Source organism: Heteronotia binoei, chromosome 14, assembly GCF_032191835.1.
Source record: "Heteronotia binoei isolate CCM8104 ecotype False Entrance Well chromosome 14, APGP_CSIRO_Hbin_v1, whole genome shotgun sequence".
NCBI classification, from domain to species: domain Eukaryota; kingdom Metazoa; phylum Chordata; class Lepidosauria; order Squamata; family Gekkonidae; genus Heteronotia; species Heteronotia binoei.
In genome coordinates this window covers 55,371,203-55,493,098 of record NC_083236.1, presented here as the reverse complement: position 1 = coordinate 55,493,098, position 121,896 = coordinate 55,371,203, and the positions used below count along the sequence as shown (strand labels likewise).

General features: G+C 45.8%; 3 protein-coding genes across 4 annotated transcripts in view; all 3 read right to left on the bottom strand.

Annotated features, from left to right (window-relative positions):
• Positions 1–10,678: 10,678 nt before the first annotated feature.
• On the bottom strand, positions 10,679–73,742 carry TENT4B (terminal nucleotidyltransferase 4B). Its single transcript, XM_060253916.1, has 13 exons — positions 73,386–73,742; positions 73,004–73,220; positions 34,216–34,339; positions 28,950–28,996; positions 27,954–28,074; positions 26,061–26,168; positions 21,598–21,726; positions 19,989–20,202; positions 18,931–19,057; positions 18,716–18,819; positions 17,371–17,558; positions 14,851–15,015; positions 10,679–12,773 (listed from the first exon to the last, which is right to left on the bottom strand). Exons 1-13 carry the CDS (start codon positions 73,708–73,710, stop codon positions 12,597–12,599), a joined length of 2,046 nt encoding a protein of 681 aa, XP_060109899.1. The 5' UTR covers positions 73,711–73,742; the 3' UTR covers positions 10,679–12,596.
• Positions 73,743–84,250: 10,508 nt separating this feature from the next.
• On the bottom strand, positions 84,251–113,481 carry HEATR3 (HEAT repeat containing 3). The gene is made up of 15 exons (XM_060254267.1): positions 113,255–113,481; positions 108,342–108,514; positions 105,419–105,506; positions 103,823–103,935; positions 102,481–102,590; positions 102,099–102,239; positions 100,729–101,000; positions 97,107–97,197; positions 94,990–95,144; positions 92,931–93,013; positions 91,758–91,894; positions 89,097–89,185; positions 87,121–87,264; positions 86,847–87,023; positions 84,251–84,563 (listed from the first exon to the last, which is right to left on the bottom strand). Exons 1-15 carry the CDS (start codon positions 113,375–113,377, stop codon positions 84,450–84,452), a joined length of 2,010 nt encoding a protein of 669 aa, XP_060110250.1. The 5' UTR covers positions 113,378–113,481; the 3' UTR covers positions 84,251–84,449.
• Positions 113,482–119,587: 6,106 nt separating this feature from the next.
• Positions 119,588–121,896, bottom strand: part of CNEP1R1 (CTD nuclear envelope phosphatase 1 regulatory subunit 1) — a 7,472-nt gene continuing 5,163 nt past the window's right edge. Inside the window, exons 6-7 of one of the 2 annotated variants that reach the window (XR_009556176.1) lie at positions 120,710–121,719; positions 119,588–120,549 (exon numbers count right to left, since the gene is read on the bottom strand). Coding sequence is in view for 1 of the 2 variants with exons in the window: in XM_060253651.1 (XP_060109634.1) it covers positions 121,678–121,719 (42 nt within the window). In the remaining variant the exon portion in view is untranslated. Of the gene's footprint in view, positions 121,720–121,896 lie in introns of both variants that reach the window. The other variant, XM_060253651.1, reaches the window with a different exon arrangement.

Sequence of the window (121,896 nt, the reverse complement as noted above, 5' to 3'; positions counted from 1 at the left end):
CTGTTTTATTCATTTTAATTAACTTATGTAACTGAATTGTATTTTAAATTGTTGTTTACATTGTATTTTATCCAAATCATGGTATTCCATGTCTGTGAGCCGCCCTGAGCCCGCCTTCGGCGGGGGAGGGCGGGATATAAAAATAAATTTACCTTACCTTACCTTACCTTTTTTCCCCTGCATGTGCATAACAGGTTTTACTCAGAAGTAAACCTCAGTGAATTCAGCAGGGCTTACTTTGGTGGCTTCCTAAGGTTGGATTAAACAGCTAAAATCTTAGTCACAGAGAGCTGGAAATGGCTCACAGCTCAGTAGGGCTTACTTCTGAGCAGGGTTTTTTGTTTTGTTTTTTGGTAGCAGGCACTCCTTTGCATATTAGGCCACACGGGGCTTTTCTGAAGGAACTCATTTGCCTACTAGGCCACACCCTCTGATGTCACCATTGCTTTGCACAGGACTTTTTGTAGAAAAAGCACAGCAGAAACCTATTTGCATATTAGGCCATGCCAATGTTCCCTCTAAGCTGTAGAGTCTTGTGAGCAAAAATTCTGCTTTGTGAGCTACTGGCATTGAAGTCGTGAACTGCTGCATAAATTAGTTTGCTCTAGGGCAGGGGTGGCCAACGGCAGCTCACCAGATGTTTTTTGCCTACAACTCTCATCAGCCCCAACCAGCATGGCTGATGGCTGGGGCTGACGGGAGTTGGAGGCAAAAAACATCTGGAGAGCTACCGTTGGCCGCCCCTGCTCTAGGGCCATTTTTCCTGAGCTGAGGCAAAAAATTTGTGAGCTGGAGGCTAAAAAACTGTGAGCTAGCTCACACTAACTCAGCTTAGAGGGAACACTGGACCACACCCCCTTACACCAAGCCAGCCGGAACTCTGTTCCTGTGCATTCCTGCTCAAAAAAAGCCCTGAGGCCACACCCTCTGATGTAGTAGCCAGTCTTCCTGAAGCTTACAGCAGGCCCTGTAAGAAGAGCCCTGTAAGCTCCAAGGGGATTGGCTACATCAGGAAGGTGTGGCCTAATATGCAAAGGAGTTCCTGCTACAAAGAAAGCCCTGCTTCTGAGTAAAGGCACATAGGATTGGGGTGCACAGGGCAGTATTCAGCAGCAAATCCCAGGGGAAGCAGAAGCCAGTGTGCGTTAAATGGAAGTCCTGCAAAACCCTCCTGTGCGTGTTTACTCAGAGGTGAATTTCGCTGAGTTCAACTGGATTTACTCCCAAAATAGGTGTGACCAAGATTCATCCAGTCTGTCCAGATAAGAGTAATGCAATCCCACAAAGGCTTATGTGAAAGAACGTCCCACCCTATGCTTGAAAGGGAGGAAGTTCTCAGAATCACAGCTGTGCCTGCTTTGATGGCAGGACCAAAAGAACTCAAACTGCGCACCTTTCTACTGAGGTTTTAATTTGTTTGATCGGAAACATAAGGCCACCATTCTGCCCAAATAGGACCCCCAAAATGGCAAAGAACAAAGCATTCCAGATGTAGGGGAAAGCATTTATTTATTTCTATTTGTATCCTAGGGCCCCGTGGCGCAGAGTGGTAAAGCTGCAGTACCGCAGTCCTAAGCTCTGCTCACGACCTGAGTTCGATCCCGGCGGAAGCTGGGTTCAGGTAGCCGGCTCCCGGTTGACTCAGCCTTCCACCCTTCCGAGGTCAGTCAAATGAGTCCCCAGCTTGCTGGGGGGAAAGCATAGATGACTGGGGAAGGCAATGGCAAACCACCCCGTCAAAAGTCTGCCGTGAAAACATCATGAAAGCAACGTCACCCCAGGGTCGGAAACACCTGGTGCTTGCATAGGGGACTACCTTTGCCTTTTTATTTGTATCCTGCCCTCCCTGCAAACAGGCTCAGGGTGGCTAACGTCATAAAATACAATTATCCATTATAAAACAGTATTAGAATAAAATGTTAAGCAATTATCAAAACCATAATATATAAAATTAACTTGGAGATTTGAGGGTGCCCAGTTCCACAAGACCTGCAAGACGATATTATTTAATTAGGGTTTGTAGAATCTTTCTGGCTCAAGTGCCGTTTTCTACTGGAGAAAGTTTTCCTTCCAGACGTTTCGTTCTCAGCTGCGGAGAACATCCTCAGTGACGTTGCAGCTGGAGCAGCGCGTTCTGACCTTCTTGGCTGCATCCACTCAATGCACAGCAGCCAAGAAGGTCAGAGCGCCTGCTCCGGCTGCAACGCCACTGAGGATGTTCTCCGCAGCTGAGAACGAAACGTCTGGAAGGAAAACTTTCTCCAGTAGAACACGGCACTTGAGCCGGAAAGATTCTACAAACCCTAATCATGTTACCAGCCGTGAAAACCTGAAATCTTTGATATTATTTCAGTTAGCTTTTAAATGAATGATGACCACCCCCGAGATATTAGATCTAAATGGATGTCTAAGAACACTGAATATATAACAATTAAAATGGAATGTTGGTAATTATGCAATAAATACCACAAAAATATATATTATATATTAACCCGACACTTGGGCAATAACACATGGAACTTAAGTCCCACGCAAATAATTTCTTAGCCTAGTTCTCCATACGAAGACCCAGGTGTTTTAATTTCCGCGTTTCGATTTGGATCAAACAAATCTTCCACAGTGAATAGGCTTTATAAATGATGTTGACCTTCATATCACAGTTTTGTTCCATTATATTCTTATTTCTGATTTATTTTCTCATATTTTATTCCTTTCTATGTTACATCTGGACACCAAGGAATTTACATTTGTTCTGTATTCCTCCTGAGCTCCTATTCGGGATCATTCTATAGAGTCAGAATGAACGTAAATTCCTTGGTGTCCGGATGTAACATAGAAAGGAAAAAAATAAGAGAAAATAAACCAGAAATAAGAATATAATGGAACAAAACTGTGATGTGAAGGTAAACATAATTATATAAAGCCTATCCACTGTGGAAAATTTGTTTGATCCAAATTGAAATGGAGAAATTAAAACATCTGGGTCTTCGTATGGAGAACTGGGCTAAGAAATTATCTGCGTGGGACTTTAATTCCATGTGTTATTGCCCAAGTGTCGGGTTAATATATATATTTGTTGTATTTATTTAAGAACACTGAATGCCATCCTCAAACTGAATGGAAATTAGCACCAAATTGTTTTAATCTAACGTTTAACTGTTTTTATTGTTACTTTATTATGTGTCGTGAGCTGCCCTGGGCTTTTTGTACAAAAAAAGCTCTGGTTGTTCTAAGCATAAAATGGAGGAGAGCAGTGATGCGAGCAGGTTTGGGTCCCTCCTGGGAAGAACAATAGAGTATGAACTCCCAGAATGCTTTCAGTGAAATAACAGGGGAGGGACAGTAGCTCAGTGGTAGAGCATCTGCTTGGGAAGCAGAAGGTCCCAGGTTCAATCCCCGGCATCTCCACAAAAAGGGTCCAGGCAAATAGGTGTGAAAAACCTCAGCTTGAGACCCTGGAGAGCCGCTGCCAGTCTGAGAAGACAATACTGACTTTGCTGGACCCAGGGTCTGATTCAGTATAAGGCAGCTTCATATGCTCAACAGGGGCTCCGCAGACATAAGACTACTGTGGTAGAGCTAGGGGTACCAGGTCCTACTCAAGAAATATCTGGGGACTTTGGGGGCGGAGCCAGGAGCAAGAGTGTGATGAGCACGGCTGAACCCTGAAGGGAGTTCTGGCCATCAATTTTAAAGGGACCACACACCTTTTCAATGTCTTCCCTCCATTTGGAAATAATGAAAGATGGGGTACCTTCTTTTGGAGCTCATAGAATTGGACCCCATGATCCAATCATTTTGAAATGTGGAGGTTGTTTTGTGGAGAGGCATCAGATGCTATGCTGAAAACTTGGTGCCTCTACCTCAAAAAACAGCCTTCCCAGAACCCCAGATAACTATGGATCAATTCTCCATTATACCCTATGGGAATCAGTCTCCATAGGGTATAATGAAGTGCCCAGTAGACATCTCCCTCTCCACCCCCCTTTTTGATAACCCTGAAGCAGGGGGAGGGCCTCCAAACCAGGGGATCGCCTGCCCCCAACTGGGGATTATCAACCCTATGTAGAGCTCAGGGTGTTGCACACACTTAACAGAACGGAGGGGTGCAACGGACAGTGCCACTTCTGAGGGAAAACGGGGGACTGCATTTTAAAATGTTGCTTTACCTAACACAGAATCTACTCCTTGCAAGTGGGGTGTGCTGTGAAAGGCATTAAGATTCTAGAGAAGAAAAGTAGGATACTTCAGAGGGCAGATTAGGGGTTAGACAGAGAACTAAAACTTAATATTGTCAAAGTATTGTAGGAGTGTGAGAGACAGAAGCTGGCAGATATTTGAGTTAGGAAGAGAAAGGAGGATTTGAGAGGAGGGAGTGTGTGAAGTGAAAAAGTGACACCTCAGTCTGAAGTTATTAGTCACTGAAGAATTAAGCTATAAACATCTTGAGACCAATACACTTATTGTACAAATAATTTTTTTATTTATATTAGCCTGGAGTCCTATGGTTTTAAAATATAAGAGTCTCATCCTCAGGGCCACACGTGGTCCAACAAAGAAGCCTTAGACTGCCTAGGCACAGTTCTGTGGGGAACGTTAAGCAAAGTGTTCAGAATCAGATTCCTGGTGGCAGCATTACATACATTAAGAGGGAAGTTGTGACAGTAATTCTCACAGTAATTCAACATTGGAACGCAGAATTCTGTTTAACAGGACGCCCTTTAATCTGCACAGCCAATCAGAAGCTCTGCTGGGTATAAGACCGCATCTGGCCCTTCCCACTTTAAAAAGGGAATTTGGCGGGCTCCATGAAAGGAGTTAGCACAAAGTTAGCATTGAAGGGCTTCTTTTTCTGATTTGTAAAGTTACCTTGCTTTCTTTTCCCCCCCTTAATTTAGTAAACACCGGCAGAGGTCAAAAAAGGGGGGGAGGAGTGGAGAGGGGGGGAAACGATGTTTTGTTTATATTTGGTATTATTTTTAAAACTTTTTAAAGATTATTGTAACAATATATTGCAAATAATGAATAAATTGTTTGAAACCAGAAGGGCTTCTTTTGTAGCAGGTAGGGTTGCCAAGTCCAACCCCAGAAATATCTGGGGACTTTGGGGGTGGAGCCAGGAGACTTTGGGGGTGGAGCCAGGAAACACTGGGGTGGAGCTAGGGGGGACGGGGGAAATGGCGCCGGGGAGCGTGGCGAGCCGCCCCGCAGCTGCCGCCTCTTCTCCGCTCGCCGTGGCTGCTCCTCCGAGATGGGCTCAGCCTGAGCCCATCTCGGAGTAGCAGCCACGGCGAGCGGAGAAGAGGCGGCAGCGGCGCGGCGGCCTCGCCTGCTCCGCCTCTGGGGTGGAAGCGGAGGGGGGGTGGAGGCGGGCCAGGGGCGTGTTGAGCTGCAAGTCCGGGTCCTAGAAGGGCCCGGATTCGCGGCTCGCCATGCTCCTGGCCTGCCTCGCCCTCCCCTTCTCTGGTTTTGCTTGCTCCTCCGAGATGGGCTCAGCCTGGGCCCATCTCGGAGGAGCAGCTGCGGTGGGCGGGGAGGGGGCGGCAGCGGCGTGGCGCGGCGGCCTCGCCCGCTCCAAGATCGGGCGGCTCGCCAGGCTCCCCACCCGTTTCCCCCTCCCCCCGCTTCCGTTTTTTTGGGGAGCAGGGGAAGAGGGTGGAAATCCTGGGGTCCCCCGCCAGGGCGGGAGGGTTGGGAAGCCTAGTAGCAGGAACTCCTTTGAACATTAGGCCACACACCCTTATGCAGCCAGTCCTCCAAGAGCTTACAGTAGGCCCTGTAATAAAAGCCCTGTAAACTCTTGGAGGGGTGTGGCCTAATATGCAATGGAGTTCCTGCTACAAAAAACGCCCTGTGAAACAGGGTGGTGGCAGCGCAGTCTAGAAATGACGGCTGTTATCTTTGCACTTGGGTTTCTACCGGAGCCAGCTCCGTCGTGGTTTTCCAGTACAACGACCTTCATAAAGATAGGGCTGGCTAGCAACAATGCATTACGCGTAAAGCTTATTGAAAGCAGTGAAATGGAAGGGGATGTTTAGGTGCAAAGTATCACTCATTCGGTCAGGGAGAAAGGACAGACACACACGCCCCTATTTGTATTCTTTTGATGAACATGAGGAAGGAGAGAAATGCAGGAAAGGAGGGGAAAAGTGGGGTTTGTGCTTTGTAAAATGCACTTGAATTGGGTTGGACTGAGGTACAAGACTGAACAGCTACAGGAAACGAGGATGGGAAATAACCTACAATGCCGCTGAAATCATTAACGGGCTTATTTCAAAAGAGATGGATGCTGTTTACTGCTTACAAACATCTGAGTAATGGCGGCTACAAGCATACACAGCTTCAAGAGGGGAATGGATAAGCATATGGAGCAGAGGTCCATCAGTGGCTACTAGCCACAGCATATTGTTGGAACTCTCTGTCCAGGGCAGTGATGCTCTGTATTCCTGGTGCTTGGGGGGGGGGGGTGGGCAAAGTGGAAGGGCTTCTAGACCCACTTGTGAACCTCCTGATAGCATCTGGTTTTTTTGCCACTGTGTGACACAGAGTGTCAGACTGGATGGGCCATTGGCCTGATCCAACATGGCTTCTCTGATGTTCTTATGAGCACTGAATCAGCAGGGGGAGGTGTTCCCTCTAAGCTGAGTTAGTGTGAGCTAGCTCATAGGGGGTTTTTATCCTCCGGCTCACACATTTTTGTCTTAGCTCAGGACAAAATGGCCCCAGAGCAAACTAATTGATGCTGTAGCTTTCAACTTGAATGCCAGTAGCTCACAAAGTAGAATTTTTGCTCACAAGACTCCACAGCTTAGAGGGAGTATTGTTTGAGACCCAGAAACCTTGGAAGCAGAGAAGCTGGTCTTACTCTCTCTCGAAGGCTGCCCCCCTCACTGTTTGCCTTGGCAGCCACGAAAATATGAATGAACATTGTATCTAGGGTTGTCAAGATACCCTAGCCCAGGGGTAGCCAAACTTGCTTAATGTAAGAGCCACATACAATAAAGTCAGATGTTTGGGAGGGAAGGAAGGAAGGAAAGAAGGACGGAGATGAAGTTATTGGATTTATATGCCACCGTACACTCTGAATCTCAGAGCTGTAGGCAAATAGATGAGAGAGGTGGAAAGAAAACATAACTGCATTCTCCAAGCCACCAGCTTGACTGAAGTGATTTAAAGAGAGAAATGCCTTCTCCAAGCCAGCTGACAGGGTGGTGGAGGCTTTGAATCCCACACAATATGTATGAAAGAGCCACATGCGGTTCCCAAGCCGCAGTTTGGCCCCCCTTGCCCTAGCCCATGGTGAGGGCAGTGCCCACAGTTTGCCAGCTCCAGGTTGGAGATCTAGGGGTGGAGCTTGTGGACAGGGACCGCAGTAGGGTACAATGCCATAGACTCCGCCCTCCACAGCATCCATTTTCTCCAGGGGAGCAGATCTCTGAGCCTGCAGATGAGCTGTTATTTTGGGGGGATCCCCCAGTTTCCTCAAGGAGATTGGCACCCTAGTTGTGTCTGAAGGATGAAGTCTTTTAACATGAGAAGCCCTTTCTGATGTGGTTATTTTAATGATGTTATCTATGCAAAGGCTTCCTTCTAAAGGAAGTGGAAAACTTCTCCCGGGGGTAATTAACAACAGTGGACCTGTAGGCTACAGTAGCTTGACCTGTCCTCTTTCAAGTATCAATTCCTCAGTTATGTATATAATTGAGATTCCCATTTGGCCACTTAGCACAGGAAGCCTTCCGGTAGTTGAGGTCTTTGACCGTTGATGCTTACCAGACCGGTGGGTAGAACCTGGGTGTTTAAAAGAGAGGGGGTCCTTCCTTCCCAATCTGAAGCTGGCAAACTGTGCCCCCCACCCTCACCATGGGCTAGGGCAGGGGTGGCCAAACTGCGGCTTGGGAACCACATATGGCTCTTTCACACATATTGTGTGGGACTCAAAGCCTCCACCACCCTGTCAGCTGGCTTGGAGAAGGCACTTCTCTCTTTAAATCACTTCAGTCAGCTGGTGGCTTGGAGAAAAAGTTGCTCTCTTTCCACCTCTCTCATCTATTTGACTACAGCTCTGAGTGCACGGTGGCATATAAATCTAATATCTTCATCTACTTCTCCTTCCTTCCCAAACATCCGGCAGGGTGTTCAAAAGGGGTGGGGGGAGGCAGATCGCCTGCATTTCCCATCTCCCTGCCACCACCAGGCAGGGAGAGGGCAAAGGGAGCTCCCGGGTCGGAGCAAAGTTTGGGAAACCCTGCATTATAGTATACTTCTGCATTTTCCTAGCGCATGTTTTTGGTCTCATCTCTTATTCTCCCTGTTGTAAGTAATCATGAACATCCTACTCTAGTTTACAAAATCAAGAGCTATATTCTCTGAAATTTTCAGATAGAAAAATGTCACTGCGGGTTTTTTTTTGTAGCAGGAACTCCTTTGCATATTAGGCCACACCTCCCTCATGTAGCCAATCCTCCAAGAGCTGACAGGACTCTTAGTACAGGGCCTACTGTAAGCTCCAGGTAGATTGGCTTCATCAGGGGAATATAGCCTAATATGCAAAGGAGTTCCTGCTACAAAAAAAAGCCCTATCAACACACATTTCACTCCTTGCCCTTGAACAATTTGAGCCATGCTCAATGCCAGAAGAGGGCAAGAAGAATGGTGCTGTTCAAAGTGAAATTAAAAAAAAATTCCACTGGTAATTAATTACTAATTAATTTATCTAAGGAGTTACACTTATAATTTATACACTGCTTTCCCCCACCATAAAGACCCAAAGCAGCTTCTATCATTCGCCTCTCCTCCGTTTTATTCTCCCAACAACCCTGTGACATAAGGTAAGCAAGGAGGATGTGACTAATCCAAGGCCATTCCACAAGCCTCTGTGAGAGTGCAGTGACTTTCCAGGGTCCCAGCTTACCTCTTGTGGGCATGGGAAAGATAGAATGTTATAAAACCCCATAGCCCAAAGGGAAGTACTGCTATGCGGGACAGAATGGATCCACAATATCTCCTGTGCTTACACCTGTGTTCCTAGTTGCCTCTTCATCATAGCACTGTTATCTGCTTCTCACTTTAATGTGGTCAAGAAAGCATCACCAAGACTTATAATAGACTTACAATTACAGCCAGTTTGGTATAGTGGTTAAGTGCGTGGACTCTTATCTGGGAGAACCGGGTTTGATTCCCCACTCCTCCACTTGCACCTGCTGAGATGGCCTTGGATCAGCCATAGCTTTCATAGAAGCTGTCCTTGAAAGGGCAGCTGCTGTAAAAGCACTCTCAGCCCCACCTACCTCACAGGGTGTATGTTGTTGGGGGGGAGGGGGGGAAGGTAGAGAAGGTTGTGACCGCTCTGAGACTCTGAGATTCAGAGTATAGGGCAGGATATAAATCCAAAATCATCATCATCATCATCTGTACAAAGAGCCCTGTAAGCTCTTGAGGACTGGATACATCAGGGGTGTGTGGCCTAATATGCAAAGGAGTTCCTGCTACAAAAAAAGCCCTGGTCATGATTATATATATGATTAAGTCTGAAGGCTGGAAGTAAAGAAAAGGTGCTGGTGGTGAAATCACGTTTTAAAAGAAAGTAGATGTTGAGTGATAAAATTTTGTGTTGAAACATTTATTTGTGTGTGTGTGTGTGTGTATATATATATATATATATTTCACAAAATTTTCACAAAAGAGTATTGAAACTAAAAAAAAAAGGAATTAGACTTAAGTGAAATACAGAAATGAAATGTACAAGATAAAATGAGCAGGCAAAACTGAAAAGGTCTTGAAAGTTTTGTTCGTTTTACTTCAGATTGAAAAAAAAAGTGAACAGTTCAACTGTTCGGTTTAAATAAAAGATTCGCGAGATATACAATGTTTTGTTGTTTTTTAATTAATACAATGCTGGTCAGTTCGAGGCAGCGTAAATACCTCAATTTATTCCTTCATGCTCTTTTTTTTCCTTCTGTCTTCTTCCTCTCATTAGAACGATACCGTTTACCAAAATGAAACTTGAGTACAGTCCCGGAAAAGCTATTTTTCCATTAAAATTTATGAAAACCATAAATTGAGGCAAACCTAAGATTCCCAATGGAATCAAGATTATCTTCCCGCTACTACCACATTAAAAGAATCAACATGCTTAGTGGTACACACCAGCTAATCTCTGCATTCCGACAGAATATCTGTTTCCAACAAAGAGGGAGATTCTCTCAAAAAAAAAGTCAGCGTAGTTAAAGCGTAATATGGATTTACACATTACCCATCCGTCAACAGCAGCTAATACTGGGATTAACGTAATTTAGAATTTGTTCCCCAGAAGCAATCGAAGGTAGGTCTACACATTTACCACTGCCACCCCAAAATTAACTCCCAATATTTTAGGAGTTATCTAACATGACACTCTTGTATTAAATACTAGGAGCCCAAATCAAGTTGTTTTAAAAAGATATAATTCCTCCCACCCCACCCCAAAAAAATGTGGATCGGAAATTTAACATGTCATCAAGTCAAAATTCCCAGTTTTTTCCTTTTTAGCATAGTGTTTTTGAGCATTAATTACAAGTGGAAAAGTTTCATTTCCCCCCTCCCCCCATTTCCATTTAAAAAATAAAAATAAAAAAGGCTTTTGACCAGGTTGAGTGTTGTTTTACATACATATAATAGAAGGTTTCAGTCATGACAGTTTTGGTCGTGTTGCATTATTTTATTTAAAAAAGCTTCTGCACTGATCAGTGCTTATTAAAGGTCAGGTTGGTCTGCAGTAGATAAAAGAAACATCTAAAAGCTATTATTCCTCGATAAAAGGATCATCATCTTCTTTATCATTCTCCAGACCCAATACACCAAATTCAACCTTGCATACTCCACACACACGCGCGCACAAACTTTCCTCTTCAAAGAAAAAAGGTTACAGTAAATGTCACTTTACATTCTAATCCTTAAAGTGCTCCAGATCTTTTTTCTTTTTCTTGTAAAAAAAACAAAACAAAACAAAAACAATGCAAGTGACTACAACTCTATACATTCCCATTTGCATTCATAGTGTGTCTTTCACGGCATGGCTAAATTAAGAAACAGCCAAACGTTTATGGATTCTTGGCTGGGGGGGGGGGGAATTTGAAATGAGGAGAAAATCGACAATCCAGTGAAAACACAGAAGATATGAGAAAAATGTCAGCTCTTCAAGACGGCAATACAAATTTATTTTCATTATTGAAGATGCGTTTAAATCCTTAAAGGGTAGATTTAAAAATGCCTCAAAACGGAACGTCTGGGTTAAAAAAAAAAAAAAACACTACATTTTTTTTTCTTTTTAAACATTTTTTCTTCCTAAAGGACATTTAAAAAAAAATGAATTGAACAAAGAAGGAAAGGAAAGAAGAGGCAGGGATGAAGGTTAAAAAGGCACAAAAATCAAACGAAAGGCAAAGGATTCAGTAGAGTTCCTGAATTTGCAGACATTACTAACCGATCCTCGTTCGTTTTAATGCAACAAAACAGGGCAAAGATGTGGTGGCACCTTTCCCCTCCCCCCACCAGTAGCTTTGTTTCCTTTGAGAAGAGGGAGAAAGGGATGCTTCGGGTACTATTGAGAATATCCCACTGCCTGTGAGGATGCCGCTTCAGACACAAAGTGAAAGTTCGTTCTTCTTCCCGCCAAGGAATCGGAGATCAGAGCTGACACTGGGCGTCAGATAATACCTCTTTTATAAAAAACATATCTCCCCCCCCCACCACACCCCAGATCTCCCCTACCCACCCCTCCCAAGAAGGAATTTGTGCAGATCCATCAGTGTGCTACTGCTTCAATGCTCAAGGAAAAAGAAAAAGAATTCTGAGCCACACAAATCACTATGTTTGTTTGATGTTAAGCTGACAAATTCAAATATTTTCTTCATCTTAAATGAATAATTGGGGGGGGGGGCAGGAGTGGGACCCCAAAAAAATGGTTTCTACTATTTAAACAGTAATGTTATGTAAAAAGTATTTAACAAATGCCACTATTACAAATGTCAATTTCTCTTTCCTATATGGTCATCTATAGATACACAATAAAATGGTAAATATATGCAAAAATAATTTTAAAATTATCATGCGTGAATTTTTTTTTTTTTACTTTGTCTCTTCCTTTGTAGTCTGAGCTTCCCTCAAAATACAGGTGCTTTTTTTTTTTTCTTTCTTTCTCGCTTTTTAATCATTTGTCCCATTCTGAGTTCATGACCAACCCCGCCCCTAAACACATTGAGTCCTAGGCCCTCATGAGGTCATCATAAAAGCTTCGGGGAGATATTTATTTTACATTCAAGCTTTTATATCCTAAACAACCCTGCTGTAGTATATGCCTTAAAGGGAGTGGCCTTTTCCTCCTCTTCCCTCCCCCCTTCTGTTGTTGCTCTCATCAGTCTTCATGATCTGTTCCGTGGCAAGCTGGAAAACTTATAACACACCGCTAATCAACGTTGTCGGGTTTCTCCCCCCCCTCCCCCCGACAGTCTTGGGAGAGTCCAGACGAGACCAGGGGAGTTGCTTGCTGTCCAACTTATCCTTGTAGCACGAGGCCGTTGCACACAGAAGAACAGTCCACCGTCCAAAGAGGAAAACTATCTACAAAGATCCGAAAGGACCGGGTCCCTCTTGTGTTTCCTTTTCTTCCCATAATACTGGTGTGATTTGCTGCCCGGGTGTTGCTTGTTCGTCACCGAGGTACCGTGGCTTGAATTGGCTGGACCTTGGAAGCCTTTGTTGGAAGACGCGCGGAACAACCGCGTGGATCCGTGCTGCAAAGGAAGGACGGAAGCGGCATGAGCACACTGTTCACTATTCGGGCTATGTCCCCATGACCAAAAAAGGAGGGGGAGATTGGATTTATATCCCGCCCTTCATTAGGAGTCTCGCAGAGGCTTACAATCTCCTTCCCTTCCTCTCCCCACAACAGACAAATTCTACTTTGTGAGCTACTGGCATTAAAGTTGTGAGCTCCTGCATCAATCAGTGTGCTCTGGGGTCATCCTTCCTGAGCTAAGACAAAAATGCATGAGCCGGAGGCTAATAATCTGTGAGCCAGCTCACGCTAACTCAGCTTAGAAAGAACACTGCCTGTGAGGTAGGTAGGGCTGAGAGATTTCTTGAGAGAGCTGCTCTTGAGAGAACAGCTCTGTGAGAACTGGGATTGGTCCAAGGTCAACCAGCAGGTGCATGTGGAGGAGTGGGGATCAAACCCGGTTCTCCCAAGGTTACAGTCTTCACTCCTAATTATACCAAACTAACTCTCCAAAAGACAAGCGGTGCTGGGTGCTGGCACCACAACAGTATCCTGCGAAAATCAGGGCAACAGGAAGCTTGCAAAGAATTCTGGACATCTTCGTGCTTCCAAGAGTCTTCAAGCCCGTTTCACTCCAGGAGTGACATTCAGGGCCACCTGGCCTACCGGAAAGAGCAAGATTCGATTCCAGCAGTGCCTTCAAAGACCGACAAGATTTCCAGAGTATCAGCTTTCAAGAGTCAACTCCTTCATCGGATTTTTGTCAAGTATCTGATGAAGGGAACTCTGACTCTCGAGAGCTGATATCTTGGACATCATCTTAGTTTTTAAGGCACTGCTGGACTCAAATCCAGCCTTCCTGCTACAGACCAACATGGCTACCCAACCTAAAACTGGCCTACCTAGCAGCTACTGCTGCTATCATTGTTGTCGCCTTAGGGTGTTATCTAATCTTTTACTTGGAATCTTTTACTTACTAATCTTACTAATCTTTTACTTTTAATCGGAAGATTGCCCCTAGGGGTGGAATTCTAGCAGGAGCTCCTCTGCACATTAGGCCACACACCCCTGATGTAGCCAATCCCGCAAAAGCTTACAAGGTTCTTTTTTGCAAGCTCCTGGAGGATTGGCTACACCAGGGGTGTGTGGCCTAATATGCAAAGGAGCTCCTGCTAGAATTCCACCCGTGATTACCTCCATGCCTTAAACAATTAACTACTGGCTCTCTTCCTGCTTCTAGTTCTTATAACACACTGCACTATTCTGCACTGTGGCAGATCGCTAGTGAATCCCAATATCACCTGTCAAGGCTGTTTTCTTTTTTCCTGAGTTCGAATCCCACCAGCTGAGTTAGAATGGTGGAATGACACAAGTGCTGAACTAGGATTCGGGAGCCCCAGGTTGAAATCCTGACTCTGCCACAGAAGCCTGCTGGATATTCTTTAGCCGGCAAGTCACTCTTAGCCTGACCTACCTCACAGGGCTGCCGTTGTGAGGGTAAACTGGTGTTTGTGTGTGGGGGGAACCCAGGTTGTCATCTTCTCGGCATTCCCCACCGAGGAGGAAAAAGTGGGGTATAAACACCTAAATTAACGAATAAGCCTCCTCTCACCAGCAACAAAAAAATGAAAGGGGATATCTGTCTAGAACAGGGCTGGGTCCAACTTGCTTAACGTAAGAGCCACACAGAATAAACGTCAAATGTTTGAAAGCCACAAGACGGACGGAAGGAAGGAAAATAGAAAGCAACTTTAAATGCATTTTCCAAGCCGCCAGTTGGCTTAGCTGGGAGAAGTGATTTCAAGAGAGAAATGCCTTCTCCAAGCCAGTCGATGGGGTGATGGGGGCTTCGAGAGCCACACAATGTGTGTGAAAGAGCCACATGCAGTTCCCAAGCCAAAGTTTGGCCACCCCTGGTCTAGAAGAGACCCCCGGAAAACCACTCGCCTGTATTTCAATCCACAGGTCAGAGCATCTTTTAGGCTGAAGACCAAGAAATCCTGTACCAAAGCCTTTAGGAAAGTATCGTTTTAAGAAAGCGTAGATTTTTTTTTTCCAGACTTCAAGGAGTGGGGGGTGGGATATCTACCGACCTGTGACTTGTTTGCAACTCCGGATAAGTTTGCTGTTTGGCTGCTCGGCATTTTCCCACTTGACTGGGTGGGCCCCAGCGATACGTCCTGAGCTACCGTCCGGTTGGCTACCGTTTGACGGCAGCCCAGCTGCTTAGAGGTTTTGCACGGCGTCCCGTCGGACTCCTGTCGAAGATAAGAGGCCAACGGTGACGCGAAATGCAAGTCAGGCATATGCTGAAATGAAGCTTAGCGTCTGCTAAAAGGAACCTTTGTCGAGGCTTTCGACAGCCATTTGAATTCTGCTTAACTTTGCTGCCAATCCTCTGAAATTATGTATAGTCTTTAATTTAATGAGAAGAAGAAAGCCAGAGAGCTTTGAGTTGGCCCCCCGAAGCCACATCTAAACCAGAGAAGCTTCTTCTTTTTAAAATAAAGAAATAAGCCAAGGAGTACAAACAAGGCTACAGGCTTTTTTCTCCTGCAATCTATCGCAGCCACTCTGTGAATGCTCCTCTGCTAAAATTTCTACCTGTTATTTTTCCCACCCAAACGGGAAGCTGGTTTGTATTTGGTTTCATGTTAAAATTGCTGCAACTTCAATCCATTTTGGACCCTGAACTTCACCAGGATCACTCTAAGGCAGCGGTTTTGCAACCTGTGTGTCCTGACCCCAAAAAGTGGGCCTTGAAGAACAGGGAAGTGGTTCCCTCCCTGAAGCTCATTTATGTTTTGTCTTGATGGGGGTCACTGCATCAAGTACATTTGGACTCACGGGCCACCATACCCCAAAGGCTGGCAATCATTAAAGTGAGCAATCTGAGCAGTCCCAAATCCGGTGATTCCAGCTAGTGCAGAATGCCGCTGCCAAGCTGTTAATGGGAGTTCCTTTACGGGAACACATTCAGCCTGTGCTGAAAGTGCTGCACTGGCTACCAATAATGTACCGGATTTGCTTCAAGGTGCTGGTCTTAACCTTTGAAGTCCTATACGGCCAGGGTCCTGCATACCTTAGGGACCGCCTTTCCCCGTATATGCCAAAGCGAGCGCTTCGGCCCGAGTCTCAAAACCTGTTGACAGTCCCCAGCGTCAGAGAAGCCAGGCTTAAGTCAACTAGAGCCCAGGGACTTTTCCGCTGCTGCACCTAGCTGGTGGAATGAGTTGCCAGAGGAAGTTAGGGCCTGCAAGAGCTTCTACAGTTCCGCAGGGCCTGTAAAACGGCACTCTTCCACCACACTTCCTCATAATGGTAACATCTGCAGCAATGGATTAGGCCCATAAACCTAGACATTACTCTGGATTTCTCTTGCCATGCTATGGCATCCCTGGGTTAGGAGGGGATTGGATAAAAATACGGAGCAGAGGTCCATCAGTGGCTATTAGCCACAGTAAATATGTGTGTGTGTGTGTGTGTGTACACACACACATATATTGGCCACTGTGTGACACAGAGTGTTGGACTGGATGGGCCATTGGCCTGATCCAACATGGCTTCTCTTATGGGTCCTCTTTGGAACATCCAATACTGACCAACTCGCCATCTGCTATCACTGAAATTTTAACTGTCTGCATGAATCATTGCACTAGCACCTATTGATATTGGCATTTTAATAATTGTTTTATGTCTTATGTTTTATTGCTGTCTTATCTTGTCTGGTCATTGTTTGACCCTAACCTGTGAGCTGCCCTGAGCCTGCCTTTGGGCGGGATATAAATAAAATAAAATAAAACACAGCAGCACCAAAGGCCATTCTGATAACACCTGGACCCTTCTAGGCACCCAGGACTTCTCTCCCTGAATGCTTGCTAGACAGCCAATGGCAGCCAAGAGAAAAACCAGCAAGTGGCAGCACTGTGTGAAAAGGGCCCTGCCGACCCACTCCCCAAACGCCCTCTTGCTATATCACAACAGAAGGACTTGGGAAGCAGAGGCCCATTTTGACACTGCTTTCCTTGGGAGGCCTGCAGCCGTTTATAAGCAGAGAGCCAAACTGTATCGAAATTCAGAGCAAGAGTTCGAAAACACAGTACAAGAAAGCCTGTTTGCACACCTGAAATTCTGCAATCTAACGCTACTTGTAACTGACATGTCGATTAATAAACGATTACAATTCCACAGCCCCAAGCGCTCGTTATTGCAAGTCCTTTATCAGGAAGCGATGGGCACTTTTAATAAGTAGTCGTTATACAAAACAGAACTCTGCACCATTTTTTTTTCTCCTTTGAGTGCACTGGCATAAGTCTGCACATGGTTCGCACTCGGGATCGCTGGCCACTGCCCACCTCTCTCATATCCCTTTCTATAAAGCATCTCCAAGAAGCTCCCAAAAATCATTGCCTGCCACTCCCCTTCACATCCTGGTTATTCTAGCAACTCAACAACCTCTTCGATACACATTTCTTTAATGATCTTTACAACTCTCTGCAACTGCTTGGCCTCAGGTTACTGGGGAAAGGTCCAAACCCTACTTGGGCCCAAGCCAGCATTTTGCGTGGGTTCCAGCCACTGACATCGACTATCAGAACGCTTTTAATACATACTACATCGCTGGAGCTGGAAAGCGTAGAAGACGATGACGACAGAGGTCCCGAGGAAGAGTTCGATGAATGCTTGCTTGGCATCTCAGAGGTTTTACTTCTGGGTTTTCCTAACGACTCGCACTCCTTGGAAAGGTTGTTGTTGCATTCATCTAGCTGCTGGTTGTCGACTATCAAAGTCACCCCGTTCCCTGGAACGAAGGCAGTTGGGGAAACAGAATAAGCAGCAGTTCCATAAGTCGCTTCCGCTTTTGGAGTCCGAAGCGGGGCCTTCACAAATTTTCTTTGGCTTTAGGAGCCAGCCCAAAACCTCAGGAGCCAGCCCAGTTTTTCAGTTCTGCAGTGTAATGACTACACTGTTCTAGTTGTCAGGGGTGAAGCTTCCCCGAAGTGCTTTATCACATGAATGCACAAATGTAAATGAGATTTGCAGGGGTTGTTTTGCAGAAAAATAGGTGGTGGAGCTCATTAGCATATGCTGCCCCCCCAGCCAAAAGAAAGCCGATGCAAGAAAGGAGGGCCTTGGGTGAGAAAGGCCTGCTTGGGCTGGCTAGAGATCCAGCCCACCCAAGCAGACCTCGCTCTCCTGGGGCTCTCCTGGGCCGCCCCTCCCCCCAGTCAAAAGGCCAGCAAGCCACCGGCCGCCCAAAATCACATAAGAAGCGGAGAAAGGGTGACGTGGGCTTCTCCCAGGGGTTAATGAGGGCTGCTGGGGGTGTGGCAAAGCTCCTGACAGCTGGCTGGCTGCCCGGTCTCCTAATCCAGGGATTGTTATGCAGCTGCACCTACTATTCAATGGACAAGGTAGGTGGGGAGGAGGAGGGGGAACCCTCAGGAAGGTTCAGGAGCTGTGCGCTTCTGTGAGCTCCTGCTGCCTTCAAGGCCTGGTGATTTGCACAAAACAAGGGGATTCTCTGGAACGCTTTCCCTACACCTTCCACTTAAGAAAAAGCACAGTTTATCTGTTTAAGTGGAAATAAACACATACTCCCTCCCACCGTGTCCTTTAAAGGGCTCAAGCTTTGACATGCCTCGTTCAGAGCTTTGTTCTAAATCACACACGTCTTGTGGTTTAACGCCCCGTCGAGTCTCAGGTGACTTACGGTGACCCCCTTTAGGGTTTTCAAGGCAAGAGACATCCAGAGGTGGTTGGCCATCGCCAGCCTCCACCTCACGACCCTGGAGTTCCTTGGTGGTCTCCCATCCAAATACTAACCAGGGCAGACCCTATATATCAGTGCATAAACACTGGGGTGGACCCAAAAGACCGACTCCAACTGCACACAGAAGAACTCCTTTGGATTCAACCCCCACCCTGCCCCACATCCCGTTCATCGGGAAGCCTTACCGTTGCACGAAGCCTCGGTGCTATTCTGCAACCCCCACTGCTTGGATATCCAGTCCCTGTACGTTGCCACTTCTTGCGTTACTCTGATTATTCTTCCCAATATACTGGATTTTAGAGAGAAAGAAAAGGTTTGTAAAAAAAAAGAAACATGCAAAGCGGTGTCTGGGCGCAACACGCAGCATCGATGGATTCGACCCTGGAGACAAAACTTTTACCTTTCGCTTTCGTTGTTGGGGTAATATTTAGCTATTGGCGACACTGCGTGGCTCAGGACGACGTATGCGTAATCAAAGGCTTGTTTCACTTGCATGGCACCGTAAGAGCTCCTCCCAACGTCATTGCCTTAAAGAAGAACAAACACACCACGACGATAAGGTCAGGAAGCAACGGAAGGACGTCTGTTCTGGTCACCACCAATGTTCCGTCTAAGCTGCAGAGCCGTGCGAGCAAAAAATTCTACGTTGTGAGCTCCTGGCATTAAAGCTGCGAGCTCCTGCATAAGTTAGTGTGCTCTGAGGTCATCCTTCCTGAGCTAAGACAAAAATGGGTGAGCCGGAGGCTAAAAATCTATGAGCTTGCTCACGCTAACTCAGCTTAGCGGAAACACTGGTCACCACCCCACTTGAACGCACACACACAAACGCACGTGGAGCTGATTTATCCTGAATCAGACCACTGGTCGATCAAGGTCACTGCTGCCTAGTCTGCCTGGCAGTGGTTCTCCAGGGTCTCAGATGGAGGTCTTTATTATTTATTTAGACACTGGATTTATATTCCACCCTCCACTCAGAGCAGCTCACAATCTCCTTTATCTTCCTCCCCCAACAACAAACACCCTGTGAGGTGGGTGGGGCTGAGAGAGTTCTCCCAGAAGCTGCCCTTTCAAGGACAACTCCTGCGAGAGCTATGGCTGACCCAAGGCCATTCCAGCAGCTGCAAGTGGAGGAGTGGGGAATCAAACCCAGTTCTCCCAGATAAGAGTCCACGCACCTAACCACTATACCAAACTGGCTCTTTATTACATTACATTTGTGAACCGCCTGTTCCCACCTACTGTAGGGCTCTAGGTGACACACAACATTATAAAAACATTAAGAACTATAAAATCAGCACAATTAGTATCAATACGTTAATTCTAAAAGTTAACACAGGAATGGTTTTGATTTTTTTTGTGTTGTGTCCCTCCCTCCTCTCCCCCCCCACCCCCCCGCCAGCACAATCTACAGTTCAGACGGTTTGTTTTCCGCAGCCATGTAAACACCAGCCCCAGTACCGGGTTGAAGCGGATCTTCGATATAGAGCATCGATGGTCTGTACCCATCCAGCATATTCTTCTGCACTTCATCCTTGGCCACGTAGGAACCGCCGTCCTTTATTCGGATGCCTGTTTTCAGATAGTTGAAATGACGTCCGTATAATTCAAAAAACTCTATTAAAAGGACACCATAGTTGGCATTGGGCGTGCAGGCATCTTCCCTGGGATGCAGCTGGTGGGAAGAAAATGTATTTTTTAAAAAAATGTTTTCTCACTACAATCTCCCGATTTCTTTGCTAGCCTTCGCTACGCGAAACTCACGGTGCAAAATGCAAATTCATGGTTCAGCACGCTTGAACGATACGGTTTGTTCCGTTGGGCAGAGAACTACTTTCAATTTGAAATACATGAAGAAAGTACATTTCTCCATCTTTCTGCAAAATTACAGCTAGAGTGTCAGTTTGAACGCAGACGACAATGTTCAATGCACTTGATTTGTACTTCAGTGAGCTCTGGGTTTGACTCTTACACTCAAACTAGAGGCTCTGTGGAAACATCGAGACAAATAATCCTTTAGTCCCACTCACCCCACCACCAGTGTAAAACTGGAATAAATGATGTACATTCAAAAGGATTGCCGCAAAAGACGAATGCAACGCATGCATCGCAGGACCTCTTCTGTGGCAGCCCCCCTGAATGCAGGATGACCTCTCCACAAAGGCACTTGATCTTTCAGGCTTCACATGCCTCTCTGTTCACCCAGCCCTTTGCTCAAATTATGAGTAAAAAAAAGACTCAACTGGGAAGATGTGGGTTTAAATATCTCACAATGTTACTATGAAGATGAATAAATTAGCTGTTTGACAGAGCTGTTAGAAAAATAACAAACACGCACCACTGGTTCGAACAGAGTTGTAAAAATCACATCGGAACGGCATACTGCCTGTTCCGTTGGAGGCCTCTTTTGTCTCAGGGCTGCATGATGCTACAATCTTGCTGAAGCTAAGAAGAAGATGATATTGGATTTATATCCCGCCCTCCACTCCGAAGAGTCTCAGAGCGGCTCACAATCTCCTTTACCTTCCTCCCCCACAACAGACACCCTGTGAGATGAGTGGGGCTGGAGAGGGCTCTCACAGCAGCTGCCCTTTCAAGGACAACCTCTGCTAGAGCTATGGCTGACCCAAGGCCATGGTCTAAGCTGGTCTAGGCCTGGTCAGTATCTGGATGGGAGACCACGGGGGGTGGGGGGAACCCTGTCCTTGCCCACCTTTCATTTCATCATAAGCATAAGGGAAAAGCTAGATGCTAATGAATAAACAAAATATTTCAAATAGCCGTTTTCAAAACCACAGTGCCTTATACCCAGCAGGTATTCTCGCAACCCACAGTCATGCAAGATTAGCCTTGTATATGTTTACATGATTGCTGATCTGGTATCACGATAAACCATGTATGCACATATGTCAAGATTAGCCATGCAGGATCAGGTCAACAGTCCATATATTCTAGAATCCTGTTTCCTGGAGTGGCCAACCAGTGCAGATGTTTTTTTCCAGCACAAATGGAAGGAGGAACAGTATATGGTCAGATACCATCAGAAAACAGTTCTGCTTATCAGGCTTACCTGGAGGAAGCTGACCGCCATTAAAAAAAGACTATAAGAACCGATTCCACCTGTGAATACTTCATTGAGGTCCCTCTGCAGCAAAAACTGTTTCAATACTAAAACTAGATATGGCAATACAGGATATTTCTGCAGGGGAAGAAAAGGGGGGGAGAGGGGAGTCAGATCTGCGGTGATTACAGCAACCTGGGCAAAAAAGTCAAAAGAACGATTTTTTTTATCTGACAGCTGCTACCTAATACAGAAAGGGAATAAAGCCCACCAAATCTGCTGTGCACCAGGGACACCCCAGAGATTTTGGGGGGTTGGGGCAATAGAAGGAAGTAGGAAACAAGGTATCCGCAAAGGCAACCTTTTCTGTATTTCAGAGCTAGATCCAAGTCCAAAAGCAACCTCAGAGACCAACATGATTTTGGGGCTCAGGAGTCAAGAGTTTACTTCTTCAGATACATGAGCTTTGATTCTGGAAATGCCCTACAAATCTGATTGGTCTTTAAGGTGCTACTAGACTCGAATCCAACTCTTTTACCGCAGACCTACATGGCTACTACCAAAACTCTCTCTTACATTTTCTGGGGCACTTCCAGAGGGAGAGGTTTGTTTAAACCCTGCATGCGCATTCAGTTAAGAACATAAGAGAAGCCATGTTGGATCAGGCCAATAGCCCATCCAGTCCAACACTGTGTGTCACACAGTGGCCAAAAAACCAGGTGCCATCAGGAGGTCCACTAGTGGGGCCAGGACACTAGAAGTCCTCCCACTGTTGCCCCCTCCCCAAGCACCAAGAATACAGAGCATCACTGCCCCAGACAGAGAGTTCCATCTGTTGCAGCTGCTGGCATTTGCAAACTACATATGGACTGCTCTGATCTCTGTGATCATGACTACTTTAAAGAGCAGAAAAATAAGGACTATCAGCGCATGAGGCTCTGTCCCAATGCAACTGCAGTGCAAGAGCGATCCACCACCTTTCTTTCCTTGAGATGCCCCCGGTTCAGTGCTACAGAATCCTGAATAATTCAGCAAGGTCTATTTTTCCATCCGTGGTCCTTTCCCTGCCACCTCCACTGAGTTAATGCTGAAAAATATGTATACAGCTTAGCACACCTAAACATTCAGAACTCATGTCTCAGGTTTTTAAACAAAGGCTAGATGGTTGTCTGACAGCAATACTGATCCTGTGAATGTAGGGGGAGGTATTTTCCTAGATTGTGCAGGGGGTTGGACTAGATGACCCAGGGGGTCGCTTCCAACTCTATAATTCTATATTCCTGAAAACAGGCAAGGCAAAGAAACCCAAGTGCAAAATTTCCTACCTATGCTGACCATCACCAAGACGCTAGATCCAGTGGATGCTAAGATCATTGAACGCCATCTTAAATCTGTACCGAAATTAGCACCAAATTATTTAAAACTGTTTAATGCTTTTAATGTAAATGTTTTTATTGTAAGTTACGTGCTGTGAGTCACCCTGAGCTAGCTTCAGTGGGGAGGGCGGAAAAAAATCCAATAAAATTAATAAATCAATAAGCTTCCTAAATGCACCTTGGCCGGCATCAAGTTGCTCTTTCCTGTGCGTATTCACAGGCAGAACCACAAGGAGTTACTGGCTCACAGCAGCAGTAAGAAATTCCTCTAGCAAGTTACCTGAAGCTACACATGTACTATAAGAGCCCTGTGGTGCACAGTGGTAAAGCTGCAGTACTGCAGTCCTAAGCTCTGCTCATGACCTGAGTTCGATCCCGGTGGAAGCTGGTTCAGGTAGTCAGCTCAAGGTTGACTCAGCCTTCCATCCTTCCGAGGTCGGTCAAATGAGTACCCAGCTTGCTGGGGGGAAAGGGTAGATGACTGGGGAAGGCAGTGGCCACCCCGTAAAAAGTCTGCCGAGAAAATGTTGTGAAAGCAACATCGCCCCAGAGTCGGAAACGACTGGTGCTTGCACAAGGGGACTATATTTACCTTTTTTTTTACACATGTACAGCGCTTCATTCCACACATTACCAAGGTGGAACTAGTCTACGCGGGACACGAAAGACAAGACCTTGCTTGTGTTATTTCGGAAAATCAATCTCAAATCTGAAGGCTATACTCCAGAAAATTACGTAAGGCTTTCAGAACAAACTTGTTGGAGGGGGGAAAACTATCCTCTGGCACCCTCTGGTGGAAATAATGCAAAGTTGCAACATTCCACATAGATGGTTACAGCCAAATTCCAAACCTCAGGAAAGAATATTCTTTCTCCATATGCATCTCCTCTAGCATCAATTACCATGGCCTAATCTGGCAAGCAAAAGCTATCTCCTGGCAACTCCAGTCAGACACAGGTTGACCGGACTCACAAGAAAGCCCCTCCCTCCTGACCCCATGTTCGCCATGTATCCTCCACACCAGGGATGGCCAAGCTTGCTTAACGTAAGAGCCACATAGAATAAATGTCAGATGTTTGAGAGCTGCAAGACATGAATGTCAGATGTTAGGGAGGGAGGAAGAAAGGAAGGCAAATAGATGGGGAGGGATGAAGAAGGGAGAGGTGGAAAGAAAGTAACTTTCAAATGCATTCTCCAAGCTGCTGGCTGGCTTGGCTCAGAGAAGTGATTTAAAGAGAGAAATGCCTTCTCCAAGCTGGCTGATGGGGAAGTGGGAGCTTCAACAGCCACACAATGTGTGTGAAAGAGCCACAGTTTGGCCACCCCTGCTCCACACTTTTGAGGGAACGAGGGGGTTCAGGAAAATTCCCAAGCTGATTTTCACAGGAATACAAGCTATAGGGCAAACTTAATGGAAAGTAAGCCCAGTGAATACCATGGGACTCCCCCCCTGCCCTCCCAAAGTAAGGATGCACAAGATTGCACTGGAATATGGTTGGGGGAAGGACAGGTGGGTAGCCGTGTTGGCCTGAAGCAGCAGTGGCACCTTTAACAACAACAAAGCTTTATTCAAAGCATAGGCTTTCGTGTGCATGCACACTTCTTCAGATACAAACAATGGTAAAGTCAAGAAGCTCCCAGAATCTGAGCACCAGTGCTCATTGGATGCACATTGGACACTAGTCACTACTTGTGTCCAAGCAATGAAAATACAACATATTTGGCATGCACGGAACAAAACTGAAACTATAAAACGCTAGCCTCGACACCCAAAACCTAAGAAATCCACGCTACCAGCCTTGCAGTGGAAAATGTGTGCTTTCTGTCATTTTCCCGGCTTCCTGCTGACATCTTTAAAGGGAGAGTAGGCAACAGACACTGCAAAGCAGCAAAGACTGAACTACCTTTCCATTCCAATATCCTTATGCAACGGAAGGTAACGCTCTGACCCATCGAAGTGAGTTAAGTGTACTTAGATTGGCAGTGCACTCCAGGGTTTCTGGAAGAGGTCTTTCCCCCAAACTACTACCTGATCTTTTAAACTGCAGAGGTCAGGGATCGAACTGAGGCCTTTGGCATTCCAAGCAGTTGACTTCACCGCTGTTCCTCCTCTCCCACCCCCACCAAAGTCTAAGGCCTGCGCCCTCTTTTATGCTCTTTACTGTAAGCGCCTTCAAACATTAACATTACGAAATTTAAGATTTATGACATGACTCAGCGGCGGCAGCACTTTCAAGGAACAAATACTTATCTTGGGAAGTGACTTGGCACACCACACCACACCTTTCAGGGGTTTTTTTTTTCTGAAAGGTACATTTCTATCCCTTAGGCCAGGTTTTCCCAAACTTTTCCCCTCTGTGGCCCGGTTCTCTCCCCATGATCTGGGTGGATGACGCTCAGGGAGCGATACAGACAATGCGTGTCAGCCAGGAGCTTTCCCCGCCCTCTCTGATGTTTCCAAACATCAGAGAAGGACGGGGGAGGACTTTTGGCCAGTGCGCAGTCACAGTATCACTCCCTGATCATCCTGCGGGTGGAGGACGATCAGGCAGCGATACAAACAGGCCAGGAGCTTTCCCTGCCTGAACATCCGAGAGGGACGAGGGAGGGCTTCTGGCCAGTGCGCAGTGTCTGTAGCGCTGAGCGTTACAGGCACCGGTGGCGGCGTGAGGGGCAGGAGTTGGAGTGCAGCACGGCATAAATAGAGAGGGGAGAGGACAGGGGCTGTTGGGCTGCCCCTGGCGACCCGGTATTGAGGCTTCCATGGCCCGGTATCAGGTTGCGACCCTGCAAATGGGAAATGTTGCCTTAGGCTAAAAAAACAGGAAGTCTCAAGATCTACTTGGATATATTATCCATTCAAATGATTCAGATCTCTTGCTTTCCTTCCAGTTTTTAAAATACACTTGGGTATCAAGTTTCCTACAAGGATCAGATAAATGTATATTAAAAGCAAGGTGAGGGGAGAAAAAGATCTGCAATTATTGGGATTAGAACGCGCCGGGCCCCACTCGCTGCCTAAAAGCTTATTTCTAATGAAAACGTGAGTCGCCTTCTAACTATGGCTCAAAATGTTCTGTTTTTTTATCGTCTGACCTTGATAAAATCTGCGATGAGATGAGCGGCTTTTACCCCGTTGCGTACGTTAAAGCTGATGTCGACTTTGACTTCGGTAAAGGAATCAGTCAGTTTAATAATAGGTACCTGAGAAAAGAGCAAAGAAGACATTGTAGGAAGACGACATTGGATTTATATTCCGCCCTCCACTCAGAGTGGCTCACAATCTCCTTTATCTTCCTCCCCCACAACAAACACCCTGTGAGGTGGGTGGGGCTGAGAGGACTCTCACAGCAGCTGCCCTTTCAAGGTCAACTCCTGTGAGAGCTATGGCTGACCCAAGGCCAAGTGGAGGAGTAGGGAATCAAACCCGGTTCTCCCAGATAAGAGTCCGTGCATTTAACCACTACACCAAACTGGCTCTGTTTATCGGTGAGAGTGGCAGACGGGGCCGCTTGTTCAGCTATATATGTAGCCCGTTGTCTGAAACCCTCATGCCCGGTAAAATGGGAACCTATACAAAACTCAAACCAATGGAGGATTAAATATGCACGCATACACACACATGCAATCATAAAGTCACTGTTTTCAGTTTTGAACAGACAGCAGGGGGAGATAGAACCTGATAGAAGGAAACTATTCTTTGTAGGAGAGGGGGGGGGGGAGAGATTTCCTATGTTAATTCTCAAAGACAATGGGGCAGGTTCAATAGTAGCATGTGTGTGGAAAAAAGACCTGGACATTGAATAAGTCCCCAGCAGCACCACTAGCTCAAGAACAGTCACCCAAATACTTCAGTGTGCATCGTTCTTCCCTGGGGCAGGGGTCATTTAGTAGAAAAAGAGGTGCCGGAGCTCATTAACACAACTAATTTACAGATTGCCACACACTCCTGACATCCTGAAAGGTGTACTCAATTCTATCAGCTCCGCATCTACCTTAAAATGCTACTTGAATTATAACTGCCATAATAAAACCTTACTCCCATCATACTTTTTAAATTGCTTTCTTCTATGTGGCTACAGCGGCGTGAGGAAGATTTCCATCTGTCTGCTTTATATGCTTTGCTTATTTCCCCATTTTTTATGGGGAAAAATATTAGGTTTGTCAAATCTTAAAGAGTTCAACAAAATTCTCACAGGGCGTTTGAACAATGGAGCCCAGAAGCAAGTATTTGGGGGGAGGGGATAAAGAAAGAAAAGAGCACAGTAAAATTTAGAGGTTCTGGAGCTCTGCTCCTATGAGCTCCTGCTCAAAACGAGGCCTGCCTGGGGGAGAGAGATTTGGATGCTGAGCTTAAAGGGCGTACTAGACCTTCCTTGGTCACTCTGGGCTCACTTCTTAAGACTCAATAGTTGGTGGTGGGGTCAGCGATGGGGGGAAGAGGGTTGGGGTTGGGGTTCCCTCCCATGAGTCTCCCCACTCCTCTAAACTGTAAGGAGGGAAACATGGGGAATTAGTCACAATGGAGGAAGGGATTCCCTTCCATGAGTAGCCCAACTTGTATGCATCCAGGGCTTCTTCTGAGCAGGAACACACAGGAATGCCGTTCCGGCTGGCTTGGCATCGGGGTGTGTGGCCTAATACGCAAAATAAGTTCCTGCTAGGCTTTTTCTACAAAAAAAGCCCTGTGTGGAACCGTGGTGACATCAAGGGGTGTGGCCTAATATGCAAATGAGTTCCTGCTGGGCTTTTTCTACGAAAAAAGCCCTGTATGTATCTATATCTCTCTATATACGGGTGGAGGGGAAATCTACACAACAATGAGAAGGGAAGAAGCAACTGCGACAATCATTGACTAATTTTAATTAGCGATGTCCATCAGATCAAGGGCAGTTGCACAAAAGGACTACAACAGAGTATCTTCCCTGCCCCCCCACGGGAATATCATTTTATTTTTGTAAAAAGAAAAAGAAAAAAAACCCGACTTACAGTTGCTTTGTCTAAAACCTTTACTGAATTTTCATCAGCTACATTGTGCTTTCGGAGAGCCTCTTCGAGGGTCCAGAGAGGCAAATTTTCCCATTTTCCAAACACAACTAAATCAATATCACTGGAATGAAAAGAAGGATAACGTCAGGTTGAAGACTCTTCAGGAAGTACATACAGCATTAACAAGATGACTGGATTTTTTCTGCATGGAAACTAGAGTGGAGACCCAACATTTTTCTTCCTTGCTGGGGAAATTTGTAAAGCTCACTCTCTCCTGTGTGACCTAGAAGCCTCCCACCCCCTCCTTAAGCGGTGCAGGCTGCATTTCCTGAACCACTTCCTAACGTGAAAATAAGGGCATTTTTGGCACGCTCCAATCCACTAGCCCTCAGGGAAACGGGAGACACGCTATATCGACCAGAATGTCACACGTGGGATTAATGTCCTCATGTGACACAATGTGGCATCCATCCCCCGGGCCACATTGTGTCACACGAGGACACTTGAAAATGCACATGGCGTCTCAACATCACAGCACAACTCCACCAGTTCAGATGTCAAGCGGAGAAGCGTACAACCCTCACGGTTAAGATAATCCTAACCCTCAGGGCGTGTGTCACAACAGGGAGAGGAAACCTGTGTTCCAATGAAACTGCACGACATCAAGATGGCTGCCATGCGTGTGAAAGAAAAATGCCATTGAGATGCAACCAACTTACGGTGGCCCCACGAGAGGCATTCGGAGGTGGCCTGCTACTGTGCCTGCCTCTGTGTAGCAACCCTGGTCTCCCATCCAAATTCTAACCCTGGGCGTCCCTGCTTAGCATTCTAGATTGGATGAGATCAGACCACCCTGGGCCATCCCAGGTCAGGGCTGGCCGTTGCACTGCCCAGATTTTCTCTAGAATTAATTCCAAGTAAGGTGGGGGTGGGTGGGTGGGAAGAGAGAGATGCTTTTCAGCTCAAATGCACTGGAAGATTTCAACCTCTACTTACCTAGTAGGTAAATATAAACCAGTCTTAAAACTTCCAAATATCTGCACCTGTAAAACAAGCAGAAATATGTAGCAGGGTTAGTAAGACTGACAACTGCTGCCCTCAACTGGTACACTTTGGGAAAGCATTAGGGCAGGACCTAAAGAAAGGGGTGGTCAAACTTGCTTTGACGTAAGAGCCACATAGAATAAACTTCAGTTTGAAAGCCGGAAGACACGATCAGATGTTTGAGAGCTGCAAGACAAACAGGAAGGAAGGCAGGCAAATAGATGAGGGGGGAGGGTTGGAAAGAAAGCAACTTTAACTTTATATGCATTCTCCAAGCCCTTGGCTGGCTTGTCTTGGTGAAGTGTTTTAAAGAGAGAAATGACTTCTCCAAGCCAGCTGAAAAGGCAGCGGGGACTTCAAGAGCGTCACAATATGTGTGAAAGAGCCACATGTGGCTCCCGAGCTGCAGTTTGGCCACCCCTGATCTAAAGTGTGTGTGCATCAAAACTCCAGATGCATTCTAACTGCCCCACAATGCTAGCCCTAAACATAATCAGTTATTGTGGCAAAGCAGTAGCAAAAAGTTATTTGCAAGTTGCACAAAAGCAAAAAAATCTGACACTTTTTATATTCCTAAATGATACTACTGAGAAAGAAGTAAAGCCCTAACAAAATACTCTGTGGTGACACGTGGAAAAATAAGCTACTCATCTCTGTTCCAGTACATCTCAAGACTGGTTTTCAATGACCAAAAAGCTTTTAACGACATAAGCTCAAGGTTACACTGGGAAAAGAAGGACTGTTACATCTTTACCCATGCTTCCCACGTCGGATAAGCGACGCACTTTCAGTCATCTACTCCTAAACAAAATCTGAATTTCAACATCAGCTACTATGACTTCCCACATTTTGGTTGCTGTCTTTAAAGAAACTGGATGAGCATCAGAAGAAGACGACTGCAGATTTATACCCAGCAGCTTCCCTTTCAAGGACAACTCCTGCGAGAGCTATGGCTGACCCAAGGCCATTCCAGCAGCTGCAAGTGGAGGAGCGGGGAATCAAACCCAGTTCTCTCAGAGTTCACACGCTTAACCACTACACCAAACTAGCCCTCAGTGCCAAGAGCATGCTGGGAACTGTGCAGAAAGATACTAAAGTAGCTCTAGCTCAAACAATCACAGCAGCCCAGTCAGCATGGAGCAGTGGTTACAGCATCAGAGACCAAGGTTCAAATGCCTCACTGTCTCACTGAAAATGTCTAGACAGTGTGCGTTTGCAATTAAAAAGGCCAGCGCCATGCTGGGAATTATTAGGAAGGGAATTGAAAACAAATCAGCCAGTATCATAATGCCCCTGTATAAATCGATGGTGCGGTCTCATTTGGAGTACTGTGTGCAGTTCTGGTCACCGCACCTCAAAAAGGATATTATAGCATTGGAGAAAGTCCAGAAAAGGGCAACTAGAATGATTGAAGGGCTGGAGCACTTTCCTTATGAAGAAAGGTTGAAACGCTTGGGACTCTTTAGCTTGGAGAAACGTCGACTGAGGGGTGACATGATAGAGGTTTACAAGATAATGCATGGGATGGAGAAAGTAGAGAAAGAAGTACTTTTCTCCCTTTCTCACAATACAAGAACTCATGGGCATTCGATGAAATTGCTGAGCAGTCAGGTTAAAACGGATAAAAGGAAGTACTTCTTCACCCAAAAGGTGATTAACATGTGGAATTCACTGCCACAGGAGGTGGCGGCGGCCAGAAGTATAGCCACCTTCAAGAAGGGTTTAGATAAAAATATGGAGCACAGGTCCATCAGTGGCTATTAGCCACAGTGTGTGTGTATATATAAATTTTTTTGCCACTGTGTGACAGAGTGTTGGACGGGATGGGCTGTTGGCCTGATCCAACATGGCTTCTCTTATGTTCTTATGCCCATTCCACTGTGGAAACTCACTGGGTGATCCTGGGCCACTGACAAAGCAACCTCGCAGAGCTGCTTTGATGAACAAATGTGTATGCGTATGTGTGTGTGGGGGGGGGGGAATACTGGAAGTTGCTTTGAGTTCCTACTGGAGGGAGGGGGTGGGAAAGTGGCGTATAAGAAAATAAATAAATATTATTATAACACACCATTCAAATCAACTGGGAACACTTAAAACTGATACTATCAGAAGCAACTTTCAAAATCTAGACTATAATTTAAAATCCATCCGTTGTGCTATAATTTAGAAGAGATATTTGAGAGTCCTGGACTTTTACTAAAGCTCTCTTAGTGGAATAAATTGTAACTCTCAAAATAGAATTTGTTTTTGAGCACAAGAGTCAGCAAACAAAATCTGTGATGGCGCTTCATGCTGATGACTGGTGGCCAATCCCTCAACCGCCTACTTTGACCAGTTTTCCAGATCTTTCCCAGAGACTGCTGTCTGAGATCCATTTCTAGATGCCCACGACTCAAATCTGGAACCTCTGCATCCAAAACAGGCATCCTATCACTAGGCAGCCCCGTGGCGCAGAGTGGGAAAGCTGCAGTACTGCAGGCCGAGCTCTCTGCTCATGAATCGAGTTCAATGCTGGCGGAAGCTGGGTTTCAAGTAGCCAGCTCAAGGTTGACTCAACCTTCCATCCTTCTGAGGTCGGTAAAATAAGTCCCCAGCTTGCTGGGGGGAAAGTGTAGATGACTGGGGAAGGCAATGGCAAACCACCCCGTAAAAAGTCTGCCGTGAAAACGGTGTGATGCGACGTCACCCCAGAGTCGGAAACGACTGGCGCTTGCACAGGGGACTACCTTTACCTTCTTTTATCACTAGGCTATGGCTCCCACCCACCAATTTACTGAGGAATTTACTTTAGGGAGAGACGGTGGCTCAGTGGAAGAGCATCTGCTTGGTAAGTAGAAGGTCCCAGGTTCAGGTTCAGTCCCTGGCATCTCCAACTAAAAAGGGTCCAGGGAAATAGGCATGAAACCCTGGAGAGCTGCTGCCAGGCTGAGTAGACAATACTGACTTTGATGGACTGAGGGTCTGATTCAGCTTCATATGTTCATAACACTTAAGACTGATACAGCAACCCGGTGAGGAACAAATGTGTGTCGGGGGCAGGAAGAATACTGGAGGTGCCTTTGGGTTTCAGTACCGAAAGTCTCCCGCACTCTTACTGGAATAAACTGTGTGTAAATAAGTCCAAACAACAGATAGCTGTACCTGGAGATCTAAACTAGCTTCACTTGATGCCCTGGGTGACCCTCCCAGATCACTACCTTATCGGTGAAAAAGAGTATGCAAAAACTATACGATCATACTGGTCCCAAATCTAGCATTAAAACATGAAGATGCTGTATTGAAAGCCAAGACAAAATCTGATGGTGACACTTATTTGACAATCCTTGACTTGGGGGGGGGGGCGGTGGAATACTGTGGTACTGGAAGGGAGAAGAGTCACGTGGAGGGCTTTTTTTTTTGAGCAGGAACACGCAGGAACGCAGTTCCGGCTGGCAAGGCATCAGGGGTGTGTGGCCTAATATGCAAATGAACTGCTGTGCAACAGTGGTGACCATCATGGGGTGTGGCCTAAGATGTAAATGAGTTCCTGCTGGCCTTTTTCCTACAAAAAAAGCCCTGGTCATGTGCAATATTCCCATAGTTGTCTGCACACACCACTCCTCACCCCCACCTTAACATATCCCTAGGCACATACCAGGTCTCTTACACAAGAAGCTTCACATTGAAGACAAACTCCAAGTTATATTTTCACAATGTGGTGTCTGCTCCCTTTACCAACGACAAAAAAGTTCCCGCCAACAACAAACACAAAAACATGTAACGTGGTGCCTCTTAAGATCCGCCACGTTTGTCTCTACTCCAGAATAATTAAAGTTCCTCTTAACCACTCTTACAGCGGAGTCCCGATTTAAGCCAAGAAGGCTCTCTCACTTACGAGGAATGTTTCCATCTCGTTCCCTAGAGCGGCTGCTCCAATGACACAATCGCTGGCGTCTATAAATAAAACCGTATTTTTCTGAAATACTAATTTAATGCCATCATGTTTTTAATCCTTTTTTTTCCCAGAGCACTCCAGGAGAAGCACAAATATGTACTTTTTCAAAAGGACAAAACCAAACCCTGCAGCACTGCACTAACATCTTAATGCTCAACAAGTCTTTAAATCAGTGCTGCAATGGGAGAGGGGGAACTATTTGGGAATCTCTTTCTGGAAGGGAAAAAAGCAGAAGTGTTTTCATTGACAAATCCAAACAGCACAAGTTAACTGGGAAGATGCTGAATTGGAGGGTGGGGGGCGGGGGTTGGCGGAGAACCCACAGCGGATTTGCGCAGCTGTTCCCGGGCTAGAAAGTGATTTACGGAGTTTTTCAAACAAATCTCAGGATCTGCGCTGCTCGAAAGGGAAAAGCTATTCAGCCGCGGCCTTTTGTTTACCAATGGCCGGCACAGTGCCCTTTCGAAACTCACTTGCAGTTGCTGTGTGGCAAAGAAAAATTCCAAAGCTCACCGCCGCCAAAATGCAGCTTTGCTTTTACTTGCTTTTAAACATTGTAATCTGCGTGTTGAGGGTAAAGGGGTTTTCCTGCACTCTACCCGTCCCATAAATATATATATATATATATATATTTAAAGGTCTTGGAAAATAAAGTAACTTTTTTTTTAAAGGTCTTGGAGAATAAAGTAAAGATGACCCACAAACCGTCAAATGGAAAAAGATGTTAAAAGGGAGGACAGTAAATGAAAGAGGGAGGCTCACGGTGGGACTGAATAGGGCTTTAAACTGAAGATTTGTGGCTCTTTTGTCTAGGGGGAGGGGGAAAGAGGTTCCATTCATCGCCAGCATTTCAGTACAGGAAAAGGGCTTCACAACAAGCTGCTAATATCTTTGCCTCGGTTGCCCCCCTCCCAATAGTGTGACTCCTCCTCCTTCCTTTCTGAGCTTGAGGAGGTATAAAATGAGCGCGCAAACAATCCCACTCCAAAAATGAGTCACATAGCCTGCCTTTAAAAAAAAAAAATGGACCACTCAAGTTATGAGAACGCATCTTGTCTGCATTGTTTTACTGCAGACTTCAGGAGGTTTTCTATTTGCAAATTCAAGGGTTTGTACAGCACAAAGAGACCTCTTCAGTTAGGATTCTAGCCAGTGCTGAACGTTCATCTGCAAGTTTTGACAGGAAGCAACGGTGTAAGAAGAAAACAAACAGGAGAAGGTGCATCTTAAACAAAAGCAGCAGCCAAGGATAGCAAAAGGGAGGGGGAGGAGTGTTGGCCTTACCTCTGCGTTGGGCCAGAGTTCCTTTATAACGTTTTCTATCCTATTAACCACTTCCATCCGCATCCTTTCTTCTTCGGATCTGGGAGACATGTACTTGTAGAAGTCAATAATCTCGTCATGAAGACTGGAAGAGATGGGGTTGGACAAATTCAGCAACGGCATTTACAAAGCTCAAGACCCTATACACAGAGAGGTTAACAGGCTGAGCCGACAGACGTTTTCTCAGAAGTCAGCCCTGAGGGTACCCCGAAGCAGATATGCACAGCGTTGCCAGCCTAATAGAGCCGCTGTATGCCAAGTTAGTCCAGCCCAAGCCCACCGACTTCAATTGGCTGCGCCTGGAGTAACCCCACACAGCACTGCACTGCAACGATGTGCAAGACTTCATTTATTACAACACTGATATCTTGCTTTACGGTTCAAGACAGTTTACAATGACCGTATAAAACATTTTCAGTCTGAAAACAAAAATAATAAAAGTGCAAATCCCAGATCTCCCCCTGCCCCCCCCCCCCCCGCTTTTGGTATTTTTGCATTTTTATGTGTGCGCGCGCTTGTGAATGTGCGTGCACTGAAAGTCACAGTGTTCTCTGGTGACTGGCCCCTACTGGAGACCAGTGTTCACTCTAAGCTGAGTTATGTGAGCTAGCTCACAGATTTTTAGCCTTCGCCTCACACATTTTTGTCTTGGCTCAGGAAGGATGACCCCGGAGCACACTAATTTATGCAGTAGCTCACAACTTTAATCTCTGTAGCTCGCAAAGTAGAATTTTTGCTCACAAGACTCTGCAGCTTAGAGGGAACATTGCTGGGGACATGGGGGATATTCAGAGAGATGGCTGAATAAAACCTGCCCCTGCCTCCAGCTCCATTCCAAGGAGGTCTCCCATCCAAAGACTTGCCAGTGAACCCTGCTTAGTTTCCGAGATCTGACAAGATTTGGGTTTGCCTGGACTATCTGGGTCAGGGCTCCCCCCCCCCGCCCTTAATAGATGCTTGCCAGTCCAACTCCCCCAAGATCCCTGATGAAGAGACGGGTCTTGCAGCTTCTCCTGTCTAGGAGGCCCATTCCACAGAGCCAGAGCCACAATGTCAAAAGGTCCTGGTTTTTATTCAAAATCAGAAAGGGCAGAAATCGATAAGAACGCCTACTTATTGCATTAATATTCTACCTTTCTTCAACTGTGATACTGAAGATGGTTTAAAGCAGAGGTGCCAACCACGTGGCCCTGGGACCAAATCAGGCTCCCAGAGGGCTCCTATCAGACCTCCGCAACTGGCTGTTGTCTGCTTCCTTCTCCCTCTCTCTTGCTTCCTTTTGCATCTCAGCTTGCTTTGCCAGGCTTGCTCAATCACACAGGAGCTACAGAGCAAAGCCTCTGTTTTCTCCATTGGCTGAGGCTCCTCCCCCTCCAGGTCCGCAGGGGAGGGAGAGAAAGAGCCAGAACTTCTTTTGCCCAGTTCCCTGGATCCCATGGGAGAATTACAATGAAAGCACCAACAAGTGCTTTAAGACCAACAAGTGCTAATGTTTTAAAGCATGTTTTATTTTAAAGGTTTTTTTAAAATCTTTAGTCGTGTTTGTCTGTGTCCTTTAAAAAGTTCATATCTCTGCTAGCTAATCTTAAATAGGTACACATGTGGCCCAGCCCGACCCAACAAGGTCTCATTTATGTCAGATCTGGCCCTCATAACGAGTTCGACAAGTGGTTTAAAGAGAATTTCCAGGCCACCTCCTTCTAGCCTGGGGCACTGACCTGGCCTGACCCAGTGACACCTATGTGCTAAAAATCACCCTGAGTTTGAGGGTAAAAAGCCCTAAAGCCATCTACAGCAATCTCAAGAACCATTTTAAAAAGTGCTAATGTAACCAAAGCAAAACCAGCAACTCATTTGACCTTATGATGCTACCAATGACCGCAGGATGCAGTACCTAAATTTAGGCAATCTGGTGCTGGCCATTTCCGGCCAGGAATATCAAGAGAATCTACGTTTCCTTAATATTACAACACAGACCAACCTATTCACTTCATCCTGTAGCAAGGAGTAGTGTCTCAATGGCTGAATGTTAACCACTAGGTCTTCCACGTGGTCTCCCTGTGATGGATCTGGTAGAAGGAAGTCATAAGCTCCGAAAGAAAGCAGAATTCTGTCCTAAATCCCAAACTACACATGACAGTACGCTCCCCCTTTACAAATTAGCAATTTCAAATGTCGCTTTGAAGACGAGGGAGTGGCAAGAGGAAGGGAATTAGTAAAACAGACATCATTCTCATAGTCCTCCTGAATCACGTCTAGATTGGTTTTCATTTAGGTAAACTGAGCTATATTTGCAGCATTTCTATCAAGCCTCAAAAACCGGGGTGGCCAAACTGTGGCTCAGGAGCCACTTGTGACTCTTTGGCACGTATTGTGTGGCTCTCAAAGCCCCCCAACCCCATCAGCCAGAGAAGGCATTTCTCTCTTTAAATCACTTCACCAAGCCAAGCCAGCTGGCAGCTTGGAGAATGCATTTAAAGTTGCTTTCTCTCCCTCTCTCCCTCCATCTATTTGCCTTCCTCCCTTCCAGCTCTCAGACATCTGATGTTCATGTCTTGTGGCTCTCAGACATCTGACATTTCTTCTGTGTGGCTCTTACATTAATCAAGTTTTGCCACCCCTGCTCTATAAGCACTGGTTTTCAATGAGCTCATTTTCAAATAGTACACAGATTTTCTGCTGTTCATAATGTGATCTTCTGCCATGCTTTCCACTATACAGCGAATATGCTTTTAAGGGGGAAAGGACATGCTTGAGAATGAAAGGTTTTCTGAATGTAACAGGAAATGAACGCATCCGTGAAGTTCAAATATAGTGGAAAAAGCCTCTCCTGGAAAACTGATTAGGCTGTCATGAACAACTAGCAACAGGAATTCCATTAATGAGAGGGAACCCTGGCCACTAGTGAACACACTTTCCTGGAAGACGACCATTACAGCAAACCCAGCTTGCTTTCTTTAATGGTGTTTCCAGGAATCCCTGATCTCTCTCTCACAGTCAGTTTGGTGTAGTGGTTAAATGTGCGGACTCTTATCTGGGAGAATCAGGTTTGATTCCCCACTCTTCCACTTGCAGCTGCTGGAATGGCCTTGGGTCAGCCATAGCTCTGGCAGAGGTTGTCCTTGAAAGAGCAGCTGCTGTGAGAGTCCTCTCAGCCCCACCCACCTCACAGGGTGTCTGTTGTGGGGGAGGAAGATAAAGGAGATTGTAAGCCGCTCTGAGATTCGGAGTGGAGGGTGGGATATAAATCCAGTATCATCTTCTTCAACAACTCCACCTCTTTAATGGGAAACTAAGTCTACTGCATCTCGGTATCCATGGGTTCAAACATACTGAGCACAAGACTTGTTCTCTCTCTCCAGCTACAGACAGACATGGAGGCCACATTCAGACATTATGCCGGGATGTGCACAAACCCAGCTTGTTGCTGGGTTCGCAAGTGCCTTGTTCGTTCCTCTTCTCTTTTGCCTACCTTCTCATACAGGGAATTATGGCTAGAAACCATCTCCAGTTAGCTGGGACTCATGTTCCCCAGAGAGTACTTAGATTTGGGACACAGAATCTGTTAGTGATCCCCGGGCCGAGGGAGGCGAGACTGAAGACCACCAGATAGAGAGCCTTCTCTACTGCGGCCCCCTATTGGTGGAACTAACTCCCAGAAGAAGTAAGCCTTGCGGGACCTTGCCCAGTTCCGCAAGGCCCGTAAGACAACTCTATTTCGACTCACCTTCAACTGAAATGATGTTAGTATATGAGGATACCCAAGAGGGCTGAAGATACTGGAAGACATGGGGAAACTAATGACACTTGCAGCAAAACTGTCCGAACGTTTTAACTATTTCATGTTTTAACTGTTGAAATTTGGAACTGTAAATGTTTTTACTGTTGTGAGCTGTCCTGAGTCTGCTCCGACGGTGAGGGCAGGATATAAATCCAATATATAAATAAATGGATACAGGAGAACCACAGGGTTTGTCTTGACACGCTTATTGGCAACAGCAACACAGGTTTTGTTCCAGAGAGCCAGTTTGGTGTAGTGGTTAAATGTGCAGACTCTTATCTGGAGAACCAGGTTTGATTCCCTACTTCTCCACTTGCGCCTGCTGGAATGGCCTTGGGTCAGCCATAGCTCTGGCAGAGGTTGTCCTTGAAAGGGCAGCTGCTGTGAGAGCCCTCTGAGCCCCACCCACCTCACAGGGTGTCTGTTGTGGGGGAGGAAGGTAAAGGAGATTGTGAGCTGCTCTGAGACTCTTCGGAGTGGAGGGCGGGATATAAATCCAATATCTAATCTAATCTATCTATCTAAATCTAAAGATATGATCAACGAAAACCATTCTCTCACACACACATGACTTTATGGTCATGGGGCGGGGGGGAGACTGTGGCTCAGTGGAAGAGCCTCTGCTTCACATACAGAAGATCCCCGGCTCAACCCACAGCATTTCCAGTTAAACCAGGCAGTAGGTGACATGAAAGATCTCTACCGGAGACCCCAGAGAGCAGCAGCTGGTCTTAGTAGACAATACTGACCTTGATGGACAACTTGTCTGATTCAGTACAAGGTAGCTTCATGTATGTTTATGTATGGTCTAAATCACAGATATATTAAACGCACACACCCATTAAGTCCCCCCTCTATACACTTTGATTCCAAGCCCAGTTTCAAACCCCTATCTGCAGCGTGATTGTGGGGAAACCAATTCCAATTTCGCCCGCACACCAGCAGTTGTACCTCAAGGGTAACCAGAATTAGTTTCTAACAAGAATTCTCCATACAAGAAGGAAAAGAGGAGGTACACGTGCGATCCAGCAAAATAAGGAGGAAAGAAAGTTTGTGCAATTTCTCTGTTAACGACGCAAGTGTTCTGACATCTGAATGCAACCGGTCCTAGAAAGGGAAAATAAGAGGTTAAAGCACCACATGGTGTCTCCGTGGCATGGCCTGACCACTGTGTGATTTGGTCTCTTTTAAATGACAAGCGCCTGTGATACTACTGCCCGCTTTGAATAAACTTTGAGCATGGCAGAGGACCAAAAATCAACATTGCAAATATTAAAATCAAAGCCATATTTCTAATTTAAAACAAACATTGGAACGTTTAAAGTCACCCCATTGTAGCAAACAAAACTCTCTTGTTCCAATAAAAGTCAGCAGTCTGCACCCAGCAGCTAAGGAACACATGCACTGTGTAAAGGCTTTTATATGCAAAAATGTATAAACATTTATAAAAAGCTGAGAACGCACACCGTGTGTTCTGAGATCACAATAAAAGGTCTAAGTGGCTTGTGATCCGGGCAACTAAAGAACAGATTCTTCCATACAAATGTGCCCTATTCTTCTAAGACTGTTTCTATCCTGGCTCCAAGTACCCTGGCCTTTTCTGTAATGGCTCCCCAATTCCAGGAAGGCCTTCCAAAAGGGGATTGGATAAACATATGGAGCAGAGGTCCATCACTGGCTATTAGCCACCGTGTATTGTTGGAGCTCTCTGTCTGGGGCAAGTGATTCTTGGTGCTTGGGAAGGACAACAGTGGGAGGGCTTCTAGTGTCCTGGCCCCACTGATGGACCTCGTGATGACACCTGGGTTTTTTTGGCCCACTGTGTGACACAGAATGTTGGACTGGATGGGCCATTGGCCTGATCCAACATGGTTTCTCTTATGTTTGAAACATATTCCCTTTGACATCCACTTTATCATTAAAGGGCAGAGGTGGCCTGTATGTATGTAGTATCTGCATGTAGTAGATCCACTTTTTAAAAACCCAACAGGCTGACCAACAGATCTGTAGTTGCATATATGATAACTGATCCAGTGCCTAGAGGCTCTGAAGAGTGAGCACAGGAGTTAACAAGTTGACAATGAACACAAATAAGACAGAAACGATGATAGCCTGAGGCCCCCGTGGATTAGAGATGCTAGCCTCCAGGTGGGACCTGGGTATTCCCCCAGAATTACAGTTCATCTGCAGACTAGGGGTATGCATTTGGGTTTACTCGAACCGAAAATACAGCCGAAAAACACCTTATGGGTATTCTTTGGGTACAGTTTGGTTTCCCAAAGGAATACAGGATTTTTGGGAGAACCAAAAACGAACAAACAAACACACACACACACACCCCCTCCAATTTCAGACACATTTGGGAATTACTGGCAAAACCAGGCTGCCCAGCTGAGCCCCAGTCAAGCTTGCAAGGAAGCGTTTTCCCTGCAGGATCAGCTTCTCGGGTGAGCTCTTGTGGGCAGTCCAGGTTAAAGAGACCACCCCAAAAGAGCCCCAGCTGACCCACCTCTCAGCTGGTTTTAGTGGCTTTGCAGCTGCTTCCCCCCCACCCCCTTGGTGTTGTTCAGTTCTTCTGGTCTACTGGACTTGGGGGGAAAAATCAGTATTTCTGGAAAATCCTGGATCCAAATGCTTTATAGGGATCCAGTGCTGTTGTTTTTTTAGAAAAAATCCTGATTTTTTTTCCATGTCCAATAGACCAGAACTGAAAAGACTAAGGAGATTAGCAACCCTGAAGAAAATGGCTGCATTGGACTCTATGCCACTGTACCCCCTTCTCCTCCCCAGGATCCATCCCCAAATCTCCAGGAGTTTCCCAACCTAGATTTGGCAACCCTATTGCAGATTGCGAGAGAAGACTGCAAGGGTGTCATGGATGGGGAGATTTGGCGATGGGGTTACATATGCTACACATTCCAGTCAGAGGAAAAGGCAGGATATGTAGAAAATGCTGGTTTTTATTTCTTAAGAACGCAACAAGCATGGGCTAAAACACTTTCAGAACCAGACTAATTCCACCAATGAGATCAGCTAACTGCCATCTTTAACTGTCATTTCCATTTCCCCTAGGATGCTGCATGGTTCAGTCTTAAAAGGGAAGTAGCATATAAAACACAGAACTCGCATCAACTACCACACGTCACACACCTGCCCTCCTCTCTCTGTAATATGTGAATCAGCCTTCTCTCTGCTTACGTTCAGTGGCTACACAGCCGCTCTCAAGCTCAGGTACATGTCTCAGTTTCAACAACATTCTCAAGGTGAATTTAAGAGGAGAGCCCAGGCTCTCTAACACAACTTGGCAGTGATGGCACATGGTGCTGAAACCAGTCAAAGGGTTGACAGCAGAAGTAAGAAAGGAACTGCATTTAGGGACTGTAGCCCTACAGCCTAGTTCTTTTTCTTTTTTTTTTTAACATGAATGCCCCAGGCCCGTCCTGTTACATGGTTCAAACCCCCTCAACCCAGTTACCTACTGACCAGGTATCCCTGGCTAAATTGCTAGCTTTATTCAGAAGACTGTGGAACCGCTTCCGGCTCCTCTGATGGGGGACAGGGAGCATATTTTTGGGGAACAGTTTGTTGCATGCACTATGAACAAGTGTTTGAAACTTCCAAACACATGGCACAAAATAAAGCCACACCATCTACATCTGGGAGTACTGAAGTAGCTCCATGAAGAATTAAATGAATCTTCTAAAACAAGTTTATCAAGGAAAACAGTTCAATCACCACTAGAACAAATTCCAAACCCAATGTGGCATCAGATGCAAATTTAGATTCAGAACTTAAAGGGTTACTATACTCACCATTAAACTCCACTGAATTATACTTTGCTCAAAACTGCTAGTCACATATACAAGAATTAGATCCCCATGATACCCAATGGCTTACTGAAACAGGGTCAAATGTTGACTAGCAACAGCCAAAGAAGAGGAACAATCTTTGACTGAACACTAGGATGAATCTCTCCCTATAGGGGGGAGGGGACAGACACACAAATTTTTAGAGACAATTGAAAAACATACAGCATGTACATTCTTAACCCTTAACTTATGTGAGTACAAATGCATCATTCATTATTTGCCTAGCATTTAACATTACACAACTTTATGCCATTTAAAAGCATAAACACCTTGGTTTTCTAAAAGCAAAACTGCAAACAAAGGCAATATGAGGAAGAGAAAAAACACACACGTATGCAGTGCAACCTGCTGTATTCTATCTGCCTCTGCACATGTATCTTAGTCAAATTTTTCCAGGACAGCTTCACATTTCTACCTTTCTTAAAGCTTGAAAACACACCAACTGCTTTGCTACATAATGAGCAATGGGACTTATCTGTTACTTCACCGCAAACATCTTGAAGTTACTGACTGACATGCAACTAAGCCAATCCAGTAGCAGCCTTTGATATAAATCACTACCTCAACTTCAGCTGCACTTCTAATTTGTCATAAGATTCCCCCCTCCCTTTTTTAAATAAAGCAGCATCGAAATCATCGTTAACAGGTCATTACACTAAATTGTGCTATTTAAAAGTAACAATCCACTAAAGGAGGGATTCTATGTGAGGCTGGTCACCTGACCAGTTAAATGTAAGGTTTAAAAAAAAATAATAATTAACCTCGAGAGAAAAAAAACTTTTAAGTATTAACAGTGGTTACTGCAGACATCAGCTTGCTTTTATTGCACTGTCTCATATTGTGTGATCCATTCTCTGTGCAGTTTCTAATCTGGGGGTCGAAGATCCCTGTTGGGTCGCACAGTTATTGCAAGGGTTCTGCAATAACTTGTCCTCCTGATCTTTTTCTCATTATGCATTTTCCAAATCAACAGATACTAACAGTACAACAACATATGGGCTTGTGAGACATTCTGGAATGGGCCTTAGTTCTCGAAAAGGCCGGGAGCCGCTAGTTTTCAGTACACCGTGTCCTGAACGATATGTTGTTTCCACTGCCCTCTAATTCTGTAATTCCTAGTCCCATTGCATTGTTGATCGGTTGTCTGATGCTATTAGATTGCACTGCTTTATCCTACAAATCTACCTTGAGTCTCAGCAAGAAAGGCAGACTATGGGTCAAGAAAATAAATAGCAGGCTTAACAAAATAATGGATACTGAACTGAAGTGTGCATACACCTGAAAGCTTATACCAGGGGTGGTCAAACTGTGGCTCGGGAGCCACATGTGGCTCTTTCACACATATTGTGTGGCTCTCGAAGCCTGAACCACCCAGTCGGCTGGCTCGGAGAAGGCATTTGTTGCTTTAAATCACTTCGCTAAGCCAAGTCAGCCAGCAGCTTGGAGAATGCATTTAAAGTTAAAGTAGCTTTCTTTCCACCTCTCTCTCCTTCCTCCATCTTTCCTTCCTTGTCTTCTGGCTCTCAAATATCTGGCATTTATGTCTTGTGGCTCTCAGACATCTGAAGTTTATTCTATGTGGCTCTTGTGTTAAGCAAGTCTGGCCACCCCTGCCTTATACCCAGAATTAAATTTATGGGTCTTAAAGGTGCCACTGGACTCAAATGTTGTTCTGTTTCTTCAGACCAATGCTGATACCCACCTGAATCTAGTAACAGCTACTGTGAAGCTATGAAATCAACCTAAAATAATTTTGGAAATGATTCTTTGGCACTTATCACTGCTTGTACTCCTTGAGGACAGTAAAGACAGCTTTGCCCCCGACATTGAAGGGGCGAGGGGAACCAGCCCCACCATCACTGCTGATGGCTAACAAATGACATCACAATGGAATAAAAACAGTACATTCCTACTATACAGCGGCATTTTGGGCTTTGTGGAATACTTAAACATAAACAGGCAGTCAGCTGACAATAGTGACAACATGTGATTTGTCAGTTGATCAGTGTACTAATCTTAAGATTTCTGGATATTTCCTGAAAGAAAGAGGGGAGGGAGGCAAAACATTTTTTGCCCAGCAATGATATCAGTAGAAATTCTCCAGACTTCAACAAGTTCCTGAGGGATGCCAAAATGCTTCATGTCTCACACCACTCTCTTCGAAGCCCTTAACGGTCTGGGACCATCGTACCTATGGGACCGTCTATCCCAGGGGTGGCCAAACTTGCTTAATCTACGAGCCACATAAAATAAGTGTCAGATGTTTTGAGAGCCACAAGACATGAACATCAGATGTGGGTGGGAGCGAGAGAGAGAAGAGATGGATGACAGAAATAGATAGATGATAGCGATAGAGAAAGAGGAGAGAGGAGAGGGAGGAAAGGAAGCAACTTTAAATGTATTCTTCAAGCACTGGCTGGCTTGGCTAAGTGATTTAAAGGGACAAATGCCTTCGGGGGGGGGGGGGTTGAGAGCCACATAATATGTGTGCAAGAGCCAAATGTGGCTTCCAAGTCACAGTTTAGCCACCCCAGGTCTATCCCATTATAAGTTCCCGCACTCCCTTCAGCCTTCCTCTAGGGCAGGGATCCCCAACCCCTGGGCCATGGACCAGTACTGGTCCGTGGCCTGTTACCAACTGGGCTGTAGTTGTATAATTATTTCATTATATATTACAATGTAGTAACAATAAGAATAAGAAGACATTGGATTTATACCCTGCCCTCCACTCCGAATCTGAGTGGCTCACAATCTCGTTTATCTTCCTCCCCCACAACAGACACCCTGTGAGGTGGATGAGGCTGAGAGAGCTCTCCCAGAAGCTGCCCTTTCAAAGACAGCTCTGCGAGAGCTATGCTGACCCAACGCTATTCCAACAGCTGCAACTGGAGGAGTGGGGAATCAAGCCTGGTTCTCCCAGATAAGAGTCCACACACTTAACCACCACACCAAAATAAAGTGCACAATTGTATCATCCTGAAAACATCACCTGCCCGTCCCGCCCCCCACGATCCGTGGGAAAATTGTCTTCCACAAAACCAGTCCCTGGTGCCAAAAAGGTTGGGGACCACTGCTCTAGGGGCCTCGTGCTGGTGCTCGGCCCCAAGATGGCTCAGTTAGTTGTCACTAGGGGAAGGGCCTTCCCAGTTGTGGCCCCAACCTGTGTGGAATGCACTCACGGATGACACTCATGCCCTGCCGGACTTGTTTAGATTCTGCAGGCTATGCAAGGCTGAATTGCTTAGGTTGGCCTTTGAAGGGTAATCCACATATTTAAGGTTATTTCTGTTAGTGGTATGCTTGTAGCCACATCTTGTAATGGCATAACATTTTATTCTATGTGTTACCCATTTTTATGTTGTATTTTTACGTTTTAATGTTAAGTCTTGGGGCAATAAAAAAAATCTAATAAATAAATAAATTTGAGACCCACGACATCAAGACCACACACAGAGCTGACACAAAATGGCCATGTCACGTATCGGAGGAAATGTAGAGGTATATTTTCATGTGCTTTCAGTCATCCTTCTTCCCTAGAGACAAACAGCAAACTGCCTTCCTCTTCCCACCAACATGCAATGCTGGCCTTAGTCAGTCATTCTTCCAAGCTACAGACTAAATTATTTATCTATCAGGGAAGGCCTGCTTGGAAAAATCTATCCAATTGCTATGAAACTCAAGTCAGTAATTTGGGCTACTGTACAGGGCTGGGGGGGGAAGGTCTCTAAAAATATTATGCTGATACCCAGAAATTTACCCGGGAAGAGAATTTCTTCTCTTTGTACCTATCAATAACAAGAATATCTAGAGGAAGAGCTCTTTGAGGTAATTTTAAGCCATTTAGAGCTATTGCGTGTTTCACTATGATTGCAGATGCGGCTATTCATAACAGCAAAAGGCAGAACATTTTACTGTATTGTCCACTGTGAATCAGAGTCTGTGCTTTCATTTTTTCCAAGGGAATTACAGTTCAAATTGCTAAACGTTAAACGGTATTCCAACCCGAGAATGCAAGCCAGCTCTTCTGATTTTGCACCTAATTTAGAAAAGTGGATTCCAGTCTTTAAATCATCTAATTCCACAACAGACCTTGAGTAATGAGCTTATTCTCAGGGCAAGCAAGGCTGAAAAGCCAGCTTCTCAAAATGTGAAGACTGACCCTGGGAAGTCATGAATGCTAAACTGTAATTCACTCCCCCCCCCCCACACACACACACTAGTTCATAACATACAAAATTTCCACTGGAAAAGTTCCTGATTTTTTTCCCCACAGTATTCTCAGATAAGAAATAAGTCTTAGTTTTTAATTATTGCTCTGGTCTCTTTAAAAACAGAAGTATGAAATATGGGGCACTGACTGTCATTTAGAACAACATATAATCGTTCAAACACAGCTATTTCACAGGAGATGTGTGTATATTTTCACTCTGAATACCAGGAAAGCAGTTCCTGCCTCCCTCTTACCCTTGCCTCTACGTTTATCAAAGACAGATTCAAAAACTAATCTATCTGAACTGGCCTAGAGGGACACTGGAAACATCTGGAGAGCCAAAAACTCATGTACATGGAAATGCTACTTATTACACAGGGAAAAAAACCCACACAACTGAAGTCAGGAATGCGTATAAATCATAAATGTACAATGAAATATGAATTCCACGCTCCAGACTAGCATACTTGGGCAGAATGTTTTGGCTTTTTTAATGACTGCTTTTTCGACAGAGTGCTTTTTCTTTTTTTGTAAAATGTGTCGTTCCTAGTATCCAGGCCTAACCATTCAACGGTATTCAGTCACTTAAAATATTGGACATTGCCCACAAACACACACCGTTTAAGCAGGTTCAAAATGGATGCAACAGACCGCATTAGGGACGGCAAACAGAGTGAGGCCCCTTCTTTCAGTTTAGCTGGGACTCACTGCCACTAAGGCCCCCAGAGCTGCCGCCTGCACTGGCCATTTCACTGCAACAGCCTTGAGACAAAGGTGGCAACTGAACTTAACTTTCTACCCCAATCCTACCTCTTTTCCCCCTTGGTATCAGGTCTACCAGACTGCTGAAACTACAAAGCCCCTGCTTGAGTATTCTGGCAGGAAGGCCATCAGGATGATGCAGTAAATATATGAAACGCAGACCAAGACATGAAAGGAAATACCACCACCACCCCATTTAAATGATATTTCAGGCCAACGCATTTGTCTTTTCAGAACATTGCCTGAAATGGGAATCCCTGCCCTACTTTCTCCTCTGCACTTTCTGCCCCAAGCCCCACCTATACCACAAGCATACAGATACCTGAGGAAGGTCTGGAAACATGGTTTGGGTGTTGTTGTTGGGGGTGGGGTGGGGGGTTGCATCAAATCACAGCTGATTTATGGAGACCTCACAGGGTTTTCAAGGCAACAGACGTTCGGAAGTGGGTTTTGCCGTCATCTGCCTCTACATAACAACCTTGGACTTTTGCTTGCAGTCTCCTGTCCAAGTACTACACAGGGTTGACTGACCCTGCTTAGCTTTTGAGACCTGACAAGATCAAGCCAACCGAGGCCATCCAGGATGTATGGTTCTGGCTGCTGTGAGATGGATTCTGGGAGGAGGGGGGCGGCAATTTGCCTGCAGAGTTAACCGCATTCAAATCTCCGTTCCTCCTCACGTTCCGATTAAAGGAGCTTGGATTCTTAAAAGCTTATACCTGAAAATCTCGTTGGTCTCAAAGGTGCGACTGGACTAAAATCGAACTGAACCACGTTCAGAGGACCCAAAATGGCAGACTGACCCACTTCAGCGACCAAGATATATGTACGTGTGATTTTCCCTACCAAATCTCTATTATCTTCCCATATATTTTTTTTTAAAAAGAATCCATCTATTTGCATTCTAGAATACTTTTAGTATTAAGTATGCTGCAAATTTCCAGATTGCCTTTGGAGAATTTTTAAAAATCTACTGCATGCTGCAAATTTCCAGACTGCCTTTGGAGAATTTTTAAAAATCTACTGCTAAAGAGCTGTGACTTTCTCTAAACCCTGCCCCCTCCCCCACAACCCCTGTTAACCATCACATTTGTATTCAAATGCAAAAATAAAAAGAGGCAGCCTGTGGAAAAAGAAACTCTTGTGAAGCACTTTAAAGCCGGATATTGGGTTTAACAAATACCCCTGAATGGAAATGAATTCCACTGTGGCTAGGGGAGTTTACTTACAAAGCCTTTAATCAGCTATTATCTATCATCATATAGTCCCTTAAAAAGAGCCAGATGCTTTCTTTACAATCGGGGCAACCCGGTGAGGCAGGTCACTATTACTCCAATAAAATGGGCCAGCTCACATTCATATGGCAGACGCTGAAGGACTTCCTGAGAGCCAAGAGGCTGACCCACCATCTGACCTGGTGGTACTTCTTTTCGGATGTGAAGCCAAAAAAGGAGGTGAGCTTACGCTGCTGCAGTAGCCTCAGAATTTCTAGGAGCTCCATTTCCATATGGCCCACCTTCTCTCCAAGGAGTATTTTTTAGTAAAGGTAGTCCCCCCCCCCCCCCCCGTGCAAGCACCAGTCGTTTCCAACTCTGGGGTGACGTTGCTTTCACAACGTTTTCACAGCAAACTTTGTTACAGGGTTGTCTGCCATTGCCTTCCCCAGTCATCTACGCTTTCCCCCCAGCAAGCTGGGTACTCATTTTACTGGCCTTGGAAGGATGGAAGGCTGAGTCAACCTCGAGCTGGCTACCTGAATTCAGCTTCTGCCAGGATCAAACTCAGATCGTGAGCAGAGTTTGGACTGCAGTACTGCAACTTACCACACTGATTATATACTATACACCTCTGGGTGGAGGTGGTGGGTGCCCAGTTATATCAGCCTCTCCTGCTCCACCCATCCCTTCCATTCAATCTTCATGGTGCTCATCAGCACCCATCCCCCATTCAATTGTTCTATCTGGGTGCTGCTGTGATATTTTTGCCATCTTACGGATGGGCCATTGGGGTTTTTAAACTGAATTACTGTTTGACTGTTTTAAAAATGTTTTCTGTTTGAATTTTGTTGTGAACTGCCCTAAGCCTGCTAATGGGGGAGGGTGGGTTATAAATAAATGAATACACAGGCCTCCAAGTTAGCCTGGATAAAGCCTCACTGAAAGCAACATTATTTAAGAACTCCCCCCTCCCTTTCCTCCAAGAACATCAGTATTTTGCCCTAAAGAATAAAGCCCCACTGAAAGCAACATTATTTAAGATCTCTCCCCCATCCCCCTTTTCCTTTAGGTATTTTGCCTTAAAGACTCCAGGTTAAAATGGTGATTGGCTCAAGGTCATTTGCAATGCAAATCCTGCGTGGAGACCTTCCAGTGCAATCCCAATTGAAACTGAACTCTGCAAAAGATTCCAGTGATAGCTTCGCAGAGAGTTGGGATTTGAACTCAGGCCTCCCCAGTCCTAGCAAAACGAAGGTCTACTGGCACCTTGATATGGGCTTTCTAGAGTCACCGCTCACTTCTCCAGAAGTGTGAAGGGAAGCCATGCTGGGAATTCTTCTGATGGGGAAGATTATGGGGGAGGGGGAGCTGAGGCAGTGTGGCTTTGGTGTGAATTTTGTCATTAATTTTCCAAGCACTAATTCTCAATGTAAGAAAGGAGTTCATGCAGAAAGGTTAGGGGTGAAATCCTCAGGCCCAGACGGTTTCTACCGATTTCTTCATTGGTTTCAGGGGGACTCTGTCACAATTAAATTTAGTTGGATCTGGGTCAAAATGTTTCCTGAGGTCACACTTTTAACTGTTACCCAGATGCATCTTCAGCCATGAAGAACAACGTAAATCCTAATGCACTGGTTACTGAATGCCCCGTTTTGTTGATCGTACTGATTCATAACATGCAATTCGCCTTGAGCCCCCTGTGAGAAAGGGGGCCTATAAATAAATACCGTACATCTGGACAACTAAAGACTGTAAACAAAACCACTACCAATACTCATACTGTAGCTTTTTGTAGAGAGTCCCGTAGCACAGAGTGGTAAAGCTGCAGTACTGCAGTCAGAGCCCTCTGCTCACGACCTGAGTTCGATTCCAGCGAAAGCTGGATTCAGGTAGCCGGCTCCAGGTTGACTCAGCCTCCCATCCCTCCGAGGTCGGTAAAATGAGTACCCAACTTGCTGGGGGGGGGGAAGTGTAGATGACTGGGGAAGGCAATGGCAAACCACCCCGTAAAAAGTCTGCTGTGAAAACGTGAAAACAACGTCACCCCAGCGTCGGAAACGACTGGTGCTTGCACAGGGGACTACCTTTACCTTTTTTTAAAAAAGCTTTTTGTATGATTTTGCACATATCTAATTAGATTGGGACAGCAATCTCTCAAGCTCAACAATCAACACCTCCCTCCCCCATTCTTTTTTTGGATTTTTCCCTACCCTGTGATTGGCCTTCATAGAAGTTTGGGGGGGGGGGCTTGACAGCAGATCTTACCATCTCCCCATATTTTCTACTATAATGGCAAATGTGATTTATGAACACAGAACTGCAGTAATTACAAAAGCCAAAACTAACTTGTCAAAATGCTTATTTGATTAAAGAAGGCTCAGTGCCGTATCAGCAGCAAGAGGAACAGAATTTAATGCGCTGACAATTACCATTCGTGTTATACCAGCAGGACTAGAAGAATCAAAGACACCTAAGAACCTGATGCCAGTTCCTAGAAATGTAATTATCTCCAGGCAGCAGCCCTGGTCCTTAATATCTTTGATGGTGGCTGTCAGGATCTACTCTCTTCCCTTTCAGAGTTGCCAACTCTGGGTTGGAAAATTCCTGGACATTTGGGGGGGTGGAGCCTGTAGACGGTGGAGTTCAAAGAGGGGCGGGACCTCAGCAGAGTGTAATGTCAAAGAGTCCACCTTCTGAAGCAGCCATTTTCTGCAGGGGAACTGAACTCTGTCCCTCTGGAGATCAACTGTAATTCTAGACAGGGGCGGCCAAACTGCAGCTCGGGAGCCACATGTGGCTCTTCCACACATATTGCGTGGCTCTTGAAGCCCCCATTGCCCTGTCAGCCAGCTTGGAGAAGGCATTTAAAATTAAAGTCGCTTCTTTCTACCTTCCCCTCCCTCCCCATCTTCCTTCCTCCCAAACACCTGATGTTCATGTCTTGGGGCTCTCAAACATCTGACCTTTATTCTATGTGGCTCTTACGTTAAGCAAGTTTGGCCACCCCTGTTCTAGGAGATCTCCAGGCCCCACCTGGAGGTTCACAACTCGACCTTGCATTGTTTTTGCAGGACTTGCATTGCTTTTACAGTCCAGCTTTTTACAGGAGGGCCCTTCCCTTCTCTTGCAAGCAGGATCTCTGGGCAAGTAGTAAACTGAGTGCCGCAACCACAGCTGTTGAAGGGGTAGCAACTGAAACAAGGAGTCGCTGCTGCCAGGAATCTTGCTCTTTATTTCACTTGTTTCTACCCTACTTTCCTCACCTAAGCCCCTTAACACTTCTCCCTACTGTTCTATCTCCCTAACAACCCCGTGAGGTAGGATAGGCCGAGACTGGTGCAAGGTCACAACGCAAACTTCCGTGGCAACATGGGAATTTGAACGCGGCTCTCCCAGACCTCTGTCCGACACTTTAACCGCTACACCGTGCTGGCTCTCCGGCACTGCCGCCACCAGCTCTTGCAAACACACAGCCAGGCACACAAGGCTGTGAAGTAGCCTAGCCTGGGACTAGGTGACTGGCCCAAAGTCACCCAGCAAGCTTCCACAGTAGAGAGGAGGCTCTAACCCAGGGGTGTCAAACATTTGGTCCAAGGGCCGAATCAGGCCCCTGGAGGGCTCCTATCAGACCCCCAAGCAACTGGCTGTCATCTGCTTCCTTCTCCCTCTCTCTTGCTTCCTTCTGTGTAACAGCTTGTTTTGCAAGGCTTGCTCAATTACACCAGAGGTACAGAGCAAATCCCCTATTTTCTCCATTGGCTGAGGCTCCTCTCTTGGGGAGGAAGAGCTCAATTTGCCCATCTCTCTCAATCGCACAGCAGAGCTACTGAGCCAAGCCTCTCTTCCTTCTATGGGTTGAGGTTCCTCCCCCCCCCCCACACCGTCCCCTGGGGTAGAGCCAGAGCTTCCTTTGCCCAGTTCCCTGGATCCCTTGGGAGAAATACAAAGAAAGCACCTTTAAAACCAATGAGTACTAAAGTTTTAAGCATGTTTTATTTTAAGTTTTTTAAATCTTTAACTGTGTTTATTTGTGCCCTTTATAAAATTTATATCACTGCTATCTAAACTTAAATAGGTACATATATGGCCTGGCCCAACAAGGTCTCATTTATATCAGATCCGGCCCTCATAACAAATGAGTTCGACACCCCTGCTCTAACCTGGCTCTCCTAGATCCTAGTCCGACAGGCTAATCACTACATTCATTCATTATTTTATTTTATTTATATTCCGCCCTCCCCGCCAAAGGCAGGCTCAGGGCGGCTCACAAATTTAAAATCACACAATCACATTAGTGTGACCAAATAAATAAAACAACAATAAAAATCAAAACATAAAAACAATTTCTAAAACATCTACAGTACGTGCGCTAGTATCAGGTTTCAGACAGCGATCAAGTTCTAATGGTGGTTAACCATTCTAAGAGGTCCTAGGATCACCCTGACGTGACGGGGTAGACCGTTGGTAATGTTTTTATGGGCTGATCCCGTTGCTGCAGGTGTTGTCATCATGAAAGTGCATGGTGGAAGAGTGCCGTTTTGCAGGCCCTGAGGAACTGTGGAAGCTCTCACAGGATCCTGACTTCCTCCAGCAACTCATTCCACCAGCTAGGGGCGGCAATGGAAAAGGCCCTGGCTCTCATTGATTTGAGCCTCACTTCTCTGATGCTGGTTTTGAGACCCATCATGTTGAGCCTCCACAACTGCTGCTGCCAGCTCAGGCAAACAGGCTCAGCTGCCATCCCTCTGCCAGCTGGTTTCTTGGCAGTCTCAAGAGGACACACACACACTTGCAGGCTTGTGCAGAAGCTCAGGGTTGCAAGGACATACTCCTCACCAGCCATCCAACTAGACCAACCAGAGCAAGGAGCCGCCAAGAGACTGAGAGCTGAAATGTTCCCGGTATCAGTGCAAGGAGTTTTCAATAATACTTCGAGCCCCATACAGTAAGAGACCATAACTAACAACTACTGCTTCTTATTTTCCCCCAGTGAGTCTATTAATGGAAACTGCATTATCGTTATGTTTTATGAAAAACATAAATTCTGATATGTACTTCTAAAGTGTGTGAGAGTGTGTGTGTGTGTTTACAAAATCAATGAAGAAAAAAAAAATCACCCTTCCAACCCATTTAGTTTGGTTGTGCGTGCAAGCCTTATGGCTGTTCTAAGAGCATTTCTAAATGACACAAGCGTAACGCATTATTATGAGCACTTCGGATTGGTGTGAGAGAGCGCTGTTCAAAGCAATGCTTCTGCAGCCTCTGCTTGAGGGTGAGCAGTTTCTCAAATGATTTGGTACACTCCTTTGATATTTAAATTGGCCCGTAAGCGTGGTAATGTTACACCAAAGATTGGTACTGCTAGCCATTTCCATTTCAAAGTATTGACAAGGTCATTTAGAAATGTCTTTATCCCTCTCCGAGAAATTAAGGATTAGAAGGCTACAAAGCGCGAGAGCCTTCAGGCCGGCGGAGGCCGCCAAGTCTGCAATCTCAATGTGCCCAGTTTCTTGGGGAAAGTGGTGTTCAACCTGAGGAAATCCCATTAGAAATTGTATTACCAGCACTGCCAAACCTTGCAGCTGAAGAAGAGGCAGTGTTCATGGACTTATCTCCTTGCCAACTAGCCAAGACTTTTCCTCTGGAGAAAAACCGAGGGTCTCCAGTGTTGTGCCTGGAGGTGCTGTGATGCCTGCCAACACCTTTCTGGGGGTCCACTAAAATTTTTTTAGGAAGTAGGTAGTGCCAGGAGGGCTTCTGATTTGCCACAGAAGTTCTAACTGGCTGCACGGATTAAAATAACATTCTTTCAATGCGAACTGGCACCACGGCATTTTCTTTATTCTTCCTCACCTCTCCCAGTGTATATTGTAATTACCCCTGTCTTCTCCTCTGTACGTGGGCTTCTTCTTCTCTCTATATATATATGTGGTTCCACCCCCCTGTGGCAGCCATTTTGAAGTTGTGCTAGGGTTTGTCAGGTCCGACTCAAGAAACACCTGAGGACTCCGGGGGCGAAGCCAGGGGACTTTGCAGGTGGAGCAAGAAGCAAAGTTGTGACAAGCATGATTGCATTCCAAAGGGAGTTTTGGCCATCACATTTAAAGGGGCCGCATGCCTTTTAAATGCCTTCCCTCTATTTGGAAATAATGAAGGATAGGAGCACCTTCTTTTGAGGCTCACAGAATTGGACCTTCTAGTCCAATCTTTCTGAAACTTGGGTGTGTGTGTTTTGAGGGGCGCCAGATGCTATGCTGCAAATTTGGTGCTTCTACCTCAAAAAACAGCCCCCCCCGAACCCCTGATACTCACAGATCAATTCTCCATTATACCCTATGGGAATCAGTCTCCATAAGGTATAATGGAATGCCCAGCAGACATTTCCTCCCCCCCCCCACTTTCTGATGACCCTGGAGCAGGGGGAGGACCTCCAAACCAGGGGATCCCCTGCCCTCACCTGGGGAATGGCAACCCTAGGTTGTGCCTTTGCATCAGAATTCCAAATGCACCCACAAGCTCAGAAAGGCAAAAATTGATATGTGACAGCAGTGGAAATCCCTATAACACAACTGCAATAATTGCCTATTCTTGTCCTACAAACAACATTAAATACAGGAAAGCAGTTTCTATAATGCTTTACCTATTACTTAACAATAGTTCTCTTTTAAGCACAAGTTATAGCTGTTACAGTTGAGGACCTATCTACCGCTTTCACACTTGCAACTTCCTCCCCTCCTCTCGGTGGTATAAGAACACAATCAAAATCTACAAGAATAAATGTCAAAAGACTATAAAGTACCATTCAGCCCATAATCCCATGTACAAATTGTAGACGTGTTAAACCTCCCCAAACAGACATGTTAAGCCTACAAAGATTCACGGCACCAAAATCTAAGCAATAAATCACATTTTAAGTTCAACCTGAGAAAAAATGCAAAGGTTGAGAGAACAATTCTAGCCAGTATGAAATCAAGGAAAACCTGTGAGTTTCAGTCCTTCTCCTGCCTGTGCCAAGGGCATAGTTTACCTTCCACTACCCTTGCCGTATCTGAAGAGGTGACCAGCGACTCACGAAAGATCATACCCTGCTATGAATGCTGTTAGCCTTTAAGGCGCTACTGAACTCTTACTTGTTTTTACTGCTACAGACAGACCAACATGGCTACCCATCTCGATCTATCTTCAACCACTATATCAGGCTCAATTTGCTATCCGTAAATGGAAGCAATGCTGCACTACAGGTGAGCTGAACAAAAAAGACCTGTAAATCACTCTGAAATTTAGATATTGCTCTATCAGTTATCAGCTCAGTGTTGTAAAAATAGGGGGGGGGGGGGAGCTGTCCAGCCCATGTTCCTCTCCCCCTCATGGAAGGGACACACAGCTGTCATCTACAAAAAGCTGTATTTCCTTTCCTAATGCAATCTGCTTCCTTCTCAATCTACAGGCCTGGAAAAGACAGAAAGAAACCCCCACCCTTTACCTCCATAGCACTGCAGAATGAGAACGAATTATCAACAGACTTCCTGGACAGAGAAATACAGCAGAGGGGAGAGATGAGCAGCCAGGGAAGTTCCCTGGCAAACACTGCAGGTCTTTCAGGACCTCTCGTTCTCTATCTCCTCTTTTGCCAAAGAGAAACACAACAAGAACTACAGCTAGAGACTCGGGGCACATGCTGACATCTACAGGAATTATTTCTCTGCAACAGACTACCAGGTAAGCATGGTGTATTGATAACAGTGCCTGCTCTGTTCCTGTGGAGCGAATATTCCTGACTCAATTTCAGCATATATTGCTTGATTGTTCCATTTATCATAACCTCCGTAAAGATTTGTTTTTGCAAGCTTTCTTTCTCCCCAGTTTTGTCTATTTTGCCACCCTGTTATTATTTACTGAACGATATTGAGTGGGAGGTTAGCAAGGCTGTGGCAAAATTTTTGGCTGACATCCTTAAATTTAAATCTGACCATGTATGAATGCGTCGGTAAACTCGGTTTCATTTTGAGTTTATCTTCAATGTTTAAATTTTATATTCTGTGTATTTTTATTCGCAACTGTTATGCCATTAAAAGTTTGGTATGGCACGATAACAGTGTCTATTGAGGATCTGGAAGACTCGGGTTCGAATCCTCAGTCTACCAAGAAACCTTGCTGGGGGACCCTGGACCAGTTACTATCAGCTTGACCTATCTTACAGAGTCGTTGTGAAGACAAAACAGAGAAGGGAAGAATGGTGAGTTGTTTGGCTTATTTTTTGTGTATTTTTATGTGTGTGTGTGTGTGCATGTATGTGTGCACCTGGAAGTCATGGCAACCTCTGATGACTAACCCCTACTGCATCAAAATGGTTGACCCTGATCCAAAAGAAAATTACATCCATAGGAATTTCCTTGGATGCATTTTATCTATCCTCTGCTTCTGCGGTATTTCAAGCAATCAAACGTAGACTTCTAGATATCCAGTTGCAACGTCTGACTGAGGCAGCTCGGAAATCTTGCTCCCCAAGTCACCTGGGTTTATCCCAGACTCCTGGGCTTCTAGCTCCTTATTTCCTCTTTTTTAACTGATCCTCACCAAAGAAAAGCATTTATGCTGGCTAGATTCAATGCATTACCATCGGCCATCCTTTTCGGAAGATACCAAAGAATCCCCCACAATCTTAGACGATGCCCTTGTAGCCAAGGAGTCATCAAAACAGTCCCTCATGTTCTTCTGGACTGCTCTTTCTATAGCAGCCCACGAGCAAGATACCTAGATGCACTGCTCGCCGACCATCAAGGCCTTTCTGACAATACCAAGGTCTGCTTTTTACTCCACGGGAAACACAACTTTGTCACTACTCATGTTTCTTGCTTTTTACAGGTTGTGATCCAAATCAGAGAGGCTTTTACTTATGTGTAGCCCACAGCTATTTTATGTCATTTAACTTTTGTTGGACTTCAAGGTTTTATTATATTCTATACTGTTACTGTTGGTTTTAAACTACACTGTATTCTTATATTAATGCCAATAAAGGTCTAATGAATGAATGAATGAATGACCCCTACTGAAGGCATGAAAGATATTCAGAAGGGTGGCTGAATAAAGCCTGTCTCAGCCTCCGGCTGTGGTATTCCAAGGAGGTCTCCCATTTAGATTGCCAGAGTCAACCCTGCTTAGCTTCTGAGATCTGAGAGGATTGGACTTGCCTGGGCTATCCAGGTCAGGGGAGAATGTTGTAAGCCACTTTGGGTTCCCACTGGAGAGGAAAGTGGAGTATAAATGCAGTAAATAAATAAAATTCAGGATTAGGCATAGCAATGGATTGAAATTTTTATCAAGCATTGCTCCTGGATGTGATTTAAGCATTTTTAAGACACAGATCTCCTAGCCCAATGCTTTTGTTTAAAGTTTAGCGTCTGAAGACTAAAATCCAAACACGTCGGATATCTACAGCACAATAAATATCATGGAACAATAGCCTTCAGGTGGGTCAATTCCAAAATTGCCTTTTTCGTACAAGCATGCCAGCACTAGCAGATACAACTTTTAAAAGGATTCAACTACTGAGACCACATCAGCCGGAAGGAAAGGAAAGGTCCCCCTATGTAAGCACTAGTCGTTTCTGATTCTGGAGTGACGTTGCTTTCACAATGTTTTCATGGCAGGCTTTTTATGGGGTGGTTTGCCATTGCCTTCCCAGTCATCTACACTTTCCCCATCCCCCCAGCAAGCTGGGTACTCATTTTACTGACCTCAGAAGGATGGAAGGCTGAGTCAATCTCAAGCCGGCTACCTGAAAACCCAGCTTCCACCGGGGAAGTGAGCAGAGCTTGGACGGCAGTACTGCAGCTTTAACACTCTGCGCCACGGGGCTCTTACATCAGCAAGATGCATCCTAATCCTTCCTCACACGTATTCGGATGATCCCACAGGTAGGTCAACTCATCCGCTGGCAACGTAAGTACATAGGCAGTAGAATTCCACTACATTCAGAAGAAGTGAGAAGTGAAAAGAAAGGAAAGTCTCCCCACCCCCCCCCAGGAGAGAGAGAACTGATAGAGAAAGCACCATCATGCTAGCTGTCTCTCTCTTTTGACAAAGGTATCCTAAGGCGCTCTAGTTTGCAAGCACTTTAGCTTCCATAGCTTATCAGCACTTTAATCAGACCTTTAAAAGACCCATTTTAACAAGATCAGTATCCACTAACTCCTTTGCTTCCTCCCCCAGGCCAATTCACAGGGCTAAGTGAAAGCACTCTGATATAGCTAAATACAAATCTCTACCAGCACTCCTGCACTAGTATTCCATGTCTTGTTACAATCCCAACCACAGTGAGAAATTCTGTACCGTGATCGGTAAACATGGAGAGCCCTAAGATGTTTCTTGAAACCTGTCAATTGTCCTGCAACAGGCTGCTGTGTTCCCGCAGTCCTGTACGTTTAAGTCTAAAAAAAAAATGCCACCCATTTAAGATTCTCAGCACAACCTCTTGAATGACAACTGTTAATAATCGTTTTGAGAGACATGAGTTCACTGGAAAATCCAGTCTTCTGAAGTGTTTGAAGTTGCACATTTTAAAAAAACAGACTCCTATGCAGCTACAGAAGGACAGGATTCAAATATTAGCTCTCCTTTCCCATGTATGCACACGGCAGTGTCAAGGTTATGATAAATATTCCCTTATCAGCAATGTGAAAAACAGACAAACAAGGTCTGCATCCTGAGCCCCTAGCTTCCTGAGCCACAGTGCTGTTATGTGACGAAACCATTTCATTTCGTGTAGCGCTCCCAAAATTCAGGTTCCGCTGTAGCTATGTGGTGCCTCAAGAAGTGCAACTGCACCGCTATGTGGCATAAGCCACGAGAGTGGCTGGCGCCTTCTTATCAGAGAGACCACAACAAGGCCAGGTCAGCTGCTGCTGAGTTTTGGGCCGCAAGCGAATATTCTGCAGCTCAAACGAAACCACACCATCTGTAACACAGGGCTTGGCAAGCCCCAGGTGCCGGGTTGTCATGGCACCTAGAAATTTCATGGTGGCACCTAGTATTTTTTGTGGCAGCACTAATTAGGAAATCTGGTCATACATAACCCTGACTGCTGAAATGTCAGAACCATGAGTGGTTCCCCAAGTCACTGATTATCAATGCTATGAAGTTCGGCTCCTGAACGTTTGGGTTGGATCCGAGAGCCAAAGAAAGTTTGTCAAGGCCTGCTGTGACACCATCCTCGTCCTTGCAGCATCTCTCTATGACACCTTCAGGACTCCCCTTACTGAGTACCAGGACTTACCTGGCAGTACAGCCTGCAAGTGCCTTCTGCAGAACGCCCTTGCCAATGATGTGGCGTGACAACTGCCACATGCGCGCTATCACTAGGGCTACAAGTGAGCCAAACTGAATTGTATTAACATTGTTTTAACTGTTATTTGTCTACCTATATGTCGTAAGCTGCCCTGAGCCCTATTTTTAGGGAAGGGCGGCCAATAAATTGAACCTAATAAATAAATAATAATAATCAAGCAGAACCATCTTGATGAAAGCAGCCGCCAGTCACTGAGACACCAGGCTTAACTGTTTTGTTATTTAACAAAATAGGAGACAATTGCACCTTTAAGATCAACTTGTTATTTAGACACTGGAGATGTTTTGAGCAACTTTGTGGGCTGGAATGACTGCTTCAGGTCAAGCACTGGAGCTCTAAAGGCAGGGGCGGACAGAAGATTAATGTTCTCATTATTAAACACTCGCAGCCACTTCCTCCCAAGCCACCAACTTGCATACTAATACTGTTGATCACTATAAAGCATTGGTACTTGCTCTGCAGCTCGAGAAGAGCCATATTTGACCCAAAGAGACACACTGACTTTGATCCCTAATCTGAGGCCTACGCCCCAGAGAGGCTCACAGCTTACCCATTTCTCTGTTGGCTGCCAAAAACAAGTCCCCCTTGGCAGTGACTCTGCCCACTTTCCTGAAATGTGGGGGAAATGCCACACCGATGCTCAGAAGAGCCACACGGAGCATGCTGAAGAGCCACATGTGGCTCCTGAGCCACAATGTATCGGCTCTCAGTGGTCCTTAACAGCTACAACTCAAGAGCACATGAAGCTACCTTATACTGAATCAGACCATCAGCATCAGTACCATCTACCCAGACTGGCAGCAATTCTCCAGGGTCTCAGGTCTTTCCTATCATCTGCTGTCAGACCCTTTTAACGGGAGATGTCAGGAACTGAACCTGGGACCTTCAGCATGCAAAGAAGATGCCTTGCCGCTGAGCCACAGCCCCTCCCAAGAAATGTTTTATACTAATGGTGTCGTATAGCATAGCGATCACATTTTTATTCCAGATTTCTTCCAAGGAGCTCATATTTTATTTAACAACTGTTATCCTGCCTTTTCCATAACAGGGATTCTCTCTTCTTCCATAAAACATATAAGGCCAGTTGGACTGGGGCATAAAGGCCAAGGATGATACAGTTAAAACCAGTCTCCCAAATTCTAGTTCAATATTCTACCCATCGCTTATGGATTATGGAAGGACACATTAAGTGTGATTTTTAATTTGAAAAGAAACTGAACACCTGTCTCAACAGATGGAACTTTCTGGTATTGCACCGATCAAGAAATGACCACAATGGTTCTTGATAGTGTTCTGGAAGTACTGGAGTGAGCTACAGTCAAGCGGAAGAAAACACACATTGTGCGTAAGGTATACTGTGATGCTGACTTATGGTGAGCCCACAAAGTCCTCCTTCATGGGGATTTCAATGCAAGAGATGAGCTGAAGTGGGTTCATCATTGTTGTCCTCTGTATAGCAACCTCCATCTTCCTTGGACATCACCCATTTAAGTACAAACTGTGGCTGACCCTGCTTAGCTTCCAAGCTTCAGGCAAGGGGGTGTCAAACATAAAGTTTGGGGTCCGAATCAGGCCCCCAGAGGGCTCCTATCAGGCCCCTGATTAACTGGCTGTCATCTGCTTCCTTCTCCCTATATCTTGCTTCCTTCTGCACAATAGCTTGCTTTGCAAGGCTTGCTCAATTGCACAGGAGCAACCTCTATTTTCTCCGTTGGCTGAGGCGCCTCCCTTGGGGAGGAATAGCTTGCTTTGCCAGGCTCCCTCAATTGCACAGCGGAACTAACTGAGCCAAGCCTCTCTTCCTTCTATTGTATGAGGCTCCTCCCCCCAGTACCCTGGGGAAGGAAGGAAAGAGTCAGAGCTTCCTTTGCCCAGTTCCCTAGATCCCATGGGAAAATAGTAAGAAAGCATCTTTAAGACCAATGAGTGCTAACATTTTAAGCATGTTTTAAGTTTTTAATATATATGTGTGTGTGTGTGTGTGTGTGTGTGTGTTTGTCTGTGTTCTTTATAAAATTTGTATCTCTGCTACCTAATCTTAAATAGGTACACCCGTGGCCCGGCCCAAGAAGGCCTCATTTGTGCCAGATCCTTCCCTCATAACAAATGAGTTCGACTCCCTTGCTCTAGGCTGACCTATCAGAGCTGCTGTATTGTGCATGTGTGTAAAGGACAGTGAAGTCACAGCTGACTTACGGCTGTCCCAGCAAGGGGCTTTCAAGGCAAATGAGAAGCAGAGGTGGTTTGCCACTGCCTTCCTCTGCACAGTCTTCTTTGGTGGCTCCCCATCCGAGATAGTTACAAATTCAGCCCCCAACATCTTCAGCTAAAAGATCTCAAGCAACACAACAACACTTAGAAACATCGCTAAGAAAAAGATGTTCTCAGTTTAACCCATGCTTAAGGAGAAACAGAGCAATTAACAGACTCTACATTCATTGCCTTGTGATGGTAGACTCTCAACATCACTCTCCAATTCTGACACGTTTATTGCCTTTGCTGTTTTTCCACGCAACTGATGCTATCCAGACCAAACTTGTTATCCTTTCAATCTGCTGATGTTGCTATTTTGCCAATGGATTCTAACTTTGTATTATTTTGCATGCTTAACCACTGCGCACCAGCTGTACGTGGCACTGTTCACTACATCCCATTTCAGAGAATCACAGAATCATAGAGTTGGAACGGACCTCCAGGATCATCTAGTTCTAGTCCAACCCCCTGCACAATGCAGGAAACTCACAAATACCTCCCCCTAAATTCACAGGATCCTCATTTTATCGTCTGACGAAGTGTGCATGCACACGAAAGCTTACATTTGGAATAAAACTTCGTTGGTCTTAAAGGTGCTGCTGGACTCCAACTGTTCAACATCACCTAGGAAATGTGGAGACCTGCAGCCACTCAGTGAATGCATACAGGGGAGAGCAAGAAGCAGCAGAGGGAGGGCAAGGAGGTGGGCAGGTGCTCCTCCATCATGCAAAGATTCTGCTACAACTGAGAACACCCCCCCACCCCCGAAACAGCCCCCAATTGACACTGATGGGATCAAATGGAGACCAAGAAAACAGATGAGAATCTTTCCTCAAGGGAAATATATACTGCTGGTCTTTTTCTACAAAAAAGCCCTATGTGAAACAATGGTGATTTCAGGGGCACAGTGGGAACCAATTTCTGATTGAAAAGTGAGAAAGGAGATACTCAGACATCACCTTTGCCAATATATACATCTAGATGAGTGTTCGCTGCATTAAAAAAAAACAAACAGCATTCAACCTAGACAGTTAGGTAGCTTGTCTTACATATACCGTCTAATGCTGCATTAGAGCACCATAGCATTTTCCTCCAGACAACTAATGTTCAGACAAAGGCTAGAAGCCAAGAAAACAGCCCTGCCTAGCATTATGTATGTTTCGCAGTTAGAACACAGGCTACAGAATCAAGACAGACACTCTCAAACTTTCTGCACCTACTTGCTAAGTAACTGCATGCAACTTAAAAGTACAAGAATCTTGTATCAGTTAACAATACACTAATATTTCATCATTCACACTTGAGTTTTTATAAATATTTAGCAACAACAGGTTGTATTTCTTGGTCATTTTGCACTTTTTGCAGAAGAAAACCATCTGCCCTAGGTACCCGTTTCTCCTCCTCTTTGCAACCCACCGGCAAGAGGGCTGTGAACCCACCCATGAGTCTCAAATCTGACCCACATTTTGAAAACTACTGAATTAGGGAGCCTGTATTAGTCACAGCAACATCTAATCACATAGCTGCACCTGCAATTTAGTTTACAAAACAGAGCTCAGTGGAAGAAAAATGCTTTAAGCAAATGTTCATAAACATTTATGAACTGGAAGAGATGCCAGTCAGTTCCTCAGACTAGCGAACAGCAGCTGCCCCATCAATCACTCTCCAGGCACCAGTGTCAGCTGTTGACGATCAATCTCCTCCAAGCTCTCCTCCTCCCATCTCAAGAGTTTGAAGCAGGCTCCGGAAAGAACTTTCAGAGCAAAGACATGAGGCACGCCGATGCTTCAGATCTCTCAGCCCTGAGTTCTAGCAGAGTCACTGCCACCCAGGGAGCAGGCTGATTGCGACTCTCATATAGCTTCCACCCAGGACCTGGTAACCTTGTGGAAGCAATAAGTCTATTCTCTGGCTTGCATCCACGCTCCTTCCTGATCCTGACCTGCTCGATTTCATTGGCACCCTGACCTTGTGGTTTTGGACATTGACATCTGATTCCAGTTTGTGATTCTGCATTGGTGACTTGGCTCCTGCTTGACTTCCTGGACTTTGACTTTGGACTGGCTTTGGACTCCTGCCTGCCTGCACCATGAGAATGTGACAGACTGCTTCCACCCACACGCTCACTCCACAAGATGGATGAGGAGGCAAGCATAGGCTCTGGGCAGCTAGCAGCTTTGCTCACTCAGGTACAGCACCTCACTCAAATGGTGGCTCACCTGCAACAGCAGCAGCAAGCCACTGTCACTGCCCCACCCAAGTTCCCGGTGCTTCTCCCAGAGAAGTTCACTGGGAAGGTGGAGGAGTTTCCTGCATTCCTGGCACAGTGCAAACGGTATACTGAATTACGTGCCAGAGACTTCCCCAACGACAAGACAAGATGTGCTTCATTGTCAGCCTCTTAAAGGGGCAGGCAGCTAAATGGGCTACCCCCTTGCTTCTAACCCCATCGCCCCTGCTGACTTTCTGGATCATATGGCGGTAGCCTTTGCTAACCCCCAGCAAGCAGCCACCGCCAATCGGAAGATCCGGACCCTGAAGCAGGGTAGGGACTCGGTTTCCCAGTACTCCACCGAGTTCAAGCTTCTGGTCCAAGACCTGGCCTGGAATGAGGCTGCCCTCATGGACCAGTATATGGAGGGGCTGGCTGACGAAGTTCTTGATGAGCTGGCGCGAGTAATCTGACCAGCCACACTGCAAGGCCTAATCACGCTGTGTCTCCGCATCAGTGGCTGCCTGGAAAGCTGCCGCCAAGTGCGAAGCAGCGTCCGTCCCTCTCAGCTGCCCTGCCGCCTAGCGACGGTGACAACCCCGATGCACACCAGTCCCGAGACTGATGACCCCGAGCCCATGCAACTCGGGGCTGAACAGCCACAGCTCACCCCAAAGAAAAAAGCACAGCACTGCTCACAGAATCTCTGCCTGTATTGTGGAGGGGCGGGGCACTTCTCTGGCTGCCCCACCAAGCGCACCCAGTCCAGTACCGTGTCACTGCTGCCAGTAAAAGACCAGCCCCAAGTCTGAGAGGACCCCCCGACTTGGGGCACCTAGCCAGGTCCCCTGAACCCTACGTTACCAGCCAGGGCTCGTTCCTCGTACCGATTGTACTCAGCTTGCCGGACAGGTGCTGGCTGTTCGTCTATGCCACGGTCAACTCCAGGGCAGCCCACTGCTTCGTCAACGTGGCTTTTTTGAAGCAACACCAGATCCCGGTGCAGGACAAAGACACCCTGACCCTGGTCGAAGCCATCGACGGGTGCCTCCTCCGCTCTGGTGACCCAGGAGACCCACCCAGTCACACTTCAGATCCAACACCATCACGAGCAAGTACAATTCGATGTTGCTCGCATGCCCCACTTTCCCTTCATTCTGGGACTCTCCTGGCTCGTAAAGCACAACCCCCTAGTGGACTGGACACAGGGAAAGCTGCGCTTCAAGGACCCTTGTCCTCACCAGGCCCAGTCACCCACCCTGGCCATCGCCACCCCGGCTGTTGGTCCTCTACTTCCCCCAGCCTACACAGATGTTGCCGATGTCTTTGAGGAAAAGGGGGCCAACCAGCTCTCCCCGCACCAGCCTTATGACTGCGCCATCAATTTGGTACCAGGGGCACCCCTGCCTATGGGGCGGCTCTACCCCATGTCCGAACCGGAGCTAGCAGCCCTGTGATTCTGCATTGGTGACTTGGCTCCTGCTTGACTTCCTGGACTCTGACCTTGGACTGGCTTTGGACTCCTGCCTGCCTGCACCCTGAGAACGTGACACCAAGCCAAGTTAAGCAGACTAGGCAGAAAATTTCTCAGACCGATTACATAAAAACAGTTATCTCTTCAGCCATTGTGGCTTGTTGCTACTTTTATTCACCACCTGAAAAACAAACATCTCAACAGCTTGGTGTCCACCTATACAAACTATACCAGTCGCTGAAGAAAAGAGACAGAAACTCCCTCCACTAAACACGATTAGGTCCATGAAAGTCGTTAGACATAAGCCAAAGTTTTCCACATTTCCTGTTCACAGAAACCCATCATCCATACCAGATGATTCAGTTAGTGTTTTAGTTGAGAGCTCCTTTTTTATTTTTTTGCGTAAAAAGAATCTGCTCTGATTAGACGTCACCTAGAGTATTGTGTTCAGTTTGGGACAATGCAATTTAAGGAGGATATAGACAAGCTGGAATGTATACAGAGGAGGGCAATGAAGATAAATGATGAAGGGTCTGAAGACCAAGTCTTACAAAGAAATGCTGAAGGAGTTGCGTATGTTTAGCCTGGAGATGAGATGACTGAGAGGTGATATGATCACCGTCTTCAAGTACGTGAGGGGCTTCAAGCCTTTGTCATATAGAGAGGATGGTGCGGAGCTGTTTTCTATGGCCCCAGAAGGTTGGACCAGAACCAATGGGTTGAAATGAAATCAGAAGAATTTTCAACTAAGCTTTAGAAAGAACTTCCTGACATTTAGAGCAGTTCCTCAGTGAAACTTCTTTGGGACATGGTGGGCTCTCCTTCTTTGGCTGCTTTTAAACAGAGGCTAGATGGCCATCTGACAATGCTGATTCTGTAAACTTAGGCAAAACTTAGGGAGGAGGTATTTGGGAGTTTGCTGCATTGTGCAAGGGGTTGGACTAGAAAACCCTTGAGGTCCCTCCCAACTCTATGATCCTAATTCTAATCTGCTGCACTGTATTCACTTCCTCCACTGGTGAACAAGCGGATTATTTTTCTGTTCTGATATCCAGTGTTACCCCGAAGGCCCCATTTTCACAATTTTCATGCCACTGCACAGTAGCTTGATTGGTGCTTTGCTAAAACAGCAATACTGGAAGCTTTACTCACAAATACATTTTGGAGAAGCAGCTTTCTGGTAAATAAGTGCCAAGTGATGAACTCAAAGTCCAAATGTTAAGCTTGCAAAGACTGGAGGATAGGTGGCACATACCAAACCGGGAATAACTCACGATTACTCAGCTTCTAGCTTGAACCCATACAGTTGTGCTATCTCTACTGAATAGTTTTAAGGTAGGAATTAATCTGAGACTGCTGATCAAAGTTATTCACGTGTGGAGTCACAGTTTAACAGAACACAAGGGATGACAGAAGGAGATATTCCGATACCTGTTTTCAAGAGCAATCTGTAATTTTAAACACCTGTTAACTTTTCAGTCTTTAGAAACTGATTTTGACTGAAAAGCAGTTGAATGTTTAAAATTAGTTTAGCTGACAATCAATATGCCTGAGAGACTCACCGTTTCCCAAGCTTGCTTCAAAATCACAGACAAAAAAAAAATCAATACACATGACCTGGGGTGGAATTCTAGCAGGAGCTCCTTTGCATATTAGGCCACACACCCCAATGCAGACAAACCTCCAAGAGCTTACAAAAAAAGAGCCTTGTAAGCTCCTGGAGGGTTGGCTACATCAGGGGTATGTGGCCTAATATGCAAAGGAGCTCCTGCTAGAATTCCACCCCTGCACGTGACCAACGAAAAGGGGTCAGCGTGCCTTCTAACATTCCAGAATGCCAGACTATCTATCTCGATATTCTCAGTTCTGACTGGCAGCGGCTCTCCAGAATCTCAGGCAGAGGAAGGACATTCCCAATAATTGAAATGGCAGCTTCAGGTACTTGAACCTGGGACCTTCTGCATGCAACACATACAAAGTTCTCTCCACCACAGTTACATTCCAATACAAATTTCTCTAACCAGGGCCAAAGGCATGCTACTATTAAATTCAGCGAAATTACAATTAAATTACAGACGTATCCAATCTAGATGGCCCATATCATCAAATCTTGGAAGCGAAGCAGGGTGGGCCCTGGTTAGTGCTTGGATGGGGAATCACCAAGGAAGCTGGGGGTCTCTATGCAGAGTCAGGCAATGGCAAACCACCTCTGTTCATTACTTGCCTTGAAAACCTTACAGGGATGGCGATATGGCAGCTGTGTCTTGACGGCACTTTCCATATTTTTTTAAAAGGTAAGACAAAGCCTCACACGCATTCAACTGTTCTTCATGTAAAGCTTACTGTACCGGGAATCACACTACAAGCCCACCTGTGACGGGCAATAGACCTCGAAAGTCTTTCCCGGACATGCTGCAAAATTCTTAGGAGTAGAGATATAAAGAACAGAATATGGGGCCTTCTTCATTCAGAGCCCTTCCCCTTCAGAAAACAGAATGGTTCTCTTCCGTCTGTGGGCAAATTCTGCTCTCACTGAAGAATCCATTGGCTGGTCACTCCCAGATCCACAACACAGACCTAAGCAGACAGCTGTGTCATTGTGAAACACTGAAGCAGTTTATTTAAATTGGAGCAAGGTTCTCCAGAACATAACACTGAAGAAGTGAGCAGTGAGGGCTTTTTTTGTAGCAGGAACTCCTTTGCATATTAGGCCACACCTCCCTGATGTAGCCAATCTTCCTGGAGCTTACAGTAGGCTCTGTATAAAGAGCCCTGTAAGCTCTTGGAGGATTGGCTATATCAGGGGTATGTGGCCTAATATGCAAAGGAGTTCCTGCTACAAAAAAAGCCCTGGCAGTGACTCACAAAAGCTTTTACCCTACTAGAAATTCTGTTCAGGTGCTACCTGGACTCTTACTCTTTTGTAATAAAACTGCACACTCAAAGATGACTAATGACCGCCTTTATCTCTTCAGTTTTGTCCATTGGACTGTTGAAACTACTGTAATACTTCATGTTATACATACACAAAATAAGATATCACACAATCTTTACAGAACGGAAAAGCAAATACTTGTACTCTGATGCAGAAGTACACACATGCATACAGATGTGAGCATGAACAACAGTTAGTCCAAGTTAAGAGCTAACAAGCTGTACCCTTTCTTCTTTGTTTAAATAGAGAATGTGTCCTATGCAGCTATTTCTATTAAGACACATACGTAATTATTTACCTTTCAGCATTGCACAATTTTGGTATCTGGTTGCCACCTGTCTAACATCAGAGGCTGGAGGCACTCAAAGCAGAGCATCAGAAAATGACCAAAGTCACCAAGGTAGGTTTGCATGGAATTAGGTAATCCTTAAATATTCCAATTCCAAAACCTTACAAGGCTGTACAAAGGGTGTTTTTTTTGTATCAGGAACTCCTTTGCATATCAGGCCACACACCCCTGATGTACCAAGAGCCCTGTAAACTCTTGGAGGATTAGCTACATTCAGGAAGTGGGGGGGTGGAAAGATGCCCAGCAAGGCTTCTGATTGGCCACTGGAGATTTGTTCGGTTGTGCAGATTTTAAAGAAGAGTCTGGCTGTACATATGGTCTGTACATATCCAAGAAAATTCAGAAAAGCAACACTAATTGTCAAAGGGCAAAGTCAGCAATAGACAGGCGGAAAAGAATACTTATCCTTCCGTATGTCTACAATATTTCAAATATTTTATTTATTTTAAAAATAATATTTTACTTTTTATTGTCCTCTACCGCTTTTAAACATCTTTGTGATGCACCTTGAGGCTTTTTTTTCTTTGAGAAAGACAGACTACAAATGCTGTAAATAAACTATAACTATGGGCCATGAATGCTCTATTGCTCGTCAAGCCTATATTTAAAAAAAAATCCACAAACAGCTCTATGGAGTTACAACAGCACCTGAGTGTGAAAATGAACATCTGCATTCTAGAAGGCTGCTATAGTTAAAAAAAATTATTTACCAGAGAGACCACCTAATATGACTCTACTGAAGAGAGGCTAAAACGCAGCTCAGAAGTCACGTGGCTCTTTCACACATATTGTGGGGCTCTCGAAGTTCCACCACCCCACTGGCCAGCTTGGAGAAAGCATTTGTTTCTTTAAATCATTTCTCCTAGCCGAGCCATCTAACATCTTGGAGAATGCATTTAAAGTTGCTTTCTTCCCATCTTTCTTGCTGCTCTGCACACACACACACAAGCATTTGAGTGACAAAGATTCTTTTTAGAGAACACAGAAGCGCACACACACACACAAATGAATCCTTGCAAAGGACCAAAGAGGGATGCAGTTCCTGGGTAAGAGCTGCTGGCTCCACCAGATGAACAGTCCCTGTACATGATGCTGTTTATCAGGCGTACTGTGGGTAATGTGCCTCCCAGGTCCACACGCTGCCATGTGCTGGAACACGTGCTGCGCCAGACAGCTCAGGGTGGTGGCTGTGACTGCAGGGCCAGAAGGCCTCGGCTGTCAACCTCTCCCTTTGTGCAATGCGTGCATACCTGTCACTGTGGTATTTAAGAGGATGCGGAGCAAGCAAGGTGCATGCTTAATAATATTTTCCCACAAAAAAGGAAGAAGGAGAGGAGGAAGATATGCACCAGAGCAGCTCCCCACCCTTTTTTATAGGGCAATGAGCAATGACAGTATAAAGACCCACATGCCTACATTTTCCAGAAGCAGCAGCTAAAGATTCTTCCCCCCACCCCTTTTTGACGTAGACACAAATCATCTACAAGCACGGGCTGAGGGCAAAGGAAAAGGGTACGCCATACCCCATCATGACAGATAGTCTTTCTAACCAGAACATGCTCTTTTTTTTTCCCCAATGGCATGTGCTTCCAGCTTACATATTACCACACAGCACTTTAGAGGGGCTTCACCCTGAGCTAAAGGCATCACCCACCCTGCTGCCAAGCAGAAGGGAAAACGTCACAGTTGAAAACACAACCCTCCCAGGCCGCCCTCTTGTTTTAACCATCGCCAAAGCGTATGCAGTCCTTCCCAGTGATTATGCTCCCCTCTTCCATCACTCACATACCCCCCAACAGCTAACAGGACACCCCTAACTCAGCCAGAATCAAACCTCAGAAGCTGGCCCACCTCAAAAACGTCAGACCCATAAGCTCTTTGGAACATGAGCGCCCTGCCCTGCCAGAAACCAGCCCCCTCCCAATCTCCTCACCCCACCACACCTCATTAACACTGCACACTGTTGTCTCCAGCTGCAATCTACTTCAGCCCCCAAAACAATGCCATATGCCTCAATGAGACTACCCTGCAATACATTTTCGACAGAAATGAACCAGCGTCTAGACACTCACTAGTAGCACCTGTGCTACTTCAGAAACCTAGAAGGAAATCTGAGCTCTGGCCAACTTGCAACTCCCCTTTGAACGTTTCTCAGCAACAACCTCAGAAGCAGAACTCAAACAGAGTCAGACTTCAGACTTGGAAATGTATTTGGAAAACCAAGGGATCAGTGCCCTGAAATCTAAAAAGAAAATCTGAAGAAAGAATGAGAGAACATGACCACAAACCAATGCAGCAGGCAACTGCTTTGCTACCAAGTCACTCCATCTGTGTCCCGTATATGCGCAACTAGGCAATGGGGGCCTGGAGGTCAAAAGAGGTAACATCCCCTTCAAAAAGCCTTGCAAAAAGAAGTCCTTTTGCAAAAAAAAAAAAAAATTAATAACTTTTTTAAATGGGAATTTTTTTTAAATTACAAATGAAAAACTGTTTTCAATACCTGTTCTGAAAACGCCCCCCCCCCCAAAGCACCCCATCCACTGAAGCCATTCTGATGGGGAAGGGGGTTTCATTCTTCCAGGGTCAACAGCAGCTCTCTTTCCCCTCTGTTCCCCACTCACCACCAGAACCATATTCCAATACTGTTCCCTTCCTTCCCCCCCTTCCTTTCCCAAAGGTATGCTTTTTAACTAGGCCTCCATCCTGTGCAGTTTTTTTAAAAAAAAATCACACACACACACAGTCTCCTCACTCTGCCACTCTTTGGCTGTAATTTGTCAATAAACAAGTGTAATAAAATAAAATCAGCCTCCCCCCAACACTGGCTCTCCACACCCCAGCACTCCTTGGCTACCATTTCTCTTTTTAAAGAAAAGGATGTATACATAAAATAAATCCAACCCCCATCTCCTTGGCTGCAGTTTCTTTTTTAAAAAAGGATGTACAAATAAAATAAAATAAATCCACACACACCCCACGCCTCACTCCTTGGCTGCAATTTCTCTATTTTTTTTAAAGTACAAATAAAATGAAATAAATCTATGCCCCATTACCTCGCCCCCACCACTCCTTGGCTACAGTTTCTCTCTTTTTTTAAAAAAGGATGTACAAATAAAATGAAATAAATCCACCCCACATCACACCTCACCCTATCACTCCTTGGCTGCAATTTCCCTCTTTAAAAGAAATGTACAAATAAAATAAATCCCCCCTCCCCATTGTCACCAACACCACTCCTTGGCTCTCTTCCCCCCCCCCCCCAAAATATCCTCACCCCACCACACCTTGGCTACAACGTCTGGTCCAGAGAAGCAAAAAAAAGGACTGTAGCAATACCAAGAAAACAATCCCCCCCCCCCAAAAAACCGACAAATAATCACACTGTCTCCTGTCAATCTCCTCACCTCACCACTCCTTGCTGTAATTTCTCTCTCACTCACACTTTTTTAAAGGATGTACAAATAAAATGAAATAAATTCACCCCCACCCCCATCACACCTCACCCTATCACTCTTTTGCTGCAATTTCTCTCTCTCTCTCTTTTAAAAAATGTACAAATAAAATGAAATAAATCCATCAACCCCCCATACCCCAGCACTCCTTGCCTGCAATTTCTCTCTCTCTCTTTAAAGGATGCACAAATAAAATGAAATAAATCCATCACCCACCCGCCCCCATCACCTTACCCACCACTCCTTGCCTGCAATTTCTTTCTCTCTCTTTAAAGGATGCACAAATAAAATGAAATAAATCCATCAAAACCCATCACCTTACCCCACCACTCCTTGCCTGGAATTTCCCACATTTTTTAAAAAAGATGTACAAATAAAATAAATCCCCCTCCCCATTGTCCTCATTACACCACTCCTTGGCTCTCTTCCCCACCCCCCCAAAAAATGCAAATAAAATAAAAACCAGCCCCCTCCCCCCAAAAAAAATCTCTCCCCACCACACCTTGGCTGCAACGCGTGGTCCAACGAAGCAAAAAAAGGCTATAGCACCAAAACAACAAAAAAATTTACTATTACTATTTTGACCTCTCTCCTTGAATAGAGAAGGGTTAGCATGTCTAGATACATCTAGATACACCGGCGGGGGAGGGCGGGATATAAAAATAAATTTATCTTATCTTATCTATGTAGCTTAATATCCTTCCTATAACATGTATGTAAGTATTTGCGCCTGTTTATAACTCGTTCCCATAAGATTAATTGTATACACATATTAATACGGATATTTACTTCAAAATTAATAAAAATATATATATATTAATTGAAAGAAAAAAACAAAACAAAACAGGGACAAACAACCCCCTCACGGTCTCCCGTCCATCTCCTCACCCCACCACTCCTTGGCTGTAATTTCTCTTCTTCCACGGCGTACCGGTGTAGGCGGCCTCCTCGGGCCCGGCTGGCGGCCTTCCCAGGGGCCCGTCTCCGCGGCTCTCCCCGGCAGGCCCCGCCAAGAAGAGGCTGTAATTGAGGCCGAAGGTGCTGGCCTTGTTGTCGCGCTTCCTCTTGTTGCTGGCCGACGAGGAGGAGGCGGCGGCCGAGGCGGGGTTGGGGGCCGACGGGGAAGGCGACGGAGGAGCGGAGGAAGGCGAAGGAGGAGAAGAAGCCGCCGCCGTCGTGGGGGAAGGGGCGGCGGGGGTCGCCGTGGAGGAGGCCGCGGCGGCGGAGGAGGGCGGCGTGGCGGCTCCGCGCGGGCTCCGGCCTGGCCAGGCGGCGTTGGCGTGAGGCGGCTGCGGCGAGGCCTGCCTGCTGCTGCTGCTGCGGGGGTGGTGGTGGTGGTGGTGGTGGTGGCGGTGCGGGTGGTGGCCGCTGCCGCCGCTCTCCAGGGGCAAGAAGTCGGGCTGCGCGTCGCTGCTGCTGCGGCCGCGGGACATGCCGGGCGAGGCGGGTGGCGGCGCTGCCGCGGAGGCGCTTTGCTGCTGCTGCTGCTGGAAGTAGAGATGGCGGACGCCTTGCGTGGTCTCCCAGATCTGCATCCACAGGCGGTTGGAGGGCCCGAGCTGCTCTGGCTGGAACCAGGCGATCCGGGGATCCATCAAACGCGGACCAGGCCCGCCGCACCTCCTCGCTCCCGTCGTCTCCCCCACCGGCCTAGGAGGCCGAGAGCCCCGCGGAGGCTCCCAGCGTTAAGGGCCGGGGAAAAAAGAGGAGGAGGAGGTCGGGAAGCCGGGCGAGGCGAGGCGGAGAAGGGCGAGTCCTCCTCAGCGGCGGGTTCTCCCTCGCGTCGCCCGCCCGCCTCGCCTTGCCAGCCCTCAAATGTGGAAAGCGGGTCCGTCGGCCTGGCTGGCTCTGCTGCGCCTCCTCCGCCGCTACCACACGGCAGCCCCCGCCCCTGCCTGCCTGCCGGCGAGCGAGCCAGCCAGCCAGCGAGCGAGGCGGGGCCCTGCCGAGGAGGACGGAGGAGGAGGAGGAGAAGGCGGCCGCCGCCGCACGGGCCGCGCGTAATAAAGGCGTGCGAGGGAGGGAGGGAGGCCCAGGCGGCGGCGGCGGGCCTGGCTGAGGAGCGGCGGTGGCGGCGGCCTGGGTCTAAAAACGCTGGTTGCCAGGAGACCTTAGGGGGGCCCACCCACAACCGTAAGGCTGTCCTTTCGTTTTTGTAATAAAAAGAATGTCATTCGCCTCATGATTTCACTTACAATCGACATTAACATCTCTCTATCTATAGGTATCCAATTGTGCAAGAGAGGATTTTGTGGTAACATGTTGTTATTGGTAAGCAGTGTTCCCTCTAAGCTGCAAAGTCTTGTGAGCAAAAATTCTACTTTGTGAGCTACTAGTCTTCAGTGACTGATGCTTGGCACAGGGGGACTACCTTGACTTTTTTAGTATTAAACTTGTGAGCTACTGGCATTAAAGTGGTGAGCTACTGCATAAATTATTGTGCTCTGGGATCATTTTTCCTGAGCCAAGACAGAAATGTGTGAGCTGGAGGCTAAAAATCTGTGAGCTAGCTGACGCTACCCAGTGGCAGACTGGGTCTAAAAACACTGGTTGACTGGTTGCCAGGAGACCTTTGGGGGGCCCACCCACAACCATAAGGCTATCCTTTTGTTTTTGTAATAAAAAGAATGTCATTCGACTCATGATTTCACTTACAATCAACATTAATATCTCTCTATAGGTATCCAAGTGTGCTAGACAGGATTTTGTGGTAACATGTTATTATTGGTAAGCAGTGTTCCCTCTAAGCTGCAAAGTCTTGTGAGCAAAAATTCTACTTTGTGAGCTACTAGTCTTCAGTGACTGATGCTTGGCACAGGGGGACTACCTTGACCTTTTTAGTATTAAACTTGTGAGCTACTGGCATTAAAGTGGTGAGCTACTGCATAAATTATTGTGCCCTGGGATCCTTTTTCCTGAGCCAAGACAGAAATGTGTGAGCTGGAGGCTAAAAATCTGTGAGCTAGCTGACGCTACCCAGTGACAGACTGGGTCTAAAAACACTGGTTGACTGGTTGCCAGGAGACCTTTGGGGGGGAACAGCCACAACTATAAGGCTATCCTTTTTTTCGTAAGAAAAAGAATTTTATTCACCACATGATTTCACTTACAATCAGCATTAAAATATATATATCAAATTGCGATCGACAGGATTTTGTGGTAAAATGTTGTTATTTGTAAGATAAGTCACAACTGGTGGTAACCAGTGTTCCCTCTAAGCTGCAAACATTGTGAGCAAAAATTCTACTTTGTGAGCTACTAGTATTAAACTTGTGAGCTACTGGCATTAAAGTTGTGAGCTACTGCATACGTTAGTGTGCTCTGGGATCATTTTTCCTGAGCTAAGACAAAAATGTGTGAGCTGGAGGCTAAAAATCTGAGCTAGCTCACGTTAGCCAGTGGCGGACTGGGTCTAAAAACACTGGTTGCCAGGAGACCTGGGGGGGCCACCCACAACTATGAGGCTACCCTTTTATTTTTTATTTTAATAAAAAGAATTTTATTGAACAAATGATTTCACTTACAATCAACATTAAAATATATACGTATATATCAGATTGTGATAGACAGGATTCTGTGGCAAATTGTTATTATTTGTAATACAACTGGTAACGTTCCCTCTAAACTGCAGAGCCTTGTGAGCAAAAATTCTACTTTGTGAGCTACTAGTCGAAAATGACTGGTGCTTGCACAGGGGACTACCTTTACATTTTAGTATTAAATTTGTGAGCTACTGGCATTAAAGTGGTGAGCTACTGCATAAATTATTGTGCTTTGGGATCCTTTTCCTGCACTAAGACAAAAATGTGTAAACTGGAGGCTAAAAATCTGCGAGTTAGCTCATGCTAGCTCAGCTTAGAGGGAACACTGCTGGTAACCAATGTTCCTTATAAGTTGCAAAGCCTTGTGAGCAAAAATTCTACTTTGTGAGCTACTAGTATTAAATTTGTAAGCTACTGGCATTAAAGTTATGAGCTACTGCGTAAATTATTGTGCTCTGGAATATTTTTTCCTGAGCTAAGACAAAAATGTGTGAGCTGGAGGCTAAAAATCTGTGAGCTTGCTCACGGTGAGGAGAAAGGCCCCGTGCGCCGCTGCAGCAGAAGAATGGCGGGCGATGCCAGGCCCGGCACAACCTCCTCGCCTCAGCTCAACTTTATTACCTTAAAAAAAATTAAAAATATATATGTTCCCTTTCTGTGTAGAGACAAAACAGTTGTCGCTTTTCGGGCAGCCTCACCTTAAATGCACCCAGAAATTTTTTTAATATTTTCATTATTTTATTGAACGTTCCCTTTTCGTCGATACCCTCTGTGTAACCTGCCTTGAGTCCAGGGAGAAAGGACGACTATCAATAATGTAATTCTTTTATTCGACGCCCTGCTGTCGATAATAGGTAACCAACAACATAAACCCAAGGTTACTGTAACCAAAATTACTAAAATGCATACATGGTTTATTACAGTAAGGACGGGCAAAACCATAGAAATAATATTCACAGAAAATAACTCTCGGTCCGATCCTTGCAAATACAATTCACGGTATTCCCGTAGAATTCACAGTATTCCTGAAGGTATCGATGTATCCCATACATGTAGCAATGTTCCATCTCCATAAATCCCATGAAAATGTGTGCAATTTAGTAATTTTGATCACAGTAACCTTGGATTTATGTTGTTGGTTTCCTGTGTGACCTCTCTCATTGCATGTTGTGTCAATAATAGGTGGTAGTTCAGTTGCACCTGGTTTATGGCGACCCAATTAAGGCTTTCAGTCAGTTCAAAATATAATTTTAATTGTAAAGCAGCCTCGCCAGCATTAGAAATATTCTAAATAAATAATAAAATGGAATTCTTTAAAAAATTGTTAAAATAGGCACCCATTAGGGGCATAACCTTTCTAATATTCTAAATACATAATAAAATGGAATTTTTTAAAAAATTGTTAAAAGGCATCCGTTAGGGGCATAGCCTTCCTAATGTTTTGTTATTGGGGAGGGGGGTAAATAAATTTTAACTTTAAACCAGCTAAATACGCAAACCATTCTCTGATCCCCAAGTATAGACGCAATTCAGAATAACCCACATATTCTTTTTATTTAGTGTATTTCTAGACAACTTTTCAGATTTCTTTAAAAAGTTCAAAAGGCAGATGGTAATGGGGGGGGGGGGAACGCCCCAGGATAGTTGTAAAAGTAGGTGGGCACCAGCTATGCTCCCTTTTTTCTTTCCAAATAATTTGAGCAGTAATTTATTTTATTTAATTTATACCCTGTCCTATACAAGAAGTGCAAGAGTCCTATGGCGCAGAGTGGTAAAAGCTGCAGTACTGCGGTCCTAAGCTCTGCTCACGACCTGAGCTCGATCCCGGCAGAAGCTGGGTTCAGATAGCCAGCTCAAGGTTAACTTAGCCTTCCATCCTTCTGAGATCAGTAAAATGAGTACCCGGCTTGCCAGGGGGGAGTATAGATGACTGGGGAAGGGAATGGCAAACTACCCGATTAAAAAAGTTTGCCATGAAAACGTTGTGATACGACGCCACCCCAGAGTCGGAGTTGACTAGTGCTTGCCCAGGGGACTACCTTTACCTTTTTACCCCACAAGTGGACTCAGGGTGACTTACAATAAAGTATCAAAAGGCCAGCCTTATTCCACTTAAAAATAATTTAAATTGCATATTTTTATTTTTTAATCCAGTTTCTAAATTCTCGTACTCTCATCCTTTTAGGTCCAAAGTTCTGACTGGTTCTGAAAATATACCCTCTCACTACAGTGTACAATTTCTTAAAAATCATAGGCATACATGCAGCGCCCTTCCCCTCTTGCCATTCTGATGGTGTTTCAGGACACTGAAATTTGGCCGTAGACAACAGTCACTCACAACGTGAGGATGTAATCCAATCCCACACCAAACCACTCTGCAAAATGTTTTTACTTGTGCCAAAAGGGCTCCCTTCGCCTCGTTTTCTTCACAAAAATTTATACTGCCCAATCATCTTAAACCAAGTCTTGGCCTTCAAGATAGCTCACCTTTTTAAAAAAATAAAGATTTTACGGTATCAAAATCACCATTGTTCTTTTATCATGAGAGCCAACGTAATGTGTCGGAGTAGGATTTGGGTGACTTCGGTTCGTATCCCACTCTGCCGTGGAAGCTCGCTGGGTGACCGTGGACCAGTCACACACACTCAGCCTAGCCTACCTTACAGGGTTGTTGTGGAGATAAAACACGAGAGAGAATAACAGTGTGGAGAGTCAGGATATAACAAAGAAATAAAAATCATATGGGTTGTAACTAGAGATTAAGTTTATTCTGGCCTCAGATTCAGCAGGAGCTCACAGTAGCGCAGCTCCTGAACCTTTCTAACAGGGCCCCGCCTCCTCCTCCCCACCTATTTTGTCCATTGAGTCGTAGATGCAGCTGCTTAATCCCTGGATTAGGAGAGCCAGCCAGTCACCAGTTTTGCCATGCCCCCAGCAGCCTGGAGAAGTCCGTGCCACCCTTTCCCCACTGTGATTTTTCGGTGACTGGTGGCTTGCTGGCCTTTTGACTTTGGGGGGAGGGGCAGGAGAGCCCCAGGAGAGTGAAGCCTGCTTGGGCTGGCTGGATCTCTTGCCAGCCCAAACAGGCCTCATTTGCCTGGGGCTCTCTTTTCTTGCGTTGGGTTGCTTTTGACTGGTGTAGTGGCCACCTTGCCAATTCAAGGTGCTATTGGTGGTCTTTAAAGCCCTACATCAGGGGTGTCAAACATGTGGCCCGGGGGCCAAATCGGGCTCCCAGAGGGCTCCTATCAGGCCCCCAGGGCAACTGGATGTCATCTGCTTCCTTCTGCACAGTGCTGGATTAAACCCTGTGGAGGCTCCTAGGCAGTCAAAATCTCAGGGGCCCCCTCGCAAATTATCTCAGAGTTGGAGAGCCCGCCCCACCACCCATGGCCCCTGCTGCAGCCACCTTCTTAAAAGCCCTTTTTACTAAACTGCGTGGGAGAGGCAGAGAGAGGCAAACTTGATGATGACGCCAGCAGCAGCCGCACCAGGCAAGTCAGGCAGAGAGTGGCTCAGCTGCTGGCTGCAAGTGCAGGCTGGGAGGACTGCAAGCAGGGGGATAACCTGGGGGGGGGGGTCCAGCCCAGGGCCCCTAAAGGTGTGGGGGCCTCATAGGCCAGTGCATACTTGGCCTAATTGTTAATCTGGCCCTGCTTCTGCATAACAGCTTGCTTTGCCAATTTTGCTCAATTGCACAGGAGCTACAGAGCAAAACCTCTACTTTCTCCATTGGCTGAGGCTCCTCCCTCAGGGAGGAAGGGGGGAGGCAAAACTTGCTTTGCCCGGCCTTTGAATTGCACAGCAGAGCTACTGAGCAAGTCTCTCTTCATTCTATTGGCTGAGGTTCCTTTCCCTCTGTCCCCTGGGGGAAGGAAGGAAAGAGACACAGCTTGCTTTGCTCTGTTCCCTGAATCCCATGGGATAAATACAAAGAAAGCACCAGAAGCTGCCCTTTCTAGGACAACCTCTGCCAGAGCTATGGCTAACCCAAGGCCATTCCAGCAGCTGCAAGTGGAGGAGTGGGAAATCAAACCCAGTTCTCCCAGATAAGAGTCTGCACACTTAACCACTACACCAAACTGGCTCTCTACACATATTATGTGGGTCTCAAAGCCCCCACCACCCTGTCAGCTGGCTTGGAGAAGGCTTTTGTCTATTTAAATCACTTTTCCAAGCCAAGCCAATTGGCAGCTTGAAGAATGCATTTAAAGCTTCTTTCTTTCCACCTCTCCCTCCCTCTTCCCCATCTATTTGCCTTCCTTCCAGCTCTCAAGCATCTGACATTTATTTGATGTGGCTTTTACATTAAGCAAGTTTGGCCACCCCTGATTTAGACACCAAAGCATCCTGATTGTATCTCTGAGAAGCCCTTCCCCCATACTTATATACATTTGCACAAAGAATAAAAGGGAACATGGAATGGAGACTTCCAGAAAGCGTCTCAACCATCATGTCAAACCGCCGCCAAAGTGCCAAGTGTCAACATAAAGGCCATTGCAAGCCAACAACTCCTGCATGGTACAGATCACGTTATCTCTGTTTCATGCATGTATACCACATCTTGATGTCATTTAAAGTCCTTTCCATTTAATAGTACATTTGTGATGAATTGCCCTCCAAAGAAATGGCTTTTCACAAATTAATTCTTGGATGGTATCCCAGAAGGCACTCAGCAGTACTCCCAAGACTGGAGAAAAAATGACCAGCTAACAAGCATACATTCTGGCTGTTCTCTACAGCTCTGTTGTTTACTAGGTGAACTGGAGGGAGAAAAATTGGGTTAAAAACACCCAGCTCATGTACACAATTTAACAGTAGCTTATCATGGATTGAAAAGGAATTAGGACATATACCCCTGGATGAATTCCAGCATATCTACTACAAGGATTGATTTTGTTTACAAGCTGTGGTATTCCCGATACAGACCTGTAGACAGCCTATCACCAATTTTGACATTCCATTATTCTTTACAGCAGTGAGACTTAGGTTGCTGGTTGACTGAAAAAGCCTCTCTTGCCCACACAATGCAGAAGGTTCTCGAGAAATAAACACGAGAACCAAGTTAACTGGCGAAGGGAAGAACTTTTCGTTAAAGTTGCTCAAATCCCATCAGATAAAATGAAGCGAGCATTCCCTTTCTCCCACCCCCCCACCCCATTAAAAGCCTCACACAGATTCTCCATCTCTGCACATAGGATCAAAATAGCTTTGAACAGATTGTGACAAACATTTTTTTACTGTGTCGACACTTGACTTTTCTTCAATACCGTGCGGCACTTCCCACAACAAGAGACAATTAGCAGCAGCAGATACTGTTAACTTACTTTTTTGTTTCTATTTAGCGACATGAAAGTGACACCCGTTTTGGCAACATGAAGAGGCAGAAGCTCTACGCCTCCACAGATACCATGAAATTTCCTTGATTCTTGACAAGCCTCCAAAACAATTAAAAGATGGGTCAATGTGGCATAGAGTGGTAAAGCTGCAGTACTGCAGTCTGAGCTCTCTGCTCACGACCTGAGTTTGATCTCAGCGGAAGCTGGGTTCAAGTAGCCGGCTCAAGGTCGACTCAGCCTTCCATTCTTCCGAGGTCGGTAAAATGAGTACCCAGCTTGCTGGGGGGAAAGTGGAGATGACTGGGGAAGGCAATGGCAAACCGCCCTGTTAAAAAGTCTGCCGTGAAAACATTGTGATGCGACGTCACCCCATGGGCTGGTAACGACTGGTGCTTGCACAGGGGACTACCTTTAACTTTTTAGATGTTTAGAGGAAAACGTTCTACCTGGAATTCATACACCATCCTATACATTTCTGGGTGATATTCAGGATGGGCATTGCTTCTGCACATTTTCCATTACATGACCCCCCCCCCCCTCCAAAAAAGATGAATTTTTTATTCGAAAGGATCAAGGGACACGGGAAAACAAAGACAGCAATTCTGAACAGCCAACCACTCGTTAATCTCGACGAGGACCATATGATTTCCGCCCATGCAAAATATGCAGAGCACCTCTGATAGAGAGCTGCCAAGAGGATGTACTTGTGAAACTAGGAATGTGGCCAACGGGATGTGATTATCACATCCAAAGAGGTGCAGTTACTTCCTCATGAATTCCTGGGAACTCCTGTCAGATGGTAACCAGAACATCCCTGCCAGATGGTAACCAGAATGCCCAATCTCTCATTTTCTGGAATGCGGCACAAAATGTCAGCAATGTAATTTGTTTAGATGCAGACTCTTTCCCTTTTTGGTATAAATGTCTTGTTACTCTCGGTATTAATAGAGCAGAAGGGTGCATCTTGACAGATTTTTAGCCTGGAAGGTCAAAAATCACATACGACAAAGGCCTGTTGTGACACTGGTGGATGGGAAATAAAATATACACCTGGGCTGCGATCACACGTGCTAAATAATGCAATTTCAATCCACTTTCAAACTGGATTTTGCCAGTTCACACAGTAAAATCCAGTTGGAAAGTGCATTGATTTGGACTGAAACTGCATTATTTAGCATGTATGATCACAGCTATAGTATATATGGATCAAATACCTTCAACACAGGGAAAGCACCTGTTACGAGATCCATGGATAACTCTTTTGTTGTTGTTCAGTCACACAGTCGAGTCCGACTCTTTGCGACCCCATGGACAAAGTCACACCAGGCCCTCCTGTCTTCCACCATCCTCCGAAGTCTGCTCAAATTCATGTTAGTTACATCAGTAACGCTGTCCAGACATCTCGTTTGCCGTCCCCTTCTTCTTTTGCCTTCTGTCTTTCCTAGCATCAGGATTTTCTCCAGTGAGTGCTCCCTTCTCATTTGGTGGCCAAAGTATTTGAGCTTCAGCGTCAGCATTTGATCTTCCAGGGAACAGTCAGGGTTGATTTCCCTTAGGACTGACTGATTGGATCTTCTTGCAGTCCAAGGGACTTTCAAGATTCTTCTCCAGCACCACAGCTCGAAAGCATCTATTCTTCTGCACTCGGCCTTCTTTATGGTCCAACTCTCACAACCATACATTACCACTGGGAATACCATAACTTTGACTATACGGACCTTTGTTGGCAGGGTGATATCTCTACTTTTTATTATACTTACTAATAAAAAGTAGATATATCACCCTGCAACTCAGCTTCTAACAAATCATGTGCAGAACATTTATACAAACAAGAACCTGGCAAATGAAAATGAACAGATTCACAGAACACGTGTAAACTTTTAAAGCGACTCTTCAAATGAGCTTGATACGAAATGCCAGATAAAAATGTTACTAAACGTACCAAATAACTTGCTCATTCCAATGTCACCTCATGTCATGTTTTTAAAATAATTCCGATGGTTTCCAAATTAAGCATTACTATGTTAAAAAGTTCTTCGTATATAGGAAGGCATCTTCCTTGTCATACATCCTTGTGGCGAAGAATTTTAAAACGCTGGCTTTCCCATTACACAAGCTTCGTTCGATATCCTCATGATCCCCATTATGTGCATTTTAATTTTTAAAAGTATTTTTTAAAAAAACCTTTATATTTTTAGTACAAAAATAGTTGTCTTTGAGGCGATTTCCATGACTTTACCATTTCAAACTCTAGCAGACTGTACATTCTACTGGGCAAAAAAGTCAAATGGCCTTTTTAAAAAATCCATCCCAGTTGGAAAAAAAAAAGTAGACATAATATCATGCTTGACTTTTGTGAAGTATTCTAAAATGCCAATCTGAAGGGCAGGATGGAAACAGTTCGTATCACAAAAAGGTAAACAGAGGCAAGTATTAAGGATTATTCTGCACAGAACCTCTGCTATATAGACACCTTCAAAAACTGTGAGTAAAATCCTGTAGCTCTTTGTGTCTAGAAGGCAAGGAACAAGACCCTGCATAACTAATTAAGCTGTTCAGATTTCTTCCTCACAGACAGCTGTACCAGGACACAACGATAAAACCCACCAATTTCCAGGCAATACAGATATAGTGATCAGAAATACACCTGTATTAGCTGGAAATCGGTGGATTTTTTTCCCCAACTGAGCAGCCGTGTTGGTCTGAAGCAGTAGAACAAAGTAGGAGTCAAGTGTACCTTTAAAACCAACAAAGTTCTGAATAAAACTTCGTTGGTCTTAAAGGTGTACTTGACTCCTACTTTGTTCTAACGTTAAATATGGTTAGGCTAAACCAGAATCAGCATACTCAGTTCTGACCAGTGTTGCAAACTCTGGTTTGAATTAACCACGGCTTAATGTTAGCATCAAACAGACCCTAACTGCAGCATGATTATTTCTGAAAAGGAAAGGTGTACGCAGGGAAAAAAACGCATGAGTGTTATCCCAATTTGCTGACCATGTTTAGCAGACTGAGAACTTTGTATCTACCCCAGGACTTCAAAAGGAGAATTGGAAAAAATCCCAAGTACCCAGTAACTTAGAAATATAGTGTGCTGACGTCCAGGGAACTCAAATACTAATATTGTTCTAGGCAAACCAGTCCTAGAAAGTTTGATTCTGGCTCTTCAAGAAACCAAAGTGTCATACAGGATCCAGCCCTGACTTAAGGGCACATCCTGGCATCAGATTTCATCAAATGATGTGGCAACGGCATACTCCAAATCTCAATTTACTATTGCATCAACCGCCTCCTTCCCGAAACATTTTTTTAAAAATGCAACATCGAAAGCAAAATCACCACCCTTTCCCCCTCCCAGTTACTGCAAGTTGCTACAATTCAAACTACAGCATTTAACAAAACCATAATAAAAATATAGCTTTACAGAATTGCTCTAAATAGAACTCTATGTTGTTATTTCTTTTCCAGCTTCTCCAGATAGGCAATAAATCTTCTTAAATTCAGTTTCACGTTGTCCAGCACACACAGCTGGTCAGTGCTGTACTGTCCTTTCCCTTCTTTCCGCATCTGAAATCGAAATACAGTGCTCATTTTCACTGACATTCTTCAGTTTGCAAGTCCAGATGCTGTCTAAGCCATCTAATAAACATTTATTGTTTATTTTGTCAAATTTATATTCCACCCTCTCCTGACGGGCTCAGAGCAGCTAACAACAGTTTAAAACAACATAAAATATTAAAAAAACAGCATATGCAATAAAATCATTTCCATACATTTTACTGACAATAAAAGTCCAAGATGCACGTTGATGTTCTGGTTATTCTGATGTTCTGGTTTCAATTATATTGGTTCAGTGAGATTGTCGGCGCTTTGGAATAACAGCCACCGCCCCTTAACCGTTGAAAGTGAGTTTGAACAGTTCGGTCTTACATAATAATAATAACAATAATAACAATAATAATAATAATAACTTTTATTTCTATCCCGCCCTCCCCGCCTAGGCGGCTCAAGCCCTGCAGAACCCTATTACTGAGAACGCTCTGGCTCCGGTGGTGGACAATCGAGCTTTTTTTGGTCCGGGGATCTTAAGATTTTGGGACCCCAAACGTGGTGTTCTCTGGGTACGTATGGGGAGAGGCAGTCCTGAAGGTAGGCAGGTCCCAGGCCATATAGGGTATGACCAGCACCTTGAAGCGAATCTGGAACGCCACAGGCAACCAGTGTAACGTTTCCAGCACAGGTTGAATGTGCTCCTGTATAGGTAGCTCCATTAAGATAGTAATATAATATGCGGTCCTTTAAAAATCCAAACTCAGATGTCATTTCATTTATATCCCGCCCTACCCCACCGAGGCGGGCTCAGATGTCACCTGACCAACTAACAAGCTTTTCCCCTCCCCCAAAAAGGTAAGTTAGAGCAGGGATCCCCAACCCCCGGTCCATGGCCTGTTAGCAACTGGGCCTTGAGTTGTATAATTATTTCATTATATATTACAATCTAGCAATAAGAAGACGACGACATTGGATTTATATCCTGCCCTCCACTCCGAATCTTAGAGAGACTCACAATCTCCTTTATCTTCCTCCCCCACAACAGACACCCTGTGAGGTGGGTGGGGCTGAGAGAGTTCTTACAGAAGCTGCCCTTTCAAGGACAACTCTTGCGAGAGCTATGGATGACCCAAGACCATTCCAGCAGCTGCAAGTGGAGGAGTGGGAAATCAAGCCCAGTTCTCCCAGATAAGAGTCCATACACTCAACCATCAAACGAAACTAATAGAAACAAAGTGCACAATTGTATCATTCCGAAACTATCCCACACACACACACCCGGTCCCTGGAAAAAACTGTCTTCCGCAAAACTGATCCCTAGTGCCAAAAAGGTTGGGGACCGCTGAGTTAGAGGATCACAAGTTTAAACGAGGAGACGCTCTCCAAATACAGATTATCAATTAAAACCTTTTTGAATTAACCAAAACCACAACTAAGAACCCATTCTAGGTAAAACACTACCCTGGATCACCAATGGAACCAAAGAAGGCTATTTTCAGTAAATACTACCTCCTTTTAAAATGCACAAGGAGAGCAACATGTTATGGGAGAGTGCTGGACATTGAGAAGGAACATTGGGTTTCAATCCCCATATCCACCCCTAAATTAATCTATCTCACAGTTGCTGTGAGGAGAAACTAAGAAAGGGGAATCCATGTATACCACACTGAACTCCGAGAATTGCTGCTGGTGACCTGCAAGCTGAACAAAAGTTATGACTGTACACAAAGTACTGAATTTGAGAAGGTAGGAATACTATTCCACAGAAAAGTACTGCTGATTGGTCTTGAGGTGAGTTCGATCAATAACTCCCTGCAATTGTGTGGTGGAAGTGCCTATATAACCCGGCCCCTTAACTGTTTCTGTGAACTTAGGCAGATCATGAGAGCACTAACCCTTCTTCCGTTCACATAACCGTTGCCCGCCTCCATCACTCAAACATTATTTCAGCACCCATGAGAAGACGACCGTAGATTTATACCCCGCCTTTCTCTCTGAATCAGAGTCTCAGAGCAGCTTACAATCTCCCTTATTTTCTTCCTCCGCAACAGACACCCTGTGAGGAGGTGGGGCTGAGAGAGAGCTCTGACAGGAGCTGCCCTTTCAAGAACAACTCCTGCAAGAGCTATGGGTAACCCAAGCTGCAAGTGGAAGAGTGGGGAATCAAACCCGGTTCTCCCAGGTAAGAGACCGCACACTTAAGCACTACATCAAACCGGCTCTCTGAGGTATAACAACATGTCATTCTTTTTTAAAAAATAAAGTAAAATGTAAACCGCCACGACGTGACGTGCTTACTCGCAATCTGAAAACCGGCTGGAATTCCTTAAGGGCCGAAAGCAGTTTAATTTGCTCCGCCGCCCTCTCCGCTTCCTTCCCGTCAGCGAAGACGTCGAAAAGGGCATCCAGAGCTTCTCCCGCAACCACCAGAGAAGGGTCTTTCGTGGCAACTTCGAGGAGGAATTTCCCAATCATCTGAAACGACGAGGAAAGATATTCCCCCAAAATAAACCTTTTGGGCAACAGCATAGCGGGAGGAGGATGCCCCGCCCAGTAGCATGAACGCGCAAACCTTTAGCGTCTCCACGGTGTCTTCCAATTTAGATAGCACGCTGCCGGCAATGCCCAGAATGCTGACGACGTTGACCCGAACGCCGACATTGTCACTTTGAATACCAGCTTCGCACAAAGTCATCAGTTGCTCAGGAGTGGTGCACTGTTTAAACACACAAGCCCCAAAACAAATAAAGCTCTCTTAAGTGCTCCATTCTGTTTAATAGAAGAAGGTGGGGAAAAACACACAGGTCAGGCCTCGAATTCAGCAGGAGCTTGCAGGAGCGCAGCTCCTGAACCTTTCTGACAGTCCCCCCCTCCTCTCCACCTACCTTGTCCACTGAATAGTAGGTGCAGCTGCATAACAATCCCTGGATTAGGAGAGCAGGCAGCCAGCCAGCCACCAGGGGCTTTGCCACACCCCCAGTAGCCCTCATTAACCCCCGGAGAAGCCCATGCCACCCTTTCTCCACTTCTTATGTGATTTCGGGTGGTAGGTGGCTTGCTGGTCCTTTGACTGGGGTGGAGGGGGCAGAAGAGCCCCAGGTGAGCAAGGCCTGCTTCAGCTGGCTGGATCTCTAGCCAGCCCAAGCAGACATCACTCACTTGAGGCTCTCTTTTCTTGTGTCAGGTTGCTTTTGGCTGGGGGGGGGGGCATATGCTAATGAGCTCCACCACCTATTTTTCTACAAAACGACCCCTGACACAGATTTAAGCAAAGAGATTTTTGTTTCAGTTTGTAACGGGACACCCAGTGGCTAAACCCTATGTACTTCATAGCTCTCATCGCAGATGCCCTCTCTGCCGGTGACAGAGAACCAAGGGTGGAATTCTAGCAGGAGCTCCTTTGCATATTAGGCCACACACCCCATATATAGCCAATCCTTCAATAGCTTACAAAAAAGAGCCTTGTAAGCTCTTGGAGGATTGGCTACATCAGGGGTGTGCGACCTAATATGCAAAGGAACTCCTGCTAGAATTCCACCCCTGCAAAGAACAGCACCTGAGGTAAAAATATTCTGCCTGAGTTCAGTGGCGCATATTAAAACTCCCCCCTGCTTCTCCATATTTCTGATGTGGGCATCTTTACAGACAGGGAAAGACCTAAAAAATGTGCCCCAAATTCAATATGGTTAGTTGTGTAGCAGTAGAAAAGAGCAAGAGCCCAACAGCACCTCAAAGACTAACAAGTTTTGTGGTAGGGGATGAGTTTTCATGAGTCACTGTAATAAGTGAGCAGTGACTCATGAAAGCTCCAACCCTACCCCCAAATTTTGTTAGTCTTTAAGGGCTACTGGAGTCTTGCTCTTTTCTACTACTGTCGGAGAAACTGAAAGGGATGCACGCAAGGGGATCACTGGAGGAGGCATAAATCCATTCCCTGTTCCAAATTAATTCTCCAGTGTGCAAAGCCCAGCGTTGGATTCTTGTTTTGGTGTGATGGGGTACCAGGCGTCGGGTTGCCAGGTTCCCACAGCCGCCGGTGAGGGATGGGGCAGTAAGGGCTGCCAGATCCAGGCTGGGAAACTCCTGGAGATTTGGGGGCGGAGCCTGGGGAGGACAGACGCCTCAACGGGGTACAAAGCCAAAGGCTTCACCCTCCAAAGCAGCCATTTTCTCCACACGAACTGATCTCTGTCGTCTAGGAATGGGCTGTAATTCCAGGGGGGGAAAGACATCACAACGATTTACAAAACTTTTAAATTTTGATATAAAGCAGCTTCTCAGAGAGAAACAGAAGAGTTGTTTACTTTGGGCTTAATTTTATCATTTCTGCCATTTAAAAGCTTAGCAACAGAACCTCTTCCCATTCACTTTCCAAGCGGTTGAGGGGTGGGGGAGAGAACTGTACTTCTCTCAACCACAACAGACTTCCAGAAACAGGGCTGCTCAGACTCCAGTTTGGAGATTTTGCAGTAACACAAGCAGGCCTAATTTCAGCACCGTGACAACAGAGCACGTTTTAAACGAAATCGAAAGGGAAAACCATCTCACCTGAGGTATATTATTCGACGCCATCATTTGTAAAAGAGCCCGCATGGCGCTGGTGACGGCTTCCAGAAATTCCGTTTGCTTAGAAAACTCTGCCCGAAAAAAAGTAAAAAGCCACAGAAACCTCAGAACACACAAACCGCAATGCAAAAGGCACAGCATCCACAGAAAGCAAGCTAACAACTGTACCGTGAGCCAGAGATTTGCAGAAATATACGTATTTTTGCAAAGATACGCAATTCGTAAGTATGGAAGGGAATATTTCAAAGGTGCACATTTCAGTGTTCGATGCACTTCTCTTCCTCTAAACACACACCACCCAAAGCCACCCCCCCTACCTCCAGTGGTAGTTTTCAACCTTTTGTATCCTACATCCCACCAATCACTTTGTTACAGAACTCCCCATATTTGCAGACATTCTGTTGTTATATTTACCATGGATGGGAAGTTTTAGGGACATAAACCAGAGCTCCACAACAAGGTGCATGCCAAGTGCTTTTAGAAAGTGGGCGGGACTAGGTGCAGGTTTTGCCCAGCACAGCTTCCGATTGGCTGTACGGATTAAAAGGCATTCCCATTCAACAAAGCTTCTGCTTGAAATACTGAAGGATTACTATTAGAGTTATAGGTAACTGCTGTCCCTGACATTTTGTCAATGGCTCCGCCTCCTGCAGCAGCCATTTTGTCAATGGCTCCACCTTCTGCGACTCCACTGACTGTGGATTATCTGTCTGTGACTTTTGGACTGCTAAGAGCAACCTTGGACATTTGGCTTTTCTCCTGTTCCCCATTTCCTCTGCTCACCAGCAAGATTATTGAACATGGCTTTCCTGGTGGTCCTACCTGCCACGGATGATCCATCTGTGACCTTTTGGCACGCAGCTGCCCTTTACTGACTCAGAGCATTGGTCCATCAACATCAGTACTGCCCAGGGGTGGAATTCTAGCAGGAGCTCCTTTGCATATTAGGCCACACACCCCTGATGTAGCCTTAAAAGCTCTTTTAGACCACACCCATCTGGGGTGTGACCAAATATGCAAAGGAGCTCCTACTAGAATTCCACCCCTAGTGCTGCCCAGTCAGACTGGCAGCTGCTTTCCAGGGTCTCAGGTAGAGGTCTTTCACATCACCTACGGCCAGGTTCGTTAATTGGAGATGCCCACGGCTGTTGTTTGTAGCAGGAACTCCTTTGCATATTAGGCCACACCCCTGATGTAGCCAATGCTGTTGAAGCTTACAGTAGGCCCTGTTCTAAGCTCTTGGAGGATTGGCTACATCAGGGGTGTGTGGCCTAATATGCAAAAGAGTTTCTGCTACAAAAAAGCCCTGGAGATGCCAAGAATTGAACCTGAGACCTTCTGCATGCCAAGCAGATGCTCTACTACTGAGCTATGGCACTTCCTCTAGTAGTCATTTCAGACACTCAGTGTTTCTCCTGATCCCTGTTTCCCATGCTCAGCAATAAGCGTCTTTTGAAGTATTGTTTCTAGCTGACCCTACTTGCCAGGGATTTTCCATTGCCCTTCTGAATTGCTTATGTCGGAGTTCCCAACCTTTTTGAGCCTTTGGAAATCTGACACAGGGTGATGGCCTTGACCACAAAATGCAGTAAGTAGACATGGGGTTTGAGGGAGAATAAATTCTTAATAACAGTTCTAAAACCCTTGCAGCTTACTTAGACCCAGGGCTTTTCTTTGTAGCAGGAACTCCTTTGCATATTTGGCCACACCCCTCTGATGTAGCCAATCCCCCAAGAGCTTACAGTAGGCCCTATAAGAAGAGCCCTTTAAGCTCTGGGGGGATTAGCTATATTGGGGGGGGGGCTAATATACAAAGGAGTTCCTGCTACAATAAAAACCCTGCTTAGACCACTTCTGCATTCCAGTGTGTACGACTGACTGAGAATCACCGACCTAGAAAACAACTATCTGCCAGATTCTGCATCAGTGTACATCACCTGCCTGCCATCCCCAATTTATTACTGTGTAGCTCATCAATACACGATCACCCAGATTAGCGACACTGCTGTAAGTTTCCCCTGAAGATGCTTAATAAGGAAGGCCTAAAGTTTCGATGCGAGTCAGCCTTCCCAGCTGCCCGAACTCATAGCCTGGGGCTCTGTGTCTATTCCAGGGGTGGCCAAACTGTGGCTCGGGAGCCACATGTGGCTCTTTCACACATATTGTGTGGCTCTCGAAGCCCCCACTGCCCTATTGGCCGGCTTGGAGAAGGCATTTCTCCCTTTAAATCTGAGTCAAGCCAGCTGGCGACTTGGGAAATGCATGCAAAGTTAGAGTTGCTTTCTTTCCCCTTCTCCCTCTATTTCCTTTCTTCCTTGCAGCTCTCAAACAGCTGGCATTAATGGCTTGTGGCTCTCAAACATCTGACGTTTATTCTATGTGGCTCTTACATTAAGCAGGTTTGGCCACCCCTGGTCTATTCTATTCAGGCGCTCCCAAGACCACAAGTTTGGACCATCACACTCCCCTAAGGAAGTGTGAACGTGCACTGTTGCTCAATATATCATAAGGACCACACAGCAAAAGTTTCAGGAGCTGATCCGAACAGTAGAGGGAGATCTTGGCCAACAGCAAGAGAAGACGAAAGGAAGAATCAGAGACTTGGCAAACGGGATTTAGCAGGTATGAAGGCCTCACACACACCTGGCTGGGAGAAAATCAACTGCGACAAGTGCTGTGCCAGAAACTGGAGAACTGAAGCACCCCCAAGGCAATCCACATCGGACACCAACAGGATACTGTGGAGGCAGGTCAGAGCCCTGTATTGCACCATGTTCAGCCTGGAATGAATCGAGAGACCAGATTAGTGCCACAGCTAACGAAGAGGGCCTTACAGATTTGGGTAGAGGGAGGAAAAAGAGAAGACAGGATATCTAGTGAAGCCCCTCCCCCCACCCCCACCACAAGGCAGAATTCATAGCACAGACGGCACTGCATGCACACACACAAAATATGCAAACCTGCTTAAAAGCCAGTCATCAAGTCACCTGTTCTGTTACACTCCAGACCAGGGGTGGCCAAACTGTGGCTTGAGAGCCACATGTGGCTCTTTCACACATGTTGTGTGGCTCTTGAAGCCCCCACTACCCCATCGGCCAGCTTGGAGAAGGCATTTCTCTCTTTAAATCACTTCTCAAAGTCGAGCCAGTCGGTGGCTTAGAGAAGCAAACTTAAAGTTGCTTTCTTTCCACCTCTCTCTCCCTCCTCCCTCCATCCATCTATTTGCCTTCCTGTCTTGCAACTCTCAAATATCTGATGTATATTCTACGTGGCTCTTATGTTAAGCAAGTTTGGCCACCCCTGGTAAAGACAGTCAATAAGCAAGCACCAAAGGAAATGGAAAAGACTTCACCTGCTGGCGGAAGACCACAGTAAAAGGGAAGAGAAAAATCTCTTCAGGGCATGGAATTGCACAGTTTTGATGCCATGACCAAGAAGGCCCTGTCTTGGGTTGCCACCCATCTGATGTCAGGGACTTCTAGAGCAGGGCCCCCAAAGATGGCTATAACAGATGGTTAGGTTCATAAGGATGGGAGTAGGTGGAAGGGAAAGCTCCAGTCCTTCTCTCTCCATAGTGCCAGAAATGGCTCAGTCCTCTGCAGAGTTATTCCACTGTATCAAGACACCTAAATCTACGAAAGGAGGTCAGGACTGCATTGATGGTTTGGACAAAAAAAAAAATCCACCCAGTCCAAGGACACAACACACCCAAGCAGCCAGCCGGTTACCTCCCAAAGCTTCAAGAAAGGCACAGTGGGTGAGGTGGGGGTTCAGTCTTATTAAATTACACACATCAAGAAAGGGGACAGCTCCTACTTTTTAATAATTGGCTTCCAAGTCGGACTGCGTGTACAGATGTCAATGGCAGCACTGTTGGGGAAAGCTGTTTTTTCAAGTATCTAGGGGGTAAAAAAGAAGTGAGCTGTTAGACTTCATCATGAAATCAGCCGAGAGAACCATGTTCAGGGACAGAACAAAGCTGGGGTTCAGGAGCACCTTTAAGACCAACAAAGTTTTATTTAGAATGTAAGTTTCATCCACATGTACACATTGTCAGACAATGAAACGGGGTACGTTTAGAACTCTGTACTATTTTGCATGCTTTATAGTTTATAGGCTCACCATTTGTTTGGGTTTAATTCCAAGGGAAAACATAGTGAAGGAAATAAATATGTAATACTGGAGATTGAGGGACAGGTGTATGTTTAATTGTGGGATGCCGAGAGTAATTAACGGAGACCAATGCTCCCTCTAAGCTGTGGAGTCTTGTGAGCAAAAATTCTACTTTGTGAGCTACTGGCATTAAGGTTGTGAGCCACTGCATATAAATTAGCTTGCTCTCGAGCCATTTTTCCTGAGCTAAGACAAAAATGTGTGAGCCGGAGGCTATAAAACTGAGGAGGAGGAAACGACAACAAGATTGGATTTGTATCCCGCCCTCCACTCTGAATCTCAGAGCGGCTCACAATCTCCTTTACCTTCCTCCCCCACAACAAACACCCTGTGAAAAGGTTGGGGCTGAGAGAGCTCTCACAGAAGCTGCCCTTTCAAGGACAACTCCTACTAGTGACCCAAGGCCATTCCCGCAGCTGCAAGTGGAAGACTGAGGAATCAAACCCGGTTCGACCAGATAAGAGTCTGCACACTTAACCACTACACCAAACTGGCTCACACTAACTCAGCTTAGAGGGAACACTGACGGAGACCCTGCCATTATACTCCATTGCCTCTGTGCTTGAGAGGAGACAGATGGAGCAATATTCTGGAAGAAGGTGCTCAGAGGCCAAAACCCTCTCACACACACACACACACAGCAGCTGACCCTGGCAACTGGTATCTCGAGGTACACTGTATCTGGACAGGGAGGTTCCATTTAGCTACCACAGGTAAAAGCTGTTAACAGGCCTATCTTCTCTGAATTTAACTCATCCCCTTTTAAAGCCATCTAAACAAGTAGCCATCACCAAATCCTGCGGCAGCAAGTTCCGCAAATTAAAGGGCTACTTTGGACAGGATGTAAACTTTCATATGCGTGCATACTTCTTCAGACGAGGGAAGGGGGTACAGTGAGCAGAACTTACATACAGCTTAAGCTATATACAGAGAGCCAGTTTGGAGTAGTGGTTAAGTGTGTGGACTCTTATCTGGGAGAACCGGGTTTGATTCCCCACTCCTCCACTTGCTGCTGGAATGGCCTTGGGTCAGCCAGAGCTATTGCAGGAGTTGTCCTTAAAAGGGTAGCTGCTGTGAGAGCCCTCTCAGCTCCACCCACCTCACAGGGTGTCTGTTTTTTGGGGGGGGATAAGAAATAGAGGATTGTAAGCCTCTCTGAGTGATTCAGAGAGAAGGGCGGGGTATAAATCTGCAGTCATCTTCTATATGTAAGGTCTGCTCACTGTACCCCATTCCATCGTCTGAAGAAGTATGCATGCATATGAAATCTTACATTCTGAATAAAACTTTGTTGGTCTTAAAGGTGCTACTGGACTCCTACTTTGTTCTACTGCTTCAGACCAACCCGGCTGCCCCCCTGGATCTATCTACTTTGGACAGGGATTCTTTGCAGAACTTTTTATAAGTTACTTTTAAAGTTGTTCCAGATGACTAAAATGTTCTTGCTAATGACTGTAATAATAAACTGAACTGGACAGGGGTTGTGTGTGCCACCTGGTATACATTACAACTTTTGGGGGGTTTTGTTTTCTTTTAAAAATAAGAAGAAAATGCTCATACATATCGTAAAAGTGATTTTTTTTTTAAATGGAGAGCTAGGTCAGCATGGTTGCAGAAACTAATCCAAAGCTTCACTGAGCACACACAAGCAGTCATATGATTATTTGGACTCTATCACGTGACTCAGGCCCAGATGAACTACCTTCTTGGGAACCAGGTGGTTCATGAGAGCCGTATGGACCTCGGCAGACAGGCAAAGGGGTGACATCAACTTCCCGCCTTCTTCAAAGGAATTTTCTAAGAAGGCATCACTCTCGTCACTACTGGACAGCTCTTCCCACTCATCGTCCGAAGGCTCTACAAATACACAGAAGAAAAACAGCAGGTTCGTTCACCAAGCCAGGCCCAACTCCAAAGCGCAACACAGAATCCCATTTTCCTCTTCATTCCTATACGCAGGGCTTTTTTTGTAGCTGGAACTCCTTTGTATATTAGGCTCTTAGTACAGGGCCTACTGTAAGCTCTTGGAGGACTGGCCACATCACGGGGGTGTGGCCTTATATGCAAAGGAGTTCCTGCTACAAAAAAAGCCCTGCCAATATGCAATCCTGAACAACGGTGTTTGCGAAAAGAAGAGACTGGATTTATACCCCACCCTTCTGTCGGCGTCTCAGAGCGGTTTACAATCTCCTTCCCTTCCTCTCTCCACAACTGACACCATGTAATGTAGGGGGGACTGAGAGAGAACTGGTCTTGGGAGAACAGCTCCGAGAGAACTGCGACTGGCCCAAGGTCACACCAGCAGCTGCATGTGGAGGAGTGGGAAATCAAACCTGGTTCTCCAGATTAGAGCCCACCACTCCTCACCACTACACCAAACTGGCTCCTTACTCAAAAAGCCTGACTCTACAATTAAGGCCTCGATTCCCAGTTAATCTCAAGAGGGCCGAGGCCTTAGTTGGGTAGCCAAAAGCCTATTCAGTTCTTCAGGAGTCTGAATTTATTCATCCCACATGGAAAATCCCCAAGCCATAGGATCTCATGCTGAAACACCTGTATGAAGGAGGCTATAACCATGTATTAATACACTTCCAAGATTTCCATTAAAAGTTAGCACGAGTATAGCACTTTCAGGTGCTCAAAAGGCCTCAGTCAGATTTTCTCCGTAATCCTTAAAACAGCCCTACAAAGTTAAGATTCCTGATGACTTTCAAAAATAGAAGTGTTTTTTTTTTAAAGTTTGACTTTAAAAAAAATCAAACTATACATCCTAGTTAAATCTAGCACATCTCCTCCCCATACTGCTTGCTTATTTAATTACATTTTTACCTCACACTCAAATGGCTCAAGGTGGCATTTGTGATTCTCTTCTTCCCACCACCCCAGTGACACAACTCTATGTGGTAAGTTAGGCTGAGAGTCACTTTGATGGATTCCACCAGCTTTTCTCTCTTGCTCCTCATTACGACTCCTGTCACATTTCCTTTCTCCATACTGGACTTGAGGGCTCTGGCCCAGCTCTTTTTGCCAGTTGAAAGTAGTCCCTCGTCCTTCCTTCAATCGAAAGACTGCACCCAAGCCTCCCAGAGAGCAGAAAATAGACTCGATGCGTCTGATCTGCTCACTTTAGAAACTCCCAACCATTCCCATACTGTTTCATTTGACAAAGATAACGGGGCCTATGGGAAACCAGTGGAAATCTAGTTCATCCTACCTACAGCTTCAACAAGCACTGCCCCCAGTTAATTTTCAGCTTTATCTGTGCAACTTGTGAAGTTTATTTATGGGGTCATAAGGACTAGTGGCTTGTCCTTTTCAAATGAGACTGAGATGATTCCCAGAATGCCAAGGGAGGCACTGGGTGTCACATTCTGCGTTTTCACTGTAGGGATCACAGACGCACAAAAAGGAAAACCCAACTTATCCGATTTTTTTGCTTCGTTTAGTGTCATCTACTTCTCTGGGATATTTCTCTTAATGCCTTTCTTACATGCTAGATGGCATGCGCGCTACACAGTTTGTAATAAGGTATTTTCCAGGGTTTCCACTCTTTTTCTTCACTACTGTTCTACTACCACTCTAAAAACATCTTCTCAGCGGGTCAGTCTAGATGTTCTCAGGATACCCTGAGTGGTAGTAGCAAGATACCAGGGTTCTTTCCAGAGAGCTGTCAGTCAAAGGGAGTTTCCCAGCAAGGAAAGATCCCATTCCCCCCTTCCTTCTGTGCTGAGCTGCAATCCTGAACGCACTCATATATGAGCGAGAGACGCATTTATTTTTAAAGGAAAGATCACTTAAGCAAGGTGACAGCATACATACCCTCGTTGCAGCACATGTTCACGATGATTTCCAGAGCTGTCTGTTGAGCCAGGAGTAAGGCAGTTACCTGTTTCAGCTCCTGTTTACTGGCCTGCAAAGCAAAGAGGAAGGTCCAGTTTAGTTTAATTGAGTTTATTCGATTTATATCCCACCCTCCCCACCAAAGCAGGCTCAGGTTGTTAAGAGAATCTCTGATGGGCATATAGAACTGGGGGTCAGGACTTGGGGTGAGACTCACACTGCCCCTGTTGCCCTCCTGAGACCTCACAGAAATAGGGAGTCAGGTTGCCTGAAATCAAGCAGGTATTCTATTCAGGTTTAGGTTCCACCTCAGAAACATTACCAGCAATGCTCCCACTAAGCTGTGGAGTTTTGCAAGCAAAAATTCTGCTCCGTGGGCTACTGGCATTAAAGTTGTGAGTGAGTGATTTGGCTCCTGCACAAATTACTTTGCTCTGGGGCCGTCCTTCCTGAGCGAAGACAAAAATGTGTGAGCCGGAGGCTAAAAACTGTAAGCTAGCTCACACCAACTCAGCTTAGAGGGAACACCCATTACCAGCAATGCCTTGAGTCCAGTAGGACCTTAGAGAACAAGATTTGGGGGAAGTAAAGGTTTGCTGTATCATGTACAGGGAGCTTTGAATCTGGAAAGCTTACACCCTGAAAACAAGGTCTTAGCCATAGCTCAGTGGCAGAACATCTGCTTGGCATGCAGAAGGTCCCAGGTTCGATCCCTGGCATCTCCAGGACTAGGTGGCAGGTTATGTGAGGGACCCCAGCCTGAGACCCACAAACGTGGTATATCAAGTTGACAATCACATAAAGGAAGGACCTTTGTACCTTTGGAGCCTTTATTTTGGGAGGCTGGATCAACCACATCTTATGAAATTGACTCTGATTGAACTTCCAGGGGAAGTGTTTTGAATGAACCTTTTGCATTCTCCATGGAAGCTTCTTGAAAATTATTGTGGAATCCATCCCCTGTGTATTTGGGGTGTTTATAAATTATTTGGACATTAATTATTGCTAATTCATTTCATGTTTGCACAGTGGTTTTGCTTTGACCTATTTACTGTGTAGCCACTTTATTTCCTTTCCTTTTCTTAGACCCAGGAGAGCTGCTGCCAGTCTGAGTAGACCCCCATTTTGGGGACGGAACATATATCTTGATGATGCACAGGCTATATGCGCAAAAACATTTAAGAAGCGTTGTGAGGCAGAGCCGCATGAGCAAACTAGGGTGGGCAAGGTTGCCAGCCTCCAGGTGGGACCTGGAGATCTCCTATTATTACAACTGATCTCTATACAACCAAGAGCAGGTCCCCTGGAGAAAATGGCTGCTATGGCAATATACTAGGGGTGGCCCACATGCGGCTCTTTCACACATATTGTGCTGCCCCATCAGCTGGTTTGAAGAAGACATTTATCTCTTTAAATCAGTTCTCCAAGCCACGCCAGCAGGCAGCTTGGAGAATGCATTTAAAGTTAAAGTTGCTTTCTTTCCACCTCTCCCCGCACCCATCTATTTGCTTCCTTTCCGCCTTTCTTTCAATCCTTCCTTTCTTCCTGCTCTCAAACATCTGATGTTCGTGTCTCACAGCTCTCAGACATCTGACATGTATTTTATATGGCTCTTGCATGAAACAAGTTTAGCCGCCCCTGTAATATACCCGGATGAGGTCTCCCCCCTTCCCCAAACCCTGCCCTCCCCAGACTTTACTCCCTCTCCAATCTCCAGGTATTTCCTCACCCAGAGTTGGCAGTCCTAGATGTGAGAGAAGAGATGGGCCAGAGGGTAGAGTTGGGGTGATCTGTTGGAAATATGTTAATCTGCATGTCCTTTGCAATGTTCTAAAGTTCCAGTCATTATAGGGTTAACACTGTGCCTGATTCCCTATTGTCTGCATGACCTGGGAAGAAGATACTGACTGATGTCAATCAAGGTCTAGAAGTGGGGAAAAACCTGTTTTGCCTCTTTGGTCAGTTAGTCAGGTGACTTCCTTTGTTCAGGCAGAGAGGTCAAGAAGAACGAGGAAGTAGAAGAAGAAGAAGATGATATTGGATTTATATCCCACCCTCCACTCCGAAGAGTCTCAGAGCTGCTCACAATCTCCTTTACCTTCCTCCCCCACAACAGACACCCTGTGAGGTGGGTGGGGCTGGAGAGGGCTCTCACAGCAGCTGCCCTTTCAAGGACAACCTCTGCCAGAGCTATGGCTGACCCAAGGCCATGCCAGCAGGTGCAAGTGGAGGAGTGGGGAATCAAACCCGGATCTCCCAGATAAGAGTCCGCACACTTAACCACTACACCAAACTGGCTCTCGAACACCAAACTGGCTCTCTATTAAGTAGCCTCCATTAAGCATGTGGTTCTCAATGTGTCAGCATGTAGTTCTTTACTGTTTGTTGTTTCACCTCCCAGTACCCTTTCCCTGTAGAAATAAATGTTTTTGCTTTTTCATGTTAAATGCCTCTCAGTGATTATTTGATCCAGTGATCCATCGCACTGTTTGAGATAAAGAAACAGAATTTCAAACAGAATTCCCTAGCATGATCAAGCAGGCAGGTAAAAGATAGGGACTCTCCAACCCTGACCTCCATTAGACCTGAAGGGCTTTTGAGCGCCTCCACAAGACGGCAAAGTCAAAAACTAACTGATCGCCTTCTAAAACACTGTTCTTTTTATCCTTAGCATAACTACCTGTATCACCTTCTACAGGGGTGTTGAACTCATTTGTTAGAGCCAGTTTGGTGTAGTGGTTAAGTGTGCGGACTCTTATCCGGGAGAACCGGGTTTGATTCCCCGCTCCTCTGCTTGCAGCTGCTGGAATGGCCTTGGGTTAGCCATAGCTCTGGCAGAGGTTGTCTTTGAAAGGGCAGCTGCTGTGAGAGCCCTCTCAGCCCCATCCACCTCACAGTGTGTCTGTGGTGGGGGGAGAAGATAAGGGAGATTTAAGCCACTCTGAGTCTCTGATTCAGGGAGAAGGGCGGGGTATAAATCTGCAATTCTTCTTCTTTTTATGAGGGCCGGATCCGACATAAATGAGACTTTGTTGGACCGGGCCATGCGTGTCATAAAATGTAATGCCAGGTAGCAGAGATATAAACTTTTATAAAGCACACAAACACAGATTTTAAAAGCTTAAAATAAAACATGCTTAAAACATTAGCACTCATTGGTCTTAAAGATGCTTTCTTTGTATCTCTCCTATATGATTGAAGGAACTGGGCAAAGAAAGCTCTGGCTCTTTCCTTCCTTCCCACAGGGAACCAGGATGGGGAGGAGCCTCAGCAAATAGAAGGAAGAGAGGCTTGGCTCAGTAGCTCTGCTGTGTGATTGAGAAAGTCTGGCAAAGCAAACTCTCCCTCTCCTCTTCCTCCCCAAGGGTGGAAATCTCAGCTAAAGGAGAAAATACAGGCTTTGCTCTGCAGCTCCTGTGCAATTGAGCAAGCTTGGCAAAGAAAGCTGTGATGCAGAAGGAAGCAAGAGAAAGGGAGAAGGAAGCAGATGACAGCTACTTGCTCGGGGGCCTGATAGGAGCCCTCCAGAGGCCTGATTCAGCCCCCAGGCCACATATTTGACATCCCTGACCTAGAACCTTAACAACTAGGCCACACTCACTGGAAGCAGATCTGAAACATCAGTTTTCCCTTTAGTGGGTTTTTGAGGCGTTTCTTCCATCTCTTCATCCTCATTTACTACCATGCCACTCCCATTCTCCTCTGTTCCTGGTTCTGCCAAAGTCTTCAGCCGTTCTGTTTCCTCTTCCTTCATACGAATGACCATCTCACCAGCGTCCACAGCTAAGCCTTCTGAGAGGGTCTTCAGAATAGTGTTCACGGTGCCCGCCTGGCTCCCAGAGGGCAGCGTGCTCTTGATATTCCAAAGTATGCCTTAAGAAGGGAAGAGGGTAGAACATAAGAGAAGCCATGTTGGATCAGGCCAATGGCCCATCCAGTCCAACACTCTGAGTCACACAGCGGCCAAAAAACCCAGGTGCCATCAGGAGGTCCATCAGTGGGGCCAGGACACTAGAAGCCCTCCCACTGTTGCCTATCCCAAGCACCAAGAATACAGAGTATCACTGCCCCAGACAGAGAGTTCCAACAATACTCTGTGGCTAATAGCCACTGATGGACCTCTGCTCCATATGTTTATCCAATCCCTTCTTGAGATAAATGCAGAATGGGATAGCAAGGAATTTTTTGCATGGTACAGCGAGGAATTTATTTAACGTTAAAAGTAAAAAAAGTCAACAAAGGCATTCCACAACAGATAGGAACACAGCATTCAGACTCGTACTGCAAAGAGCCGTATTATACACAGAACTGTATCTCTCAGGCCAGTGAATGAATGAATGAATGTTTATTTACAGTCAAAGACCATTATTTACAAGCCACAGGCGATTAACCATAATACATCCTTATTAAAACCACCGAAAATATTCCAAAAAAGTATATTTGATCATAAACACCTTCAAAACGTATAAGAATCCAAAAAAGTCTAAAATAAGACTAAAATGCCAAATATCGAATGTCTATAAAATCATATAAATACTATAGTTCAGGCAGGTCATACAAATCATACAGAATCATGTTTCTTATTGTGGAATTTTAACAAATGGTAACAGAATTTAGCTATTTGTCTGGAGATAAGCAGATTTTCATCAGTTAAAAGTTTCTCCAGGCAGGCCTTGTATGCATTCGCTATTGTTCTGTCTAAAAATGGGAAAATAAACTTATTCCTATATAACTTGATGGAATAGACATCAAAAGAACATCTGGGTAATTGATTCCACCTCTCCCATGGGCCAAGGGCAACATCTGCCTTCTTATGGAATCTTCCTATATTTCCCATCCGAAGGAATAACTGCACAATGAGCCAAAGCAAAGGCTCTTCTATAAGACGGTGCCTCTAAATAGGTGAGGTATTTGGCCATCCTCAGTAACAATTCTATCTACAGCAGCTCTCATCCAGGGAAACAGATCTACCTGCCATCAGCGTCCGCAGAAGAATGTGCTCCATAGTTTTGTCTGACGACACCATGACCATTTCCAGCGTTTGGTGCGCAGACGCATCAAAGGATGAAAGCAGATCGGGGTTATCTTCCGTCACGGCCTGCAAGCAAGATGCTGTGGAAACAAAGAAACGCAGGTAACTTTCCGCTTGGGCTCTCAGGGCCCTTTCTTTGACCCGCTGAACCGACTCCCTTGCTGAACTACACAGCCGCAACTTTAAATTCGCTTCTGCAGAGCCGTCCTCTTCCTCATTTAACGAAGTGCGCATGCACACAAAGGCTTACGTTCTGACAAAAGTTTGCTGGTCTTAAAGATGTTACTGGAATCCAGCTTCGTTCCTTTTCCTGCCACTTACCCACTGCAATAGCCAGGTCCACGTTGGTGTGAAATCTCTTCAAGAACTGGAGCACAACAGTCAAGCATCCTTCTCTATTGAATATGGAGATGGCTGTGCTGCTGCATTCGCTGACGGGGAAGGAAAGGGGAGCAAAAAGACTCTTCAGTGAACTTGCCCTGAAACCCCGAACAGAGCACCAATAAAAGTCGCGCAACACACATGAAGCTGCCTTGTGCTGAATCAGAGCATCAGTCCATCAAGTTGACTATTGTCTATTCAGACTGGCAGCAGCTCTCTAAAGAGAGGTCACCCAGGGCTCATTTTGCAGCAGGAACTCCTTTGCATATTAGGCCACACACCCCTGATGTAGCCAATCCTCCAAGAGCTTACAGTAGGGCCCTGTAATAAAAGCCCTGTAAACTCTTGAAGGATTGGCTACATCAGGGAGGTGTGGTCTAATATACAAAGAAGTTCCTGCTACAAAATGAACCCTGAGGTCACCTATTACCTGATCTTTTCCAATTTTGTTCTTCTGGCAGTGTATTATGGAAGAGATGCATATACACATGGATAAAAAGGCGGGAAAAATCAGGAATAGCTGGGTTAAGCTCACAAATGTTTAATATTTCTATGCAAAATTCTAAAAAGTACAAAACAAGCACACTGGTTGCTTGTATCAGCTGTGGACATATACCCATCCAGGGTTTTTGTTTTAGAAAAAGCCCTGCAGGGACTCATTTGTATAATAGGCCACACCCCCTGATGCCACCGTTGTTTTACATGACTTTTTTGTAGGAGAAGCCCTGCATGAACTCATTTGCATATTAGGCCACACCCCCTGGTGCCACCATTGTCTCGCATAGGGCTTTTTTGAAGAGAGCCCAGCAGGAACTCATTTCCATATTAGGCCACACCCCCTGACACCACCATTGTTTTGCTTAGGGCTTTTGGGAGAAAAAGCCCAGCAGGAACATATTTGCATATTAGGCCACACCCCCTTATGCCAAGCCAGCTGAAATTGCATCCCTGCTAAATAAAAAAAAGCCCTGTATAACCCATCCATCTCTCTCTCTCTGCTCACTCAGGATTCAAGTCGCGCATCTGCCGAAGTGGAATCTAGCCTACACAAGCTCCGCCTACCCCCTCAATAAACCTATCAGTCTAATGGCAGCAATTCTCTCCCCGCCCCACCGGTGCAAGCCACTTTGAACACAGGCTAGAAAAGCAGGTCATCAGTATTTTAAAATAAATCAATTGCACGCTCCCATGAGTACCTTTGTCTTCTTTGCCAAAGTTCTTTGTTTGCCTTCTGAGGTAAATATGCACAGCGAGAAAGCAACTATTTCCATCTGGCACTTACCAGACATTCCACAACAGGTTCACGGCCTCGTTGGCGATATCCTCAATATAATTCTTGTTTGTCTCTTTGCTCTCCTTCACAGTGCCGTTGCTCTCCTCCAGCCCCGCCTGGCACTATAGTGAAAGCAGCCCAAACAAAATTTAAAAAAAGAAGTTGAAGCACGCTTCACAGTCATTGGAGAAGATGAATTGGTAGGTTCCAGGAACGACGGTCAAACTAACTGCGGACAGAAACACGCCCTCTCGCCTAGCACATGAAAGGCATTGTGGTGTAGCAGTCAGAGTTTCAGACTAGAATCCGGGAAACCTAGGTTCAAATCCTCATTCTGCCATGGCAGCTTGTCAGATGTGAACTTGGGCCAGTCACACACTTGCAGCCTAACCTACCTCACAGGGGTGTTGTGAGGATAAAACGGAGAACATTATAAGCCCTTTTAAATCTCCATTGGGGAAACGGGGGATATAGCTGAAGTGTACTACTTTTGACAGGGCTCATTTTTGACAGGAGCACTGCTCCAGAACTTCTAAAGTTTATTATACTCTTTCTTTCTCCCCCCTCCCCCACAAATACTTGCTTCTGGGCTCCATTGTTCAAAACCCGTGAGAATTTTGCTAAACTTTAAGATTTGACAAACTTTCTGAAATATTTCCTCACAAAAAAAATGAGGAAATAACCAAAACATAGAAAGCAGACAGATAGAAATCTTCTTCATGCCACTGTAGCCACATAGGAGAAAGTCATTTAAAAATTATGTGCAGAATAAGGTTTTATTATGACAATTATAATTCAAGAAGCATTTTAAGGTAGATGCCCAGCTGATATAATTTACACCTTCCGGTGCTGTCAGGGGTGTGCGGCATAAGCAAATGAGTTGCGCTAATGAGTTGTGCTAATGAGCTCTCGCGCCTCTTTTCTACAAAATGACCCCTGACTTTTGATATCCCCAAAGCACCCATAAGTCTGGGGACAAATGGGCTCAACGGATCAACACCCTGCTTCAGTGTTAAGGCAGGCTCATTATGCCTGCTGTTGAGCTGTACAGACACAGTGTTGGAAGGGACCTCCAAGGTCATCTAGTCCAACCCCCTGCACAATGCAGGAAACTCACAAATACCTTCCCCCCCACACACCACCCCCCTCCAGTGACTCCTGCTCCACACCCAGGAGATGGCAAAGGGAGGGGAAACCTCCAGAATTCCTGGCCAAACTGGCCTGGGGAGAAATTGCTGCCTGACCCCTGTAGAAAAAGGTGATACTGGTATTCAAATTATGTTTCCTTTTAACTGCCTTTAGGGGGTCACTTTAATTACCTCATTTATGCTCCATCTTTAATCCCAACAGGGACCCAAAGTGACTTACACTGTTTTCCCTTTATTCTATCCTCACAACAACCCTGCAAGGCAGGTGAAGCTTATAGCACATGACCAGCCCAGGGTCCCTCAGCAGTGAGCTTCCATGACAGAGTGGAGATTTGAACTTGGATCTTCCAAATTCCCAGTCTGGAATTCTAACCACCCCACTGTGCTGGCCCACACTGACACATCCCATTTTAATCCAGAAACAGGTAGAAACACAGGCCAGAGCAGGTTTGGGTACCTCCTTCAGAAGAGCTACAAGGGGCGTCATGACGTCTTTCGTGACCATGTTGTCACAAACTTCAAATCCTCCACAGGCACTGAGATTCCTGGAAACAAAGCCAAAAGTTTGAAAGCAAGTGCTTAGTATCTTATTTTTACTCATTTTTTTCCCCCAAAGAATTCTTTTATTTGACCTTATAAAATACTACAATATTAACAGAGAACTATTATTTTTATAGTACAATGTTAAGAGCATTAATATGTCTAGAAATATATTAAAATTTTATAGTATGGGTCTGTTGGAACAATATCATGTTCCGCCATATAATTCAGAAGAGGATACCGTACTACTATCACTTTATTTTCATATTTACCAATTAGTGAATTTGAAGTATTATAGGCTAGTTTATACACAACAAAATGTTCCCAAATATGTTCTAATGTAGGAATGGTCAGCAGTGTTCCCTCTAAGCTGAGTTAGCATGAGCTAGCTCACAGATTTTTAGCCTCCAGCTCACACATTTTTTCTGTTAGCTCAGGAAGGATGACCCCGGAGCACAATAATTTATGCAGCAGCTCACAAAAATTTAATGCCAGTAGCTCACAAAGTAGAATTTCTGCTCACAAGACTCTGCAGCTTAGAGGGAACGTTGGTGTTCAGTCCATTTTGCGGCTACATTTATTCTGTAGAAATCAGAATTGATATTAACTCAGCTTTTTGCTTATTTAGGTTAAGAGCTATGCCTCTATTCAATAATAAATTTTCTGGCAAAGGATTTATACTATACCCTGTGATATTTTTGTATCTGTTGTATGAACTTAAGGCAATAAGGCTGTATTTCCGTGCAGTTCCACCAAATTTTAACTCATTTGGAACAAATCCTCCCACTCATTTATACGGACAATTTACAAAAGTTGGGAAGGAGAATCAGCAGACTGAGAAGCAGACGCAGATCACCCACCACTCATCCCTGGATATGCAGCCGTATAAAAATATGCAATACCATGAATCCCACTGATGGACTTCTGGCTTCCCACATTCTTCTCCCCCAAAATGGCCCTTCCCTAAAGCCAGGGCTTTTTTTGTAGCAGGAACTCCTTTGCATATTAGGCCACACACTTCTGATGCAGCCAATCCTCCTGGAGCTTACAGTAGGCCCTGTACTAAGAGCCCTGTAAGCTCTTGAGAGAACTGGCCACATCAGGGAGCTCCTGCTACAAAAAGAGCCCTGCCTAAAGCAGAGAGCCACCCTTGGCTTTCCTCTGCTTCACTGGAGCAGGGAACCTTCAGAAGACCCCAAAAGCATCCAATGGGATCCAGATATCGCAATGACACTGCCGTAACACTGAAGTGCTATACTGGTTTACCGCTACAGCACTCAACTTAGAACATTCCCCCCCCCAAAAAAAATAGATCTGAGAAAAATCACATGGCAAAAAAGGGCAGGAAAAAGCAGCCTTGTAGGAAACACTATGAACATTTAAACAGCACACCACAGTGATTCAGAAGTGCAACAAAGGGTTGAAAACAGAAAGACGCCGATCAACTTGAACGTCCTCTCTTTTCTTCTACTTTCTCTGCTATCTGGCTTCCTATTTTAGAATATCTCACTTCACAAGAATCTATTCCTAATGCAATTAAGGATCTTTCTTTATGGCAGAGTGTTATCTCATCCCTGCTGTTAGCACTTACAATATGAGTTTCTTTAGCTCATAGTTAATAAGTTCAAATATATGATATATGTACTTTTTTCATATGAAGATTAAAACTTTACAATTATAATGAGCAAACCCTATTGTTTATTATGCTCTATATTTGGTGCACAATCCTACAATATAACGTATACGACTTTTGCATCTGACAATTTAAATGCAATAAAATACACTTGAAAGAAATGAAGAAAACGGGGGAGGGGGGGACAGTTTCCCTCAAAAGCGCCTTAACCAAGCTTTGTCAACCAGTTGCAAATGGGTTTGTATGGACAGGTAAATAAATTCCGCTCTGCAGCCGGCTACTAAACCAGGTTTGTCTGAAATGACAAAAAAACTCCATGAGCAACCAGTTACTAAAATGAAACGTCTGAGCCAGGGGATGCTTTCCAGGAGAAAGGAAATGCACAAAGGTCTCCTGAACCACTGGCCCACCCCCAGAGGCCTCTTTAAGCACCCATCAACCCAGGGCTTTTTCTGTAGCAGGAACTCCTTTGCATATTAGGCCACACACCCCTGATGCAACTAATCCTCCTGGAGCTTACAGTATGCCCTATAAGAAGAGCCCTGCAAGCCAGCAGTCCCCATCCTTTTTGGCACCAGGGACCGGTTTTGCAGAAGACAATTTTTCCACAGACCGGGGGTGGGGGGGGTGGGTGGTTTCAGGATAATACAATTGTGCACTTTATTTTGGTGTGGTGGTTAAATGTGCAGACTCTTATCTGGGAGAACAGGGATTGATTCCTCACTCTTCCACTCGCAACCTCTGGAATGGCCTTGGGTCAGCCATAGCTCTCACAGAACTGTCCTTGGAAAAGCTCTCTCAACCCCATCTACCTCACAGGGTGTCTGTTATGGGGGAGGAAGATAAAGGAGATTGTGGGCCACTCTGAGATTCGGAGTGGAGGGCAAGATATAAATCCAATGTATTATTATTATTATTATTATTATTATTATTATTACGACGATGACGACTACGACTACTACTACTACATAGTAATATAAAATGAAACAATTATACAACTCACAGCCCGGTTGCTAATAGGCCACGGCCCGGGACTGGTCCACAGCCCGGGAATTAGGGACTCCTGCTGTAAGCTCTTGGAGGATTGGCTACATCAGGGGTGTGTGGCCTAATATGCAAAGGACCAGGGAGGGAGGGGGGGTGTTCCTGCTACAAAAAAAGCCCTGCGTCTGCCTCTCCCGCCGCTCTGGATGAGCTTCAGCCTCACCGAAGGGCTCCCGCTGCCGTCTCTCGAACCGCCAGGCTCTGATCAAGCAGCATGGGCCCCAGACACCGGACGACATCTCTTTGGACAAAGGCAGGGATTGTCTGCTTCTGCTGCAGGACTTTGGAAATGCTGGCACAAGCAAATTCTCTCACATCGGCATTCGGGTGCTGCAGCTATGAAAAAGAATATATAATATATACACGAAGAGGGAAGTTAGAAGCTTGCGTGGACAGAATGGCGCCTGCCCGTGTTCATGTTTGTTCCAGAAGGAGGAGGAGATTTGGATTTATACTCTGCCTTTTACTTGGGAGTCTCAGAGCAGCTCGTAAGAGAAGCCATGTTGGATCAGGTCAAAATGGCCCATCCAGTCCAGCACTCTGTCACACAGTGGCCAAAGAAACCAGGCGCCATCAGGAGGTCTACCAGTGGGGCCAGGACACTAGAAGCCCTCACATTGTTGCCCCCTCTCCCAAGCACAAAGAATACAGAGCATTACTGCCTCAGAGAGAGAGTTCCAACAATACACTGTGGCTAAGAGCCACGGATGGACCTCTGCTCCATATGTTTATCCAATCCCCTCTTGAAGCTATCTGTGCTTGCAGCTGCCACCACCTCCTGTGGCAATGAAATCCATATGTTCATCACCCTTTGGGTGAAGAAGGACTTCCTTTTATGAACATATGCAGCCGCCTTATACTGAATCAGACCCTCGGTCCGTCAAAGTCAGTATTGTCTACTCAGACTGGCAGTGGCTCTCCAAGGTTTCAAGCTGAGGTTTTTCACGCCTACTTGCCTGGCCCCTTTTTAGTTGGAGATGCTGGGGATTGAACCTGGGACCTTCTGCTTACCAAGCAGATGCTCTACCATTGAGCCACTGTCCCTCCCCAGTTCTAACCCGACTGCTCAGCAATTTCATTGAATGTCCACGAGCACACAATCTCCTTCCCTTCATCCCCACAACAGACACCCTGGGAGGCAGGTGGGACTAAAAGAGCTCTTTCGATAACTGCTCTTAAGAGAACTGTGACTGGCCCAAGATCACCCAGCAGCTGCATGTGAAGGAGCAGGGAATCAAATCCGGTTCTCCAGATTAGAGTCCCCCGCCCTTAACCACTACTCCAAACTGGCTTGCTTCTTTTACTGTGGTTTCCATTCCAACCCTCAACAAAAGAAACCGACGGTGGTTTGTTCAAGCACAAGCTGGCCCTGATGTTCCAGAATAAGCCAAAGGGAATTGGTCAGCATTATAAAATCTTCCTCGCCCAAGGCTGCTAAAAGTTACAATTCCTCATTACAAAATGTTACTTTAGACCAGGAGTCCTCAAACTTTTTAAATAGGGGGCCAGTTCACTGTCCCTCAGACTGTTGGAGGGCCGGACTGCCGTTACTGTACAAGGCCGCAGGCCGTCAGTTCTCCGTCTTCTGCATCTCTCTCCTTTCCCCACGCCACACAGCCCGGCCTGGGAACTCACCTCGGTATCACCTCACACTCTGTCTCTGCCGCCTCAGCCCAGTGCCGGAAGTGTGCGTTGCTAACGCGAGTTTAGGTCGAACGTCACTTCCGGTCTGATTTTGCCATAACCCGGCGGGCCGCATAAACGTCCTCAGCAGGCCGCATCTGGCCTGCGGGCCGTAGTTTGAGGACCCCTGCTTTAGACGTTTCTTTCATTCTTTTGCAACCAAAATGACACTCTCCCGCCCCCGCCTGTTCTTTCTGATTTGCCCTGAGTTGGGTAGCGCAGGCTCGCTTGATCTCATCAGATCTCAGAAGCGAAGCAGGGCTGGCCCGGTTAGTATTTGGCTGGGAGACCACCAAGGAAATCCAGGGTCGCTACACAGAGGCAGGCGATGGCAAACCACCTCTGAACGACTCTTGCCCTGAAAACCTTTATGGGGTTCCCGTAAGTTAGATGCGACTTGATTACTCTTCCACCACATGTTTGGGTATCAGATTTGCCGCTCTAAATACAATTAAGGTTTTTTGAAAAACCCTAATATTTAACTTACCAATCGATCTTTCTTTGCTCAGATAAATGCTCTACAACAGGGGTGGCCAAACTGTGGCTCTTTTACACATATTGTGTGGTTCTCGAAGACCCCACCGCTCCGTTGACCAGCTTGGAGAAGGCATTTGTCTCTTTAAATCATTATCCAAGCCAAGCCAGCCGGTGGCTTGGAGAATGCATTTAAAGTTAAAGTTGCTTTCTTTCCACCTCTCTCTTCCTCCCCTCTCCCCCCATCTATTTGCCTGCCTTCCTGCTCTCAAACATCTGACATTCGTGTCTTGTAACTCTCAAATATCTGACATTTATTCTATGTGGCTTTTATATTAAGTAAGTTTGGCCACTCCTGCTCTACGCCATTTTGAGTTAGTGAATCTTTTGTGCGATCCGCTCAAACCGCCTTCAGTGTACAACAAAAAATGCAGTACCTAGATGACTGGGGACCCCACACTGGCTCACAGGGGGGAATCTCATTCTCTCACTCCCTCTGAGCACAGAGGGAGGGCAATTGGCTTTTCACTGGTACTATTAGCACAGATCCCTTCTGTGCTGCTCAGGGTTACAAAATAAATCTTTCAGACTATACCACGGGCAACCAAACCTTGGTTAATGAAAGAGCCATATAGAATAAATGCCAGATGTTTGAAAGCCAAAAGACACAAATGTCAGATGTTTAAGGGAGGGAAGGAGGGAGGGAAGGGTTGAAAGAAAGCAACGTTAACTTTAGATGTATTTTCGAAGCCGCCAGCTGGCTTGGCTTGCCAAAGTGATTTAAAGAGACAGATGCCTTCTCCAAGCCAGCTGACAGGCCGGGGGGGGGGGGCTTCAAGAACCGTACAATATGTGTGGAAGAGCCATATGTGGCTCCAGAGCTACAGTTCGGCCACCCCTGAAATATGCCCTGGAGGTATAGTTGCCCCAGAACCTCTCTGTAAGGAAGTCTACAACATAAAACCCTCAAATTATTGAACAAACCAATGGGCATTTAAGGGGGGGTGGGCTGTTGAACAAGTATCTGATCTACAATGAACTAGGTTTACTAGATGTCCTCTTTTTAGAAAACATGTACTCCTTTTTTGGGGGGTCCATCCTCTTTTTAGGCTTTTAAAAAAACAACTGACACAAACATCCTCTTTTGCGATGTTGGAAGGTTACCAATATTCCCAGTTAGCAGCAATTATCCCAGCGTAAATAGTAAGGTATTTAAAATGAGAGTTGTCACCGTGTTCGCTTGTTTGAAGCAGCCGGGCACAATGCCCTCTTTTTTTGCTTTTCAAAATACGGCAACCCTACAACAAACTGCAAGCAACAGCGTGGTGTGGCAGTTAGAGTATCAGAGTAAATTGGGGAGACGCATTCAAATCCCACTGGGTTACCTTGATACCAAACGGTTATTCTTTCAATTGGTTAACTTCACCATCTTGCCACTGGCTTCTAACTTTATACTACTTTGATTGCTTAACCACTGCCCACCAGTTATATGGTCACTGTACCCCCCCCCCCCCATTTAATTGTCTGATGAAGTGTAGTTTTAGCCAGGCCTCAGATTCAGCAGGAGCTCACAGGAGCACCTTTTCTGAGGGTTCCCCCTCCTCCTCCCCACCTACCTTGCCCATTGAATAGGAGGTGCAGCTGCATAACAATCCCTGGATTAGGAGAGCAGGCAGCCAGCCAGCCACCAGGGGCTTTGTCACACCCCCAGCAGCTGTCATTAACCCCTGGAGAAGCCCACACCACCCTTTCGCAGTTTCTTATGTGATTTTTGGCTAGCAGTGGCTTGTTGGCCTTTTGACTGGGGGGGGGGGGGGTTGGCCCAGGAGAGCCCCAGGCGAGCGAGGCCTGCTTGGGCTGGCTGGATCTCTAGCCAGCCCAAGCAGGTCTCGTTCGCCTGGGCCTCTCCTTTCTTGGGTCAGGTTGCTTTTGGCTGGTGGGAAGGCAGCATATGCTAATGAGTTATGCTAATGAGCTCCACCACCTATTTTTCTACAAAATGACCCCTGGTTTTAGCACAGGAAAGCTTACATTCCAAATAAAACTTTGCTGGTCTTAAAGATGCTACTGGACTCCAACTTTGTTCTTCAGGGACTCAGTTCCTCTGCTTCCCCCCCCCCCCAAAAAAAGCCTAACCCACCTCGAAGGGTTGTTGTGACAGTACAAGAGTGACAGAAAAACCCAGGCCTGCCTGCAGAGCATGCATTCACACGACAGCCTGATATCTCACCTCACCCCCCCTGCCCCGAAATGCTACGGATTTCTGCAGATTGCTCCACCATGCTCCACTAGGGTTGCCAAGCCCAATTCAATAAATCTGTGGATTTATTTATTCAATAAATAATGTGGAGCCTGGAGACATTGGGGGTGGAGCCAGGAGAAAGGTTGTGATAAGCATCAATGGACACCATAGGGAGTTCTGGCTGTCACTTTTAAAGGGGAGCGTATTTCTTTTAAATGGCTTTGTTCCATTGGGAATAATGAAGGATAGGGGCAGCTTCTTTGGGGGCTCATAGAATTGGACCCCCTGGTCCAATCTTTTCGAAACTTGGAGGGTGTTTTGAAGAGAGGCACCGGATGCTATGCTGCAAATCTGGTGCTTTTTACCTCAAGGAACAGCCCCCCCTCCAGACCCCCAGATACCCACAGTTCAATTCTCCATCATAACCTATGGGAACCCGTCTCCGCAGGGAATAATGGAGTGCCCAGCAGACATTTCCTTCTCTCCCCCCCCCAAACGCTTTCTAATGACCCTGGAGCGGGGGGAGGACCTCCAAACCGGGGGATCCCCTGCCCCCACCTGGGGACTGGCAACCCTAGCAGGAGCCAGCGAGGCGGTGGTGCTTGCCTCCCGGCCAGTTGGCAACCACCCCTCCCTTCCCAGGGCTGCAAAAGAGACAGGGGCCGAGTCTCGCCTACCTTCTCCAGCAGCTCGGCGGCCGGAGACGCTTCTCCTCCTTCGGCCTCGCCGCCCGACAGCCTCCGCTCCCCGGCCGGAGCAAAGGGCGGCCGGCGGAAGCGCTTGGGTTTGCTTTTGCCCATGATCTCGCCTTGGGTAGGGGCCAGGAGAGGCTCCGGCGGCGGCGGCGGCGCTGGGGAGGGCAGCCCGGCCTCCCTGCCTGCCTCCCCCCACGTGTGTCGCCGGGGCGCAGGCGCTGCAAGCCGAGGGAGCTCTGAGAGTCCGCCCCGGAGGAGGCTGGCCAGGAAGCAGGAAGGCCGGGCAGGCCCGCTGTCCGATCCAAGGCATCCCCCGGGCGAGTAGGGAGCTGCGTTGCTCCCGAGCAAGTCTGCGGAGAATTCCAATCCTTTGCAAACCTGCGAGTAGTTGCAATCCTTTGCGTGCTCGTTCGGAAGCCAATTTCATTGAGTTGGGGGAGCGGGGGGGGGGGGTGGTTCGTCCCAGGTGAACCACATAGTGCAATTCGATGCAGCATCCTTACTTGGAAGTGGAAACCCATTCCCTTCTATAGGGCAGGGGTGATAGAATAAACATCAGATGTTTGAGGGAAGGAAGGAAGGAAGGAAGAGGATAGAATTGGATAGAGGATAGATACTTTCAATGCATTCTCCATGCTGCTGGCTGGCTTGGCTTGGAGACGCGATTTAAAAGAAACAAATGCCCTCTCCAAGCTGACCAACAGGGCAGTGGGGACTTCTAGAGCCATGCAATATGTCTGAAAGAGCCACAGTTTGGTTGGCCAGCCGCGCTACAGGGACGGTGGCTCAGTGGTAGAGCATCTGCTTGGTAAGCAGAAGGTCTCAGGTTCAATAGGTGTGAAAGACCTCAGCTTGAGACCCTGGAGAGCCGCTGCCAGTCTGAGAAGACAGTACTGACTTTGATGGACCGAGGGTCTGATTCAATATAAGGCAGCTTCATATGTTCATATAGGGGTTGCTCTCTGTTTGGATTCGTAACATTGCAGGCCGTTTCATCCATGTTTACACAGCAATAAACCCCATTGAGTTCAATGGAAGATTTTCACCAAAGGTAGCTTGTTATTCCCGTGTTGTCTTCGCATATCTGAAAACGTCTTCATGGCGTTGCATGCTGATTTGCTGGTCGGCCTCTCTGCTTCTGTGTTTGGCCTGTTACCTTCCATTTCGGTGTTTCTGAGGAAGTGTGCCTGCACACCAAAGCTCATACCTTGAATAAAACTTTGTTGGGCTTAAAGGTGCCACTGGGCTAAAAAACAACAACAAAAAAAGTTCACTAATGTGCTTCTTTACTCCAAAGTTAACACCACGCTGCATTGGCAAAAGCAGATTGTAAGAACGATACACAATTGGCACTTTATAAGTTTAACGGCAATGGGGCTGGAATGCTAGTGATGCTCTTCTGTGACAATCTGGAGCTCTTTCTGAACATACAAGATTAATGGAATTAATATTTTGGTGGATTATGAAATCCTGTTTGATTTTTATTTCTGATAACCATGCCAAGATCTATTTTCAATGAACTGATTCAAAGTTCTTAAAATTGTATACAGGGAGGTGAGGTAAATTTGAGATCTAAGAGAAAGCAATTTTCCTGAAAGACTATAAGAGGGGTGGATAAACTTGCTTAATGTCAGAGCCACATAAAAGAAACATCAGCTGCTTGAGAGCCACAAGACAAGGAAGGAAGGCAAACAGAGGGGGGGGGGGAGGGAGAGGTGGAAAGAAAGCAGTTTTAAAGGCATTTTCTAAGCTGCCACCCGACTTGCTTTGGAAGAGTGATTTAAAGAGACAAATGCCTTCTCCAAGCTGGCCAGCGGGACAGTAGAGGTTCCAAGAGCCACACAATGTGTGTGAAAGAGCCACATGTAGCTCCCGAGCCACAGTTTGGCCACTCCTGGACTATAACATTTGCCTCTTTAAAAATTAACAAATTAGCTGTCTCCTAAAGTGACTGAACAACAACAACAAAAAAAACCCATTGGAATGATGCGACATCATCCCAGAGTCGGAAACTATTGGTGCTTGCACAGGAGACTACCTTTACCCTTTTAAAACCACTGGAACCCCAATAACCATATCGACTGCGGCAAGCCACGCTTTCTTTCTCCCCCATACTGCTCTAAAACGGCCATATTTGTTATCTGCTACCAGTAACATCTTTTTTTTGCGCTCAGTAAGGCAAGAAGTCTGTGCTACATTTCCCTCTCCTGTCTTTAATTTCTACTTCCATAATAATATCAACACCAACACAAATTTTTAGCCATTCTAAAGAATCAAAAAGTTTTATACCAGGTTAACGTCCACGTGAGCAACCGTTGCCAGTCCCATAAAGATGGATGAATTATCAGGAAATCTCTTGGTTTTGTAGAAAAGCTGAAATATTTGAAATCTCCCAACGTTGTATTTCTTGATAACATCTCTTTTCCCATCCCAACATAGCTCCAGAGATGAAGTTTCCTATTGTGTTGGTGGTTTCCAAGTCCAAACTGTATGGCTACAGCAAAGACCCAAGGAAGAAGTGGCTGGTGATTTCACTGGAGAGGGCGGCGTTTCTTACCAGCTAAGGAGACATGCCGAGACTAGTTCCTGGGGCCAATTACGCGCCTGATCCTACTATTGCCACTCATCCAACGGGCACTGAACTTCAGGATCCAAGCACTTAACGTAACACAACCAATTTTCCCTCTAAGCTGTGGAGTCTTGTGAGCAAAGATTCTACTTCGTGAGCTACTGACATTAAACTTGTGAGTTACTGCGTACATTCGTTTGTCCTGGGGCTATTTTCCTGAGCTAAGACAAAAATGTGTGAACTGGACGCTAAAAAACTGTGAGCTAGCTCACATTAACTCAGCCTAGAGGGAACGCTAGACACAACTACACAACATTTTTGCATTTTATCCACTCAAGGTTCGAGAGATGATGCTTTATCGACAATATTACAGAGATGAGGCAAGGGACATATTTTAAGATTTGTAGTGACCGCTGTAAACTTTGCAAAGCACGAGTCTTGCGTGTTTGAAAATCCTTAAAGATTCTACAGACCTTCAGAATGCATGTGTTTCATTCAGTACACTTTTAATCTTGTTTCTCCTGCAACAAACTCAAGGGAGGCAAACGTGGCTCTCCACTCCTCCATGTCACAGGGTGGTTGTGAGGCAGGTCACCCCGTGATTTTCATGGTGAGCAGGGATTTGAACCTGGGACTCTGATCATTACACCATAGTGGATGTCAAATCTTATACTGGTAAGTACACTGCAATGTAGGTGTTGCAACTGCATAGGAAAAAAGACATCTCTTGATCCAGAAGGGTCATGCTTTTATGCACTGGGTGGGCCGTCCAATAACATACTAACTTGAGCTGGGGTCTTACTTGCAGTTAAAGAAGGAAGCTGACTTTGAGACTATATTATTTCTTCTAAAAATGTTTCTTCCGCTTCCAGTCAGAAATGCCACGGACAAAGAATCTTAAAGAACAGCATTAAAAAAACAAGCCAGATATTGTCAGAGCTCAGAAGCTAAGCTGGTCAACTCCAGGAAGTACTTGGATGGGAGACCTCCTTGGAATACCAGAGGTGGGAGGTGGGGACAGACTTCATTCAGCCACCTCTCTGACCATCCTCTGTGCTTCCAGTATGGATCAGTCACCAAACGTCGGTGTGATTTCCAGGTGCACCAGGGCCAGATTCACAATTATAGCTTTCTAGTGTGGTACCGGTTAAATTTTTTCTGATGTTTTAAATTTTATATCTGGTTTTTAAAACTGAGTTTTATTGTATCTTATTGTATTAAGGCACGAGGTATTCTGTTTTTCTCTCTTCTTGTTTCTTTTGTTTTATTGCTGAATCTGGTTGTTTGATGCTATGGCAATATGTGCTAATGCAATAAATTGAATTGGATTAACAATTAGGCCAAGTAGGCACTGCCCTATGGGCCCCCAAGCCAACTCCTCCCCCCCTCCGGTTTCCCCCCTGCTTGCAGCTCTCCCAGCCTGTATGTGCAGTCAGCAGCTGAGCCTTTCTTTGCCCGACTTGCCTATTGTGGCTGCTGCTGGTGTCATCATGAAGTTTGCCTCTCTCTGCCTCTCCCCCCAGCTTTGTCAAAGGGGTTTTTGAGAAGGGGCCTGCAGGGTTCCGACTCTGAGATAATTTGTGTGGGGCCCCCCCAAGATTTTGACTGCCTAGGGGCCTCCACAGGGTTTAACCGGGCATGCGCACACTCACATATAAAATACAAAAATACCAGAACAGACCAGTGTAAAAGTGCCTTAACATAATTCACGTATCAAAGGACTAATTAAAAATTGTTCAGAAGCATCGAAACCAAATAGCTGAAAACAGCCAGAGCAGTGTAATGGCTAGAGTGTTGAAACTAGGATCTGAAAGATCCACATGTCAATTCCCAGTCCGCCATGGAAGCTCGCTGGGCGACCTTGGGCCAATCACACACTTCAGGGCAGGGGTGTCGAACTCATTTGTTATGAGGGATGGATCTGACATAAATGAGACCTTGTTGGGCCAGGCTGGGCTATGACATGTACCTATTTGAGATTACATAGTAGCAGAGATAAACTTTTACAGGACACAGACAAACACAAGTAAAGTTTTTTTTTTAAAAAACCCTTAAAACATAAGCACTTGTTGATCTTAAAGGTGCTTTCTTTGTACCTCTCTCATGGGATACAGGGAACTGGGCAGAGGAAGCTCTGGCTGTTTCCTTCCTTCTTCAGAGGATGAGGAGGGGGGGAGCTGCAGCCAATAGAAGGAAGAGATGCTTGGCTCAGTAACTCTGCTGTGCAATTGAGAGAGCCTGGCAAAGCAAGCTAAGATGCAGAAGGAAGCAAGAGAGAGGGAAAAGGAAGCAGACAAGAGCCAGTTGCTTGGGGGTCTGATAGGAGCCCTCCAGGGGCCTGATTCGGCCCCCAGGCCGCATGTTTGACACCCCTGCTCCAGGGCCTAGCCTACCTTCACAGAGTTGTTGTGAGGATACAATGGAAGACCAGAAAATGACATAAGCAGATTTGGGTCTCCATCAAGGAGAAAAGTGGAATATATAAATGAAGGAAATAAATACAATCCTGGGAGCATAATATTCTACCATGGAAAAGAGGCTTGGCATCATCTGAAAATCACTGGGGAGGTTATCCCACAAACATTGTGCCACCCCCGAGAAGGCCCTGTTGCTAGTAACAGCAGATAGGGGGCTCTGGGAAACGATGATTGCAGACATGAGTCAGGTTCATAGGGAGCAAGCAGTTCTTCAGGTAACATGGTCCCAAGCCATTTAAAGTCTTTTTAGACCTAGACCAAGACCAGCGCGCCAGAGACCAGAGAGCCAGTTTGGTGTAGTGGTTAAGTACGCAGACTCTTACCTGGGAGAACTGGGTTTGATTCCCCACTTCTCCACTTACAGCTGCTAGAATGGCCATAGGTCAGCCATAGGTCTGGCAGAGGTTGTCGTTGAAAGGGCAGCTGCTGTGAGAGCTCTCTCAGCCCCACCCACCTCACAGGGTGTCTGTTGTGTGGGGGAGAAGATATAGGAGATTTTAAGCCACTCTGAGTCTCTTATTCGGAGAGAAGGGTGGGGTATAAATCTGCAGTCTTCTTCTTTTGAATTGCAGCTGGAAAACCAGACTGGAAGCCTCTGAAAAGGTCTGTAGATCTGTTTGCACTGGCAAAGCCCAGGCAATGGTTTGGCTACGTATTCTGAACCAGGTGAAGCTGTCAAAGGTAACTTCAGCCACAAAGACGTAATGATAATCTAATGCAGTAATAAAATCCCAAGCTTTCATTCAACAGCCACACAGTCCATTGAATCAGGCTATTTATTCTCGCAGTCATCTAAACTAGAAGCAGAGTCCCACAGTTTAAAATGCCTGGAACATGAATTCTTCATAACTTTCTTGCACCAGACTCTGTGGATATTCTGCAATTACCAGAACAATCCCAGCCCAATGTTAAGAAGATGACTGCAGATTTATACCCCACCCTTCTCTCTGAATCAGAGAGGCTTACAATTTCCTATATCTTCTCCCTCCACAACAGAACCCTGTGAGGTGGGTGGGGCTGAGAGGGCTCTTATAGCAGCTGCCCTTTCAAGGACAACTCCTGCGATAGCTATGGCTGACCCAAGGCCATTCCAGCAGCTGCAAGTGGAGGAGTGGGGAATCAACCCCGGTTCTCCGAGGTAAAAGTCCGCACACTTAACTACTACACCAAACTGGCTCTTGGGTAACTTGGGAAACATTACTGGGTGCTCTGACTCTGTAATTAAAACCCAACATTTGCATACATTTACTTGCATTTTGGAAAACTGAGTATCGTTATAAATAAAGTTATTTATTTTTTTATACACATTCCCTACAAAAAAAATTCCATCTATTTAAAAGCAAAACAAAAAACTATAAGAGCGCATGTAGGAGACTTTGAGAGCACCGTCTTATTGCTGCAGTGACGTAGCGTTGACACCAGCATCATTTTCGGTTTCATGTTCGCCGCCGTGAAGTCTTCCTTGCAGTACAACGTTCCTATGCAGGCTGCTATGTGCTCTTAAAATTTTATGCTCTATAAAAATTAGCTTGAAATGAGGGGAAGATCGAAAAAGCATAGGGAGGGGTTCATAATTACATCACATCTGGTTTCAAAATATACTGCTTGTAACAAGCCACGTCTCTTAACACTTTTTTTAATAAGACTGGTTCAGATTGCTGAGGTGGCCAGACAAAGTGATTTCTTTTATCCGCATCCTAGTGATCTTAACATCTGAAGCAGGGCTTTTTTTTTGTAGCAGGAACTCCTTTGCATATTAGGCCACACACCCCTGTTGTAGCCAATCCTCCTGGAACTCACAGTAGGCCCTGTGCTAAGAGCCCTGCAAGCTCTTGGGAGGATTGGCTACATCAGGGATGTGTGGCCTAATATGCAAAGGAGTTCCTGCTACAAAAAAAAAGCCCTAGTTGGAAGTCACTGATGGAAGGATTGTGCTGCCAACTCTTCGGCAAGCTTGACTTTCAAAGCTTGCCGAAAAAGCAACCACGGAACATTCAAATGACCAAGTTCCGTGCCGAGGTAGAAAAGGAGAGGCCCACGAGGAAACCATGTCATAGGCTCGGCTGCAAACACAATGAGTTCTCTATGGTTCATCTGGGTATTTGCTCCCCCTGCCCCTTTTTTCAGTTTTCAGAGCCAACCATGGTTAGCATCACCACCCATACCTTCACTGAATGCAGTTAGTGCCAAACCAGAGCTTAGAAGCAGGGGTGGAATTCTAGCAGAAGCTCCTTTGCATTTTAGACCATACCCCCCCTGATGTAGCCAATCCTCCAAGAGCTTACAAAAAAGAGTCTTGTAAACTCTTGGAGATTGGGTACATCAGGGTGTGTGGCCTAATATGCAAAGGAGCTCCTGCTAGAATTCCATCCCTTCTGTTTGCAAAAGCACGGTTTGATGCTGAGTTTTGATAAGAACGCAGCATGGATGTGAAGGTAGTTACAACTAGCTCCGAAACTGAGAGGAAAAGGAAAAACAATGCAAGATCAGCAGCTGGCAAGAAGACCCACTGGGTCTTCTGGATCAGCTAGTCACAGGTAAACGGACTGTTCTGAGGCCAAAGGATTACCTGAACAGCTCTGTCTTCAAACATCTGTGGCACTTTTTATCAAGTAGTTGAAATCTGAAGTTAAGCAATACCAGTGCCATGACCAAAGCTGTCACAGTACAAATTTTACATACAACACATCGCTCTCACACACCGCACAAAGCAGCACAACTACAGAGGTTTTTAAAAACAAAACTAATTTTTTAAAAAAGACATATTGAATTTGCTGAAAATACCAGTGCAGGTAAACTGAAGTGCTGTATCTTCTGTGACCAAAGTTAACCAAGGTAGGTGTAAAAATAAGAGCAATTTACCACTGAGAGAAGAGATGAATTCTTTGACGGGGGAGCAATGTGTGCAAAAGGCAGCTGTCATGAATGCTGGCAAGTGCAGCATTTTCTTTAAATACTGGGTCTTGAGAACAAATCCGCATCGCGCTAATTCCTTTTGCTGCCACCCTTAACGTTGGCATTCATGTTCCGTTTACAGCGCTTTGCACATCTATAAAAACAAGTGAATTCCATTTTCCCGCACGGGGGAACTGCTTTGCCAGCAGCATCGCTGAAGATGAAACCCTCCAAACAGGAATATTAATACTGCAAGGGGCGTGGGGTGAGGATTATTGAAAGCACAGGCGACGCAAGAAAAGACAGAGACTGTGAATAAATATACCAACTGCTGTGCGCTTCTGCAGTCAACAGTTCAGATGCAACCGAGTGCCACGCAGCCCCGTTTGGCTTCATGGCAGTGATGAAAAAGTCTCTTGCTTTCTTTTTTTCCTTTGATGACAGACTCAAAGGAAGACGGGAGGCTACTGGACATGAAGGCGGGGTTTCAGTATTAGCTTTCCAGTCTGGGGAGGAAAATGAAAGAATCGGACTTCACACCAACTCCAGCAGGCTCAGTTCCACTGCTTGAGCAACCTATACTGTTTTAACCACTAACGGCAATCCCATGTTAAAACACCAAATTGCAACTAAGAAATGATACCGCCCCCCCCCGCCCCCGGTACAGTCGACTCAGTCATCAA

What these genes read in the sequence shown, in the direction of transcription:
- TENT4B (XM_060253916.1), bottom strand. Translation starts at nt 73,710, where the DNA reads ATGGATCCCCGGATCGCCTGGTTCCAGCCAGAGCAGCTCGGGCCCTCC. An exon ending in TCATCGCAGATTTTATCAAG is followed by an intron (nt 21,727 to 26,060) that starts GTCAGACGATAA and finishes CTTCCCCTGCAG; the next exon opens with AAATATCCTGTATTGCCATA. An exon ending in TGGCGGTCAGCTTCCTCCAG is followed by an intron (nt 20,203 to 21,597) that starts GTAAGCCTGATA and finishes TCTTCCCACCAG; the next exon opens with CTGCATCCCAGGGAAGATGC.
- HEATR3 (XM_060254267.1), bottom strand. Translation starts at nt 113,377, where the DNA reads ATGGGCAAAAGCAAACCCAAGCGCTTCCGCCGGCCGCCCTTTGCTCCG. An exon ending in TGGAAGCCAATTATTAAAAA is followed by an intron (nt 91,895 to 92,930) that starts GTAGGAGCTGTC and finishes GATTCATTCCAG; the next exon opens with GCTGAACATGGTGCAATACA. An exon ending in GTTGATTTTCTCCCAGCCAG is followed by an intron (nt 89,186 to 91,757) that starts GTGTGTGTGAGG and finishes TTTTTCGGGCAG; the next exon opens with AGTTTTCTAAGCAAACGGAA.